Below are 141345 nucleotides of genomic sequence, written 5' to 3'. Positions count from 1 at the left end.
AATTATTTTTTACCTAGAATACTGTGGGAGAATACTTAAACATTATGTTACACTCGTCAAAACATTTATAAAAACCTTCACCGGATACCCATTATCCTTAACTGATTGACAACTGCCCTAAAATATACGTTGAAACCACTGTATAGTATCAAAAGAGAGGAGAGCGAACTTAAGAAAGATAACTCCTGGGGTACGATGAAGGTACAAGACGGCTTAATAGGACATCATATTTACAAATACGTTGTGTACACAAGTAAAACAATTGTGCCAAGTGAGATTATAATCATGATCTATCCAGACTGTACACAGTACATTTGAGATGTGCACGAGATTAAGCGTTATGACGACCCAGATTTCGGCACCCTATAGAGCATGGTATTTGCATAAATCCAATTCCATACAGACATTTTGTCAGAAGATATCGGGTCATGTAAAAATAAAACAAACATTTACATATATTCTAAAGTACGCAACTACCGCGTTTCTATGGCAACCTCGATGGGGAACGTTATTAATTAATATCCAAAATATATCTTCATGTAACATTTGGGATTCCGCAGTGTCTGTGTCGAATCCTAGCGCTGTAGTTTCTCAGAGTACTCGGGCGGGAGACAGACGTATTCGCTCCAACAGGTCAAAACACCGCGACAGATGAAATATATTTTTTATTCAAAGCTGATTCGTATGGGCTTAAAAATCCATAAAAGTTATTGATATTCATATAGAAAGTCTGTATGCATATGAGTGTATTACCGATGTACAAATCTTTGCTATATGTACATACAAGTACAGTGCATAAAGAATTCACCTCAATTTTTCGCCGAGATTGTCTTATTAAAAAGTTCCGTACCGGATCCAGTGTGACAATAGTTGTAAAGCAGTAATGTTCTTATTCTGGCTATCGCTATATCTATTCAAATCGAATTTATTTTATCTGCATTGAAACGTTTTTTTAACGCATCTGTCACTAGAAGGAACGATTCCAGAGCGAAATACGCCGTAACCTCTCTGGTAATTACAGGGGGCACTGCCTTCTAATCAAAGGAGTTTTCTTACAGACACGTAGATCGGGCTAAATAATGACACGTGACGGGTAATTACGTGAGAAAATGATGCTTCTTTGTAGTTATATTTGTTCTGATATGGACACCTTCCTGGTGGCTTATTCTAACCACTTCTCATCACAAGACATACGGCTCCCCATTGAATTGTCGATAGCTATCGTATCATATATCATGTTTGAATAGATTAAATGACGAAATACTTATATTATTTACACTATTTACTTACTGGAAAACACTATATAGATGATTAATATGGACAGTATTCAGAGTTGGCTCGGTCAATATTGAACAAGTTAAGCCGGATACAATAGACCGTCCGGGTCCTTTGTGGAGTATTTACACACTCACTAAGATTTCCTCTTCGCTGAGACTAATGTAGATAGGCAGTTCATTTGTGCGTTACGGTGTTCTTATGGGAGAGGGAGAGTGGTGGAGTGCATATAATTGGAACTCCCCCTGTATCAAGACATTTTCTCAATCTTTGTTCATAAATAGGTATTCAGAACTGATAAAATCTTTTAAGTACGGCTGGCAATGAGAACAACAGCTCGCTGAGCATAAAAAAACGCTAGTGCTTATAGACATCTATACAAATACCCAACGTTCTCATATACATCACACAGAACTATGAGAGACCATACGAATATATCAGATTTTAATCAGCCTGGAAAAAGCATCGAATACGCAATTGTATATGCATTACAATAGCACATACACTTCAAAATATTCGTGACTCTCAAGGCTCCTGGGGTCGCTACAAGGGTTCGTCTACACTATTGTGTACAAGACAGTTATTGTGAATGTGATCCCTCCTGGGCGGGCATGGCATCCATGACCCCAACCACACTACTGTAACCATGGACAAAATACGAAACGGCGGCGTAGAAAGGCGTACGTGTGCTGTTGAAGGTCATACGATTCTCACGGTTGGTTGTCAGTATTATAACGCAGTACAACACGTTACATAAAGTACATTTGTACACGTGTTTTTGTTAGATAACATGTTTTAGACATCAGACACACTTATTATCTTAATGCAATGTTGTGTTCACGTTGATTTTGTTCATTATTAAGAATTAAAGTATTATCCGGGCATATATGAACATCGTTGAGTGCTGGGCGTTTTTCCTCAAAATATAGAAGGATTTGTGTATCGTATATCAACAGCTATAAGATGCATGTCCAATTATGAAATTGTGTGTTTGAGGATTAACATTTCCGCAACAGCGAAGATTCTCAATCGGACAGATGATGGGAACACCGAAGGGAAATTTTATTAAAGTCTTTACCACGACAACGGGCAAACCAGTCTTTACCACGACAACGGACAAACAAATCTTTACCTCGAAAACGGACTAACAAGTCTTTACCTCGAAAACGGACTAACAAGTCTTTACCTCGAAAACGGACTAACAAGTCTTTACCTCGAAAACGGACAAACCGGTCTTTACCTTAACAACGGACTTACTAGTCCTTACCTTGACAACAGACTAACAAGTCCTATGCCTTGACAGCACGCTAACCAGTCCTTACCTTGACTACAGACTAATAAGTCCTTACCTTGACAACAGACTAACTAGTCCTTACCTTGACAACAGACTAACCCGTCCTTACCTTGACAACAGACTAACCAGTCCTTACCTTGACAACAGACTAACTAGTCCTTACCTTGACAACAGACTAACCCGTCCTTACCTTGACAACAGACTAACCCGTCCTTACCTTGACAACAGACTAACCCGTCCTTACCTTGACAACAGACTAACCAGTCCTTACCTTGACAACAGACTTACTAGTCCTTACCTTGACAACAGACTAACAAGTCCTATGCCTTGACAGCACGCTAACCAGTCCTTACCTTGACTACAGACTAATAAGTCCTTACCTTGACAACGGACTAACTAGTCCTTACCTTGAAAACAGACTAACAATTCCTTACCTTCACAACGGACAAATTAGTCATTACTTCGGAAACGGACTAACTAGTCCTTACCTTGACAACAGACTAACAATTCCTATGCCTTGACAGCACGCTAACCAGTCCTTACCTTGACTACAGACTAATAAGTCCTTACCTTGACAACGGACTAACTAGTCCTTACCTTGAAAACAGACTAACAATTCCTTACCTTCACAACGGACAAATTAGTCATTACTTCGGAAACGGACTAACTAGTCCTTACCTTGACAACAGACTAACCAGTCCTTACCTTGACAACAGACTAACCAGTCCTTACCTTGACAACAGACTAACCAGTCCTTACCTTGACAACAGACTAACCAGTCCTTACCTTGACAACAGACTAACCAGTCCTTACCTTGACAACAGACTAACCAGTCCTTACCTTGACAACAGACTAACCCGTCCTTACCTTGACAACAGACTAACTAGTCCTTACCTTGACAACAGACTACCTTGTCCTTACCTTGACAACAGACTAACCAGTCCTTACCTTGACAACAGACTAACTCGTCCTTACCTTGACAACAGACTAACCAGTCCTTACCCTGACAACAGACTAACCCGTCCTTACCTTGACAACAGACTACCTTGTCCTTACCTTGACAACAGACTAACCAGTCCTTACCTTGACAACAGACTAACCAGTCCTTACCTTGACAACAGACTAACCCGTCCTTACCTTGACAACAGACTAACTAGTCCTTACCTTGACAACAGACTACCTTGTCCTTACCTTGACAACAGACTAACCAGTCCTTACCTTGACAACAGACTAACCCGTCCTTACCTTGACAACAGACTAACTAGTCCTTACCTTGACAACAGACTACCTTGTCCTTACCTTGACAACAGACTAACTAGTCCTTACCTTGACAACAGACTAACTAGTCCTTACCTTGACAACAGACTAACCAGTCCTTACCTTGACAACAGACTAACCAGTCCTTACCTTGACAACAGACTAACCCGTCCTTACCTTGACAACAGACTAACTAGTCCTTACCTTGACAACAGACTAACCCGTCCTTACCTTGACAACAGACTAACTAGTCCTTACCTTGACAACAGACTACCTTGTCCTTACCTTGACAACAGACTAACTAGTCCTTACCTTGACAACAGACTACCTTGTCCTTACCTTGACAACAGACTAACCAGTCCTTACCTTGACAACAGACTAACCCGTCCTTACCTTGACAACAGACTAACCAGTCCTTAACCTGACAACAGACTAACCAGTCCTTACTTTGACAACAGACTAACCAGTCCTTACCTTGAAGACAAACTTACGAACCTTACCTTGAGTTTCAGATATTAATTTTTCAAGTTTTAAGCAGGTAATATCTCAAATGGTAAGTGCTTGTAGCTCACAGTAATCGCGATGGTAGTTTGAAACCTAGTTGCATTACACAAAAGAAAAGTTTACCCGCAACCGATTTACAAAAAAAAAAAAGAATAATCGTCTCGCGAATATTTAGGTCATTTTGAAGAATATTGTTTTTGTAGTGGCGGATGGCTACTTCAGTTAACGACATGCATTAGGCCCGTCGCAAGATAGTCCATGCTTTTTTATGATAGGCTATCATCGTCCAATATATATGGTAAAAGGGCCAGTTTATGCCTAGCCGCATTATGTGAAATTTATTAATATATCTGGTAGACTTAAGGAAATGCAAATTTAGTTCATGTGCATTAATCACGAAATATCAAAGATCCTAATGGAATTAATATGTTAATTCTAATATGCGATAAAGATTCGCAATAGGATAACGGAATAAAATCAAAATTAAAGTTTAAAACTGCAAAAGCTATATGTATCAAGTAAATAAATAAGTATATAGGCTAGATACTTAGTTTAGTATTTAGCTCTGTTGTATATTTACTATAAAAATGATATAGCACTGAACCCGTCACAAACAACACCACCTCAATACAAATCCTGTTTAACATTTGTTGAGGAACTCCATAGCAGCAGATGATCCGCAGCAGACCAGTCTGTGTGTGGGCGGATCGATACCTCAAGTTAGGTTGTCCGGGGAAAGGGGGACAAATCTGATCAGAGGGGCTCAATAGGAGGGGAATCCAGACAACTGTTGACAGTTTAGGGCAGTTCTGCCAGGTTTAACTCCCGTCTATATTGTATTGATAGAAATAAGGTACTATGTCTTATTCACTTCAGTCTAATCTGGACCATCAGTAAGTAATTCATCTTTTACATATTCATTTCAAATCAATATATTAATCAGAAAAAAAAACAGGTAAAAATATGACATAACATGAGATGGGTTTATTCATTTAAAATGCAAAAGGTAAATAATGTCTTTGTGTTAAATTCAGCGAAAGTGGTATAGCAGGTGACTTACAAAAAAAAGGTAATTTAATGACAAACAGGTGGCGATCATCAAAAATAATCTGTGAATAGTGACTGTCAATGACAATGGTACAGTAGGTGTTTTACTATAGTTTTACACTGTACAGTAGTGACTGTCAATGACAATGGTACAACAGGTGTTTTACTATAGTTTTACTTTGTACAGTAGTGACTGTCAATGACAATGATACAGTAGGTGTTTTACTATAGTTTTACACTGTACAGTAGTGACTGTCAATAACAATGGTACAGTAGGTGTTTTACTATAGTTTTACACTGTACAGTAGTGACTGTCAATAACAATGGTACAACAGGTGTTTTACTATAGTTTTACACTGTACAGTAGTGACTGTCAATGACAATGATACAACAGGTGTTTTACTATAGTTTTACACTGTACAGTAGTGACTGTCAATAACAATGGTACAGTAGGTGTTTTACTATAGTTTTACACTGTACAGAAGTGACTGTCAATGATACAACAGGTGTTTTACTATAGTTTTACACTGTACAGTAGTGACTGTCAGTGACAATGGTACAACAGGTGTTTTACTATAGTTTTACACTGTACAGTAGTGACTGTCAGTGACAATGGTACAACAGGTGTTTTACTATAGTTTTACACTGTACAGTAGTGACTGTCAATGACAATGGTACATTAGGTGTTTTACTATAGTTTGACACTGTACAGTAGCGACTGTCAATGGTACAGTAGGTATTTTACTATATTTTTTCACTGTACAGTAGTGACTGTCAATGACAATGGTACAGTAGGTGTTTTACTATAGTTTTACACTGTACAGTAGTGACTGTCAATGACAATGGTACGGTAGGTGTTTTACTATAGTTTGACACTGTACAGTAGTGACTGTCAATGGTACAGTAGATGTTTTACTATAGTTTTACACTGTACAGTAGTGACTGTCAATGGTACAGTATGTGTTTTACTATATTTTTTCACTGTACAGTAGTGACTGTCAATGGTAAAGTAGGTGTTTTACTATAGTTTTACACTGTACAGTAGTGACTGGCAATGGTACAGTAGGTGTTTTACTATAGTTTTACACTGTACAGTAGTGACTGTCAATGACAATGGTACAGTAGGTGTTTTACTATAGTTTTACACTGTACAGTAGTGACTGTCAATGACAATGGTACAACAGGTGTTTTACTATAGTTTTACACTGTACAGTAGTGACTGTCAACGACAACGATACAGTAGGTGTTTTACTATAGTTTTACACTGTACAGTAGTGACTGTCAATGGTACAACAGGTGTTTTACTATAGTTTTACACTGTACAGGAGTGACTGTCAGTGACAATGGTACAACAGGTGTTTTACTAAAGTTTTACTTGTACAGTAGTGACTGTCAATGACAATGATACAGTAGGTGTTTTACTATAGTTTTACACTGTACAGTAGTGACTGTCAATGACAATGGTACAGTAGGTGTTTTACTATAGTTTTACACTGTACAGTAGTGACTGTCAATAACAATGGTACAACAGGTGTTTTACTATAGTTTTACACTGTACAGTAGTGACTGTCAATGACAATGGTACAGTAGGTGTTTTACTATAGTTTTACACTGTACAGTAGTGACTGTCAATGACAATGGTACAGTAGGTGTTTTACTATAGTTTTACACTGTACAGTAGTGACTGTCAATGACAATGGTACGGTAGGTGTTTTACTATAGTTTGACACTGTACAGTAGTGACTGTCAATGGTACAGTAGATGTTTTACTATAGTTTTACACTGTACAGTAGTGACTGTCAATGGTACAGTATGTGTTTTACTATATTTTTTCACTGTACAGTAGTGACTGTCAATGGTACAGTAGGTGTTTTACTATAGTTTTACACTGTACAGTAGTGACTGGCAATGGTACAGTAAGTGTTTTACTATAGTTTTACACTGTACAGTAGTGACTGTCAATGACAATGGTACAGTAGATGTTTTACTATGGTTTTACACTGTACAGTAGTGACTGTCAATGGTACAGTAGGTGTTTTACTATAGTTTTACACTGTACAGTAGTGACTGTCAATGGTACAGTAGGTGTTTTACTATAGTTTTACACTGTACAGAAGTGACTGTCAATGATACAACAGGTGTTTTACTATAGTTTTACACTGTACAGTAGTGACTGTCAGTGACAATGGTACAACAGGTGTTTTACTATAGTTTTACACTGTACAGTAGTGACTGTCAGTGACAATGGTACAACAGGTGTTTTACTATAGTTTTACACTGTACAGTAGTGACTGTCAATGACAATGGTACATTAGGTGTTTTACTATAGTTTTACACTGTACAGTAGTGACTGTCAATGACAATGGTACAACAGGTGTTTTACTATAGTTTTACTCTGTACAGTAGTGACTGTCAATGACAATGATACAGTAGGTGTTTTACTATAGTTTTACACTACAGTAGTGACTGTCAATGACAATGGTACAGTAGGTGTTTTACTATAGTTTTACACTGTACAGTAGTGACTGTCAATGACAATGGTACGGTAGGTGTTTTACTATAGTTTTACACTGTACAGTAGTGACTGTCAATGGTACAGTAGGTATTTTACTATATTTTTTCACTGTACAGTAGTGACTGTCAATGACAATGGTACAACAGGTGTTTTACTATAGTTTTACACTGTACAGTAGTGACTGTCAATGACAATGGTACAACAGGTGTTTTACTATAGTTTTACACTGTACAGTAGTGACTGTCAATGGTACAACAGGTGTTTTACTATAGTTTTACACTGTACAGTAGTGACTGTCAATGACAATGGTACAACAGGTGTTTTACTATAGTTTTACACTGTATAGTAGTGACTGTCAATGACATTGGTACAACAGGTGTTTTACTATAGTTTTACACTGTACAGTAGTGACTGTCAACGACAACGATACAGTAGGTGTTTTACTATAGTTTTACACTGTACAGTAGTGACTGTCAATGGTACAACAGGTGTTTTACTATAGTTTTACACTGTACAGGAGTGACTGTCAGTGACAATGGTACAACAGGTGTTTTACTAAAGTTTTACTTTGTACAGTAGTGACTGTCAATGACAATGATACAGTAGGTGTTTTACTATAGTTTTACACTGTACAGTAGTGACTGTCAATAACAATGGTACAGTAGGTGTTTTACTATAGTTTTACACTGTACAGTAGTGACTGTCAATAACAATGGTACAACAGGTGTTTTACTATAGTTTTACACTGTACAGTAGTGACTGTCAATGACAATGGTACAGTAGGTGTTTTACTATAGTTTTACACTGTACAGTAGTGACTGTCAATGACAATGGTACAGTAGGTGTTTTACTATAGTTTTACACTGTACAGTAGTGACTGTCAATGACAATGGTACGGTAGGTGTTTTACTATAGTTTGACACTGTACAGTAGTGACTGTCAATGGTACAGTAGATGTTTTACTATAGTTTTACACTGTACAGTAGTGACTGTCAATGGTACAGTATGTGTTTTACTATATTTTTTCACTGTACAGTAGTGACTGTCAATGGTACAGTAGGTGTTTTACTATAGTTTTACACTGTACAGTAGTGACTGGCAATGGTACAGTAAGTGTTTTACTATAGTTTTACACTGTACAGTAGTGACTGTCAATGACAATGGTACAGTAGGTGTTTTACTATAGTTTTACACTGTACAGTAGTGACTGTCAATGGTACAGTAGGTGTTTTACTATAGTTTTACTCTGTACAGTAGTGACTGTCAACGACAATGGTACGGTAGGTGTTTTACTATAGTTTTACACTGTACAGTAGTGACTGTCAATGACAATGGTACATTAGGTATTTTACTATAGTTTTACACTGTACAGTAGTGACTGTCAATGGTACAGTAGGTGTTTTACTATAGTTTTACACTGTACAGTACTGACTGTCAATGACAATGGTACAGTAGGTGTTTCACTATAGTTTTACACTGTACAGTAGTGACTGTCAGTGACAATGGTACAACAGGTGTTTTACTATAGTTTTACACTGTACAGTAGTGACTGTCAATGACAATGGTACGGTAGGTGTTTTACTATAGTTTGACACTGTACAGTAGCGACTGTCAATGGTACAGTAGGTATTTTACTATATTTTTTCACTGTACAGTAGTGACTGTCAATGACAATGGTACAGTAGGTGTTTTACTATAGTTTTACACTGTACAGTAGTGACTGTCAATGACAATGGTACGGTAGGTGTTTTACTATAGTTTGACACTGTACAGTAGTGACTGTCAATGGTACAGTAGATGTTTTACTATAGTTTTACACTGTACAGTAGTGACTGTCAATGGTACAGTATGTGTTTTACTATATTTTTTCACTGTACAGTAGTGACTGTCAATGGTACAGTAGGTGTTTTACTATAGTTTTACACTGTACAGTAGTGACTGGCAATGGTACAGTAGGTGTTTTACTATAGTTTTACACTGTACAGTAGTGACTGTCAATGACAATGGTACAGTAGGTGTTTTACTATAGTTTTACACTGTACAGTAGTGACTGTCAATGGTACAGTAGGTGTTTTACTATAGTTTTACTCTGTACAGTAGTGACTGTCAACGACAATGGTACGGTAGGTGTTTTACTATAGTTTTACACTGTACAGTAGTGACTGTCAATGACAATGGTACATTAGGTATTTTACTATAGTTTTACACTGTACAGTAGTGACTGTCAATGGTACAGTAGGTGTTTTACTATAGTTTTACACTGTACAGTAGTGACTGTCAATGATACAGTAGGTGTTTTACTATAGTTTTACACTGTACAGTAGTGACTGGCAATGGTACAGTAGGTGTTTTACTATAGTTTTACACTGTACAGTAGTGACTGTCAATAGTACAGTAGGTGTTTTACTATAGTTTTACACTGTACAGTAGTGACTGTCAATGTCAATGGTACAGTAGATGTTTTACTATGGTTTTACACTGTACAGTAGTGACTGTCAATGGTACAGTAGGTGTTTTACTATAGTTTTACACTGTACAGTAGTGACTGTCAATGGTACAGTAGGTGTTTTACTATAGTTTTACACTGTACAGTAGTGACCGTCAATGACAATGGTACATTAGGTGTTTTACTATAGTTTTACACTGTACAGTAGTGACTGTCAATGGTACAGTAGGTGTTTTACTATAGTTTTACACTGTACAGTAGTGACTGTCAATGACAATGGTACAGTAGGTGTTTTACTATAGTTTTACACTGTACAGTAGTGACTGTCAATGGTACAGTAGGTGTTTTACTATAGTTTTACACTGTACAGTAGTGACTGTCAACGACAATGGTACGGTAGGTGTTTTACTATAGTTTGACACTGTACAGTAGTGACTGTCAATGGTACAGTAGGTGTTTTACTATAGTTTTACACTGTACAGTAGTGACTGTCAATGGTACGGTAGGTGTTTTACTATAGTTTTACACTGTACAGTAGTGACTGTCAATGACAATGGTACATTAGGTATTTTACTATAGTTTTACACTGTACAGTAGTGACTGTCAATGGTACAGTAGGTGTTTTACTATAGTTTTACACTGTACAGTAGTGACTGTCAATGACAATGGTACAGTAGGTGTTTTACTATAGTTTGACACTGTACAGTAGTGACTGTCAATGGTACAGTATGTGTTTTACTATAGTTTTACACTGTACAGTAGTGACTGTCAATGGTACAGTAGGTGTTTTACTATAGTTTTACACTGTACAGTAGTGACTGTCAATGATACAGTAGGTGTTTTACTATAGTTTTACACTGTACAGTAGTGACTGGCAATGGTACAGTAGGTGTTTTACTATAGTTTTACACTGTACAGTAGTGACTGTCAATAGTACAGTAGGTGTTTTACTATAGTTTTACACTGTACAGTAGTGACTGTCAATGTCAATGGTACAGTAGATGTTTTACTATGGTTTTACACTGTACAGTAGTGACTGTCAATGGTACAGTAGGTGTTTTACTATAGTTTTACACTGTACAGTAGTGACTGTCAATGGTACAGTAGGTGTTTTACTATAGTTTTACACTGTACAGTAGTGACCGTCAATGACAATGGTACATTAGGTATTTTACTATAGTTTTACACTGTACAGTAGTGACTGTCAATGGTACAGTATGTGTTTTACTATAGTTTTACACTGTACGTCAGTGACTGTCAATGGTACAGTAGGTGTTTTACTATAGTTTTACACTGTAGAGTAGTGACTGTCAATGACAATGGTACATTAGGTATTTTACTATAGTTTTACACTGTACAATAGTGACTGTCAATGACAATGGTACAGTAGGTGTTTTACTATAGTTTTACACTGCACAGTAGTGACTGTCAATGGTACAGTATGTGTTTTACTATAGTTTTACACTGTACAGTAGTGACTGTCAATAGTACAGTAGGTGTTTTACTATAGTTTTACACTGTACAGTAGTGACTGTCAATGACAATGGGACAGTAGGTGTTTTACTATAGTTTGACACTGTACAGTAGTGACTGTCAATGGTACAGTATGTGTTTTACTATAGTTTTACACTGTACAGTAGTGACTGTCAATGGTACAGTAGGTGTTTTACTATAGTTTTACACTGTACAGTAGTGACTGTCAATGATACAGTAGGTGTTTTACTATAGTTTTACACTGTACAGTAGTGACTGGCAATGGTACAGTAGGTGTTTTACTATAGTTTTACACTGTACAGTAGTGACTGTCAATAGTACAGTAGGTGTTTTACTATAGTTTTACACTGTACAGTAGTGACTGTCAATGTCAATGGTACAGTAGATGTTTTACTATGGTTTTACACTGTACAGTAGTGACTGTCAATGGTACAGTAGGTGTTTTACTATAGTTTTACACTGTACAGTAGTGACTGTCAATGGTACAGTAGGTGTTTTACTATAGTTTTACACTGTACAGTAGTGACCGTCAATGACAATGGTACATTAGGTATTTTACTATAGTTTTACACTGTACAGTAGTGACTGTCAATGGTACAGTATGTGTTTTACTATAGTTTTACACTGTACAGTAGTGACTGTCAATGGTACAGTAGGTGTTTTACTATAGTTTTACACTGTACAGTAGTGACTGTCAATGACAATGGTACAACAGGTGTTTTACTAAAGTTTTACACTGTACAGTAGTGACTGTCAATGGTACAGTAGGTGTTTTACTATAGTTTTACACTGTACAGTAGTGACTGTCAATGACAATGGTACAGTAGGTGTTTTACTATAGTTTTACACTGTACAGTAGTGACTGTCAATGACAATGGTACAACAGGTGTTTTACTATAGTTTTACACTGTACAGTAGTGACTGGCAATGGTACAGTAGGTGTTTTACTATAGTTTTACACTGTACAGTAGTGACTGTCAATGGTACAACAGGTGTTTTACTATAGTTTTACACTGTACAGTAGTGACTGTCAATGACAATGGTACAACAGGTGTTTTACTATAGTTTTACACTGTACGTCAGTGACTGTCAATGACAATGGTACAACAGGTGTTTTACTATAGTTTTACACTGTACAGTAGTGACTTTCAATGACAATGGTACAGTAGGTGTTTTAAAATACTGTAATACAAATCTTGTAATTATCAGTAATGATTATCTCATATAATTACTGTTTGTTTAAAAAAAAAACCACAATCAACAACAAACAGGAACAATTGCAATTAACTGATAAAAAACCATTATCTTAAATATAACTACGTTTGTCTTTATAAAAAGTTGCAATAAAAGCTAATAGGGTTCGTTTTGAATATCAAACTTGACATTTTGCTCAATACAGTTAAACTTTGTTTCCTATTTCATCTGCCCTATATATAAATAAAAGTTGGCGACTGTTTATCGATTGATTAATTCTATTCAATAATTCGAATAAAGTCTTTAATTTCTTCTATCCCTCTTTCGTTCATAAATACAGTACATACATTTTTTTCAAATCATCTAAAATATACTATTGAATTTTAACAGATTATGAAGAATGGAAGGAATGTATGTATGATGTTTGGATTAATTAAATATTAAATGTTTTATGTACTGTTGAAAAATTTTCAAAAATTAAAAAAACAAAAATTAAGAAAAAATCTAATAAAGTTTGGATTTAAAAAGTAATACCAGTGTATTTTTATCCTAATGACCCTGTGAATAGACTTTAAAATACTGTACCACATCAGATATTGACTTCTGGGCCCAGTTGTTCAAAAGGTGATTAGCTTAATCACTTCATTAGTGAATATCTCATTTTTCCTTTACTTCAAATCATATGTGTGTATATTCTTTAAAATCACCCGGTATGAAGAGAATGGTAGGTGTTATAGTTTAAGAAAATGTTGTCAAACTAGTTTTACCAGAAATGATTTTATCAAAATTTTGATATTGTTGTTAAACTGTGATTGGCCCAAACACCTTTTGAACAACTGGGCCCAGGTATGAACGGATAAGGAAAATTCAAATTTAGACACTGTGGAGTTTAAATGTCAATAAACGCTAGATATTGGCAAGTCTCAAGGTAACACGGATGTGCATTACACAGTAAAACGTTAGATAATGTCCCGTGTAAATGTCACCAAACGATAGATAATGTCCCTTGTAAATGTCACCAAACGATAGATAATGTCCCGTGTAAATGTCACCAAACGATAGATAATGTCCCGTGTAAATGTCTCCAAACGATAGATAATGTCCCGTGTAAATGTCACCAAACGATAGATAATGTCCCGTGTAAATGTCACCAAACGTTAGATAATGTCCCGTGTAAATGTCACCAAACGATAGATAATGTCCCGTGTAAATGTCTCCAAACGATAGATAATGTCCCGTGTAAATGTCACCAAATGATAGATAATGTCCCGTGTACATGTCACCAAACGATAGATAATGTCCCGTGTGCATGTCACCAAACGATAGATAATGTCTCGTGTAAATATTATCAAACGTTAAATAATGACTGCACTGATCTGTTCTGAATGCATTTTATTAATCATCGGGTTTTGCCCCTTCTTCGAAAGGAATAAAACATTATTTGATCTATGATGTTAAGAAATCCCTTCAGAAACACCCACTATTTTCTGCCTGTCTGTCTACCTGGTTACAAGGTGTGACAATTCAGTGTGATAGCACTATAAATGCGTTCGTCAGTCACCCCATCATTCCCGGGCGGCATTTCAAATTGAATTATAGCCGAACGTCCAACGATAGGAGCCAGTGTTATTTGCGAACAATCAACACCTGAAGCCAAGATATTGACAATTGGGCGATAGGAAAGATAAACAGTTATTTAAAAAAAAATAATAATAATAAAAACATAAAAAAATCTATCCCAAATGTTGAGTTGGGGACAGCAGCTTTATTTTGATCACATTCTGTCCATAAATCACCATGATGTACATACGACAGACAATCCCAAAAGCTTCTGGGATGCCACATTAGTCGCCTCCTACGCACGTGGCGACGTTGTGTGTTTGTCTGGGTGACCAGAGTGACCTGTAAAGTGTATATAGAACGCTCTGAGGTACAAGTGAACATGTTAACAGGACGAATCGCGTGTTGTATGATATGTATTTCTACTACAAATCTGGGGCTGTCACAAGCAATAACGAGAAACATGTTGTTAACATGTACTGGTGGCTTCATCTACTGTAGGTACATATGACGTCGCTACCACCGATCGGCCGACTTACATATCGTATGGGTGGGCCTTGCACTAAAATCTCAATTGAATTTTAAATCTTTAATCCTCGCGATAGTATCGCTCTTCACGTGATTTAACGTACAACATCTCGTTATACGATATATGTGCCAAGGGATTACAGTGCAGTTCAATGCACGCGGAAACGTTGTTTAGGTGTAGCAGTTGGCGTCGTGTTAATGTCACGTGCAATTAGTCTCTAGTCCGTAATACACAGTTTCAGACCGAAAGAACGTGTATACACTGTTAGTCCGTGGACTTTCTAACTCTTATTATACCAGTCTGAACAGTACATAAACTCATATTACTTACTGGCAATAGTCCGTATGTCGTAGATAATACAAACACCTTTATTCAATGCTATTCTTTCGGTACTGCTGATAACACTTAATTTAGTTTATCCTTAAAAACTAATGAATTATCTGGTACATCCTGAATAATGCGGAAATTCTTTATGTATGGCAGAGAACATTTATTTTTTTAGTTTGTCCTTAAAAACGAATAAATTATCTAGCATAGCCTGAATAATACGGAGACTGCGAATGTCTGGCGTTCTTGTAAAGTTTCGATTTATACTGGACTCTTTTTTTTTTTTATAATAGTCAACTTTATATATTAGTCAAAGCCCCAAATCTCAGCTCGCATAAAGTAATAGTTTGTCCAGCTATGGAGTACTACAGCTAGAAGCTTAAACACAAAGGTTGAAATCTTGTCTTGTTGTTTTTGCCCTCTAATAATAGCTGTCACAGATATTCCCTCAAAAACCATTTTCTAATTCCCTAAAGGCTGCCTTCGGAATTACAAATGCTATCATTGTTTTACAAAACACAGAACAACTCTATTTTAAGATCATGGTAAACGAGCCAATATTTCGGTTGTGTTTCTTAAACAACACTGCTTTTTCCTTTGCCCTCCTTGCTGCCGTTAGACGAGAGACTTGTCATTCCTCAAATTATCTATGTAAACAGCAGCTGTGGCCTGTATACATTCCCCTTGGTCATTCCGGAAACAAGCGCTTGATTTACACAGATTTACCACACTATGTATAGCGCCTTGCTAATTCCATCACTCGCGAATGCGCGTGTAAGTCTATAAATAATTGTCGTGTAGTCCCTTGGTTTGGTTACATGCCCGATTGACTTCATTTTCATTCCTGTGGAAAGTGGATTGGAAAATGATGGGACATCTATCAAAGTCACTTGTCTCGCGACGATTGTGTGTAATAGATATAGTATAAAATGGTCAATCAGGCAGAAAACACAGTAATCTGTATCATTTACTAAGGGAAGTCCCGGAACTATTGGACGCTTGATATATCCGAGACAATTAGCGTTCCCCTCTGATTGTGACGAGGACAAACCTTCTGATCCGGACGTCGCCAAATAACAGCAATCCGGATCGATAGACCCGGTCACTGGTCCGCGCTCGTTTTCATAAGTGGATAGGTATATCAGTTTCCGGTCTGGCGGTCTCGAGACGGAATTACAAATGGCGCGTTGCGTATGATTCAGTAGCTTGACATGCCAACCTGTATGAAATTTACCTTTAAACAGTAACCACATTAGTTATTAATGGTCTGGTAGAGTATACTAATGTTGTATTTTTTTGTATAAAGGGTCGCGATAGGTCAGTCGTTTAGAGAGTCGGCTTCGTAACCTCAGGTGAAGGTTCGAGGTGCGTACATGGTTCCGTTTCTCGGGAAGGTGAGAAACGAGCAGATCTGTGCTGTCGTGGTTGTGTTCTTGGGCAAGAAACTTTACCCTTATTGCCCTGGATGACATGAGGTGGGCTTGCCATATGTTGTTTAATGTACGTAGTCACAAACTACTACAGGAGGCCCCGCTTCAAAATGACCCTGGCTGTTCACGGAGCGATAAACCCAGAAAACAAACAAAATCTGAGTGTACAATAGATTGAAGCGAACTTAACTGTAAAAAAATCACTGATGGAAAATATTATCAGGAACATTTTTTTTTATTGCATCACAAAAAAAGTAAGACTATCCCTTAATTACGAAAATTAAAGTGTTCGCAACACCGTTTTTAAAATACCTCAATTAGTTTAAAACTATAACATTACAATTCGGTAGGTCCTACAAGAATGCGTATCTCACAGCTCGGAAACAGAACACAGCGCGGACTCGCCAATCGTAATCCCGTGACCCCTTTCGGCTTTCTCCGTGAAACATTGTTTACAAACATCCACCGAGGTAAACAAATTTAAAAACACTCGTTAACATATATTGATAGGATATTGTTTACAGTATAGGGTCGTGTATCGCTATATCTTAAATCCACTACACTATTTATCAGGAGAAACCACCGTTTAATGATCACGAAATCTACAGTTATAGTCACTTTAACGTTCATACGTAATAGTTACACAATTGCATACGTCATCTTTAAAGAAACCAATCAAATGTACATGTTCTCTATGATACAAATGTATCTTGGGAGTTTATCCTTATATTCAATTTAGATATACCAGTGGCTGTTGCAATATGGGGATTAATTTAAGCCATCATAGCATATAAAACAACATAACAAACAAACAAACAAATTAACAAACAAAACAAGAGTGTCCGGTTATACATTTCGCGGTTAGCTAACAGCGAGCGAACATTGTCAGGTTCACACGCAAACTTAATTAACGGAACTAATATCTGTCATTTGCCTCTTAAATTACTAAATTAAATAAAGCTACAATCTGAATGTTAATTAATCGTAATGATACAGTTCAGATTACAAATCACGCCACTCATTGGACGAAGTTTGATACCCGACTTGTATTCAAAGCGAACGCTGCATTAGTAGATGCATTTTCCTCAATAAGGCAACGCGGTATCAGATCGTGTTACGAGAGATGGAATCAAAAAAATCGCCGAGGATATAATACGTAATTCCATGGTCTCATGACCTCGGTATTTTGACTTTTATCTGACCAAATTGATCCTATCCAGTAGCAAACTCGAAATGAGAAGCAATCTTGCATCATCTATTACATAAGACTGACTGCTGAGATTACTCGTCCTGATTGTCGGAATACAGGGCTGGTGATCAGTTATCTTAGAGTACGCATCATCTTTTCCCGCTAGACTCGGCAATGATGACACATCCTTCGTCACAAGATTGACAGTCTCTATCAGTCACGCGCGAAAATATGGCGGGGACCAACCAGTGGGATGATGGGTAAATTTCCCCCGCCACAGAAGCAGTGATGGCGGCTGACTGTTGATCGTTATGATGTAGGCGTCCTTATGAAGTAATATGAAGTAATTTGGCGGCTATGACGACAGCAGAGTCAACACTTAGGTGATGATGTTGACTTTTCCTCGGACTTGGCGGGACAATTGCCGTCTGCTGAACCCCTTAAACACACTTGTAAGAGTACAAACCAAAACGTAGCAGTCATCGGCAAATACTTGTCACATAGGGGAAGCCGCAAAACGAAAACCAGTCAAAGTCTCAGGCCTTGACCTGTTAAACCTTATCTTACTCATTGAAAAACAAATACAATGTATGTCCAAACGCACGTGCATCTATCCATCCCCATTTAAGTTATTCTGTTTTTATTTAGTTACTTATATACAGCACACACTCAGATTTCGCCATAACACTCGCAATCTTCAGGACACAGTATTGTCATCTGTATCCTTTGTATCAAGAATGTATGAATACACTCTGTGCTTAAGGCCAAAAACTCTCTTTCATTTCAATTCAGTTCATGAGTGAATAATGAAGATAATTAGTTCCATAGCTTCCTTTTGGTAAAATTGGTATATATTTTATCTGAGTTGATCTTAGCGTTTATTCGATAAAAAGTTTTGGAATTTTCGTCTTTTCTTTTTCTTTTTTTTTTTCATTTTCTGCTAGATGATATCGACCACTTCGTTAAGGCTAGCACCGAATTTTGTGTACCGTGAACAGTCTCCTTCCCTCGCGTCATGTCGGATCACTTAGATCGCGGTAAACCAGCACGTATGTGACAGGGGAGGAAGCAGACATCAAATCACCGTCACCACACGCCGCCTGGGAGCGAGTAAACCCCAACCGAACAGACATGCTGACATATGGTAGTTTAATGTTCGAGTTTCTCTAGAATTTACCGACTTTCCATTAGGATAGTCTTGATTGCGAACGTTTACGGGTAACAGGCATGTGACTGGTGTCTAATATCATCCGGTTCACTTCAAATCGTGCCGTTTGAGGAAAGTGCCTTGGAACTCGAACACAACGTAAGAGAGTTCTGCATCTCTACAATCGAATACCGCATTGACACAACAGCATATTGTTGATAACATGTACCCAGTGTTTCAAATTTTACTCGAAGCACGCGATCAGGGCAAAACGGTTATTTCAAACACGAAAACCATCCATATTTAATATGTTTAATTTAATTGATTCAATCAATTTAAAATATCGGAAAGGTACTTTCATGTGTTATCATTGAACAAGAGTCGGCACATGCAGTACATTCTATCAAACACGGGCAAAATAATGGAAATGGTAACAATCACACATTAGATATTCTCTTTTAATAATCATGAAACAGATTATTGAAAACACTGCACTTCATTTAAAATTAATCTTTTGTCCAAGACATTTCAAATTCTCATGTAAGCGATGGTATTCACGTTTTGTGACATGTTTCATCCATTTGTATGATTGTGATAAGCCGTCGCGGTCGTGTAGAAATTCGTATGGGTATTATCCCCGCGAAAGAAAAAACATATTGGTGATAACGGTCATTTAACTTGCGTAAAAACAGTCCTAAATGTATTGAAATCAAATCAATTTCATTGCAAACAATACACAATTGGACGCAGTTTATCACAACTTACCAGGATACTTGTATGTGAAATAAGAATACATGAATATAAAAAGCAACAAAGGAAATCGGTTAAAAGCTCAAAATGGCATTATTTTTTTTTATTACCCGACCTTCGGCTATAGCCTTTTAGCAAAACACAACACATACACTATGAATCAAACAAAAAATAGCAATATGTCAATTTGGTTTGTTTTTTGTTTAACGTCCTATTAACAGCCAGGGTCATTTAAGGACGTGCCAGGTTTTGGAGGTGGAGGCTAGTGTTAAAGTGTCGGGACACCTTAACCACTCGGCCACCGCGGCCCCTAACAATATGTCAAGCTCCGTCCATTTAAAAAAGGTTCCCCATCAAATGTCGCCTTTTTTTGTGAGCATTCCGAAGAAAAAAACATCAGCAAAATCATATGTGCACTCACATCGTAATAAACTGCATGTGATAGTCGAAATGAGCGCACCTTAATTACTACCTGGCAAAGCGTTTATTTGGAAAATTTGTTCCCCAAATTTCAAACAATATATTTACTTCCTGATACCAAACAATTTTCCACACATGGTCGCAATCGTATTTGACAACAAGTCACGTGACGAGCAGCCCCAATAGTTAGCTCTCGCTAATTGATAGTATCCCCTTGAAGCAGTGACCGTATCGGTGTATCCTCAGTACGCTTCCCAAGTCTGTGTAGCAATTTATAGGTCTAGTTATAGAAGTGCCATGAGAGACAAACCTTGGTTTCTTTTCACTGTTTACGTCGCCATTGTTGAACATTTCTTGCCCTCTCCGATACAAAACAATATTGATGTTTATACATATATCATTTATTAGTTTTCAAAAGCCTTGGATGTGCCGATCTTCTCATCTTAAAGAAAGACTTTTTATCTACCTTAGCACATCCATAAGGACTTCTACGTTTTATATGTATGTAATGTAGGTCACGTTGAACATGATTTAAGGAGTTGTAAGGTACTGACCTCCATCCTACCTGAATGCCATTTTGAGTGAGAAAATACGTTGTATGTTGAGCACGTGTATCCTGTGCTAGGTCTCGCTAATTGTCCAATTTAAGGTTTTATAATCCCCCACTGTGGGCAAGAGTGGACGGCCTGTTCATCAAAGACGCGTGCTATACAGCTTTCTAATTAACCAGCAATAAATATGATTAAAACAATTGGCATGGAAATTGGGTTGTGAGTTAGTGAGCCTGGGTTGGATCATACGTTCGATTGTGTGGAGAGCTCTGTAATGGCACGCCAGCGTTTACTCTGCTGTCAAAGCGGACTGCCTAAGCTCATCTCTGCCGTAGAATCCCCGACTGTTGTCAAATTTACAGCCAGGATATGCATGAGATTTGTTTTAATCTTAAACGAGTTTCGATTCTATTGGCGTTTCAATCTGCCGTATTGAATAAGCACGGAGTTTGATTTATAATTGATGAGAGATTTCCATGGGAAAAGGGACAGAAATTCGAGATTACCTCCAAATGAAGCCACTGTATGCATTTTTTCTCTTGTACAGATCGAATCCGACCAAATGGTAAAGTTAAATTGCCAACAGGTTTAATGGCAGATTCAGACAATTACATAAAATTGATCTTATCCTGCAGATATTTCAACGCATTGTGTAATTAATGTTTTCTGTAGAAGTTATAAGTTCCTCGAGGCAAACCATAAATACTAGATATAAGGGGTAGTTTAACTATACAGAGAACTAAACACATGTACAAAAATATGGTCTATTCATGTCACAAAGACATTTGTTTACATGTTTGTAAACAAGCTTTGTCAAACATACACCAATTGTCGTTCTGCACCCAGTAAAACGCTTATGACACTTGTTTAACTATTTTTTGATATATGCTGTTGTGGGGATTTCTTCTGTTTGATTTTCAGTCACCCGGAGTCCCCATCACCCTGTAGGTCACTTATAAATACCTTTAAAATCCTTATGAACCGATTCAGAATATAAACAATCCTTTCATTAATCTAAAATATGCAATTTCCATAAAAATTAATTTCTGATTCACAACAGACTATTGGCCTACTAACTTATCCGAACAGGGAGCAGACTGTGCCTCTCCGTAGGTCGACTTATTCTTGTTTTCAAGCTGATTATATACTGAGGACAAATAAGAGACACGTACTTGTTGAAGCCTTCAAATCCCTCATTAAGGTATATTGACGATATATTATCTTAAAATATTAAAACCTATATACAATGTCGACCGGACATATATAGCTTGAGATCTTCAACATCCGTCGCTAACCTCGATCTAGTGTGATGCTTTTAATTTTCCTTTTCTAGATAGTAGTATTCCTGCTTCTCCCACATACAGTTTTTACATATGCCAGTTGATTCGATACAATAACGTGTTCCCATTATCACGATTTCTGTGACACATGTCGACTACTGACGGAAAAAATAACATATGTTTTCAAGATATGCATGCTGATGAACAACATGGGGAAGTGTTTTGGTTGACATCGTGATCCTTTTTGGAAATATTCTATTTTCTTGCGCGAAATGACGTCAGACGTGTTTAATACTTGTTTATGTATTCATTATGGTTCCGTTGTCACAACCCTAGTTTTTATTTGAGAATATGACTCACCCCGGGTGTGATCTGGACTGGTATTGCGGATATCGTCGATGTACAGCAAAATACGCTTATCTTACGGATCACGTGGTCTTTTTCTGCTTGCCCTTTTTAAAGAGTTTTGTTTTGTTTTTGTTTTTTTGTTCATAATTCCAGAATAACGGGTTTGCTATTAGGTCGGCATTCTTTGTTGTTTTTTAAGTGTTAAAACGTAAAAACATATATATGAGTAAGTAATTATCTACAATATGTAATATTAGAGAAAATATAATGTTGTTTGAACATATCAGGGAGGTTCAACTTGTTAGATATTTTATTTGATTTTAAGAACCCAGTTTAGTATCCAATAAGATCAATGATTTTGAGGCGAAATCTTGAACACAGATACTCATTTACACGAAAATTCCATAACCTTAGTACGGAAGTCCTTTAAAACAATGATGTTTATAAGTGTTGTTATTAATTTCGATCGTTTCCATCAACAAAATTATTTTTTATTTCCCCAGCATAATTTGTGAGTTGTCCGGGTCGTGTTCTCTAAACTCATCCCCCAATAGAGTTCTTTGTTCATGGGTACATTAGGAGTTCATACCTTGTAGTTTTAATCTTTAAAAGGCCTATATAAAGCTAAATTACACAATGAAACAAGAGCCAATGACCACGGGGATCTCGGCTGGTAGTATTACGTTCCAACACGTTTCGGAAATATTTAAAAAAGAAAAAATCAGAAGGTTGAAAGACAATTTATGCGATATATGTAAGCTTATGATATATGTCTTCATAGGAGCAGAAATATATCCCTTTTTATCGCGGTATTGTGTAAGGAAGAAAACAAATCACAAATGAAATGCTGAATTTGACAAAGGTAAAATTAGCTCTTGGATGTACGCAAATGGTAAAGTGCATTAAGGTTTATTTCACCAGGAAAATATTTATGTCGGTTGTATGCCTATTTGACGTCCGTTAAAAGTATCCGGCTACTAATGACGTGCGTCTGCTAAAATTCAAATTCCAAATCATTTAAGCAAATAAAATGTTTCGGAAGTTGAGACAATTTCTCTGAAATAGAGTGGAGCGAAACCTAATTTTAGTTGTATATGCCACAATCTGTCTTCCAAAGATATTGATATTGAATATTGTACATGATTTGAACAGCACTCAAAAGAAACAAATTGAAAATGATCTAGTTATATGTTTAAACTACTTCTTCAATAATGGAATTCCAATGTCCAAATATGGAAAAAGATATATGTTGCTGTGATTGACGATACGACAGCTACGGTTTGTTTATATTTTTGCCTCGATGCCATTACTTGCGATATTTTAGGCAGAATCGATCTGTTTAATGATTTTATCACATAACTGGCCCATTCTTCCATGACATACGACCATATGACGTATATCATTATGACGTCACACCATTGTATTTATTTGTGTTTTCAATTATATTTTTATAAATATGAGTTATTTGATAAAGAGAATCTTACACCCGTGACTATTCTATATGGAGTTGAATTATTGAACTCGTTTGATAAATTCTGTATTGCATAACCAATGATGCAAGGTCCTCTTTATCTTGAATATAGCATGGAACCTCTGTGTAATATCTAAAAAATATTAATACTGTTATTACTAAATCGGGTTTAGAAATATAATAACCGTTCTTTATGAAGTGACTGTGCACTAAGTCCCACACATTACTCTCTTTTATCAAAAGCATAACATCTAACACAATATATTTCGCCATAACAGGATAATTCTTTTGTTCCGGTTTTCGCCAAAAGCGCTCGGCCACGCTGAGAAAAAAAAACTAGCGCTAAAAACGAAAAACACCACAATATCATACGCGACACAGCTCTCCTGTGATTGTTATGACAAATATCGGAATATATTATTGACGAAACGACATCATCCGATATCCCTATCGATAGATCACATCCTAGTGCTGCAGATACACAGATTATCCTGGTAGCAGTTGACCCCATGATTGCTATCAAGATACTGGAGAATGCTTATCTTAAGGTTATATCCTGTCACATACATTGCCATCAAACTCCCGTCTGACCCTTTGTACATGGTGTACTTCTGAATCGGACAAAGTGATGGGGATTATAAATGACTAGTGGGCTTTGTAGTAGAGATTCAAGTGACTATAGAGGCTTTGTTCCATCGCCCGTGTGATTACGAGAAATTAAGAAAGGAATAAAATATCTTATAACATGAATATATCTACATCATAGAGTAAATGTAGTAATTTCGTTTAATTGGATTGAAAAAGTTTTTCATTTAATATGTGCCAATAGTGTTGAGGAAGCTATCATGTTAAAACAGGAAAGGGTGTATTACACTAACACAAAATCGATGTCGCATTAAGAAAGGAATGGGCTACACGAAGTTCCAGTAATTTTCCCAGAGGAGTGAGACCCGATTCCTTGAATATTCCTTAACTTAAGGACACCCTTTAACTTAAACTTTACTTAAGGAAAACGTAACAGAATTTAACGGAAAAAAACCTTAGTTAAGGAACCTTCCTTAAATTCTGTGATCCAATGTAAAATTTTAGGTTAGGATTTTCGTTAAGTGAAGGAATATTAATTAAGTTAGGATTTTCGTTAAGTTAAGGAATATTAATGAAACTTGACCCTGAACAGGTAAGCGTCATTTGTTTCCTACTGACATTCGCCATGTAAATCCAGCTCAAATTTAAAATATCAGGTCTTCAAAATTAGAAACAACCAGACGCACTAGCGAGCGCATGACACGTCAACATTCATAGCATAAAGTAAATATGGCATCCTCAGCGACATCACTCTTCACTTCCCGAAATTTTCTATTATAAGGCTGTCCATCCGCAGTTGTCATTTTCTTGAGAATGTGCCTGCTGTATATCACTGCATGTCGTATGTGGCGACTAATTATGGGGCCCTACAAAGCTGGTGGTGATAATTATGCCTTCTGTTCATGCGACATCGGAGAGCCCTAGAATAAGGCCTGCGGTCTCCTTTTGTATATTTATCATAGAAGGCGAATAATAGTAGGCAACCAGCAGAATCCGGTACTTTTTCCCTTAATATCTAAGAGAGAAAAAAAGATCTTTTCCTCCCATTGTAACACTTGGGAATTTCTTTCTTTCTTTCTTTCTTGTGTTTTCCAATCTTTCCTCTTCTGTGTTTAGTGTTCTTCTATATGTGTCTACTTGATACCCGTCTTCATATGGCACTGAATGTTGAGATGACATTAACCCCTAAAACAAACCAAAACATGCTAATATTTTGCAGATACCTTTTAATTGCCAAATATTAACCAAAACTGAATTAAATGGGCCTTGCTCCCTGGCCCCTGGGCAAAAGAGAACTGATTGGCTGAATTTTAAATAATCCACTTCAGACTTAATTATGTTAGACATAAATGCCTTTCAGATATTGAAAGGACTTAAGGTTCTTTTTTAAAAACTGCATTGACCCTGACCCATCTCTAGAGGCCGAGGGCGGTTAGAAATGTTTCAAATTAACTCAAACTTAATCATTCTAATTCTTCAGATACGAAGTGAAAAAAATTATGGGAATTTACTAAAATTGTAAAATTGATCCTTTATTTCCCTTGGGAGTGGATATAATCTGCCACATTTGACCATACAGGAAACATCCTTTAAGTAAGGTGGTTTAACGCTGTAAGAGCGCACAGTCATGAAAATCTTGGTTCTCTTGTAAAATATAGAATAACTTTCAAAATGCTTTACTTATAAAGCACCACAGTTTCCTTTGGTCACCTTCCGGACCAAGGGGGTTTTATCCGGAACTCTGGTTTCCTCCAACAGCAAGACTTCTAATTTGCTTTCATCCGGGTCAACAAGCGTGATTGATATAAATTGATATAACTTATTTTCGCAAAAGCTAGGCTAAAGGGAAATTCCTGCTAATCAGAGCTAGAAATCTGATCTGATACTGTCAACTTTTCCACTACTCCCTCCTTCTCAACGTTTTCGCCCCAGATGACCCAGGTTCTTTAGCTTAAAGGAAGTTCCGCAATCTCCTATAGCTTCTTACTGGAGTGGTCAACGGCATCAAATCTGTAATAGAACGCAAAATGAAAAATACCCTGCCCGTGCGGGCTTCGAACAAGCGACCTTTGGCTCTCAAGGCAAACATCCTACCACTAGGTTAAAAGTGAAATCCCGCTAGCCTGAACTAGCAAGGCGACTTTATGCTCTCCGCCTTTACATAAAATCTGAAGAGTTCACTAAAACCAGATAACTTGACTGAGAAATCGTGGTTTTTGTATTTTATGTACCAACAGGAAGTGGTCGTGAGCTCTCATACGCTAATGGTGTTTGTGGTTTTTTTTTTATTTCCAAACGGTCAAGGACAAAATCAGCCCAAAACCACTTGGTTATAGCATGAAATGGATGTCATCTATTATGGAGGGTCCATCACATCAATGCTTAAGTGGTCTTAAATTCTCAAATAGCTCACTCTAACCGTTTTAAATTATGATTAAGAAGTCTTGTTAATAGTAAGGTTGCCTCAGTCCTTGGATGACAGGACTATCAGACAAACCTCTGCAAGGCTGCCTTATAAATAGAGACACGTGAGGTCCTTAGTGGACAGCAGGCACGCGATGGATCACCATAAACCCGACCCTACATAAACCATCAATCTGTCTTGTAGACCTAGGAGGTTTCATCAAGTGTTCTATTGATGCCCTCGGCGATCTGTAACCTAGACGGATTACCAAATATCTCTACACTTATTTCATCGTGTGATGGGAGGGGGAATGTCTCTATAACTAAAACCATTAAATATAGATATAACATGTTACCCCAAACGATTAAATACAACAATATAGTGTGACGTTTATTCAAGGATTGATTTTTATCATAGGGGTAAGTAAATATTGCTTGTTGCGTGAAAGCGCAATAAGTTAAATATGTACTTACCCGAATGTAAATACACTTCGATGCAACTGCAAAACTTTATTTTTAATCGTTATATTTACACTTGATCTTTATGACTGCAAAATTAATCGGGTAACATTGGTCGGCGCTTCCGTGATATCATGGATGAGACAGCAAACAAAATAGTTCGGAAAGATAACAATTAAATTACACGTTTTACAGTTTTTATTAAAATATTTAGACATTGCGTTTTTCCTTAATTGACAATTCATCATTAATATATATTTCTTTGATCCTTTTCCATAAAATCAGATGTTAACCCCGCAGAGCTTTGCTTTTTTCGTTATAGAGATATAACACAACAATCGGAGTGCTCCATAAATAAAACGCAAAGTGCTTTTAAGATGCAAGTACAATCTAATTTGTTTGTTTGTTTGTTGTTGTTTTTTATATATTTTTTGTTTGTTTGTTTGTTTTTTTTTATCTAAAATAGTACAATAGCATAAAGAATATAATGATTGTGTATAGAGAATCCTAATAATATCTTAATTCACTATGCACAATCTTTATGGAAATCCACTTTGATTGATGGACTCTTTTTTCTTAGAAATTATTACCCGCTATATCAGCTAATCAGAGGCGACGTTACAAACGCTGTCGTCATTTTTTTTTTACTTTATTAACCGATACATTTTAAATCAATTAAGATTAAAATATATATCATTGTATAATAAATAACTCATTATCTTTCAGGGGAAATGCTATATTCAGCATTTATATACATTCACAAGAACATAAACAACAAACAATGCCGACATGATAACGAAATAATAATTCAGTCTATTTTAATTAGATTGAATGACAATTTTTACTCAAATTGGTTATACGAGGGCACAATGTTAACAAAAGTGTAGATTTGTAGGAGACCCATGAAAAAGTACAAGGAGAATTAGACAAGGTGCTCTGGAAGGGTAATCTTCATCGAGGACACCCGTCATACCAATCTAGGTCACGAAGACACCCTCCATACAAATTTAGGTAATAAGGACCTTATATTTACTACATTTATATTACCCATATATTCACTGAACCCATATATTACTTAACCACATATTCTGTACCAATATCTGACCCATATTTATTTACAATCCTACATTATACATTTACATATCTGGACGTCCATATATTCTGACCTATAGTGGACGAATTACTTACTACTTATATAACTGTACCCACTATATTAACTAACCAACTTAATTGACGAATACCCTATATTACTCAATATTATGTACCCCAATATGTCCCTATTACTGAAACCCATAATTAACTGTACCCATCATTACGACTACCTCATCTATTTCGTACACATTACTGATACTATTGTACCCACATATTACTATAAATTATTTATTTCTGTCCACTATATTGACTGCCATATATTATCTTACCCCACTATATGATGACCCTTATTATTTGTACCCACTATATTCCTGAACTGTTACCCATATATTGACTGTCCCTTATTGACTATCCGCTATATTGACTGTACCCATTATTTACTGTACCCACTATATTCACTAAACCCACTATATTTCCTGAACCCACTATATTTGCTGTACTACTATTTAATTACCACTCTATTATGTACCCACTATATTGACTGTACCCAATATTGACTGTACCTTATACTGTAAACCATATATGCTGTCCCATTATTGACTGTACCCCATATATTGATGTACCCTTATATGATACCCATATATTTGCTGTACCACTATATTGACTACCCATTATTTACTGTACCCTATATTTGCTTCAATAATGATGTACCCATTTATTACTACCCACTATATTACTGAACCCATTATATTTTACCACTATATTACTGACCCACTTTTACTTAACCCTATATTAACTGAACTCACTATATTTGCTGTACTCACTATATTGACTGAACCCATTATATTCTTACCCCATAATTGATGACCACATATATGCTGTACCCATATATTACTGACCCTTATTACTGTACCATATTTACTGTACCCATTTATTCCACTATATTACTGTAACCCACTATATTACTGTACCCATATATTGACTGTACCCAATTATTGACTGTACCCACTATTTACGTACCCACTATATTACTGTACCCATTATTTGACTGTACCCCTATATTTACTGTACCCATTATTTACTGTACCCTTAATTTACGTGTCCCTATATTGACTGTACCCATTATATTGACTGTAACCCATTATATTGACTGTACCCATTATATTGACTGTACCCTATATTGACTGTACCCACTATATTGCTGTACCCACTATATTGACTGTACCCTATATTGACTGTCCACTTATTTTACTGTACCCCATATCTATCCCACTTTTACCCAATATTGACTTACCCACTATTTGACTGACCCATTATTTACTGTACCCACTATTTACTGCTACCACTATATTGACTGTACCCATTATTATTACCCTTATATTGACGACCTACATATTGACTGTACCCACTCTATTGACTGTACCCATTATATTGACTGTACCCACTATATTGACTGTACCCACTATATTGACTGTACCCATTATATTGACTGTACCCACTTTATTGACTGTACCCACTATATTGACTGTACCCAATATATTGATTTTACCCAATATATTGACTGTACCCATTATATTGACTTTACCCACTATATTGACTGTACCCATTATATTGACTGTACCCACTATATTGACTGTACCCACTATATTGACTGTACCCACTATATTGACTGTACCCACTGTATTGACTGTACCCACTATATTGACCGTACCCAATATATTGACTTTACCCAATATATTGACTTTACCCACTATATTGACTGTACCCATTATATTGACTTTACCCACTATATTGACTGTACCCATTATATTGACTGTACCCACTTTATTTACTGTACCCATTATATTGACTGTACCTATCATATTGACTGTACCACTCTATTGACTGTACCCATTATATTGACTGTACCCACTATATTGACTGTACCCACTATATTGACTGTACCCATTATATTGACTGTACCCACTATATTGACTGTACCCATTATATTGACTGTACCCATTATATTGACTGTACCCACTATATTGACTGTACCCATTATATTGACTGTACCCACTATATTGACTGTACCCACTATATTGACTGTACCCACTATATTGACTGTACCCACTATATTGACTGTACCCACTATATTGACTGTACCCACTATATTGACTGTACCCAATATATTGACTGTACCCAATATATGACTTGTCCCCACTATATTGACTGTACCAATTATATTGACTGTACCACTATATTGACTGTACCCATTAATTGACTGTACCCACTATATTGACGTACCCACTATATGGACTGTACCCATCTATATTGACTGTTACCCACTCTATTGACTGTACCCACTATATTGACTGTACCCACTATATTGATTGACATACCCAATATATTGACTGTACCATTATATTGACTGTGTACCCACTATATTGACTGTACCCATTATATTGACTGTACCCATTATATTGACTGTACCCATTATATTGACTGTACCCACTATATTGACTGTACCCACTATATTGACTGTACCCACTATATTGACTGTACCCATTATATTGACTGTACCCATTATATTGACTGTACCCACTATATTGACTGTACCCACTATATTGACTGTACCCAATATATTGACTTTACCCAATATATTGACTGTACCCAATCTATATTGACTGTACCAACTATATTGACTGTACCCACTATATTGACTGTACCCATTATATTGACTGTATCTATCATATTGACTGTACCAATTATATTCACTGTACTCATTTTATTGACTGTACCCTTTATATTGACTGTACCCACTATATTGACTGTACCCACTATATTGACTGTACCCAATATATTGACTTGATCCAATATATTGACTGTACCCATTATATTGACTGTACCCAATATATTGACTTTACCCACTATATTGACTGTACCCACTATATTGACTGTACCCATTATATTGACTTTACCCATTATATTTACTGTACCCACTATATTTACTGTAACCACTCTATTGACTGGACCACTAAATTGACTGTACCCACTATATTGACTGTACCCACTATATTGACTGTACTCACTTTATTTACTGTACCCACTATATTTACTGTACCCACTATATTGACTGTACCCACTATATTGACTGTACCAACTATATTGACTGTACCCACTATATTGACTGTACCCAATATATTGACTGTACCCAATATATTGACTGTACCCATTATATTGACTGTACCCACTCTATTTGACTGTACCCATTATATTGACTGTACCCACTATATTGACTTACCCACTATATTGACTTACCCATTATATTGACTGTACCCAATATATTGGACTGTACCCAATATATTGACTTTACCCACTATAGTTGACTGTACCCACTTATATGGACTGTACCCACTATATTGACTGTACCCACTTATATTGACGGTAAACCATTATATTGACTGTACCCACTATATTGACTGTACCCACTATATTGACGGTACCCCTATTATTGACTGTACCCCATATATTGACTGTACCCAATATATTGACTGTACCACTCTATATGACTGTACCCAACTATATTGACTGTACCTACGATATTGACCTGTACCAATTATATTGACTTGATCCCCACTCTATTTACTGTACCCATTATATTGACTGTACCCACTATATTGACTGTACCCATTATATTTACTGTACCCACTCTATTGACTGTACCAATTATATTGACTGTACCCATTATATTGACTGTACCCATTATATTGACTGTACCCACTATATTGACTGTACCCACTATATTGACTGTACCCATTATATTGACTGTACCCATTATTTTGACTGTACCCACTGTATTGACTTTACCCACTCTATTGACTGTACCCAATACATTGACTGTACCCATTATATTGACTGTACCCACTCTATTGCCTGTACCCACTATATTGACTGTACCCATTACATTGACTGTACCCACTATATTGACTGTACCCACTCTATTGACTGTACCCACTATATTGACTGTACCCACTATATTGACTGTACCCACTATATTGACTGTATCCACTATATTGACTGTATCCACTATATTGACTGTACCCATTATATTGACTCTACCCACTATATTGACTATACCCACTATATTTACTGTACCCATTACATTGACTGTACCCACTATATTTACCGTACCCACTATATTGACTTTACCCACTATATTGACTGTATCCATTATATTTACTGTACTCACTCTATTTACTGTACCCATATAGTGACTGTACCCACTATATTGACTGTACCCACTATATTGACTGTACCCATTATATTTACTGTACCCACTATATTGACTGTACCCACTCTATTGACTGTACCAATTATATTGACTGTTCCCATTATATTGACTGTGCCCATTATATTGACTGTACCCACTATATTGACTGAACCCATTATATTGATTGTACCCACTATATTGACTGTACCAATTATATTGACTGTTCCCATTATATTGACTGTGCCCATTATATTGACTGTACCCACTATATTGACTGAACCCATTATATTTACTGTACCCACTATATTGACTGTACCCACTATATTGACTGTACCCATTATATTTACTGTATCCGCTATATTGACTGTACCCATTATATTTACTGTACCCACTATATTCACTAAACCCACTATATTTCCTGAACCCACTATATTTGCTGTACTCACTATATTGACTGTACCCATTATATTTACTGTACCCACTATATTGACTGTACCCACTATATTGACTGTACCCACTATATTGACTGTACCCATTATATTGACTGTACCCAATTATATTTACTGTACCCACTATATTGACTGTACCCACTATATATACTGTACCCACTTTATTGACTGTACCAATTATATTGACTGTACCCACTTTATTTACTGTACCCACTATATATACTGTACCCATTATATTGACTGTACCCACTATATTGACTGTACCCATTATATTGACTGTACCCATTATATTGACTGTACCCACTATATTGACTGTACCCATTATATTGACTGTACCCATTATATTGACTGTACCCCCACTTATATATTGACCTGTTTAACCCAATATACATATTGACTGTACACCACTTATATGACTTTACCCCACTATATTGACTGTACCCACTATATTGACTGTACCCACTATATTGACTGTACCCATTATATTGACTGTACCCACTATATTGACTGTACCCATTATATTGACTTTACCCAATATATTGACTTTACCCACTATATTGACTGTACACATTATATTGACTTTACCCACTATATTGACTGTACCCATTATATTGACTGTACCCACTTTATTTACTGTACCCATTATATTGACTGTACCTATCATATTGACTGTACCACTCTATTGACTGTACCCATTATATTGACTGTACCCACTATATTGACTGTACCCACTATATTGACTGTACCCATTATATTGACTGTACCCACTTATATTGACTGTACCCACTATATTGACTGTACCCAATATATTGATTGTACCCATATATTGACTGTACCCATTATATTGACTGTACCCACTATATTGACTGTACCCATTATATTGACTGTACCCACTATATTGACTGTACCCACTATATTGACTGTACCCACTATATTGACTGTACCCACTATATTGACTGTACCCACTATATTGACCGTACCCAATATATTGACTGTACCCAATATATTGACTTTACCCACTATATTGACTGTACCCATTATATTGACTTTACCCACTATATTGACTGTACCCATTATATTGACTGTACCCACTTTATTTACTGTACCCATTATATTGACTGTACCTATCATATTGACTGTACCACTCTATTGACTGTACCCATTATATTGACTGTACCCACTATATTGACTGTACCCACTATATTGACTGTACCCATTATATTGACTGTACCCACTATATTGACTGTACCCAATATATTGACTTTACCCAATATATTGACTGTACCCATTATATTGACTTTACCCACTATATTGACTGTACCCATTATATTGACTGTACCCACTATATTGACTGTACCCACTATATTGACTGTACCCACTATATTGACTGTACCCACTATATTGACTGTACCCACTATATTGACTATACATATTATATTGACTGTACCCACTCTATTGACTGTACCCAATATATTGACTGTACCCACTATATTGACTGTACCCATTATATTGACTGTACCCACTATATTGACTGTACCCACTATATGGACTGTACCCAATATATTGACTTTACCCAATATATTGACTGTACCCATTATATTGACTTTACCCACTATATTGACTATACCCATTATATTGACTGTACCCACTTTATTGACTGTACCCACTATATTGACTGTACCCAATATATTGACTTTACCCAATATATTGACTGTACCCATTATATTGACTTTACCCACTATATTGACTGTACCCATTATATTGACTGTACCCACTATATTGACTGTACCCACTATATTGACTGTACCCATTATATTAACTGTACCCATTATATTGACTGTACCCACTATATTGACTGTACCCACTTTATTGACTGTACCCAATATATTGACTTTACCCAATATATTGACTGTACCCAATCTATATTGACTGTACCAACTATATTGACTGTACCCACTATATTGACTGTACCCATTATATTGACTGTACCCATTATATTGACTGTACCCAATACATTGACTGTATCCATTACATTGACTGTATCCACTATATTGATTGAACCCACTATATTTACTGTACCCACTATATTGACTGTACCCACTATATTTACTGTACCCACTCTATTGACTGTACCCACTATATTGACTGTACCCAATATATTGACTGTACCCATTACATTGACTGTACCCACTCTATTGACTGTACCCACTATATTGACTGTACCCACTATATTGACTGTACCCACTATATTGACTGTATCCACTATATTGACTGTATCCACTATATTGACTGTACCCATTATATTGACTGTACCCACTATATTTACTGTACCCATTACATTGACTGTACCCACTATATTTACCGTACCCACTATATTGACTGTATCCATTATATTTACTGTACTCACTCTATTTACTGTACCCATTATATTGACTGTACCCACTATATTGACTGTACCCATTATATTTACTGTACCCACTCTATTGACTGTACCAATTATATTGACTGTACCCATTATATTGACTGTACCCATTATATTGACTGTACCCACTATATTGACTGTATCCATTATTGACTGTATCCCACTATATTGACTGTACCCACTATATTTACTGTACCCACTATATTGACTGTACCCACTATATTTACTGTACCCACTCTATTGACTGTACCCACTATATTGACTGTACCCAATATATTGACTGTACCCACTACATTGACTGTACCCACTCTATTGACTGTACCCACTATATTGACTGTACCCACTATATTGACTGTACCCACTATATTGACTGTACCCACTATATTGACTGTATCCACTATATTGACTGTATCCACTATATTGACTGTACCCATTATATTGACTGTACCCACTATATTTACTGTACCCATTACATTGACTGTACCCACTATATTTACCGTACCCACTATATTGACTTTACCCACTATATTGACTGTATCCATTATATTTACTGTACTCACTCTATTTACTGTACCCATTATATTGACTGTACCCACTATATTGACTGTACCCACTATATTGACTGTACCCATTATATTTACTGTACCCACTATATTGACTGTACCCACTCTATTGACTGTACCAATTATATTGACTGTTCCCATTATATTGACTGTGCCCATTATATTGACTGTACCCACTATATTCACTGTACCCACTATATTGACTGTACCCATTATATTGACTGTACCCATTATATTGACTGTACCCACTGTATTGACTTTACCCACTCTATTGACTGTACCCATTATATTGACTGTACCCACTCTATTGCCTGTACCCACTATATTGACTGTACCCATTATATTGACTGTACCCACTATATTGACTGTACCCATTATATTGACTGTACTCATTATATTGACTGTACCCACTCTATTGACTGTACCCACTATATTGACTGTACCCATTATATTGACTGTACCCATTATATTGACTGTACCCACTATATTGACTGTACCCATTATATTGACTGTACCCATTATATCGACTGTACCCACTATATTTACCGTACCCATTACATTGACTGTACCCACTATATTTACCGTACCCACTATATTGACTTTACCCACTATATTGACTGTATCCATTATATTTACTGTACTCACTCTATTTACTGTACCCATTATATTGACTGTACCCACTATATTGACTGTACCCACTATATTGACTGTACCCATTATATTTACTGTACCCACTATATTGACTGTACCCACTCTATTGACTGTACCAATTATATTGACTGTTCCCATTATATTGACTGTGCCCATTATATTGACTGTACCCACTATATTGACTGTACCCACTATATTGACTGTACCCATTATATTGACTGTACCCATTATATTGACTGTACCCACTGTATTGACTTTACCCACTCTATTGACTGTACCCATTATATTGACTGTACCCACTCTATTGCCTGTACCCACTATATTGACTGTACCCATTATATTGACTGTACCCACTATATTGACTGTACCCATTATATTGACTGTACTCATTATATTGACTGTACCCACTCTATTGACTGTACCCACTATATTGACTGTACCCATTATATTGACTGTACCCATTATATTGACTGTACCCACTATATTGACTGTACCCATTATATTGACTGTACCCATTATATCGACTGTACCCACTCTATTGACTGTACCCACTATATTGACTGTACCCACTGTATTGACTGTACCCACTATATTGACTGTACCCATTATATTGACTGTACCCATTATATTGACTGTACCCACTCTATTGACTGTACCCACTCTATTGACTGTACCCACTATATTGACTGTACCCATAATATTGACTTTACCCACTATATTGACTGTACCCACTTTATTTACTGTAACCACTCTATTGACTGTACCCACTATATTGACTGTACCCACTATATTGACTGTACCCATTATATTGACTGTACCCACATCATTGACTGTACCAATTATATTGACTGTTTTAAGATTTAAGGTACTATGCACTTTTACATTTTATCAACAATCTGTTAATCTCTAAGTCACGGTGAATCTAAGTCGATAATAATCACGCCTAAATTAACCAGGAATCGACACCTTGATCAGTACACTATGTCCACCGTCAAACGGTTTCTCCCCGATATATCGGCAAATCTAAATTACATAAACTTCCCCAATATTGGATACCATCGAGATGATATTTTATATACTTATAAATTATACATGTCCCCCCTACCGGCTGACGTGTCACCTCTAGATAGGTGATCGCCCACTAAACGTTCTCCTGTCCTGCCAGACGTATTGCAATATAACCTACTTATGACAGCTAAACAACTCTCATTGTTTGCTGCGTTTTATTCATGAAATCTCATTTTTAGCAGCTTTTAGTCCGCCTCATCTCGTGACTTGACGTCCCGTCTGGGTCTCGTCTGTAACGAGAACATGTCCTTTGTGGATACATATGCAAATGTTGAGTTGACAATATTGCAATATGATGTATGTATATCTGACGGTTGTCGTGGCACGCCTGGCAACCCAATCATGTCTGCAAGGGTTATACAGTATATATGTATTTTGTGGATTGTAGAATTTGTTTATCATTTCCAAAATGATCAAGTAAGTCTTTATAAAAAACATATCGTCAGCCGAAAACAAACGGTATCCCTCATACATTTAATATTTAATCTGATTTTACTTTTCCATTACAAAAGAAATAGATGAAGGTTTATTCTGGGTTTTTTTTCTTGAAGAATGGACCATGCTCCACTTTGGTTTTTTATGGAAAACCAAATAATAGTATCATCCTTCTGTTCTGCTAACATATTCATGGCTTCTCCATATTTTGATTTTACAGAACATTTTTAACTTGACATACTGAAAATTTGGTCTCAAATGATTAATCTGAATTCCAAACATTTTTTGTTTGATGCGAAAAGCTCATTATGAAAAATGCAAACATACACGTTAAAAACATTGCGAAAACGAGCCGAGTTCACTTTTTCAATTACATTTACAATTAAAGAATTAAATTGGTACGGGAATTCTAGATCTCCTTTCATAGGCATAGTGCACAAAACATCAAATATTTTTATAGAGAGCTTAATATATTTTCAGTAGATGATCATACTTTCGTTGCTAATTTGTATTTAACAAAGACACCCATTTACAATATCTCAGTAAGCGAGTTAGCCATTTCCTCTGTTGAATATAAACGGACTCTTTTGGCATACAAAGGATCGTGGCGCAAACAAGTAGTCTATGTATTACATATAAGCATCGCCAATCAATCACTTCCTTCGGCTGTCCGCTGGGTCTGAATGAAGTTTTGTTTGTGTATTGACGTGTACTAATCTCTTGTTTATTATCCTAAAGAAGTAGAACACACAAAATAACTATACTATACAAAATGAGGACGGTCCGGTGGACTGAGAGACCAAGTCGTCATTGACGATATGGGATTCACTCAGTAGTAGTTGGGTAGACAGTGTAGCTGTTTCAGACATTCTATATGTATATGGTATTCAATCCAATATTGGCACTTGAATATGATTGTCAAGAGGTAGGGTTATTTAAAATAATGCTGTCATTGCCATGCCAACATACATATCGCTACAAAATCTAGACGTGTATCTTCCCCACCAACCTCGTGTTGGTATCCGAAAAGAAGAACAGTTCTTTTTATACTAGCTAATTTTATATAATATATTATATTTTTATATAATATATGTATATATATAATATATCATACTAAGTGAAGATTTTAATATTAGATTATTGTTTAAGGCAGAAAAAGTTATCGCGATTCATCAGCTAAAACTGATAGATATAAAATTGATTTTTTCGCAAAATAAGGCCATAAAACGTCATTTCTCTAATATCCCACTTATTTTACTGAAGCTATGTTATATAAAGGAGAGATCAGTGATGATTGCCAACCATTATTTAACCAGAAAGCAAATACACAGCACTATGGCCGATCGACAATACCTTAACTTGACCTACCTTGCACGACATTTTACACTTGATTTCAAATTGTCTGTTAACAATATACTGATCTGTAAAATAAACATAAACAACTTAGATTCTACAACAAAAAGCCGAACGTGTTTATCTTAACATTTTACTAACAAGAGCACTTCAGCAGATACACGTTTTATTCTATTTAGGGGAGGTTTTTTTCAGGTTGATTTCTTTTAGATTTGGTCTCGTTAGGTAATTCTTGTTGTTGTTAAAGGCGATTTTTCGTTTTGTAATACTTTGGTTTTTGGTATTTTATGTACATGTCGCTGTCTGTATGGGAACACTGTCATGTTGCCTTTCTTTTAGCTTTGGCATGGTTTGTCTCCTGTCGCTGTCTGTATGGGAACACTGTCATGTTGCCTTTCTTTAAATTTTGGTATGGTATGTTCCCTGTCGTTTTCTGTATGGCAACACTGTCATGTTGCCTTTCTTTTAGCTTTGGTATCATTCGATTCCTCTTTGTGTCTGTATGGAAAAACTGTCATGTTGCCTTCCTTTTAGTGTTGGATTGTTTGTGTCCTGTCGTTGTTTGTTGGGAACACCTCATGTTGTCTTCCTTTTAGTTTTGGTATGATCTGTTCCATGTTGTTGTCTGTATGGGAACACTGTCATGTTGCCTTTCTATTAGTTTTGGTATCATTTGATCCCTGTTATTTTCTCTTTCCTCTCAGCCTGGAAGACATCAATATAATACACTTGTCTGTGTTAATGTGCGATATCTCCTCCCCCGTATGCCACATTTGCTCCCCTATGAAAAATGACACACATTGTTATTGTTGTTTTATTGCTTTTGTCTATCAGCCATGCCGTCTCAAAACAGAACACGACATTTAATATCAATAAGATAGTATCTGCACTGGGATGCTACAATAGGACATCTGAAGGGTCAGAGGGTCGTGTTTCGACCGTGTCTGTACAAGCAGGGCTAACTAAGTTAGCTCTCTTCTGATGTCCTGCAAATTCGGTAGAACGGTCCCTAATGGGGCCATGTATTCTGCCGGGACGGGGCAGCGAGATACAAGCTCAGATACGGCACACGCCAATTCCGCAAGTCAAATGCAGCACTGGGCGTACACATGATGCTGTCTCCATGCACTGACAACTGCTGTCAAAGTAGAAATTTCCCTCTCCGTAAAGACAGACGAGTGTGGGTCTGTATTGCAGCCTGTCGCATACAGGGAATTAATTGTACACAGACACACATATCCACAAAATGAAAATTAACTACAGTAGACCCTAAACTTAATTAAACTCCATCATAAAACTGTTCCGACTTTTTATATGACAAATTAGTGATGCTAAGGACAGCTTAAGGTGTTGGTGGCATTGACAATTTCCTATATGTGTAGAACGATACTTTATAAGTATAACTCGACCTTTATCTAAAGATGATCACTGCAATCCAATGTTATTAACACGGCGACTACACGCCCGTGGGAATCGTCCAATATGGCCAACACACTGTGTCGACAAATATTGGCTGGAATTATTAGCGCTCTTCAGTTTCTCTTGAGCAGGCAAACCTATCGGTGCCTTATTGATCCGGGTAGGTTTTATATTGATACTACAAGTTGATGTGATAGAACTCAACACGTCCACCGTTTACAGATCAAATAGGTGATTTAATAGTTGATTTCTCCTTAGTATTGTAGCACGCACAAGTACAACTGAGGATGTCATAAATCAGTTTACCTATTAACACTGTTTGTAAGCAAGGCTCATTTCATCGAGCTTTGGTCAATGGCATCACCATGATCGCGTCCTTGATAAGCGTATCATGTGACCGAATCATTATCAATCACATGATACATCATGTGATTGAAAACTGTTGTTACAAGATGCGATGAGGTCACCGGAACTTTCTCTCTGGGGACGTTGATTGAACTATCAAAGTGAACGGACTTTTTTATGCTAACCTCGTCACTTGTTTGGTTGACTTTAGTTAGCTGTAAGTAGATCGAGTCTCCCAAATGTCTGCCTTTTATCAGGGTAAGATAGCAATGTCATCCGGCTAAGATATTATCTCAACCTCTTCGCTTCCGTACAAATCATATTAGAGGAATACTTCATCATTTTTTAAAAATATATATGGAATTACATTAGAGAATTAATAATCCAACCGGATTTGAGATTTATTACGTCATTGGAAATCAATATCGCTGTACAAAGATACAAATACGGGCTTGTTTGCATGGCTTTGATTACTGAACGTAAAAAAATATTTGCATGCTGTGATACAAATATAATAATTCGTTCATATCTTACGTTTTGGTCTCTAGCATTACCAACGACACTAGAAAGACAAAGCAGGTGTGTGGTACATTAATCACTTTATTGGCATATACTTAATTGCAATTAAATGTGTAATTCGGGTGTGTATGAGACGTGTTTGTGAGGGAGTGTATGTGAGGTGTGTGTGTGATGTGTTTGTGAGGGTGTGTATGTGAGGTGTTTTTGAGGGTGTGTATGTGAGGTGTTTGTGAGGGTGTGTATGTGAGGTGTTTGTGAGGGTGTGTATGAGAGGTGTTTGTGAGGGTGTGTATGTGAGGTGTTTGTGAGGGTGTGTTTGTGAGGGTGTGTATGAGAGGTGTTTGTGAGGGTGTGTTTGTGAGGGTGTGTATGTGAGGTGTTTTGAGGGTGTGTATGAGAGGTGTTTTGAGGGTGTGGTTGTGAGGGTGTGTTTGTGAGGGTGTGTATGGAGGTTGTGATGGTGAGGGTGTGTTTGAGGGTGTTTGTGAGGTGTGTTTGAGGGTGTGTGATGTTGTGTGTTTGAGGGTTGTTTGTGAGGTGTGTTGAGAGGTGTGTTGTGGGGTGTGTTTGGGTTGTTTGTGAGGGTGTGTTTGTGAGGGTTGTTGTTGGTGTAGTGGTTTTGTGAGGGGTGTTTTGATTTGAGGGTTTGAGTGTGGTTTGATGGGTGTGTTGGATGGTTTTGAGGTTTGGTGTTTGTGTGTGTGTTTGAGGTTTTTGGTGTTTGAGGTTTTGTGAGTGTTTTGGTGTTGTTTTGAGGGTGTTTGTGAGTGTTTTTGTGAGGTGTTTATGTTTTGCGGGTGTTTGCGTGTTTTTGTAGGTGTGTTTGTAGGTGTTGTTTGTGGTGTGTTGTTGAGGTGTGTATGTGAGGTTGTTTTTGTGGGTTGTATTGGTGTTTGTGAGGGTTGTTCTGTGAGGTGTTTTGGGGTGTGTGTTGTGTGTTGTGAGGGTGTATTGGGTGTTTGTGAGGTGTTTGTTGTTGGAGGTGTTTTGAGGTGTGTTTTGTTAGAGTGTTTGGGGGTGTGTTGTGAGGTGTTTTTGGGGTGTTATGTGGGGTGTTTTTGAGGGTGTTTTAGTTTGTGAGTTTTGTAGGTGTTTGTGAGGGTGTTATTGAGTGTTTGTGTTGTTGTGAGGTGTTTTTGAGGTGTTTTGGTTTTGTAGGGTGTGTTATGTGAGGTGTTTTGAGGTGTGTTGTGAGGTGTTTGGGTGTTTTGGGTGTTTTGCGGGTGTATGAGGTTTTGTGAGGGTGTTTGAGGTGTTTTGGTTTGGGGTGTTAGGGTGTTTTGAGGTGTTTTGAGGGTGTTGTGTGAGGGTGTTTGTGAGGTGTATGGAGGGTGTGTAGAGGGGTGTTTGTAGGGTGTGTATGTGGGTGTTGTGAGGGTGTGTCTGTGAGGTGTTTGTGAGGGTGTGTTTGTGAGGGTTTGTGAGGGGGTGTTTGTGAGGGTGTGTCTGTGAGGTGTTTGTGAGGGTGTGTATGTGAGGTGTTTGTGAGGGTGTGTTTGTGAGGGTGTGTATGTGAGGTGTATGTGAGGGTGTGTCTGTGAGGTGCTTGTGAGGGTGTGTTTGTGAGGTTGTGTATGTGAGGTGTATGTGAGGGGTGTGTCTGTGAGGTGTTTGTGAGGGGGTGTGTATGTTGAGGTGTTTGTGAGGTGGTGTTGTGAGGTGTTGTCAGAGGGGTGTGTATGTGAGGTGTGTTTGTGAGGGTGTGGGGTCTGTGAGGTGTTTGTGAGGGGTGTGTATGTGAGGTGTTTGTGAGGGTGTGGTCTGTGAGGGTGTGTTTGTGAGGGTGTGTTTGTGAGGGTGTGTATGTGAGGTGTATGTGGGGTGTGTTGAGGGTGTGTCTGTGAGGGTGTGTATGTGAGGTGTGTTTGTGGTTTGTTGTGGGGTGTGTCTGTGCGTGTTTGTGGGGGGTGTTTGTGCGGGTGTGTCTGTGCGGTGTCTGTGGGGGTGTTGTCTGGGGGTGTCTTGCGGGTGTGTCTGTGCGGGTGTGTTTTTTCGGGTGTGTCTGTGCGGTGTTTGTGCGTGTGTGTTTGTGAGGGTGTGTTTGTGGGGTGTGTATGTGAGGGTTTGTATGTGAGGTGTTTGTGAGGGTGTGTATGTGAGGGTGTGTATGTGAGGTGTGTTTGTGAGGGTGTGTATGTGAGGGTGTGTTTGTGAGGTGTTTTGAGGGTGTGTATGTGAGGATGTTTTTTTGTGTGTTTTTTTTTTTTCTTCTTTTGAACAATCCGATTTAGTTGCAAAAGGAGATACCAACAAGAACAACAAAAAATCCGTCCAGAAGAAGTATATCAATGGATCATGGTCAAGTCGTCGTCAGAGCCTAATGAAAACCTACTTACTGGTGTGTGTAGCATTGAACATGGATGCATGTCATGATCGCTAACGTGCCTGTTACGTAGGAAGCTAATGGGCCGGCGTAAGTATACATAGGTAATTAAACACTGGCCGCCACATGCTAGCGGACTAATGGTAAGTAATTGCTGGTCTCACGGACGGAGAACCCTTAATCTAAACCATCCCTTCAAATAGACCAGATTTGTCAATCCTTAGTCTGTGTGTAATCGGAAATAATCTCACCACATCAGGTTATCTCAATATATTTTGTTGAACAATTGGTGTTTAACACACAAACATATCGGATATTAAGTATCTTTATAAATAAGAATTGCAAAATATAGTATATATATAGATATATATTTATATCAAAAAGTACACGTTACGCCACCATTACAAAACTATTTTGATTTCGCGATATAGGAACTGATAGTTTATAGCGTCAACAGTCATCCACACTGTTTTCTCCTGGTATATTTCTAATACATAAAACGGAATAGAGATTATCCGGGCGGCTCGTTTGAATAGGGGATATTGTTCATATCTGTGAGAATGTGTCACTTCACTTAAAAGGACAGCCGGGATTCATTGAAATAAGTCCATATCGGCTTGCGCCATCTGGTATAGACCACACATGTGCTTTATGAATTGGATCGATTTAGATTTCTCTCCGATGTAACAAGTGGTCATGTACGTGTCCGAGAATATACAAAAGACTAAGCCCCGCCCGTCGCCCGGGAGGTCTCACGTCAGCCTCTGTAGCTCACTATCGCAAGTCTACGGTAGTTCAGACTCCCTCGCTGTTGATACACACGGAGATACTTGGTCCGTTAGAAACACGATACAAAAAGAATGGTAAAGGGTTTTGCATATACTCGTCTGTTTTATCGTTTGGTACTCGTTTGTCTCGTGGTTCGCACGCGCAGTGTATTGATCGCCGCGCATGCCAGAAAATAAGTCAACCACGCAAAGACAGGAAAAGGAGCGAGGTTCGGAACTAAATATTAGCTAAAGAATTCCGGTTATTGTAGTCAAGCTCCATGAAGAAAATAACTTGCAACTGATAATAACACACCAAAAAATTGTCCGTTTAAGAACAATCGATAGTCGATGGGAGTTCCTTTTGATGTCACACAACACTGAGCTCTCATTGTGACCATTCCTTCAATCCATATCATGCAAGTCTTTGAGAATGTAAATATTACGAGCAAAAAGTCAATTGAAATTCACTCAAGCTGAAGTTGTCAATACGAAGATCGTGAGCGTATCAATGAACACAAATTTCCTAGGCCTATTCCCCGTGTTTGTATTTGTATGTGAGATTGATTGCCATGTGTTAGCTGTCCCATAGAACATAGACCTCGTGCTTACTGTTATATCTGGCTTGGGCGGCAAATCATTTAATAAAGATATTAACCATATCATGGAATCCATTTGTATTGATATTTCGTGAAGATATATTCATGCATATATATATATATATATATATATAAGTTTTATTTTAAGATATATATAATATATATATGTGTTTTATCTTAAGTTACATATATAGGTTTTATTTTAACTTATATCGTGAGTATAATCTATTCTACAATTCTGCATTATGTCTGGGACATTTAATCTGGCGTTGCTCACCTGTGTGAACTGATTAAGTGACTAGCTATGATAAATATTAAAGTTGTTAAAATGAGCCGGTTTTTATTGTACACGTGTTACTAGAGAGCTGTAATGGCAGCTGACGAACGTGAAATATATTTACCACAGTCGGAGTATTAATATCAACACGGAGTTCTCGCCCATCTTTGTTGTTACATTTGTGTGCGGTACTTTAAAAAGACATATTGTGGAGGTAGGATGTGGCAACAGACGCGATAGGTGTACACTATAATTAACGTGGAATAGATCAGGTATCGGGCTGGAACCACCGACTCAGCACGTGCTGCAGATTTAATACCCATCACGTCCACAAGCACGGTAGATAGCGCAAGAGATTTCACAACTTTCAAAAGTCAAAAGAAGTCGTTATCTGTTGCTTGCAGTGATGATAAGAGTCAAACAAACCGTGTGCAGTTACAAAATTTGAGTGCGACGCACCAAAACACCTTGTTTAATTAAAAACTAAAAATCTCATCAAAGTTCATAATGATTGTATATATGTTGTTTGTATTTAATTAGTTGCGTCGCCCACGGAGAGACAGAGTAAAGCTGGGCGTCCCTCGTTAGCAGTGGCGTGGTACCCGTCCGCTCAGCCTTGCCTGGGTCAGTATAGGCCTAGCAGGCCGTGATGTGAGGAACGCTGTACTTATGTCAAAATATCAAACAATCGGAGGGAATAAACAGCGACAGCAGGCTACACGTGGATAGGAATACACAGAGGAGAAGGAGGCTCCACAAACCCCTCCTTACATACACTTACAATCGTATCAAACTTCACCGGGTTACTTCATCGGATTTAATTCAATATTAGCGCTGCTCCCATACGCGAGGAGACCAAGTCTAGGCCGGCAGTGTTTAGGAAATTATACTAACTCGTTGCTTTTTAAACATCTAGAAGTCAGAGAAATCATATTACTGGTGACGGATATTGGTCTCCCACTAAATCAGCAGGAATCTGCTTCAGACCTCTGTGTGGACATGTCGGATAATTAAAACCTCGGCATTATAAAGGATTGGTATTCCAATATCGAGATATGTGAATGACACAGAGGGTGCTATAGTTTGTATAGAGGGTCACCAAGGTAGGCCACCTAGACCTACCCAGAGTACATGTTTCGGTGGTACGGTCAAGGTCGAGGGCAGTGACGAAGGAATAGTTCTGTGACGTAGAACACTAGTTGTGTAACATTGACATATTGTGCTAAGAAACATGGAATACTCAAGACTGCTGTTGGGACTGACCACCTTCCTCGTGGTTCTGACCGGATGTAGTACTGGACAAGAACCACCAGCAGAGAAACTTCTCCATAGCAACCTGTTAGTGAATGGCAGGTACAGCAAACTCATCCGTCCTTCCGGTACCGACGGAAACAGTAGCGTCCAGAAGCTGACGGTCAAACTGGGCATGCGCCTTACACAACTTCTCAACATGGTAAGTACTTTCCTGGTTTATTTTTGAGTTCTGTTAATGGATCCTTGTGTAAACATGCCTTTAAGTTAAGGATCATATTTCTCGGGCTGATTAAATACGTTTAAACCACACGTATTCCTGCTCTTTCTTTGAGGCTGAATTATCTATGATTTGGTCCAGTCTTATTAAGGTAGTTTGGTTGTGATTCGTGTCATGAAATAACTCTTACCCCAATTTGCTTTAAAAACTACGATTTGTATTCCCAACATTTGACTTGTGTTTGAATGAATATTCATTGAAGAAATAAGCCATCGCTGTACACTTAAGTGTCCTTTTTGGCGAACTATTAATATAATTAAAGTTTATGTATAAACATAATTTAACAATGAAACATTTGTTTCTTTGCCTCGTGTGAAACTTAGAACAGTCTTCATGAATCTGTGTAGATAATTTGCTTGATTTAAGGAGTTCAACGTCCTCGCAATAGCTTGGGTTGTGTGAGGAAGGGTGTCGAGAAGACACCTTGAAAGTGTGTAGAAATGGTTGTTACACAGTTTGATTATGTGAGCCTAATCTATTTTTGTTCGTACTATGATAAAACTTTCTCGGGTTTAAATATAAGCAGTATGTAGGAGGTCCTAGGGGAAGCAAGTCATACTACCCCTTATCTTAATACCGAACAAGCTTATTCTTTAACTATTATTAAATAAAATATAAGCATACAATATAGAGTCATGTTTAATCGGTATGCATGGTAGATTAAAAACTAATCAAGTCGTTCGAAAGTTTATTCAGAAAGGTATGTCCCGGCAGGCTGTTAAATAAATCAAGTGTGTGTGTTAGTTGTTTATCGGGAGAACCGTACCAGGGTTCCGTTAACTCTACACACAACAATGAACCTTTGTTTTGTTTGCATAGAGATATGCTATTTTTCACATATGTGCTATTTTTATGCCAGCAGCGAAATAAGTTTGTTTTAACATTAGTATTAAAAACGCATTCTCCTAACATAAGGGTCGTTATCATCAGCGCTGATAGCGTTACGGCACACAAGATATAGCAACATCAAACTTAAGTGTCTGTATCATACCTACCTGGTACATACTATACGGAACTTCACACAACAACATACATATACAACGTATACATCTCCTACTACTTTGATGTTTACAAATATTTAGAGAATGCCATTTAAGAACCAATTACGATGTTTAAAAAACACTAGAAAGTTAAATATACTTGCACGTGTGTGTCGTAAGTATTCAAAATGCAACCATGCAACCACGAGGAGTAGTGGTTTATTGCGGTGCCATGATTTGTTATCAAGGTTTTTATCTCCATACGCCTTGTCTTTAGATAGAAATGTATAGTATTTGTCTATTGATAATATACCTGTAGTGGATGTCCATACTCTGTGCAGTATCAAAAAAGCATATGTTTTGCGCCAAATTTCTCTTCGACTATGCTTTAAAAGTCTTCTATATACCTAATCTGTCTTACTGCACAGCAAATGCATGAATATGGAGGAAATGACCGTTTGTTTATCTTATATGTATGAAAATATATTTATTTTTTCGCTGAACAACCATTAAATAAATCTACCAAGCTAACATGTCATTATACACAAATAACAGCAATAATTTTCCTTTGCAAATAGTCAAATGTTCGGGTATTTCCGTCATGATTTACATGATGTAAGGCTTACACCTTTTGACGGAAACTCCCGAAGATTTCCGTTCGATATTGTTGGAAGTCTGTAAACTCATAATAGCTGTTCCTAAACTTAATGGAAAGGTTACTTCCACATAGAAAAAAAAAGAAATGATATTTTGATGTTACATGTAAATAATATATTTAAATGTTTAACACTGTTCAAATATTTTATCCAAGAAGCAATACCTCACGATTGCACACCATCGATTTGATCGAATATAACAGTGCTGAATTGTGATCAACCATTAACGTCTGACAGGTATCTGACATATATATGTAAGAATACGACAACCAGAAGCCGATGGCAACTTGAGTTTCTTTTATATATAGTGAAGGCAGGTAATAAAGGATTTAGCTAGATATGAAACATCACAGCATCCGTAGCTTTGAGCGGGAGAAACCAAATACGGCGACAAAACGAGTCTGATTTCACACGTACAAAAATATCTTTAAGGCAGAATTGTGTTTACATCACATACCAATTGCATGTTTACCGTTAAATACGCTTTTGTAAGATTGTTGATTGTTATTACGGAATACAAAAATAAAAGGAAAGCTCAATGCTAATGAAGGAGAGTCATAACAGGTTATTTCAAACAGAAACAAATTTCATGTTAGTATATTCAGGATAAATTACCCCAATGTGTACACACAACTGTTAATAAACAACCACTAAGCATGCAACCACACAATTAAGGGAGTCTCGTTTATTAATTTAACGCGTCAAGAAAGGTTTGGTACTTTAAAGGAAATGTTTATAAAGAGTATCGAACCATACTTTTATAAGGAATTTTATGACAGCTGTTCTATATAAAAAAATAATTTTCACTAAATTGCCCATTCAAAAATATATTTCAATACATATTGCGAAAATGGTGAAGTGAACATTAATATCATTGATCAAAATCGTGCACAGTAATGATGTTAATGGCTTCCTACACCGTAGGAGAAAGAGTGTACACTAAATTAGTATATGTAATGGAAAAACAAATAGTGCAACTATTATGATTTGTGCCGAACACCAAGCTGAGTGCAGATTTGATAAGATACTCTATTTACAATTAACAATCATCAAAGACAAAAAGCAACAACATGTATTCTTACTGTGAAATTAATAAAACGAGCTTTTCTATCCGTCATGATTATGATTATGTTCTGTACATGTAATTATATAACATACAAAAACGTTCTTACGTAATCCCAAGTACCACAGTGCCAGGCGAAAACTTGGGAAAAGGGTTTAAGAGATCTATACAAATGTATTTAAGGATTGTCATCGTTAGAAATATTCCAGGCATATAAGCACAGTTTAACATTATATAGGTAGACGAGGAAGCGACCTTAGCATTATAATATTGACATGTGTGGAGAAATGTTTTATATAAATTAATAATTCTTGGAATTAGATGATAATTAATCACAGCATGCGATGGAGTCTATAGTTAATAGTAATATCACTACTGATGTGGTATACTGAACAGAAACCGACGGCGTATCTTACAAGATATATCCCCGACTTCAAATCCGAGGATGGAACACTTCAATACTACCGCCATAAGTAAAAGATGATTGTATTTCCTCGACAAAATTTGACAGATTTGTAGAAATGTCAAAGTAGGAACTTTAGTTTGTAGATTTTAATTGTTTTATAAAAGTTACGACGGCAAAACTTGATTAAAAATACATTGATGAAGTGTGTTCACTTAACATTCACTCGGTTGGGTATAAGTGAACGAAAGTTTTGAGTAGGCTGGCTATATCCATTAAATTGTTTTTGGTGTACTTGCTTTCAATAATGTAACCCGATTGATTTGTCCTTATTAGGCGTAACAAAATCGCGTGGTGTACGTGCATGAGGTTTTGGTAGAAATAGCACATTACTAGGTGCCAATATCACGTGGTGTAGTAAAATATATGGTAAAATATATACGATATCACGTGATTATCAGTTGTGCCTCATGATTTAAATAGTCAATCAATCAATCAATTTTGTTTATTTATGTGTCATATATCATAATTACATTGTACAAGTATATAGTTACATAGTATAAAACATAGTTTAATATCGTGGATAAATCATCTTAACCATGATAAGATATAAATGTTGATATTCTGAAAAAGAACTGTTACAATAATATATACTTTTTTAGATAATAAAACCAATCACAAATTACAATCCAGAGAGCAGGTGATTGGGACAGCTCCTACCTACCAAACTCACTGAAATCGTACTACCATATACAAAGACAATTATTGCATAAAATCACATTATATCTTTTAAAGTAGTATTGAATAAAATAAATAAATAAGTATAATGAATATATATATATAAGTATGCATAAAAGTATAAGTTTCTTGCTCTACATAGTAGTGAAATTTAGTTTCCCGAGGGTTAGGGAGAGCCCTACCAGCGAGGTGTGCTAAATTCACTCTAAGCTAGATACAACTAACGTTAATCATGGTTATAGACTATTACATTGGTTTTCTCCAGGGTTTCAGGTTCCCTTCCATAGTAAGACCCCTTCAAATAAGAGTGCCTTAATAAAAATAAATATATCTTGTTCCGCAATTGTTGTAAATAAAGTCTACATTTTTAAGAGGCGATTAGATGATGCTAAAAATAACTGTTAAATCGTATAAAAGGCCCGGTTACATTTTCAGATATAAAGCTTGGATAAATTTATCTTGTGTCTGCTGTAGAGCTCTTTCAGGCTAAAGAATTAATATAATCCTTAGATACAACCCAAACCTAAGATTTCTCGTTTCTCCAAGTATTGGAAATAACTGATACAGAGGAAGCTTTCTAAGGAAGCAATTTAAACAAGCTTAACTAAGAAATAATAAGACTATTCCAATGCATATCAGCACCATTCTAATAGCATCATTTCAGTAAAACTAAGAGTAACGCGTATGGACATCTCCCTAGTTCTCGTGCAGAGCTAAATGCATGTTTCCTGGCGAGACGTAGTGACCTATCTCAGAGGATCTCTAAACAAGAAACGATTCTCTACCATTGGTTAGATGACGGAATCATTTATAATCAAACTCCTTACAAACAAAATATCAATGCCAGTTACACAAGAATACAATGTGTGGTTTTATAAACACAGTCCTCAAACAAGAATATAAAAGTCAGATGAATTGCGGTAGATGTTTGTCGATGAGGAGCAGACAATTTGATGATATCCATACTATTGTTTAGTGAAAAGGATGTCTCAATGTTTCAAGATAAATATGAAATGTGTCTCTCTGCGTCAATACTCCAAATCAAATATGTTACATAAAGAGGATTTGGGTAGCCTATTTATGTCAGACATTGTCTGTGCATCAAACTGTGCGCCAATGTTCATATGTTTCCGATTAAAACGTATCAATGAACACTATGGATGGAACACGTGTTTTCCGGCATTACATCTGGCGCTGAGGCATGAATGAAAGGAATGTTTCGAATTTCCTCAAACAATTCATATTCAGCCATTATATTAAGATTGGATTTACAATGGAGACGATCCATTTTATGCTTAATTAGTTATGGGTGCACGTAAAACAGCAACTATTTATAGAGGCAACTGTTTGGTATACATACACACACGCGCGCGCGAGCGAACTGACAAGAGAGACGCGGGAGGGGGCCTCTTCTTGTCGTCTCCCTCGTTTATTTTCCCCACTAGATTAGTTTTTGCTCACCTTTCTTCCTGCATTTCCAGAAACAAATTGCCGAGATAATGTCAGCCGTTATTCGTGGTAATCTTTACACGTGCGCGTAGCCGTCAGTCCCGCCGACTTGCGTGGCGGGATGGGTGTTTCTTTGCAGTTAGAAAAAACGCGAACATTTGATTAATGTTGTCTTAGACATGTTGTAGTGTTTCTCTGATTGATTCAAACACATGTATTGTTGAAACAATAAACTTGTGCTATCGAGCACAAATTGCAACAACATAGCAATAATCCATTGGCTGTTTACAGACATAACAGATTTAGATATTAAAACATCACCGAGCACTCCTACAGACACATGTTTAAAGTTTATTGAAGGAATTATTATTAAAAACAATTGAGATAAAGATGGAAACACATCAATCGCAGACTTTTAACAGGTGTCATGACTCGGACGCTAAAGAAATGGAAGCTTATTTTAACAAATCTTGTTTTTAACTGAAAACTTAAAGATACGCATACTTGTAGGAGTGGATTGGCTACAATTTGTTCTTAAAATCGGCTTTAATGACCGATAAGGATGATAAATGCTGGCAAATGTTTGTTTCCTTTCCTAATTTTTTTTAGTGTTGAATAAGGAGAGTTCTTTCCAAAAGACACTAAAAATTCCGTATTTTTTCCAAAAACAGCCAAACATATCTCTACGTTAATAGGTGATCGTATGGGAACAGTCAATTTGTTATAAACGTTTAACTATTGGATGCATTTAAAGAAATTATTTTAAAACCTAAATATGGCGTTCTTACCCAACAAGTAATCACTCTTTATGAAAAATGAGAAGAAACTCCATCCGATAGATAACTGAACTTGTTACCAGTTTACTATAAGCTTATTTGTAAGTCAGTTGGAGAAACAATAAAGATGTTATATTTGTTTCTGATTAACAAAAAAATGAAGTTCACGGTATCCATAAGGTGGGTAGAGAGGTCAATACTATTATGCAACTGTATTACAGGTTTGGTTAGAATAGCATTGAATCTTTTTGAGAGACTATGCTTAACACCAGAATTTAAAGTCTAGATTCCCAGGATCCTTAATTCAAATAATAAAACCATAATTTTGCATTCGCGATATTCCGTGGCAGGCGACACAAAAGCTAAATGGCTTGCTCCTCTGAAATTGCTTCCTGTAATACAACACTGTCAAATTGTTAAAATTAAAACCGTTAAATTTCATTGTTTTTTAGCCGTCGATTTATGGAAGCGCTCTACAACAGAAATGGAAATGAATGTCACCTTTAAAATATGAATTTAGAAGAAGATACTTAATATACCAATTAAGAAGATTAATTTCTTCGGCTGCACAACGTTATTGACAATTGCTTACAAAGTCATTCAAATGCCAACGTTTAGGATGACACCAAATGAATCACAACTAAAAAAGAAACAGTTTGTCATTAAAAGTTACAATACCATAAGGTTTTGTTTAATAGGCAAAAGTCTTAAGTACTTTCTTGGTATATTTGTTCTGAACTCTTTGTAGATATGTTATATATATAGATCTGTCTCAGCACCAACGCGGACTTGTTTTAATGAACAGAGACTTGACAAGCCACCGAATATTTTCCTGGGGCGTACATTCCGACAGGAAAACTTAATAAACCAACGGAGAATGCGAATGTACACAAAGACCCACATGTCTCGACTGGGGAAAGGAAACTTGTTTTGAGCATGAAGGGTTGTACAACAAAGCGGTATTGTTTTGGTAGATTGTGTTAGTACTAAGCCCCTAGAAGCTCAACTCAAATTTTTACATCAGTATGGTACTAAATATTTGGCTTAGTTGTCCATTTCTATGCTGAAGATTATATCTTGTGCTTATATCTGCTTATCAACATAACGTTCGATAAAGAATACAGTATTTGGCTTAAGTTCTGTAAATACATCACAACAAAATGCAGAGATAATTTTTTATAAAACCTGTTTATTTTCGTTTTATTTGTGTTATTGAGATTCTTAACGAGATAAGACTATGTAAAAACTTATAACGTATAATAATGATAATGCACGGTACCAATACCAATATCAAAACCAGAACTTCATTGATGTGTTGTAGAGTCTATTTATCTACGTTTATGGTAATACCGTCGGTGTTTTTATCGGTATACACGGGGCAGTAACTCCGTCCGCTGTCGGAAATGTACAGCTTCAAATAACACTTTGTATATTCCCTTAGAGTAACTGAACTCGTGTACAATTATTGGAAATAGACTATTTCGTATCAAACCTACACTACATATATCCCTAGCTGTGAAATGATTAGGATGTAGACTGTTTCCCAATCTGTGATATAATTAGGAGGTTGACTGTTTCCCAATCTGTGATATAATTAGGAGGTAGACGGTTTCCCAATCTGTGATATAATTAGGAGGTTGACTGGTCCCCAATCTGTGATATAATTAGGAGGTAGACTGTTTCCATATCTGTGATATAATTAGGAGGTTGACTGTTTCCATATCTGTGATATAATTAGGAGGTTGACTGTTTCCCAAGCTGTGATATAATTAGGAGGTAGACCGTTTCCCAATCTGTGATATAATTATGAGGTAGACTGTTTCCCAATCTGTGATATAATTATGAGGTAGACTGTTTCCCAAGCTGTGATATAATTAGGAGGTAGACTGGTTCCCAAGCTGTGATATAATTAGGAGGTAGACTGTTCCCCAATCTGTGATATAATTATGAGGTAGACTGTTCCCCAATCTGTGATATAATTAGGAGGCAGACTGTTTCTCAATCTGTGATATAATTAGGAGGTTGACTGTTTACCAATCTGTGATATAATTAGGAGGTTGACTGTTTCCCAATATATGATATAATTAGGAGGTTGACTGTTTCCCAATATATGATATAATTAGGAGGTTGACTGTTTCCCAATCTGTGATATAATTAGGAGGTAGATCGTTTCCCAATCTGTGATATAATTAGGAGGTAGACTGGTCCCCAATCTGTGATACAATTAGGATGTAGACTGGTCCCCAATCTGTGATATAATTAGGAGGTAGACTGGTCCCCAATCTGTGATATAATTAGGAGGTAGACTGTTCCCCAATCTGTGATATAATTATGAGGTAGACTGTTTCCCAAGCTGTGATATAATTATGAGGTAGACTGTTTCCCAATTTTGCATTGGACATAGGACATCTCCCTAGCTGTGATATAACATAGGACATCTCCGTAGCTGTGATATAACATAGGACATCTCCCAAGTTGTGATATAACATAGGACATCTCCCTAGCTGTGATATAACATAGGACATCTCCCTAGCTGTGATATAACATAGGACATCTCCCTAGCTGTGATATAACATAGGACATCTCCCAAGCTGTGATATAACATAGGACATCTCCCTAGCTGTGATATAACATAGGACATCTCCCAAGCTGTGATATAATATAGGACATCTCCCTAGCTGTGATATAACATAGGACATCTCCCAAGTTGTGATATAACATAGGACATCTCCCTAGCTGTGATATAACATAGGACATCTCCCAAGCTATTATATAACATAGGACATCTCCCAAGCTGTGATATAACATAGGACATCTCCCTAGCTGTGATATAACATAGGACATCTCCCTAGCTGTGATATAACATAGGACATCTCCCTAGCTGTGATATAACATAGGACATCTCCCAAGTTGTGATATAACATAGGACATCTCCCAAGCTGTGATATAATATAGGACATCTCCCTAGCTGTGATATAACATAGGACATCTCCCTAGCTGTGATATAACATAGGACATCTCCCTAGCTGTGATATAACATAGGACATCTCCCTAGCTGTGATATAACATAGGACATCTCCCTAGCTGTGATATAATTAGGAGATGGCCTACATGACAAGAAATATCATACCGTTGGCGTATCCTTGAAAGGTGTCGGACTACAAGTCAAATATACTAATGTAAAACAAATATCCACTCTCCTCAGGGTTTCTGGTTTTTATTACCAATTCTTATTTAACTTGATTACGATAAGCGTTATATAATTATGAAAACTGCATTTCCATTTCATAAATCAAAATTTGCAATTATAATAATAGTGATTTTATTTGGCTTTTTGAAAAATTATCAAATTCACTCAGAATGACAAACTGCAGAACTCTAATACTAGTATCTATTTTTTATCATTTCAATCTGTAAATCGAACAAAGATAAATATTTTGTATGATTTTATGACTGAGACAGTAGTGAGTATATGACAGTTTCAGCTTTGATCGGCTTTCATACATATATGGGAGTAATGAAGTTATGACGTTAGAATGATTTAAGCGTCCCGGCGTATCTGTTCTGACAGCCTCGTTGTCATATTCATACATATATGCCATAGTTACTGTTGATCAATTGGACGTATAATTAACATGTTTCAGCGTTCATCGTCCTGATACGGTTGAAAATGAGATTTACTACAGATATTTAGATGCACATTCTTGATCATGTTTTGTAAAGATGCCAATGTTTGTTAAAATAACCACTATATATATAAATGTAGTGTAAAATGGTTTAGCGTTAAAGGAGATAAAAAATATTTTGGCTCTAAGTGAAGCAACAGAAGAAATTTAATTAATATCTGTATATGAATGTCAAACTATGATGAACGTTTTGCAATGATTAGATTTTATTTTATAACATCGATTGCTGTCCGGGTCCAAAAAACAATAGCTGATAGCCCGTTAGGCTTCTTGGAATAATTATGTACGACACTTGGTAATCTACGGCACGGTCCGTCTCGAGGATTGTCTGTCTACGCCAATGTTTGTTCATAGAAATTTCTATCATTATTGAATTTACAGTCTGGTTATTGAAACATGTACCCGTTCTTACTTGAAACCTTACAACTGCAGAGTCTGTTTCGAAAACATATCTACTGCACGCGAAGCCATCTTTATCACAGAAATGGCGGGTCTATTTCCAGTCGTGTCATCCATGCCCTAACGGTTTACCAGAGATAAGAAGATAGAGAAAAACATTTACTCTGACATATCGAGACCATCACCAAACTCCAGCCTGGTGGTTTATGTGCTTCCCTAAATGGTAATCAACACAACTGTTTATCTCTGCCTGTCTCCAGGACTGACGGCTAAGATAAGTCTCTCCTAAATGTCCCGTTTGAAAGCTTTCTCTTGTGGAAATCAGATATATAGACTGGCCTTTGAGATGAACAGTAATCACGAAGTTCATCTCATGAACCCACCAATCAGAAGCCGTTGCCATGATTTCAGTCTATACATTGACCAATCATTACACTTGATACATTAATCATCCTGACCAATCATAACGTATGATTCACTCGATGATATCTGAAGTAAAAGATATGGACATTGCTTCTATAAAATTGCATTAAAACAAATATATATACATGTATATATAATTAATTACAGCCGTCTTAATTAATTCCGCACTTACGTCTAAGTACCCATCAGAAACAATTATATCCTCATACGTGTGTTTATATCAAATGGCACGTTCGCAAGCGAGTAAACGAACACTAATTCCAGATCTTGTCAGTGGAATAACGCGAAAGGTGTCAGTGCCGATCTGATAATGTCATGATCAACGCCTTCTAGAAATTCTGCAAACATTTAGTATGATTTTATGTGCTAACAAGTTTGTGTTTTGTACTTAAAACTTATAACAAAGCAACACATAAAATAATTTTTTTTCAAATCTCCGTTGAGATAATGCCATCATTATTACCCACATCGCTTTGATGTCAAGTAAGTTCTAATCCAGTATGTAATGATTGATTTCGACACATTCGTAAATTTGAAAAAAAAAGATTTATCAACTTATGAATGCAAAAGACATCTTTTTAATGTGATTGGTGAAATGATTTTTGTAAACGGCGTTAACAACTGTTGCAATCAACACAGGCCATGCAGTTTATTATTTATATATATATCGAGATGGCTACAAAGTGACAAAGAGGTAAATTACATTTTTGTATCCGTGAGTTTGGATCAACAATATCAACCAAATGTACTACTACATTCCAGATGGTAGATGATAAATAAACACACTAATATTAACGATATTCAGATACCCTACTCATCCTCAAACACTTTCTACTGAACGCCAGGCATTTACTGCCTCCTTTGAATTTTTGTGCTAGAACGAACGTGATTGTGGAGTCGCTCCTCGACCAATTAAAACTGTATCCTGTACGGAAACATTTGTTAAATTCATTAGATAGCTGGTAGCGCTGAACCATATTTTCTGGGTAATGGATCTGGACAAGGCGAATATGATGAGTGTTAGTCTGTATACAGGTCTACGGTATCCACATTCGCATATTCTCGCAAGTTTCATTTCTTTATGGTATTCAGTGTAAGTCGACTTGGTCTCATCAGTTTCCTTACATGATCTGTTCTATGTACACTTTAAGTCGACATGGTTTCACCAATTTATAATTGAATTGTTCTTTTGTCAGACAATGTTACATCAGACATTGTATTTTTCTTTTTCATGCACAAATACATGAGGGTTAATAGGATGTTATTATCATATGTAAATATTTTTGTAACCAGCTTTTAAAACCCGGATATTGTTACAATTTTGTAATATTTTATATGATCAAACTCGACGAAGCTTATTTATACTATCAAATCGTTTTTTCTTTCTAAAATTTCGTAGAATATATAACGTGTTCATTTTAGAAATATCAACACAATTTACTAAAATTAAGATTTCATTTATCCAAAAGCTTTTTGTTACAAAACAGGTTAAAAATAATTGGTTTAAGTGATCATAAAATACGGATTTCAATAATAAGACTTCAATTCAGAAGATAGGATTCCATTGTCATATAATGTTCTAGCGAACTTTCATCCGTAATACTATCTGTAGAATTGATTAAGTGTGATAATGATGCTGATGAGCTCCAATTTTGATAGATTGTGCAGTTATAATTCCGGATCGTCGAGGTAAAGCCGACGCCTACTCCATTTACGTTATTGAAATATAAAATTATAACAGTACTACATAACCATATTGTTCAAATATAAAATTCAGCACTGATGTCTGGTCTGCCAATACAACCAGAATTTGATTTTCCTAAAATCAGACATGCTCTGCAGTGTTATTAAAACGTTGAATAATTAAATGACTTTATTTATTTTCTGGCCTAATCAGTGTTGTAGCTCTGCTGATTAAGGACCCACCCAAGCGCTACTCCTTTCTACCTTCGTCTGTAACGATATCATACCGAGTCATTCATAAACCGGCAAACTTTTGATGTTTCATTTTGTAATTTTCTGCAAACAAACCTGGTGAATGAGTCCATTAGAGAGGGCTGCGTCGATTAAACAGGGAACATCAAGCACCAGGTAAAAGATTGGCGTGCAGGCGTCAGTCTAGTCGACGGTACCAAGACTGCTGCACAACTAGATTTGTTGCTATAAATGTTTTATTGAGTGATGTGTTTAGCAATATCCTAAAAAACGTAAAGCATAAGATGTATATTCATCTGGATGGGGATGGATGTGAATTGTAAGTGATGGTGATACATTAGGGTCTACGGAGCATTATCAAAAACATGCATCAATTGAAGATGTCGTGTCTATGCTGTTTATGTTGTTTATCTATGTTGTTTATCTACGTTGTCTATCTATGTTGTTTATCTATGTTGTTTATCTACGTTGTCTATCTATGTTGTTATCTATGCTGTTTATCTATGCTGTTTATTTATGTTGTTTATCTATGTTGTTTATCCATGTTGTCTATCTATGTTGTCCATCTATGTTGTTTATCTATGTTGTTTATCTATGTTGTTTATCTACGTTGTCTATCTATGTTGTTATCTATGCTGTTTATCTATGTTGTTTATCTATGTTGTTTATCTATGTTGTGTTATGTTTTCCCCTTAGGTCGTTGTTAATTCTCTGTTTAAAAAAACAAACACCATTTCCCATTTAAATACGTTAACTTTGATATACTCGTAGTTTGATCGTTCTGTGGAAAGGTTGTTGCGATATGTGGTTCTGTCTTATTTTTGCTATGACATTTGGATTATATGTCATGTGAACTCAATTTCGTTTTCCTATGTCATGTAGATTCTGTTTTTCTGTTGTTATGTTATGTGTATTCTGTTTTTCTGTTGTTATGTCATATAGGTTTTGTTTCGCTGTTGATGTGTCATGTGAACTCAGTCTCGTTTTACTATGTCATATGGACTCTGCTTCTCTGTTGCGATGTCATGTGGATTATGCTTTGTTGTTGCTATGTCATGTTGATGCTCTCTCGTTGCTATGTCATGTTGATTCTCTCTCGTTGCTATGTCATGTGGATTATGTCTCGTTGTTATGTGATGTGGATTATGTCTCGTTGCTATGTCATGTTGATGCTCTCTCGTTGCTATGTCATGTGGTTTATGTCTCGTCGCTTTGTCATGTTGATTCTCTCTCGTTGCTATGTCATGTTGATGCTCTCTCGTTGCTATGTCATGTGGATTCTCTCTCGTCGCTTTGTCATGTTGATTCTCTCTCGTTGCTATGTCATGTGGATTATGTCTCGTTGCTATGTCATGTGGATTATGTCTCGTTGCTATGTCATATTGATGCTCTCTCGTTGCTATGTCATGTGGTTTATGTCTCGTTGTCATGTCACGTTGATTCTGCTTTTTTATTGATATGTCATGAGGATTCTGTTTCGCTGTTAAATGTTAGGTTGGTTCGGTTCCGGTACTATTTCGTTCATGTCGAATCTGTCCCATCTGCCTGATAACAAAAAATGACCATAGACATGTATTTTATCTTTATTAAAAAAATCAATTTACTGTCTTCTTTCCCAATTTTATACCTTTTTAATTAGAGTGGCATTTTAATTGAACTGTGCTAAAAGGGGAGATTACTTTTTGATTACTTTCAGATGAAATCGGACATAAAACACGAGGAAAGTAGATGTTTGGCTAACACAACCAAAACTGTTTTGTTGTATATCGACCAAGGCAAATAAGGTCACTATTTGCCCTTGACCTTTCGCTTCTTATAAACAGCTGTTTCTCGTGCTAAGGAATAAATCAAGGGAGGCAATCAATTGGAACTGTTACCTTAAGTACACAGAATTCACGGAAACAAGTAATATATTAAACTGGTAAAACAATATTAGAGGTCGGGGCCTTTTATGTAGGAGTCTTTGATGATATGATCAAATGTCGTTGTCTAAAGGATATTTACAAATGTCACGGCTGTGTCTGTCATCAAAACAAACAGAGGGCACGAAGGTATGTCACTATTGACCAATCAAAATTGACCACTAACTTACAATGTAGGTAGGGGAAGTTACGTAATGTCGTAACCGCATTTTGAGTTACAACTCACCGGATAAGATTATATATTTACATCTTGGCGGCTAATTAAAATTACTTCCATTTTCTTATTATAATTGATGTATTTTGCTTTAGCCATTGTATTTATTATCATTAATTTGCCTAAAATCTATGATACTACCAGAAGATATTAATGTTTTTCGAAACTCCTTTCCTATTTTCATCTGAATGTGGTTGTATAGTTTTATTGCATTCGTTGCAATAGCTATCTGAAGTGCAAAAATATCGCGAATCTTAGAATTATTTCGAGTGTTGGAAAATTTCTAGTACAGACTGGTGTCCTTGCAGGAAGGGCGTGATGATTTCACTCAGGAACACTTTATGTGTGAAGCAAGATATCATCTACAATACATGATGGTCTAATACTGAAACATTTAATATACATTGGATATCAGAATATAAGTTAATTATCTTGTGTTTAATTAATTACTTGTTTGCTGGATTTATCGACCAGTGAACAGCAATAGTCATTTTGAGGCGGGGTCTCCTTGTAGTAGTTGGTGACTACCTCACTGAGCAACATACGGGAGACCCGTCGCATGTCATCCAGAGCCAAGGACACAATTACGACAGCACAGACTATTTCCCAGCTTCCCGAGAACTCAACCCGAAAGGGGTATAGGATTTAATAAAGTCAACTATTTACAGCAAACTAAAGTATGAGAAGTACAATAATAGTAGTATTTGTAAGTTTTAGTTAAGTTTAATTTAAAAAAATAATGAACATTATTGAGTAATCGAACATTACACAAGCTGAACAAACCCTTCATTTGATATAAATGTAACTATTTATAGTAGAATCTCTGAATGGTCGTAATTTAACATATACGGGAGCTCATGGCCTATTTCTTCGAAATATCCATTGCAAATTTGGAATTCGTGACCATACGAAATTTACACATAATATTCCCGGTGGCGCCATTGATTCACAAGAGACTACATAAATTATGTATCTTTTTAACCTTCATTGTTTATCAAATACTTTTTTATTTTTTTATTTTACAAATATCTACTTAAAAATGCAGTTAATACGCCAGTAAAAATATCAAAATTGTTTCTTATATTTACGTTTTGACAGTTATTTTTATTTATCGTCATCCATTGAACATTACATGCACTGACGGAACAGCCCGACAATTGATGGTCAACAACAGGAAGTAAACAGAATATAGTCCCACAATGACACTTTTTTTGTTCCATTTCCTTAAAAAGAATTAAAAGTCTACATCTTCTATTCACATATTGTTTTGATTTGCATTATATTTTAGAAAAAAAATAATAAAATATGAAAAAAAAGTCTGTGCCGAATCGGGGCTGGGCCAGGCCAAGCCGGCCTTACTCACTGTCAACACTGTATTCCTACGCGCCGAACTAACGTTCACCGAAGTTTTAAGGCCAGTTGGTAAGGCAAGAGAGAATATACACCAGAAATGCAAGTAGCATTGTGTTGCTATCACCTGTTGCATTTTAACTAAACTAAAGCAGCTACCGTCCAACGTTAAAGACAGCTTTGGGAATACCAAAGAGTCCAAAATAATGACAAATTAATAAGTTTAGGCGAAGACCGAGACCCTACCATGACATGTAGAAAAACGTATCGAAAAAAAATTCAAGGAGACTCCAATTGAAATTTATATGGCCTGAGTGAGGCTCTATAGCGTATATGATACCGATAGATCCACACCGACGTGTTCTCGGCGCAATAACTCCCGTCTGGCAATGACGAATGGTTCCTCTGATTAAGAAGTATGCTGTTTCGGCACTAAAACTTCAATTTCGTATGCAAATAAAATAAGAATTCCGTCCCGACTCTGTTGCGTGCCTCCGATACCGTCTGCAAGTATGACCCAGGCTAGTGGTTCAGGAGCGCCCGACAGTGCGCGCTTCCCATCATGATCCTCGAGATAGCCACCATCGTTCGGACACGAATCATTTTGAATTTTGTAGAAATTATCAAAATCAATAGCATAGATAATTTCTGGTATTTTTGGAAATAAACACATGCACAAGAGCTAAATTAATGTTCTGTTATTGCCATATCGTATTGTATATCTGATCATATATATACTCTCCACTCAATAAAATACTCTCTTTATTTATGAGAGCTGTTAACCAGAAAATGTTTATAACTTTAAAAGAATGGCGGTTTGTGTTAAATAATAAAAAAAGTTGATATGACGAAATTTGGCATAAACCCAAGAGGCGTCTTTGAAGTGCCGTCACCATTCTTGAATTTGTTTGAGGTGGATATCATAAAAAAATCAAATCGAGTGTCGAAACTACCAGACAAGGTTTTATCCAATTAAAGAGTGAAAGACAAAAAAAAAAGACAATGAAAAGTAATCTTGTCAATTGACTTGCATACATAACAGACAATATTGATTCGACAGAAACAGATTTGCGCAGTTCCTTGAACAGACTGTCCTCTGCTCTCAGACGACACAAGGTACCGAGAGTCCTAACCTACCCACAGACAAACCGAGGTCAAACTAGTGAATCAGCCTGTGTCTGTCCCGTCACAAAAAGCCACCAAGACAATATTTCCGCTAGCTGTGTCCCGCCGCAATTACCGACGAACGGATTCCAGCATATTACGGAAGTCAGAGGTGGAAATGACATCATTTCCAGAAGTTTTGTCCAACCATCCACGACAGCATGTACGCAAGATTGGGCCGAATGTAATTTATTATGTTAGGGGTCAACAACTACTTTATTCACACTAACAATCAAAGACCTACACTAAATATTCCAAATATCGTTTTTACTGGTTGTACTGTTTCTTCAGTATGTCGTCATGATCGGTGTTACTTATGACGTCAGGGTGGCTTATATACTGTCTTCCGTATCACGTCCTGTGGATGTCTCACTTTAAACGGAAGTGCGGAGTGATACTGTAGCTATAAGGCACGGACAAGGTTGCAAAGAAACCAGAATAGACTCAAATATCCAAGCCTATTTAGAAGACTTACTTACATACAAACAGTATACATTATTATTATATATCTTCTCACTCAGTTCAGAACTAGATTTATTTTTGAAAGATAATTCGAAGTAGAAATAACTTTAATGGAAGTGTTAAAGGTTCTATGCACTGACCTGTTCGGTGTTGTTTGTAACTCTATTGGGAGTGTTCGATACGACAGCAGTCCTTTTTTGCGGGTGTACAGATTGTGAGGACTCGTGTTATTTTTTGTGTGTGTTTCCTGGTTTTCTAAACGACATTGTAGCATTTTATTTCCACTTTATAACCTGGTAGAAAGGGTTTATTAAATTTCAGTTAAGTGAATTGCTACTTTACGTTCGTCTGACGATCAGTTTATTATGGTTTCCTCGCTAACGTCACAGACACATGCTTATTGCAGTTTGCTTGGATAGATTTCTTAGAAACATTCTACATACAATGTATCATATTCCCCATATACTTAAACATGTCACTTCCGGTTACTGTCAATGTGTCTCATTTTCTTCCGGTACATGTGCTTTTTTTTTTAATCCGGTCCATATTGCTACTTTATTTTCGGTTCATGTTCCTCGACGTCATGCCTTCATGACTTGTAATTGCACGATAACTGGACTGATTTCATTTGACAACTTATCGTTTTTTGTAAATTTGCCCCGTAAAGAAGCTCGCCAAATGGCACGTTTAGTCATTAATGTCACAAAGAGTGTGTTTGTGGACACAATAGTATGATGTATGTGTTATCTGAGCGTCTTTGACACCTAGACAGTGCTCCACGCGAGCCGATATTGATGTGATAGCTGCAGTATCTGGACAGCAGACGATACGTCTATATATATCTTTATTGCGTGAAAAAAATCCCAGACGTTTAGACATCCAGGCGCAGATTTGTTTAAACACAAGATATTTGATCAGGGATTGTATTTTGAATATTTTAATCGGATCGCTCTACTGTTTAAATGTTATTGACATGATAATCCATATTAATATATGAAAATTAGCCAAATGAAGAAGTACTGAATATAATTATCGGTAGATCTGAGTATAAACAAAGAGGTTTGTTAGCATTTACTACCTACTGTTTCCAGTACAGTTACGGTACAATCGAGACGGTGTGACAGTGATCCGAACAATTGCTGGAAGATCCTGGGTAATATAGTGTTACTATTGACGACAATGTTGTACAACCTGTATAAGATAGTGTTACTATTGAAGATAACGTTGTACAACCTGTATAAGATAGTGTTACATTCTTTGTATATGGTGTAACTATTGCTATTGAAGACAATGTGTACAACCAGTATAAAATAGTGTTACTATTGAAGATAATGTTGTACAACCTGTATAAAATAGTGTTACTATTGACGACAATGTTGTACAACCAGTATAAAATAGTGTTACTATTGAAGATAATGTTGTACAACCTGTATAAAATAGTGTTACTATTGACGACAATGTTGTACAACCTGTATAAAATAGTGTTACTATTGAAGATAATGTTGTACAACCTGTATAAAATAGTGTTACTATTGACGACAATGTTGTACAACCTGTATAAAATAGTGTTACTATTGAAGATAATGTTGTACAACCTGTATAAAATAGTGTTACTATTGACGATAATGTTGTACAACCTGTATAAAATAGTGTTACTATTGAAGACAATGTGTACAACCAGTATAAAATAGTGTTACTATTGAAGATAATGTTGTACAACCTGTATAAAATAGTGTTACTATTGACGACAATGTTGTACAACCAGTATAAAATAGTGTTACTATTGAAGATAATGTTGTACAACCTGTATAAAATAGTGTTACTATTGACGACAATGTTGTACAACCTGTATAAAATAGTGTTACTATTGAAGATAACGTTGTACAACCTGTATAAAATAGTGTTACTATTGACGACAATGTTGTACAACCTGTATAAAATAGTGTTACTATTGACGACAATTTTGTACAACCTGTATAAAATAGTGTTACTATTGAAGACAATTTTGTACAACCTGTATAAGATAGTGTTGCTATTGAAGACAATTTTGTACAACCTGTATAAAATAGTGTTACTATTGAAGATAACGTTGTACAACCTGTATAAAATAGTGTTACTATTGAAGATAACGTTGTACAACCTGTATAAAATAGTGTTACTATTGACGACAATTTTGTACAACCTGTATAAAATAGTGTTACTATTGAAGACAATTTTGTACAACCTGTATAAGATAGTGTTGCTATTGAAGACAATTTTGTACAACCTGTATAAAATAGTGTTACTATTGAAGACAATGTTGTACAACCTGTATAAAATAGTGTTACTATTGAAGACAAGGTTGTACAACCTGTATAAAATAGTGTTACTATTGAAGACAAGGTTGTACAACCTGTATAAAATAGTGTTACTATTGAAGACAAGGTTGTACAACCTGTATAAAATAGTGTTACTATTGAAGACATTGTTGTACAACCTGTATAAAATAGTGTTACTATTGAAGACAATTTTGTACAACCTGTATAAAATAGTGTTACTATTGACGACAATTTTGTACAACCTGTATGAAATAGTGTTACTATTGAAGACATTGTTGTACAACCTGTATAAAATAGTGTTACTATTGAAGACAATTTTGTACAACCTGTATGAAATAGTGTTACTATTGAAGACATTGTTGTACAACCTGTATAAAATAGTGTTACTATTGAAGACAATTTTGTACAACCTGTATGAAATAGTGTTACTATTGAAGACAATTTTGTACAACCTGTATAAGATAGTGTTGCTATTGAAGACAATTTTGTACAACCTGTATGAAATAGTGTTACTATTGAAGACAAGGTTGTACAACCTGTATAAAATAGTGTTACTATTGAAGACAAGGTTGTACAACCTGTATAAAATAGTGTTACTATTGAAGACATTGTTGTACAACCTGTATAAAATAGTGTTACTATTGAAGACAATTTTGTACAACCTGTATAAGATAGTGTTGCTATTGAAGACAATTTTGTACAACCTGTATAAAATAGTGTTACTATTGACGACAATGTTGTACAACCTGTATAAAATAGTGTTACTATTGAAGACAATTTTGTACAACCTGTATAAAATAGTGTTGCTATTGAAGACATTGTTGTACAACCTGTATAAAATAGTGTTACTATTGAAGACATTGTTTTACATTCTTTGTATATGATGTAACTAAAATGTATTGCTATTGAAGACAATGTTGTACATCATGAATTATACAGTGTTACTATTGAAGACAATTTTGTACAACCTGTATAAAATAGTGTTACTATTGAAGACAATGTTTAACATTATTTGCATATTGTGTAACTATGTTGTACATTTTTGTTTATCGTGTAAATTTTGAAGACAATGTTGTTCATCCTGTAGGTATTTTGTAACAATTGAAGACAATACAAAAATAAATTGGTTATCTACATCCTGTTTATGTTACTACAATGATTCTTACCCTAATTTTCCCAGTTTTCATGTTGACCAGACGGATTATTTTCCGTATCTGATAAACTAGCTACTATCGGTATTATCGGTATTATATTGTATTGCGATGTCTGCTGGCTGTGTTTGGCGAACTAATTGGAGCGTTCAGGACGTGCCCGACAAGGTCTGACCACACAAACTGCCGGGGAATCACTGTATATCTATAAATGATTTGTCTGGCTAGTTCCTACACACCTTCTTGATCTGTACTGAGTTTTTATGGACATTCATCACCAAGGTGAGACAAAACGCACGTAAATACAAAGTAATAAAGACAAATGTTATCACGCCTAATCTATGACCTGGGCGATCTCGGCGCCACTGAATAGGCAGACACTGGCCGGAAGTTGGCTAATATGGTAATGTTTTAGACAGAGAAATGCCGTTCATTGATATTCTTTCATTAACATCATTTATTTCATTCACGCATTTACAGTTCATAAAATCTAGGAGTTTTTTTGTATGATTTTTGTCGGGTAGATGGAAGAACGACATCTATTGTTATTAAGACATAGCTGTCTCCAGCAAGTCTGTTACAAGAAAGGCTGGGGCTTCCATGAACATCCTATAGCAATAATGAAGTAGTTCGTGCCCTCTGTGTGTCACCAGAACTAGCGAATTCGGAAGAGACCGGCCAAGGGTTTAACTATCAATTTAGGCAATGATAACATATTCGACATTAAATCGTCTCTGGGGAGATACGGCGGGCTCCACAGAGCCGTAATATAGTGGACCCTCGCCCGCCCAATACTCTAAACCTAAAACATGAGCAATGGATTCACTCGCACTGTCTGCTGTTAAGCATCGCAGACTTCATTTTTCTTTGCGAACCGTACACTTCCGGAATTGATAGCTTGCCTTGGTGTTAGAGGTTACGCAATGTCATTTGTGCCATTCCATCACACAATGACTACCGATGGTTAAAGTGAAGACGCTTTCCTTCCAACATTTGTTTCTCTTTAAGTATAAAAGAGACCGTCACATATTAAGTATGGCAAACGACTGAAGAGATGTACAGTCTACTGCAACTAAACACAATTATATTATTCACAACCGAATTTAATCCTACCACGAATATAAACAGCTTCTCTCTTCATTTGGTTAGACTACAATTTTAAGACCACTTCGACGTCAAAAAATGACATCGGCGATGCTTTCAGTGTAATTGTTGAAACGCCCTGGTACAAGACAGGTTTAGTCCCACTTACTTTGGTAGCACTGCAGGAACAATTGCTCAGTCATCGTCAAGGCGGTTTTTTGAAGGTTTAGCAGACGATAGGATTAATTGGCAGATGTCAATCTGGTCGACGGGAGGCATGAGGTCTGGAATGGGAAGATAGGCAGAACGATGACAAGGTGTCATCAGGGGACTGTTAGATGTATAGCTCGGCCTTGAGAAACCCCATGTAATTTCGAGAAACATTATTACCCGGTAGAACAAATTAGTACAAATGATTTCAAATTCTATTTAGGCATAGACACGCATATATACTGAAAATAACGAAACGAGTTCAACACGGTCGACTTTAAATGGACGTTTGCCTCAGGGCTCAGGGCGTTAAAGTCAATTGATATGGGAATTCGAACGTAACAAAGCGCCATGCAATTAATGACTCCTTGGATTTGTTATCCATTAAAAGGCATATTCCACAGGATTCGTGGATTGTTCTTCCCAGAATGCCTTGCGGTGATTAAAGTCGTCGTTCCTGTATAGTCTATCATTTATATATATATAAAACAGATGTGTCGCTTTTTTGTCATTGAAAAGTCAAGTTAAGGGGAGAATCTGCTGATCTTGGGAGTAAGAGCTATCTCCTTCCTTTGGAATAGAAGCGAGAACCGCGGAATTTCTTATTCATCATCCACATGACACCTCGACGTATTTCTATCAATATTTAATCAGATGATGTACAGACACAATATTAAAAATCCTAACGCTCTCTCCCTTATGTAAAGGCTATCTGAACAATTGAACTGAGCAATATTTTATCTAAACTTATAAAAAAAAGAGGATCTGTGATGAATATTTATAATATGTATACAATTCGCATCCGTGTATGTATACACATTACGATCCAGGTATTCATATAATCTGATATTCAATTTGTCACTTTGATCATGTTGGGGTATCAGGCCGACCATCATTGGGCCATTGAAACGTTCTTTTCAAGAACGTGGATGTGGCGCAGTGGTATATGCTGTGGATATTTCTGGCTAGGCGACTAGCTGTTGTTGACCTCGAGTTCGAGGCCTGGTCAGGGCACAGGCAGTAAAAATTCCCGTCCTTCGTCATTTGTGTTAATATGTTATATAATGTATAAATTAAACTATTGTCCGATATTGCCCCTTCAATCCATAGGTTTTGGACAAGAACATTTGTTATTTTTAAAGTCTGCATTGAACTGTAGTACTTTTAAAACCACCATTTCTTATGCATTAATGTAACTTAGAAAATCAAATGATCACACACTTTATTCAACACGAGTAAAGCGCGGAGTGCACCTATATCATTATACATTGTACCACGTTCATTTCACTAACGTGTACGCCCCAAACACAAATTTGGCAAAAGGCCTGTTTCTTTTTTACCAAAAACTTATTTTCCAAAAAAGTTAGTTCCGTCAAATTTTTAAGTACTTGTATATTGTTGACAACATAAAGAATGTGTTGATTTGACAACGATATTAAATCTCTTACACTCCATAATATCTCACAGACAACCTATTAGTTCATTTACACCATATTCTAAAAGCCCCACCTGTCGGTATTTGCACGAAACAAGTGTCCATAACCCCGATTGAATTTCCACTTTGAGCCCCGTAAGCCGCCTCCTCTAAGCATGCTGATGTAATTGAAAACAAAGTTAGTTAACATATATTGATAAATCACATCAATCAGGGAGTGACTAGCTCCTGGATATCTCTAAATTCTTTCTTATGCAACACGGTGCGCTCTTATCAAGGTTGTTCAATGTGCAGAGGCAATTTCTGAAATCAGTTTTTGGGAAATGAAGATAAGAGTACCAAAAGGTCAAGAGGTAGCAACGTACGGTAGGTCTTTCGGGAGTTACAAAGCTTCCGAATGTCTTAAATAAAATGTTACGATATTTTATAATCGGCATTCTGAAAGTCCGATATCTGTTGATGGCATCACGTTTCTATGTAGCTCGGCATGGAGCCGTTGGTATTCCCTGTAACGTCAACACAACACGTTATGATCAAATTTCTTCAATTAATATTAAAGTGCGGTCTGTTGTGCTTGCTTGAAAAGACCTGTCAACTTGAGAGTCCTTGGAGCACATCCTGGAGTATACTTCCGTTAATTTTTGTACACGAATCTCTGGCCCGAAATCGCTGTATATCAATATCGAGGCTCCCAAGGGGCCCCAATAGGGGGTAGAAACATGACAGAAACACATAACAAAAAAAGAGTTTCCATTTTCTCATTGGGTCAGGATGTTAAAATATCTGTCGTCTGCAGGTGTACGTCTGCTGTTATTAAGTTATAGTTTGACGTGTTTGGTTACGTCTGGTGTACTTAATGAGCACGTTTTCCCCCGTGCCGGAACCCCGAACCACCATATTTCCATGATCTCTCCTTTGAATGCAATGACATTCGCGTTGTTCGTTAGGTCGGTGTTTGCCAGCCAAATGTAATTTCTGTCGGTGTTTGGCCAGTCACTTGATGGAGTGAGGGTTGTTTTACTAATGACGTATTCCTTGTTTCTTACAGGACGAGAAGAATCAGATCATGACGACAAGTGTTTGGCTCCGACAAGTAAGTACAATACATCAATCGAACCTGCTGTAGTGTCACGTCGTATAGAACAGACCACAGCATTGTATCTGCAATCCTATTGTGTATACTTAAGGTCATCGTTGCTAAAGAAGACGAAACAAGCTTTCAATAGGTGGAGTGGTGTAGGCGAAAACCAGTAACTAAGGTGATATAGTCGAATGGGTATAAATCATGTGTCATCCATTGCATTCTCCAAATAACGCAGGAAAGTCTGACTGACTCGTGCTAGGACCGTCGTAGTAGTTAAACAAAATCCTAGACAATAAAATTTAATTTGACTTATTGTGGAAAGTAATTGGTAGTACTCAAAACCCACGTGGTCGGGCAGGTGACTCCGTATCTTTTTTGAACGTCAATTCGGGGAATCGAACCCCAGGCGCCTAGGTGAAAAACAAGTGTGTCATCACTGTCACCCGACCACCCAACTAGACAATATTGTACACGAATACGTAGCATACAAAAACAGTGTTCTTATTGATATAATGATAATTGTAAAAAAAAACATTAACAAGAAAAACAATGATACAACTAAACTAATATATATATATATGTAAATGCAACTATCTATGATACATACTAACTACGACCATTCTTGCCTCGGATGCTTTATATTTTTATCATTGTGAAAGTGTGATTTCTTGTGAAAACAAAAGACAATAATAGCTTTAACAAGTGTGATAATGGTTCTGATGTATTCTCACACATTCAGTCTGCTTCCCTAGTTTGTGTTTTGTCGTTTCTATATACAGATATGTGCTCTAGTCATATATAGAACCAACATCCATCGCCAAGAAAGTCAAATAGGATGTCTAGATCGGGAAAACAAGATTATAACGCTCCGCTAGATAGCTCACGTTATCTACGTTGTCTCCTGTTTGGAAATGTTTGTTTGGAAAGAGATTTTCTTCTTCAAATGTCAGACAGTTTTATCAAAGTATTCATCAGGAATTTATCTCGAGCATTTCATGTTATATATTTAGATAACAAAACAATGCATTTTATCACCAGATGATGTTATAAAGCGAAAAACCTTCTTATATTACTGCTGTCGCCAGAGGGCTCGCGTTTTCCGCTTAGACCAATCAAATTATTTGTAAACAAAGGCGGACGACTTCCGGTAACGGGACACCAAGATCGGGGCTTATGTGTAATATATCGCCACTGGAGATAAACATTATCGATCGGTGTCCCCTATTAAAAATCACGTGCACTAATTTAACAAATACCTTACCAGCCTCGAGGGTAATATTGTATTAGAAAGAAAACCTTTCTGAAATGTTGACTACTGAATTACAAAATGAAAAGGGTATCTTCAGCTTTATCGAATCATCATATACAACAAGTGCAAGTCTTTTCTAAAATTTTAATGATTTTTTTTTTAAATTTTTAACTGACGTATTTAAAAAGTAATATCATTAACTGATTCAATTCATTCGTATTATATATACAAGCTGTGAATTATTTTTCAATGACAATGACGATGTTATTCTCATAAACTTATGGAGTGTAGAGAATGTTGTTATTATTACAGAACTAAACAGTGTTGAACTAAAACCTACCTGGATTAACTCCAAACTAAACAAAGTGTCGAACTAAATCCCACTTGGATTAACTACAAACTAAACAGAGTGTCGAACTAAAACCTACTTTGATTAACTACAAACTAAACAAAGTGTCGAACTAAAACCTACTTGGATTAACTCCAAACTAAATACAGTGTCGATCTAAAACCTACCTGGATTAACTAAAAACTAAACAAAGTGTCGAACTAAATCCTACTTGGATTAACTACAAACTAAATACAGTGTCGAACCAAAACCTGGGAATCACTTCAAAACTTAATAGAATGTTGAACTAAAACTAAGATTAACTACAGAACTAAATATAGTGTTGAACTAAAATTGGGATAAACTACAAAACTAAATAGATTGTTGAACTCAAAACTAAGATTAACTGAAAAGTAAATAGAATTTTGAACTAAAAACTATTGCGATACTGAAAATCGAATCTGGATAATAATTTCTTCATGGTTAAAACTATTTTTCAGTCATTAAATGGAAATGGAAAAAATAACGGAATTCGTCTCCAAAATCGTTCTGGTAGCACAATTTGCTTAAAAAAGTATCTTGTGATATTGTACCGTCTGCCTATTTAGAAATTTACCGTAAACAATAGGTACACATCACAAGATGTTTTATTTTTTCTATTGTTTCGTATACTTACAAGTAAATTATTGGCTTAAGTAATGTTGTTTTTGTTGTATGTTTATTTGTTTTGTAGTGTGTGTTTTTTGTTTGTTTTGTTTTTGTTTTGTTTTTAGGGGGTTATTTTGTTTGTTTTTTATTATTATCATTTTATTTTATTATTATCATTTACACTACTTTAATCAAAATCAATAATCGTCATCCATTGACGTTGTACGCAACAGCTAGACAACTGGTGGAATAGCAAATCAGCTGATTCCAATTTGGTGAGAAAGGTTGTCAACTACAGGAAATACAGTTTATTAAATAAATTCTTATCAATTTATATCGATTCTACCATTTTGGTCCAAAATCCAACGATATTTACTCAAAAAGGACAGCCTCCACAATTCTCCATAAACCATTATGTTAAAGTGACATCTGTCTCTGGGAACGTTAACAATTAATTTCTGTTTGCCTTTATGTCAGTGAATGTAGAGTCCTCTGTTACTTTCAAGGTATATTGATAAACTTGTTGTTATAAAATTATATTGTTGTTGCTGCTGCTGCTGTTTTGGTGTTGTTGTTGTGCATACCAAAGTATCAGCACGCCAAAGTATCAGAAAATTCCTGAACTTGAAACGGAGATGTAATTGGAACTGTAGGTTATAATAATAGTGTTTCGACTATGTAACCTTGGTAGATCTCTGATAGTGCAGCGGCCTTCAATGATTTCACGTAATTGTATTAGCTTATTGACTTAGTGAAGAGTAAACCTAGTTATACAAGGCTTTTTTACCATGTTACGTGTCTCTGGAATGACATATCGGCGGATCTACAGAACAATACATCCACTTAACAATACGTATTGTCTGTATGTCTCTCTGTCAATATGTATCTGCATCACAATGCAGTTGTAATGTATAGACTCCTAAACCTCCTATTGGAATCTAAGCGTTTGACGTACATAGATCATATGAGGATTCATCATTGTATTCTGGGATGTAATCCTGTTTTATGGCATCGAGAGCCCGATCTGTGGTCGTGTTGACTTTATCAAATCATCTTCGAACATAGTTCTACCGGGCGAGTGGTCTCCGATATCTGTCTACTGAAAATAGAAAATCTTACTTTATGTTTCATATCACAAGCCAAATGAAAATATTTTAGGAATGTTTAATGTTGACTAATTTATGAAGACAATCAATTGTAGATTCTGTGTTTATCATTAGATGAGGCCGACTACCGCCGTCTCTATACAGACAGTTCCGGATCGTGTATACGAAGAAAGCCTTCGTTTTGAATATCTTACCAATCGACAAGGCATATTAAACGTCAGACTGCATAACACCGTGAATTGATCAAATGTCCGTAACATGCAATTCTCTTCTTTAATGACTACAGAATCTTAGCCGAACGGAGGACGATTTCTGCGTGCGGTCATGCGTCTAACTATGATCAAATGTAACCACAGCAGATTTTATCAAGAGAAACATTTCCTCCTATCCATCAAATTCACGTCACAATAAATCTCTACCGGAGTTCATTCCCGAAATCAGATAGCACCTGTACCAATCAAGTGCAGTGCGCATGCGTTATATAAAATTCCGGTTGTTATGTCTGTAACAACTAGAATTAGTTTTTATTGTAGCGCCGACTACTTGTAACATGTAGACTTCGTGTAGCACTAACTTAAATGCTGACGGTATCGTTCACAAAGAGGTTTTTGTCTGTCATAATGTATTAACAACTTATGTTCCGTGAGTAGTCCAGTTTCTGTCTGAAATTATCAAGATTGCAATGCTAGATTTAGAAATAATTGGTAGCGTTCTAAATACAAATCGCTGTTTTACGGTTCAAATCGTGGTTTCAAGTAGACGTTTCTATCTGTTTGTCACTATCGATATTCACTACTGTGTTTAAAGCGCCCAAAACAACCCGACAGAAGTGTAGAATTAGGAGGTAGTATTACGTTTTATGTAACTTCCGATTCAATACGGAACATCTCGATAATCTACCATCATTTTGTTTCCTTAATTTAAACAGTGAACGTGTTTCATTCATTAAAACTTGCTTTACCATTAATTAGGTTAAATTGGTTTCGAGAAATGGATGTCCTGGCAATAGTCTTGAAATGTCAAAACTCTAAAACGTTTGAGTAGTATCCGACACTAAAGGTCCAGACGGCCTGTATCGCTCACATGTCTCAATGTTGTCCAGCTTATCTTAAAATGTCAAAAGCCGAATTTATTAAAGTAAACTTGACTTATATGACTAAGAGTATGAGACAAGGTACTGTAAATCACTTATATTTCGCTGGAATTTATTTTCGCTTTGATTTGCGAGGAAAGTCAATCGCTAATTAAATCTTTTAGGATTATTTGTACGAAAAAAGCAATGCTTTTGGATAGCGACAAAGCTATCGGTTACCAATATAGCAATATTGCAGTCAATGACTTTAGGATCTCATCATTACCGAACTGAAAGTCATTTGCAGACCAGAGTTAGTGAATTATGCATTCAACAATATGTCTGAAGTGGAAAGTTCGCATCATGACGTCATGTATTTATGACGTCACAGTGATGCTCTTATCTATCTGCGTTTTCGTTTCATAGTATGAGGAATAGTAGCTTAAAATTTATATCGGAAATAAGTTTACATATGCATGATTGTTTATATTATATTTATTTACTTTATTATCAGGAATGGATCGACGGCCGTCTGAAGTGGGACCCACGCGCGTATGGCGGCTTACAGGTCACGCATATTCCCTCCAACGACCTCTGGCGGCCGGATATCGTCTTGTACAACAAGTTAGTATAAATATGCGCCGTTTACACAGAGTAACAGTTCCTGGTTTTGAGGGATAAGAGTCCTGGGTGTTATGACTCCTTATGGAGAATTATCTAAATACGCTATGTTGGCAAACCAAAGAAAGCTACACTGTTTTAGGATTCAACGAGAAAACGGCTAATTGTGTTTGGAGTCGGTCTAGTCCACTACCTGGTATCATGTTTCCATTGTTGGGAATCCGAATATATGACGTCATTCTTTCTTCTGATGCTGGAGTCAACAACAAGACCAAACACCAGTTATCCCACCCACATGCATAACCACACACCAGTTACACCCACCCACACGTTTGACCACACACCAGTTACCCCCACCCACATGTATGACCACACACCAGTTACCCCTGACCACACGCGTGACCACACACCAGTTACCCCTGACCACACGCGTGACCACACACCAGTTTACCCCACCCACATGTGTGACCACACACCAGTTACCCCCACCCACATGTGTGACCACACACAAGTTACCACCGCTCACATGTTTGACCACACACCAGTTACACCAACCCACATGTACGACCACACACCAGTTACCCCCTACCACATGCATGACCACGCACCAGTTACCCCAACCACATGTATGACATCACACGCCAGTTACTACCACGAACATGTATGACCACACCTCAGTTACCCCAACCCACACGCGTGACCACACACCAGTTACCCCGCCCACACGCGTGACCACACACCAGTTACCCCGCCCACATGTATGACCACACACCAGTTACCCAACCCACACGTGTGACCACGCACCAGTTACCCCGCCCACACGCGTGACCACACATCAGTTACCCCGCCCACACGTGTGACCACACACCAGTTAACCCCGCCCACACGTGTGACCACACATCAGTTAACCCCACCCACACGTGTGGCCACACAACAGTTATCCCCACCCACACGGGTGATCAAACACTAATAATTCCCTCCTATGCATGTGCTCATAACCAAGGTACCAATAAGGCGTCGGCCTGTCTAGACCAACTACAGAGTTTTTCTTTGGCGCTATCTGTACACCCTGGTGATGGCATTCAGTATGAAAACATTCAGTATGATTCCTCTGCGGATAAACCTTGTGTAATTGTTAAGTTTTCATGAAAACAATACCGGTTCTGTAAAGAAATATATCGTTGAAAAGTCAATGAATGTCATGAGAGCACGTCATGGTTTAGCTTCATTTGTGCGATAAAGTAATAGATTTGTTTTTATTGAGATTTGAGTGGTATCACATTTGTTTGGTTTGTTCCGCCCTGGGGGACATAAACCTTTGACTTCTCTTTAGTCGTGTGACCAATGTACGTGTGACCTACGTACGACATAGAAAAACCATACCCCTTGCACGACAGACAATCACGCCCAGTCGCTACTGGCCATACACAAACAGTCAATAGCGCCATCTATGTTTACAGAGTGGCGCTTTAAATTCATTACAATCACCGCCATCATGATTGTGCCCTAAAAGATGGCACTTGATCGGACCGCTGGTTTATACAATCGTTAAAGACATAGAATCCAGAGCGCCTTGTAGCTTGGCGAGATCCGAATCTCATTTCGGCTGTAATCGGCTATGAAGTTGAACAGACGTCCAAGGAAGGTCCAATGCTAACACATTATATAGAGGGCAATTCACTTAGCAAAGTTCGAGATGCCATGGGGACCCATTATAGACCACGATAGAATTACTGTACGTGGTACTGGACATGGCAGATGTAAAGATTTCAGATGGTTGAGGAACGGATATGATGTTTAAAATGGTTGTAAGTCAGGATACAGGAATAATTTAAGAATAAGTCGGGTAACAAAAGTCACCTAGAACCACGCAGCAATTCGTGAGGTGACCCATTTAGCAAGTATCACTGTACAGAAAAAATGGCGCATAAACAAAATATTTACACTTTATTACGTATCACTTATAGCGATATAATTAAATTTCAACTGTTCCCAACATGATTGAGTGTAGTTTCATTCATTCAGACGCTTGTTTACTATGGAAGAGTGTGCGCAGTCAACAAGAGTTTGTTTAAATGAGACTAGATTTAGTGTCTGGCCAAATACTGCGTAGGAGTCCCCACCCATCCCCAAACAAAAAAAAGTGATGACGTCATAAACCTCAACTATTATGCATCTCGTGTCAATGTGGGTGATTTGTAAATTAAAAAAAATATCTTTGTTTATATATTTGACTTAGATGTGGCATATATCAATACATTTATATAAATTCAACCTCTCTTCAAAGGTGATTCATATCTGATAAAAAGTAATTACGATCGATTGAAATCGAGAATACGCTGTTATATTTACATTCTGTGTTGCATTTGTCTATATGTCGTTAGTAAACCAAATTGTATTCATGAGACTGTATACTACAATTTACAGTGATTCGGTCAGTGTAGGAATACAGCTCCAAGTGTTGTAGGTTGAACGATGGCCGCCAGTTTAATTTCGGCCTAGAGAGCTTTGGAATGCTAGTATTTATTTACAGGAGCCACAACCAAAAATAAAGCAACGTCACAAGTTATGAGAGTATCATTTTATGGTTAGAAAAATGTAGTCAACACGATATTACTTTAAGTGACATTCTTGATCTATACGAAATATGATCAAATTGTCAATGTCGTCACACTCACAGGGGCTCGTTTCGAATTTTCAGAAATGCAAGACACGTCAACATTGAAAGTTAAGTACAATGTACATTGTATTTATAAAAAAAAACCTTGTATAATCATCGGGAGTATCGACATGGTTTCCGGTTGTGTATGTGTAGGCCTACTGGATTTTAGTATTGTGGTTATTCACTGATGTCCAAGGCCTACTACCTTACAAAATCGAGCCACTGTGAAGTTGAAAATCGTCTGCTAAGTTAGCGACACTGATGTGACCGGTTAGACTGGAATCTGTTTCGAACGAAATATCCTTGGAATCGTTTTCCCCTACTGTGAAGACGACTTTCATTTAGAATTCAAGAGCTGATATTCTTCTTAAAATAACGTAAATCCAGTCGAAAGAAACATAAGTGTTTTCGAGGAATCGAGTCTGTCCTTTGCAATGCCCGTTCAACGCCGCATCACTTCTAAATGTAAACTGTATATCATTGCGCAGAAAAACAGTTTCGATTTTAAACAATCAGAAATCATGCAATTGTGAACAACTTGACGATACTTACAAACGTATATGAAATAAAGAATAAAGCCAAATTGTGCAAAAACCGTCTTATGTGTTTGCTATTAATAACGTCATCAGGGACTATATTATTCCTTCTGGAAATTTCGGCTGTTCCTAACGGGCGACATTATATTTATCTGTCACCCAAATTGTATTCATATCGACTGTATACTACCATTTGGTAACAGTTCAATACTTAAGTATAATTTATGCAATACCAAAAGTTACATATTTCACGACATTACCACCCTCCAAAATGTTGAGTCCCAGTACAGGCGCTGTGTTTTATCCTCAAACAAGATACTTTACTCTGTCATGCTCCAGTCGACACAGCTGTAAATAACTATGTGGTAGAACAGTGTAAGAAATGTCGTGTATAAGCCGTTAGCGCCGAAATGGCAGCTCCGGCTGTATGCTCCTAAGAGAGCTGAGAAAGACATTGGCCCAGTACCCATGGGTTATAATTTGTGAACCTCTTTGAGACGGCTATGTTGCGATTATATAGCGGTATATAGAATTCTAAATTATAATTATCATTACTTTGTAGCTGTTTGCCAGTCCTCGACTTTTCCTTTAAATGTGACCTTCTGTTGTTTCAGTGCTGACGGGGACTTTGTGGTTACCCTGTTAACCAAAGCTGCCGTCCACTACACTGGTCTGGTGGTGTGGGAACCACCAGTCATTTACAAGAGCTACTGTCCAATCAACGTCGAGTATTTCCCATTCGACATGCAGGAGTGTTTTATGAAATTCGGGACATGGACCTATGACGGGCACCAGGTGGATCTCCGCCATTTGTGTGATTCCAAAGCTGTCATGGTGGGCGAGAACGAACAGGTGATCGATAGAGGTATTGACATCCGGGACTTCTATCAGAACGTCGAGTGGGACATCATTAACGTGACAGCACGGCGGAAGGAGAAAAATTACCCGTGTTGTGATCAGCCCTACTATGACATCATGTTTAACATTACATTGAGGCGTAGGACTCTTTTCTACTCCCTAAACCTGATCATGCCATGTCTGTCCATTTCGTGTCTGACCGTGCTTGTGTTTTATTTGCCCTCTGATAGCGGGGAGAAGATCACTCTCAGCATATCTATCCTTCTGGCTCTTACTGTGTTCTTCTTACTTCTGTCTGATATCAATCCGCCCACCTCACTCGTCATACCGCTGATAGGAAAGTATCTCCTGTTTACAATGATAGTTGTGACTATGTCCATATTCCTAGCCGTTTACACCCTAGGTATCAACTTCAGAACTCCCACAACACATAAAATGAAGCCATGGGTTAAACGTGTTTTTACAGAAATTTTACCAAGGATTTTATTAATGAAAAAACCCGACCTAGAAAGGAAACAGAAGGTTCCGATACGTACGGTAAACGGGATAGAAATGAGAGAAGTTAGAAACATTTACAGTGGGTCGTCCTCTCCGAGTACCTCTAAATGGAGTGATTCCCATCCTTTCGATAACCTGCACCACAGAAACTTGTCCGAGGAGAGGGCGGAAATGAACAAATATCCGACGGAAGTGCGCGATGCTCTCCAGGGCGTTACGTACATCGCCAATCACCTACGATCAGAGGACGATGATAACTCGGTAAGTCGGCTGAGGATAAACAACTGCTAAACTAGCAAACATTTGTAATGACCAGACTTATCAGTTAAAACGTACACAAGACTGTAATGGATATCTGGTGGTTTTAAAGGGGTATAGACATAAGTAATGGGTTTGTTGGTAGATCTTTTTAGTTTAAGGTCTTGATAATCAATTTGCTCACATAACTAGCCCATTACCAAGCCATAGCTCCCATAACGTATATATACAGTATTATATTGTGCGTTCTAAAAACAACTAGCGAGACGTACGGCGACGTCAAGAGGAGGGCGGGGAAGTAATGACAGACTCGGAAGTTATATTTTCAGAAAGTTCGCATTAAAATAAGTTGTGTATGACATGTTTAAAACCAGAAAACAGAAAAACAATTTCTAGTTGGAAAAGAAGATAGTTTTTTTTTTGTTGTTAAAATTTACATCCTGCAACAAACGAAGCTCTCGGAAATTTCCGTTTTACTATTGATTTCAAGAAATAACGACATAATTTGTTCCCGACAAAATCAAAGTTTGACGAAAACATCCGAAAGTTTCCGATTGCCATCAGACCCGTTATACAAGAATACAAGAAAGAATTAGACGGGGTATGGTGATCATACAAGAAACCATAAGACGGGGTATGGTGATCATACAAGAAAAAAACAACGTTAGACGGGGTATGATGATCTTAAATGAAAGTGATAATACAATTAAGTTCGATTTTTAATTGTTATATGATGGTCCTACAGGAGACATTTATTTTTTTTCATTTGAAACGATTACTTCAGTTTTTTATTTTCATATTTTCCCTCCGTTTTCAGGAAGTCCGTGATTGGAAGTACGTTGCTATGGTGATGGACCGTTTATTCTTGTACATCTTCACGACAGCTTGTGTATGTGGCACGCTGAGCATCTTCCTGTATGCTCCCTCCCTCTACGACAAACGGCCTCCACTGGACACTGACGTCACTGACAATTGTACAATCTAGGTCACAGCGATGCTTCGCACACACGCTACTCAACATGTGACCACGTGATAAGCATTCACAAAGGAATGTCACTGATCCAACCATTGTGATCTCACTGTAAGATAACAAAGAAGAATTAAAATTTTGGTTTTATATAAAGCATCTTCTCATTTTTCTTTGCTCGTTATCACAGAGACGTACATACATTTTATGTCCCTGATTATCTTTTTCGTATTTGGAGTTTTGAACATTCAAACATCTCAAAGGAATATTGCTACTTTAACGTCTTAATTCAGAATGCTTGTCGGCGTAAACAACATCCTGGGACGATGATGTTTTAGAGATCAGGCGTTAAACTCGGGTCGATGATGTTTTAGAGAAATCAGGCGTTATACTTGGGACAATGAAGTTTTAAAGAGCATCTGACGGGACGATGATGTTTAAGAGAATAGTAAAAGTAGAGAGTTTAAGTTCATCCTAGCGGGAATTTCCTTTTGACCTAGTGAGAGTTTGTTTGCCTTGAGAGCGAAAGGTCGCTAGTTCGAAATCCGGCACGGGCAAGGTATTTCACAGTCGATATACGTTGGACGATGTTGTTTCAGAGAGTATCGGACGGTATACTTGGGACGATGATGTTTTAGAGAGTATCGGATGTTATACTTGGGACGATGATGTTTTAGAGAGTATGGTGTTATACTTGGGACGATGATGTTTTAGAGAGTTTCGGGCGGTATACTTGGGACGATGATGTTTTAGAGAGTATCGGGCGGTATACTTGGAGCTATGATGTTTTAGAGAGTAACAGATGTTACACTTGGGACGATGATGTTTTAGAGAGTATCATATGGTATACTTGGAACTTTGATGTTTAAGAGAGTATCGGAAGTTATACTTGGGACGATGATGTTTTAGAGAGTATCGGGCCGTATACATGGGACGATGATGTTTTAGAGAGTATCAGATGTAACACTTGGGACGATGATGTTTTAGAGAGTAGCGGACGGTATACTTGAAACTATGATGTTTTAGAGAGTATCGGGCTGTATACTTGGAGCTATGATGTTTTAGAGAGTAACAGATGTTACACTTGGGACGATGATGTTTTAGAGAGTATCGGGCTGTATACTTGGGACGATGATGTTTTAGAGAGTATCGGGCGGTATACTTGGGACGATGATGTTTTAGAGAGTATCGGGCTGTATACTTGGAGCTATGATGTTTTAGAGAGTAACAGATGTTACACTTGGGACGATGATGTTTTAGAGAGTATCGGGCTGTATACTTGGGACGATGATGTTTTAGAGAGTATCGGGCGGTATACTTGGGACGATGATGTTTTAGAGAGTATCGGGCTGTATACTTGGAGCTATGATGTTTTAGAGAGTATCAGATGTTACACTTGGGACGATGATGTTTTAGAGAGTATCGGGCGGTATACCTGGGACGATGATGTGTTAGAGAGTATCGGGCGGTATACTTGGGACGATGATGTTTGAGAGAGTATCAGATGTTACACTTGGGACGATGATGTTTTAGAGAGTATCGGACGGTATACTTGGAACTATGATGTTTTAGAGAGTATCGGGCTGTATACTTGGGACGATGATGTTTTAGAGAGTATCAGATGTTACACTTGGGACGATGATGTTTTAGAGAGTATCGGACGGTATACTTGGGACGATGATGTTTTAGAGAGTATCGGACGGTATACTTGAAACTATGATGTTTTAGGGAGTATCAGGCGGTATACTTGGGACGATGATGTGTTAGAGAGTATCGGGCGGTAAACATGAGACGATGGTATCAGATGTTGTGCTTGGAATGGGATTTTTAGATAGTATCTCAAGTATTTGCCGATTTCGTTCCACGTTGACATTTCAAGAAAACTTCTGAGATATCCGACGGACAACCAATAAGATGTTATTTTGTAGAATAGCTCCAATTCTATATAGACATGTTGCTGTGTAATTCTAGACAGAAGGCCCATCAACTCGGTATTGGATTGTCCCTAGATTTATTGTGACATCTTCCTTTTTATGCATAAGAATTTCTGCATCCGTTTGCATGTAAATAGCTTAATTTGTATACGGCTAGCGGAAAATACGGAGCTACGACCACCGCTGGCTATGTACAGCGTCCAGGGGCTGTACTCCAATAATTATCTTTTCCTCTACACAATCAAAATATTCTATGTAAACGTGATTCATCAGATTACAAATATTTCTGGTTTCTCTGTTAATGTGAAAATCCTTAGTGACAATAAATAAGAGAGACAACCCACAAAACATATAATGATTTAATAAGCCAACATAACTATCATTTACGGAGTTATTTGTGAGAATCTGTTCGCAGTAAAATAGTTGCGTGCTCTATGACAATGTGATTATCTGTAACTAAGAACGCGGCCTTTACGCCACTTCTGACATGCAAGCCGACAGAATGGCCCAGTGATTAGGTATTGAATTGTTCCGGGGAGCCGTGCCGGAAGCCGGGCTAGACAAGTCCTTAGGCACACAACACTTATCTCCAGTTGTGATTTCAAACCTTAGAAAACATTTCTTCTCTGATTTTTATTAGTTTAGAATTTTAAATTACATGGATGCTATCAATGCTAATTTACAGTGACTAAGTTTTAGTCCTCGGGGACAAACCGCTGCCTTCCAAACAACCGCATATCTCTATTGCTACAGAACCCAAGCCCATGTCTTTACATCGCACTACCAATATGGCGATGGTAGAAATCAAATCTGACTATTAATTTGTAACATCGCGCCATTGGAATGTCATTTTAGTAATTAAATTTAGATAGCACACACTTGCTCGGAAGACGTCTGTAAAAAACAAAGCGGAAGCCAGCAGTCGTAGAGAATGGTTGTCAGCGATGACTTCGCCACTAATTGACAAGCCGTTCCGCCGTCCGTATCTTTGATTGCTTTATTTGCGCATTAAAACAGGTTGCACTTTATGGCAATTAGACCTATGTTAATCAAACCACGGATTGTAAAGAACTAATTTAACAGAATTGCCAAGGAACTTTTACAGCTGCTACATTTACCAGGTGATCGTCGGCGTGTTTTCAAGGTTTTCAAGCAAAGTTCAGTTTGTGATTCCGAAAAAGTTCTTACATAGAATGCTTCCCTGTCGTGTTAAAAGATTTTTTGTTTTCGGCATAGCCGTATAATGTTCTTTTGACCCCGGATATGACGCGACAGGTGGCGTTACTGGTCAAGATGAAGTATGTAATTGGTCAATGTAGCGGTAAATGCAAAATGCAAATACATGTATGTAGTTAAAAACGAAACAAAGCTAAGATTCAATGCAAGCTGAATAAGTGGATGTATCTTTTCAAATGACACATTAATAAAATCATATTCCTGATTCAGATGCAGTCTTATTATCACCAAAAATGATTCAAACTCATATACATTGTGTTATCCGCACTGAAACGCATTATTTCGTTAATTCAGTTCATCAGCAGTTTCATATTATCACCACCAGCATTAAAACTATGCCGTTTATTTTTTTTAAACATATTTCTTGTTTAATATTGATTGTTTTAAAGTTTATTTTACATTCATTGAATAAATAAACACGAACCTCTAATTTTAACTCTACATTTGCCCTTATACAGTATCGTTATAGTTGACTAGACACTGATAGATTCATATACTACACGTATGTAGCACTCCTTTGTACTGAGGGTAGAAGTCCGTGACTCACAGTACCAATGACGAAACTGTGTTAGTACATGTATTTTTTGGCATCAATAACTTTTGTTTACAATACACACCGTTACTCACATTAGGCGCCACATTACGCGGTCACCGAAAGTAAATGTTATGTTTTACTATAGTTATCTTTACAGGGCACGTGCATTGCATTCTGGGGGACAAGCGAAGCCTAACCTGTAAATCAATGCTTTCTGATTGTTGTATTGCTATTCGGAGTCTGACAATTACGTTACGGTTCGGAGACCAAAGGTACCGACCATATTGTCTCTGTTCCGTATCTCGTCACAAGCTGCCTTGCCTGTTTAATGTCCCGCGCTGGCCGGGAAACGTCACAAACCTTGTTAACCCAGGCGGCCAGTACAGAATGTTAATGGTACGCAATAAATACATAGCACTAATTAAATTCTACAAATTAGATTGCTTCAACCTTTCCATTACTTAGTGGAACTGTCTACTGGTTGGTATGTTAATCACACCTGTTTATCACGGCTACCCGCCATGTCGTGTAAATACCGTGTAAATACAATGTACGTGTATATATAAGGTTTTTAAGTAAAATGTATATATGTCGTATACAAACGTATGTGATTACAGCCAGTAAGATAGTGACGTACAAATTAGCTCAATTTTGTCTGCCCTGTTTTAAACCCCATTCATACATAGCCATGTTCAAAATACGTCAAAAACTGTATGTGTGCTGAAAATGTTTTAGAGGACGCAATCAGAACGCAGTAAAAGCCTTGTACAAGGTAGAGAAGTATAGAATGCAGTAATAGCCTTGTACAAGGTAGAGAAGTATAGAATGCAGTGAAAGCCTTGTACAAGGTAGAGAAGTATAGAATGCAGTGAAAGCCTTGTACAAGGTAGAGAAGTATAGAATGCAGTAAACGTCTTGTACAAGGTAGAGAAGTATAGAATGCAGTGAAAGCCTTGTACAAGGTAGAGAAGTATAGAATGCAGTAAACGTCTTGTACAAGGTAGAGAAGTATAGAATGCAGTGAAAGCCTTGTACAAGGTAGAGAAGTATAGAATGCAGTGAAAGCCTTGTACAAGGTAGAGAAGTATAGAATGCAGTGAAAGCCTTGTACAAGGTAGAGAAGTATAGAATGCAGTGAAAGCCTTGTACAAGGTAGAGAAGTATAGAATGCAGTGAAAGCCTTGTACAAGGTAGAGAAGTATAGAATGCAGTGAAAGCCTTGTACAAGGTAGAGAAGTATAGAATGCAGTGAAAGCCTTGTACAAGGTAGAGAAGTATAGAATGCAGTGAAAGCCTTGTACAAGGTAGAGAAGTATAGAATGCAGTGAAAGCCTTGTACAAGGTAGAGAAGTATAGAATGCAGTGAAAGCCTTGTACAAGGTAGAGAAGTATAGAACGCAGTGAAAGCCTTGTACAAGGTAGAGAAGTATAGAACGCAGTGAAAGCCTTGTACAAGGTAGAGAAGTATAGAACGCAGTGAAAGCCTTGTACAAGGTAGAGAAGTATAGAATGCAGTGAAAGCCTTGTACAAGGTAGAGAAGTATAGAATGCAGCAAAAGCCGATGAGGACGTGGTATCCTTTTATAGACTAGAAGGACGTGGACGTACTTTGGACATATTAAAAAAGCGCAGCGAGGACATCGTCCAATCAGGAAGCAGTGAGAACCTAATAAGGACGTAGTAAGGACGACAGTGACGTAGTAATGACGTAACCAAATCTAATGAAGACTTCACTGACGGAGTAGAAGCGCGCCACAGACTTACAGAAATTGTACCATGTAATTGCGTTTTCGGTGCGTTGTCACTACGTTCTTGCTACGTCAATGTAGTACGACCTCTCTGTACTTGTTCAATGACCATGGTAAGCCTTTGCCACATTGTTCTCGAGGGAAACTAGCCCTTCGTTGTGTATATTGTGTACACCATGCAACGGATGAAACGCTTACCAGGAACACAACTTCACATAGCGTCCTAAGCATCCATCAGGGAACACCTTCATATAGCGTCCAATGTGTTCGTCGGGAAAGACATCTTCTCATAGTGTCTAAAGCGTCTCTCGGGGAACATAGCTTCATAAAGCGTCCAATATGTTCATCGGGGAAGACAGCTTCTCATAGCATGCTAAGCATCCATCAGGGAACACCTTCATATAGCGTCCAATTTGTTCATCGAGGAAGACAACTTCTCATAACGTCCAAAGCGTCCCTCGGGGAACACACCTCCATATAGCGTCCAATGTGTTCATCGGGGAACACAGCTTCACAAAGCATCCAGTACGTCCCTTGGGGATCATAGCTCGCTACATCGCGTGTCTAATTATACCGGTTAAACAGCGGACACGAATTCACATCAGACCTTAACATTTTTCCGTGAAACACGAAACAATCAGTTTGTTTTTAAGGGGGACACGGCAGATCTAGTACAAACCTAACGATTCTTTATTTTTGTTAGATACTTGCTACCCCCAATTCTATCACCTTTCTGACAGCTGGGACTGGCTGGATTCTCGACAAACCCCCGGTAAATCCCAGGCGGCTTATCTGCCGATACTGCGGTCTTATCAATACACACGAGTAATTGATCCTCGTCACCATATGTTACTTGTGATGAGTTTTAAAAACATACAATTAAAAATATCCGGAACTAGCTTATCCCGGATCCGGTTTTTACTTTATACGCCAATACACAAAAAAGAAGCTGCTATCGAATAGCGGTACGGTGTTTGTGTGTCTTGACATTGGAGAGAGCCCCAGACCACCGTCTTTTGTTATTTCAAGCAATGATACGCGTGCTGAACAGAGCTAATAGTATGTATATTGTATACATTTTACAATGTCTATGTAGTCCAAACACAACAATGACATAGACCATGCGATGTTAATACGGCCCGTCCAGACACAAACACCGACACAATCTGTTGTTAGGCTGTAAATAGGATAAGTTACTTTTTTCTGTTTGACGATCTAGCAAAAGTGAGTCCAGGGCAACAGCTGTTTCTCCGCACTTGCACGCTGTATAATGTTATTACCATGATCAATCCAGATTTACATACGGACAGTCATGTGGGCTTGGTCCATTACTGTATACCACTGTTGGTGGGGCACTCTGCACCCTTGTCATTACATGTACCAAGAGCGAGAGGTGACCAATCAACATTTATGACGTCACTGTAATTGTTACGTCATATTTGCAGAGAAACATCAATTTATATTCGGTTTATTTAGAAGTAACGTATGCAAGATGACAATGATTAAATAAGTGAAATAAATAAATAGAAAAGCAAAAGACACATAAAAAAACCACATAAAAGCTGAAAGTCAGGACATTAGAATAAACAGTGAAGTTTTATATCGGGTTTACCATTAGTTACAAAGGGGAGCGTCTCCTATAAGTTAGATGAGATATATATACTAAATATACATGTACATAACATATTTTTCTTTGTCGATTTTCTTAAAAGCACTTGGTGCCAGCTGGACGGTGCTAGATGAATGATCACGTGTTTCCACCTGAAGTAGCCCGACATTCGTAATTAAAGTATTATGGTGGGTTCGGCGATTATCAGAATTGATGACAAATTGAGGAGGAGTAAGGCACGCATAGCGTCGAGAATCGTTTCGCAATATGCACTAACACGTATTTTAGAAATTAATTTATAGAAATCCTCTAATTGAAAAACAGGGGATAGAAGCAATTCGACTGAACGACATCTTGAAGCAGTACTACTTGTACAACATGACTTGTTTCCCCCCTTTTCTCACCAATACAATTTCTTTGATTAAACCGGATTTAAACAAACGCATTCAACTGATGTTTATGACCGACCTTCACTCAATGGAGAATTCCATTTCTATGTAGACCAATAACATTGTCAAGAGAGGTCAATCCTTCATGTATTCAGATACTAATGTTGCTGTTTTCGATGGTTCAAGTTTCTTGCGACTTTACCAAAATAAAGAAATATATAAGATAAAAAGGAAGCATAACTGATATATAATAACGACGACGACGACGACAATGCTGCTGCTGCTGCTGCTGCTGATGATGATGATGGTGATGGTGGTGATGGTGGTGGTGGTGGTGGTGGTGGTGGTGATGATGATGATGATGATGACGACGACGATGATGATGATGACGACGATGATGGTGACGATGACGACGACGATGATGGTGACGATGACGATGACGATGATGATGATGTACATTACAGACTATCTTTTAACATTATTGGGTAGGAGGACGTCAACCTCCTCGTGTCCTGTACATCCACAATTTCCTGTGATTTCTGGATGTTCATAATGCAAAAAATGTCATTACTACTTACAGAACCCGGAAACATTAAATTACATGTTTCGGGGGGCAGACGTATCTGACAAACATTAATCTCGACTACACAAATAAACTTTTCTCTGCCAGTGGCCACCAGACAAAAAAAAGAGAGAAAAAACCAATAAATGTAATGAACAATACCGGAATCAATTTTGACGCAATGTAGGTAGGCCACATACAAAGAAATGTCACATGAATAGCTATCAGTAGAGTACATTGCAGTTTTTTTTTGTTAGATACATATAATAATATGTATTCAACTTAATCCTTATACTCTAATTTACTATATATACACAATCCCTGTGGAAATCTTTTTTATTAATGAATGTTTTTCCTCATAGAAATTATTACGCCACTGTTATCAGCCAATCAAAATCGACGTTACAAATGGCGACGTCATTTCTTACGTTATGTGTAGGCTGGAATATCTGCGTAAGTATCAATTCTCTCCGCTAGGTGGCGCGCATGAATACAAGGATTTCGAATCGGAGTCTAACTGTTATATGTATAGTGGAGTAGAAAAAGAAAGAAATAGCATGTACCTCGTTGATCATTTCTCTCGAGCCGGTATAAGTCAGAATTCTGGTTTCATTTGAAAAACCTACACCATATGCCATTTCTCTTCCATTATAAACGGAATTTTATATGAATATTATACAGAGGTCTGCCATATCATGTTAAATTACCATAGTCATATAAACTACAGTGCTTTACAGATAAGACTGAATATGCCTGTACAACAATTCCTGAAAGATCACAGAAAATATTCACTCATATATGTGGGGAGACTTGCAGCAATCAATTTACTGGTCAAAAACCATGACGGTGGGTTTTTACAGGGTCTACGGGTAATGCAGTCGAAAACTGGCATCAGGCAGACGAGTACCATAAAATTATATTTAATATCATCTGAGTGATTAAATAGCTTCAATGGCTCGTCTGATTGTAAGCAATAAGAATATTTCGTAATACAGATAATCATTGACAAATTCTTCGGAAGTAACAAATGATGTTTGATTCAGACGAATATGGCAATAAGTCATAATTACAGTATCATGGGAAAGTTTTGAAAATAATGCAGATAAATAATGGAATTTATTACATTTTTACCAGTGAAATATCAAAAATTATTCATTCTATAAAAGTGATATTTTTTCACTTTTGCTGATTTGACCAATCAAATTAATGATTAGAAAATACCAAAATAATTGACCAATCAGAAAGCCCGACATATATGTCAGCACCTGGACAGGGGAAACTACTTTTTTTTGTTTACAAATTATCTCTGTAGTCCTAGTTAGCATACGGGGTAGGGTTTTCGTTGATAAAAAAATGTAATAAACAGAATATCTAACAGTGTCTTCAGTAAAACCAAATATATTTCACTCGTGTTGCTAATATTTTGATATTTTTCACTCGTGCTGCGCACTCGTGAAAAATATCAAAATATTAGCCCCACTCGTGAAATATATTTGGTATTACTGAAGACACTGTTAGATATCCTCTATTTCTTGAATTGTTGACGTAATCTTTGTTTTCAAGGTATATTTACCGTATTTTGCTGTCTCTGTGGCCAGGGTAATAGTTACACGTATACTGCCACGATAAATTTGATGTAGCGACAGGAATATATAATTGTCATGATAAGATGGCTGATGTTTATTTACAACAATTCCATGACAACAATGTACTACAAATGCTCAGATGTCAACACTCTGGCGCACCATCAGCCTCAATAAAGTATCCATTGACCCAGCCGCATAGCTGCCATGTAACCACATATAAACCACATAATTTTCCTAAATAGATGTACATGTATTTAAGATAAGAAGTTTTGACATTTGACGTTTGTTCTAAAACTTTATGCCGTTTGTGTCGTCTAACTTTCTGACCAGTGCCTTTAAAGTTTTAGGCCTACATGTATGCATAAACGTTGATTTATCCGGATATTTTTATCGTATTGTGTATTTGGATAGTCAAAATACGGCCAAATGTCACCATTTGATGTTCAGTTTTGTTATGGGGTGGATGACTCCAGAACCCCATAGAACCACTGCGCTGACATGGTAGGATTGCCAGTGCTTACACATAAAATATGGTCCAGCTACGCCCGTGACCTTGACATTGACAAGTAAAAAAAAAACAAAAAAGAATGGCAGTTCTATATCCAATTCCATACTAGCAGACTGGAAATTTTAAGTTGCATTTGATAAACGCTTAGGAATTGTCGCCGGCGGGCTATGACTCTCCAAGAACGTCTAAACCTATCGGGCAAAATGCATAGACCCCCGTTGTTTAAAATGCAATTTCCGCTAAGCTCCGGGTATTTCAACCTTGAGGAGAAATCATATCTAATACATCGGCATCAACTGCATGCTTGGTGGTGTAATCCTGCCGATCTCCATGGGAACCATGGTCTCTTTGGTAGTCACCATAAATTAATAAGAATTTCTCCAATACCCCGGATGTCTCCGCGAAGATGTTTGACCATATTATGTATTTTCTTTGATATATCTTACATCGACAAATGGAGGATCAGAAAACACATCATTGCATGTCGTATTTGCCTACATACGTCACAAAGAAACAGAATTTTAGTTTACGAGACTGTTAGACCCGCGTAATTAACAGTATAATTACATGTAGGTCTGAATGAGAGCTGTAAAACAAACATGGCTGCCAGTTACAATAGCTTTGAACTATCGACTGGAATCGGATGTTAACGTTCTCAAATCTCTTTTAGAGCAATATCTCGATGTCACCAGCCCCTTGTTTTTTTTTTGTTTTTTGTTTTGGGTTGTTGTTGTTGTTGTTGTTGTTGTTTTTTTTTTGCAAATATCACTTTTAAGATGATAAAACCACTACAGATTCGCTTCTCGATTTTTGAGACGTTCTGCAAATCACCGCTCACGCCTTAATTATACAATGTATATGCGCGACAAAACTACATTTCCTACAAATAAGCGAAAATTAACACTGCCGCTGAAAAGAATACATTAATATTTTGCTCAAATTAGTTTGTGTGAGTATTGTTTATGATGACACGGCAGACAATATTACTTCCTCCGGAAATCGTCTGTTATTGGACCTCAATTTGATGCACGGGCGACATTCTAATAATCAGACACCTTAATTGTATTCATGTTGTACTTAAGCTACAAGAAATCGCTGACAAAAGCAACAATGTCAAAGTTTTGCTGTCTCGTTTTTATTAAAGTACTGAACTTGCTATTTCACACACTAATTAGTTGATTTTTCAACAATTTCAATTTCAATTTCTGTTGTTCTGATTGACTAAAATATAGTCTTGACAAAAATCCATGTTGTAGTATATGGACAGAGGGACAATAAACTGCGCTCACACGGAGACAGTGTATTTACGACTTAAATCAAGTCGACAGTAAAGGATTTAGCATTGCCAGCATTTTTAAAACTTCAAACAAAATTTTAAAAGACGACTGATGTTAAAAACTTCGTCGTATAAATACAAGCGTATGATAATTCTGTATCGCCTCGGATCATGGCGTCATGGAGATAATCATATTTTCATCAATTCAATTCATCTTTTAATACCAAACAATATTATAAAGAAAAAAATAACAATTATTAATATGGTTGGGACCGAACCAACAACCGTTTAAAACACCAGAGGGACCGCATGGACGACACTGAGGTCAGAGGAGGGGTCGTATGGACGACACTGAGATCAGAGGAGGGGTAGTGTGGGCGACACTGAGGTCAGAGGAGCGGTCGTATGGACGACACTAAGGTCAGATGAGGGGTCGTATGGACGACACTGAGGTCAAAGGAGGGTTAGTGTGGGCTACACTGAGGTCAGAGTAGGGGTCGTATGGATGACACTGAGGTCAAAGGAGGGGGTAGAGTGGCGACACTGAGGTCAGAGGAAGGGTCGTATGAACGACACTGAGGTCAGAGGAGGGGTAGTGTGGGCGACACTGAGGTCAGAGGAGGGGTAGTGTGGACGACACTGAGGTCAGAGGAGGGGTCGTATGGACGACACTGAGGTCAGAGGCTGGGTCGTATGGACGACACTGAGATCAGAGGAGGGGTCGTATGGACGACACTGAGGTCAGAGGAAGGGGTCGTATGGACGACACTGAGGTCAGAGGAGGGGTCGTATGGACAACACTGAGATCAGAGGAGGGGTCGTATGGACGACACTGAGGTCAGAGGAGGGGTCGTATGGACGAGACTGAGGTCAGAGGAGGGGTCGTATGGACGAGACTGAGGTCACAGGAGAGGTCGTATGGACGACAGTGAGGTCAGAGAAGGGGTCGTATGGAAGACACTGAGGTCAGAGGAGGGGTCGTGTGGACGACACTTAGGTCAGAGGAGGGGTCGTATGGACGACACTGAGGTGAGAGGAGGGGTCGTGTGGACGACACCGAGGTCAGAGGAGGGGTAGTGAGGGCGACACTGAGGTCAAAGGAGGTGTCGTATGGACGACACTGAGGTCAGAGGAGGGGTAGAGTGGGCGAAACTGAGGTCAGAGGTGGGGTAGACTGAGGTCAGAGGAGGTGTCGTATGGACGATACTGAGGTCAGAGGAGGTATCGTATGGACGACACTGAGGTCACAGGAGAGATCGTAGGGACGACACTGAGGTCAAAGGAGGGGTCGTATGGACGACACTGAGGTCAGAGGAGGGGTCGTAGGGACGACACTGAGGTCAAAGGAGGGGTCGTAGGGACGACACTGAGGTCAGAGGAGGGGTCGTATGGACGACACTGAGGTCAGAGGAGGGGTCGTATGGACGACACTGAGGTCAGAGGAGGGGTCGTAGGGACGACACTGAGGTCAGAGGAGGGGTCGTATGGACGACACTGAGGTGAGAGGAGGGGTCGTGTGGACGACACCGAGGTGAGAGGAGGGGTCGTATGGACGACACTTAGGTGAGAGGAGGGGTCGTGTGGATGACACCGAGGTCAGAGGAGGGGTAGTGTGGGCGACACTGAGGTCAAAGGAGGTGTCTTATGGACGACACTGAGGTCAGAGGAGGGGTAGTGTGGACGACACTGAGGTCAGAGGTGGGGTAGACTGAGGTCAGAGGAGATGTCGTATGGACGACGCTGAGGTCAGAGGAGGGGTCGTATGGACGATACTGAGGTCAGAGGAGGTGTCGTATGGACGAGACTGAGGTCAGAGGAGGGGTCGTATGGACGACACTGAGGTCAGAGGAGGGGTCGTATGGACGGGACTGAGGTCAGAGGAGGTGTCGTATGGACGACGCTGAGGTCAGAGGAGGGGTCGTATGGACGAGACTGAGGTCAGAGGAGGGGTCGTATGGACGAGACTGAGGTCAGAGGAGGGGTAGTGTGGACGACACTGAGGTCAGAGGAGGTGTCGTATGGACGACACTGGGGTCAGAGGAGGGGTCGTATGGACGACACTGAGGTCAGAGGTGTGGTAGTATGGACGACACTGAGGTCAGAGGAGGGGTCGTGTGGACGACATTGAGATCAGAGGAGGGGTCGTATGGATGACACTGAGGTCAGAGGAGGGGTCGTATGGACGACACTGAGGTCAGAGGAGGGGTCGTATGGACGACACTGAGGTCAGAGGAGGTGTCGTATGGATGACACTGAGGTCAGAGGAGGGGTCGTGTGGACGACACTGAGGTCAGAGGATGGGTCGTATGGATGACACTGAGGTCAGAGGAGGGGTCGTGTGGACGACACTGAGGTCAGAGGAGGGGTCGTATGGATGACACTGAGGTCAAAGGAGGGGTCGTGTGGACGACAATGAGGTCAGAGGAGGGGTCGTATTGACGACACTGGGGTCAGAGGAGGGGTCGTATCGGCGACACAGGTCAGGAGGGGTCATGTGGACGACACTGAGGTCAGGGGAGGGGTCGTGTGGACGACACTGAGGTCAGAGGAGGGGTCGTGTGGACGACACTGAGGTCAGAGGAGGGGTCGTGTGGACGACACTGAGGTCAGAGGAGGGGTCGTGTGGACGACACTGAGGTCAGAGGAGGGGTCGTATGGACGACACTGAGGTCAGAGGAGGTGTCGTATGGACGGCACTGAGGTCAGAGGTGGGGTCGTATGGACGACACTGAAGTTAGAGGAAGGGGTCGTAGGGACGACACCGAGGTCAGAGGAGGGATCGTATAATAAACACCATTGAGCGAAGAGGAAGGATGGCATGGACGGAAACCCACTAAGGTGTTTTGTAGCTAGCTCAATATTTGGGTGCCGTGTTGTGATTCGAATCACCGCTACGGAATTAATACTCTATAAAACCGTCTCCCTGTGCGGTACTTTAATGTTTCAGGCGCCTGTTTTGTAGATTTTATAGCGATGGGTTGCGGATAAACTAATGATATAATAAATTAAATCACGAAATGTTTACATACTTATCCCACTGGGACATGAAATAGTGTCAATAACTACTGTGTGTAAGGGTGGGTTTAAGTTGTGTCTATACAGTATAGGTGTTTAATAATCTACATCATCAGTGTATTACATGTGCACTGCCGTATACAAAACCCCTTACCGTGTAAAACATTTAAGGAATGACGTCACAAAACACACGTGACCATTAAAATGACAGGAAATCAAAACCACAAAAACTGCATTTAACACATTAGAAATTGACCAAAGTCAAATGGAAAATCATCAATCAATATTTTGCAAATGCAAGTCACGGCACAAAAGCTTGATCTACATCGACACAGACATTAATTCAGTAAGTGGTTTAAGGACCTCGGCGCCCCCTTCCTCTGCGATAGCTCTGTCGGTTTGAGCGCTGGCCACGTAAACTCACACAAGGTGTGTGGTGCGACAAGTTCAAGTTCAAGTTCATTTATTACTTTAAGTCTTACGACTCATCAGTGTAAACATATGTATACAGGATATTTACATATATACAAAATGTTAAATTGGCCACAGGAGAATGAACAAAGCTATAATATAATATAATAGTAACATCAATCAATATTATCATTACAATATATATATACATTGTACATGTAAATATATCTCATGCTTGTGATCGGCACTTATTTGCCGCTAACAGATATTTCCCAAGATTACACAAGTCTTTAACATTATTTGTATTAAGTAATTGAGTAAGCTTATATACACTTGGATTATTTCTATAATAATATTTTAAATACTTCTGTCTTAAATCAGAATACCTAGTACAAACTAAAACAAAATGAAATTCGTCTTCTATATCATTAAGATTACATAGAGTACAAACTCTCCCTACCCGTGTCGGTTTGTGTTTCTCTGGAAGCTGAGAAACGGGTCAGTCTGTGCTGCTGTGTTTGTGTCCTTGGGCGAGACACTTTACCCTAATTGCACTGGATGGCATGCGACTGGCCACTAGTATGTTGTGCGGTGAGGTAGTCACCAACTACTACAAGGAGACTCGCCTCAAAATGACACTGGCTGTTCATGGGACGATAAACCCAGCAAGCAAACAAACGATCCCCATCAGTATTTTTATTCCATCACACTCTTAACTTGCTACACTACTGATGAATCAAAAGTCGTGTCCACTAAAGTATGACCACAAGGTCGGGTAAACAGACTAAATGTGAAATTTATCTAAGACAGATTGTATCTAAATCAGATTTCAAAAAGTTGCTTCTCGACTGAACGTCATCTCAAAGAATAGAAAAAAAATATTCAGAAAGTAAAAGCAAATTTAATTTGCTAATTTAATGACCTCTTATCACATCTCATCCGTCATTCTTACGGAAACCCTGACATAACAGTTTCATGTTGGTTGCAGTTCAACTGATCACGTGATCAAACAATCAATCAAAGGTATTCTACTCCATCAAAATATCCAGATATCACTTTGCCTGCGAGGACAGTCAATACAGACTAGTGTGGATTATTGGTGCCGTTCCAGCTATATCGAACTTTAAGTGTAAAGTAGAAACCGACTGGAGTACAGCGAACCAGAACGATTGTATACATTGTACGTGCAAACATGTAGTATAACAAAAAAAAAAACTCCATTACAGAACGTATTTTGTGTGGAAATGCATTGTCTTTAAAAGCTAAAAGAGGCAATTTTACCTACTTATGTAGCAATGTACGACACTAGGACGTCGGGGTAATCAATGATGTAAGGGTCATCAATGATGTAAGGGTCATCAAGGACGTAAGGGTTATCAAGGACGTAAAGGTCATCAAGGACGTAAGGGTCATCAAGGATGTAAGGGTTATCAAGGATGTAAGGGTTATCAAGGACGTAAGGGTCATCAAGGACGTAAGGGTTATCAAGGACATCGGGGTCATCAAGGACGTCGGGGTCATCAAGGACGTAAGGGTCATCAAGGACGTAAGGGTTATCAAGGACGTCGGGGTCATCAAGGATGTAATGGTTAACAAGGACGTCGGGGTCATCAAGGACGTAAGGGTTATCAAGGACGTCGGGGTTATCAAGGACGTAAGGGTCAACAAGGATGTTAGGGTCAACAAGGACGTCGGGGTCATCAATGACGTAAGGGTTCACAAGGACATCGGGGTCATCAAGGACGTAAGGCTTATCAAGGATGTAAGGGTTATCAAGGACGTAAGGGTTATCAAGGACGTCGGGGTTATCAAGGACGTAAGGGTCAACAAGGATGTTAGGGTCAACAAGGACGTCGGGGTTATCAAGGATGCAATGGTTCACAAGGACGTCGGGGTCATCAAGGATGTAATGGTCATCAAGTACGTAAGCGTTATCAAGGATGTAATGGTTCACAAGGACGTCGGGGTCATCAAGGACGTAAGGGTCATCAAGGACGTAAGGGTTATCAAGGACATCGGGGTGATCAAGGACGTTAGGGTTATCAAGGATGTAAGGGTTATCAAGGACGTAAGGGTCATCAAGGACATATGTCTCATCAAAGGTGAAGGGTTATCAAAATGTAATGGATCTCTAGTAAATAAGAGTCATCAAGTAAATAGCTATCACATTTATATGTAGTATGTTATCGTAATCTACAGGTTTATTTTTGCGTCAAGACTTTTTTTCTTTTCATGTCTAATCAAAATTAACGTTTTATCATGCGATTCCAGTATTTTCACGATTTGAGCAGATCACAGTTATACCAAGGCTGACAATATTTGATTTACCACATGAAATCGTGACGCTGCATTAGTGATAGAATGGTATATCAAAGAGTATCAGAATACGCCCAGCTCTCAGCAGATTTTACCTGACAGAAGAAAGACAACTCTTTCTAAATTACACCCTATCTGTCTTAGTAAAACTGTGGTCGTTTTATTTCATATATCTCGTGTTACTTTGCCTTTGTTACAAATGTTCAAATAAAGAATTGAATTAAATTGAAGTAACTTTATATAGACTTCTTGGCTCTCAATGTAGATAAGGACAAATATATAGTCTTACTACGAAACAATGGGCTTCTCCTTAAAAAGTAACTGCATTAGTTTGTGGTTTTGACAAGATACAGTAAAGAGTGCCATTTGGATTTAGTACACACTTATCGTACGTTGATGAGAAGGTTTATTACAATTCTCAGTGTAGGGGGTTGGGTTGGGGTTGGGGTGGGGGTTGGGAGGAGGAGGAGAAGGAGGAGGAGGGGGTTGCAACAGTGTATGACATACTCTATGGGTTTTCCCCCAGCCATACTATTGTACCTTCCTAAATCATTTAGGCATTAGAAACATAAGCGTTGCTTGTTTTATATTTCCATGGATCAGGAGTTTTTATAATTTTCATTTTTTTTTCTAAGTTCGTACAATAGTTGGGTTTTGGAGAAGGAAAATGTGACAAACCAGTCAGGGCTTTTTCTCGCTGGCTTGGGATGAAGGCCTTTTTGTCTCATTTTGTGAAAAAAATAGTGAGTTGGGAAAGATTTTTAAGGAGTACACTGCAAATTTTGGGAATTTTGCTTAAATATGAAACAATTTCAATTGGGAACATGGCCCAATAAATCCTCAGGAAAAGCCCTGCCAGTACACAACTGAAGTTATAGGTTCCACTTTATATTCGAGGATTGACATTAGTTAATCTTCAGCAACTGTTTTACTGTGGTTTGGAACATGAGCAGAGACAATATCAATATAAAATGTATGACTTTATACCGATGTCAAATAGTACAACTGATATCACTTTCCCAGTGAAAAAAATGCAATACACTTATTTCATTAATTTGCATGCATATTCAGGAGCCAACTACATTGGTTACATGGATATATTGTATTATAATCTATCCTTCAGAAATATTGGTAATAAATTAAGATTATTGTCATGGAGGTTGTTCTATATCCTGAGAGACTGTCAGGACATACCAACATTGACAATCTTTCTGTTTAGTATTTAGCCATGGTAAAATTTAAATGTGTTTATATCATTGAGTGTGGTTAGAGTTTTCTGGAATAGCAACCTAAAGTCACGAAAAGCCAGTACTTCAAAATTAAGATGTGAAAATATTTACTAATTTATTTATCCAAATCACTATAATTTTTACAACCAATCAGCTTTGCCAAAATTGATAAATGCTCTGAACATTTAGCTTGTGGTTTGCACAGTAAGCTTTAGTGAGGTTCAGGAGAATTTCTCTAAATCAGGAACACCAATTCTTGAGTATAGATGTTGATCAAAACCACAAGATGATTTATATAATACGAACACTACAGAGTTTCATCATTACATAGTAGATTATGGCTAGTAATATGTTTTATAATCAGTGATCCTACTGTGTGGCCCGCCCCTCAGCTCCCCAAGGGTTGAGCCCCTCGTGAGTTCAAGATTCCCACAGTTTACCACCAACATTTTGAGCCAACAACCCCTTTTGACTCCACTTTCAGACCCTATCAACATCCAAGTGTTTCAATTTTGAAATTGAGGATGTCAATGATAGTGATAGACAATACACAAACGTTGAACAATCCTCAGACTTATTTCATAAATCACAAGAAAACGTGTGTTAAATACTCGTATTCATTTAATGGATGTTACTATACCATTAATAACTATGTAACAACAAAATACATATTTCAGATAATTCAGATGTAGAAGATGTATCAAGATATGTCATCCAAGTTCAGCAGTGTAGTGTGTAGTTCTGACAGATCTCAAATTCTTAGTTCTTGTTTCCATGGTTACTTCTGAGACAATACACTGAAGAGATCTCTGCAATTAAGGTTTCTATGTTTAGAGTACTTCAGATACACAGTTCACTTCCTGTATATATACATGTATATATAGATATAGAATAAAGTTAAAGTGTCCTTGTGACATCACGGTAAATTATAACAGAATAAAAAGTCAAACACAGATCATCTGTCTCCCTAGTACTTTCTTGGCTACATCGTGCCGTTCTTCAGGGGATTATGTATATATATATATTACATATGCCTCCTGCAGTAAATGACCTCCATTACCATTGTTTCCATGGTTACTAAGACATGTTCACCTCCTGCAGTGTTACAGTCCTGACCTTGAATGACCTCCATGACCAATTTTTCCATGGTTACAATGTCATAAATACCTCCTACAGTGTATAGTCCTGACCTTGAATGACCTCCATGACCAATGTTTCAGTGGTAACTAAGACATGTATACCTCCTAATGACCAATTTTTCCATGGTTACAGATACATGTATCCCTCCTAATGACCAATGTTTCCATGGTTACAGAGTCATGTATACCTCCTAATGACCAATGTTTCCATGGTTACAGAGTCATGTATCCCTCCTAATGACCAATGTTTCCATGGTTACAGAGACATGTATACCTCCTAATGACAAATGTTTCCATGGTTACAGAGTCATGTATACCTCCTAATGACCAATGTTTCCATGGTTACAGAGTCATGTATACCTCCTAATGACCAATGTTTCCATGGTTACAGAGACATGTATACCTCCTAATGACCAATGTTTCCATGGTTACAGAGTCATGTATACCTCCTAATGACCAATGTTTCCATGGTTACAGAGACATGTATACCTCCTAATGACCAATGTTTCCATGGTTACAGATACATGTATCCCTCCTAATGACCAATGTTTCCATGGTTACAGAGTCATGTATACCTCCTAATGACCAATGTTTCCATGGTTACAGAGACATGTATACCTCCTAATGACCAATGTTTCGATGGTTACAGAGTCATGTATACCTCCTAATGACCAATGTTTCCATGGTTACAGAGTCATGTATACCTCCTAATGACCAATGTTTCCATGGTTACAGAGACATGTATACCTCCTAATGACCAATGTTTCCATGGTTACAGAGTCATGTATACCTCCTAATGACCAATGTTTCCATGGTTACAGAGACATGTATACCTCCTAATGACCAATGTTTCCATGGTTACAGAGTCATGTATACCTCCTAATGACCAATGTTTCCATGGTTACAGAGTCATGTATACCTCCTAATGACCAATGTTTCCATGGTTACAGAGACATGTATCCCTCCTAATGACCAATGTTTCCATGGTTACAGAGACATGTATACCTCCTAATGACCAATGTTTCCATGGTTACAGAGACACGGATACCTCCTGCAGTGAGAAGTCCTGACTTTGAATAACCTCAATGACCAATGTTTCCATTGTTATTAAGACATTTATAATTCCGGCAGTGTACAGTCCTGCCCTGAAATAATTCAATTTTATTTCAGACATATTAACGTCCACTTCCTGTAGTCTATTTTCTTGACCTCCACACAGTCCAGCTGTAGGAATGGCAGACATCTTGTCTCTATTGTTGCCAGGCCAGAGTCGACGTTCTTCAGACTAAATTCTTAAATTTCATAAACAAAAAAGAAAAAAAAAAGAGTTTAGTGTCAAGGTAATGTTTGTGTGCAATATGATAATACTCAATACACATAAGGAAACCACATTGTAACAGTAACAGTTACAAATTTTATGTAATTTATGTTCAGTGAAGAGCAAAATATCTTGTCATTGTAAATAGGCTTAAAATCAACTAGTCTGCCTATTAACAAAGGACTCAATCACTGGTAACACTCAGGTATGAAAAATATCCTATTGAATAATGTTTCATACAGTATATTTTTCATCATCCTATATACTTTTTGGTATCCACCCCTCTTACAAAATTATCAACCTACAAACTTTAAATGGAATCGGACTTATCTTTACAATACATGAAACTTACCATCTAAGGACATGTCATCCAGACTACCACCAGATGACCAGTCAGTGGACACCCCAGTCCGTATCCTTAGCCACATCTCCCAGTCCTTCTTGACCAGTGAGCTATCACAAAGGTGATGGACAAACATCTCAACCTGACTGCTGAATTCTGGGCGTGTCTGTAACAGGACACCTCACAGATACACAAAGTTTGAAAAGAAGTACAGAAATTCCACTAGAAAACTAGAAAATTGGCCAGTTATGATGGAGGCTATAGCTGAAGGGTACTGTAAAATTGTCAAAGGGTGCTATTGTTTTTGCTGTATTTCAAAGATAGGATGAAATAAGAACAATAGACATCTTGAGTAATAGAGACATTAATTTCGTTGTTTTATAATTTCAATGAAAAAAACATGTAATTTTGTTTAAAACCTTCACAGAAGTAAGGACACTTACCTCCCTTTACAATAGTTAAACAGGTCTTACTTACATTACCCACCTTTTGGAGGAAGACCTCTCCCTCTGTATGTATTACCCACCTTTTGGAGGAAGACCTCTCCCTCTGTATGTATTACCCACCTTTTGGAGGAAGACCTCTCCCCGTGTATGTATTACCGACCTTTTGGAGGAACACCTCTCCCTGTGTATGTATTACCGACCTTTTGGAGGAACACCTCTCCCTGTGTATGTATTACCGACCTTTTGAAGGAACACCTCTCCCTGTGTATGTATTACCCACCTTTTGGAGGAACACCTCTCCCTCTGTATGTATTACCCACCTTTTGGAGGAACACCTCTCCCTGTGTATGTATTACCCACCTTTTGGAGGAACACCTCTCCCTCTGTATGTACTACCCACCTTTTGGAGGAACACCTCTCCCCGTGTATGTATTACCGACCTTTTGGAGGAACACCTCTCCCTGTGTATGTATTACCGACCTTTTGGAGGAACACCTCTCCCTGTGTATGTATTACCGACCTTTTGAAGGAACACCTCTCCCTGTGTATGTATTACCCACCTTTTGGAGGAACACCTCTCCCTGTGTATGTATTACCCACCTTTTGGAGGAACACTTTTCCCTGTGTATGTATTACCCACCTTTTGGAGGAACACCTCTCCCTCTGTATGTATTACCGACCTTTTGGAGGAACACCTCTCCCTGTGTATGTATTACCCACCTTTTGGAGGAACACCTCTCCCTGTGTATGTATTATCCACCTTTTGGAGGAACACCTCTCCCTGTGTATGTATTACCCACCTTTTGGAGGAACACTTCTCCCTGTGTATGTATTACCCACCTTTTGGAGGAACACCTCTCCCTGTGTATGTATTACCCACCTTTTGGAGGAACACCTCTCCCTGTGTATGTATTACCCACCTTTAGGAGGAACACCTCTCCCTCTGTATATATTACCCACCTTTTGGAGGAACACCTCTCCCTGTGTATGTATTACCCACCTTTTGGAGGAACACCTCTCCCTCTGTATGTACCACACTCTGCAGACTGGACCATTCTCTGTCTGACAGCAGCAGTAACTTCTGTACGGCAGCATCCCTCACTGTCACTATAGCAACACTTGTCCCATCCTCAACAATAACACTACAAAGAAGCAAACTTAATGATACAAAATTTGTATTCCTTTAGCAGTGTAAAGCTGGTTCTGTTTTTGGCTAGTCCCCTATAAATTCTACAGACAACTGTTTTATTTCCAAAAATGTTACATGGTTGTGTGATGTCATGGGGACCATCCTTGAGTTCAGGCCAATCTCCAAAACACAACAGTCAATATCAAACAGAACTTTTTTGCACATTTGATATCTTTGATAATAAGTGTAAATTACTTCAGCTTTAAGCAAGCTAACAAATATCAATAACCTATAAGACACAAGCCTCATTATATTCAAATATTAGTATCAATTTTAAATATATCACATTTCATTTCTGTAATTATTTTAAATTTTAAGCAAGATCATTAACTTATCATTATGACATAACTTTTATGGCCCTAAACTCACTTGGCAAATGTAATTCATTACCTAGCTCTGGCGAGGAACCGTGTACTGTGATCTGCCCGACAGCCAGGGTTACAACAGGCTCCACCAACACAAACAGATCCACATTGGTGACACACCCATTTTAGAGACACTTTGAGGAATCTCTGTACATGACAACAGACGGGAAAAGGCGAGCTCTTGATATTATTCCTCCACAAGTCTGCCAGGTACACTAGTCGGAGAGGTCCTGTTTCTGGGCTGTGGGTGGGGGTAGGGATTTCACTTTGAAAAGAAGAAAGGTTAGATCATGATATTGATACTAATGACAGCTTAGTCTAGGCTTTGTTAATAGAAAAGGGTCTTGATATAAATATAAAAGTTAGGTCAAAGGTCACGGTCAAGGTCACCTGTCCACAAATGTAGTACCAATGGAAATTTCTTGTCACAAGGAAAACATGTCAAATATGAAAGCCCTAACTTGTACAGTTAACACACAGTGGTCAAGGTTAAAGTTTCTTAAAATAGGTCAAAGGTCACAGACAAGGTCAGCAGTCAGCACATCTGCAAATATAGTACCAATTGAAAGGTCATGTCACAAGTAACACATGTGAAATACCTAAGCTGTATCCTTATCTGTATTGACACAACACTGTTTTATAAAAACTTTTACCAAGCTGTCTACGGACACAGATGACAGGAATAGTGACTTTGTCCTGGCAAGTTAAAAAGGATATAATTGATAGTTTTTCACAAAGCAATTACATTTATTATGACTCTAAGCATTATGGTTCTGAAGAATAAGTTCCCCCAAAAAAAACCAACTAGAACTATCATATCTATAATTAAATACACAGCAAAAGACTTATTCATTTGCACCAAGTTTCATGACAAAGGTGCTTTGACAGTTTTAAACACTTTTTTAATTAACCAGAAATGCCGATAGATGCCAACCTTGCCAGGTCTGTGAGGTGTTGTATGTGGAGACAGGACACAGCTATAAACTGACAGTAGACATTGTTCTTCCGGGACACCTTTCTCTCCACCCGCTCCAGACACACCCCAACCCCAGGGAGCAGTCCCAGGGGGTACACAAAACTGTCCAGGTTGAAATAGACATCCACTTCATCACCTGACCTCTGACACTTCACAACGACCTTCACCCCACATCCGTCAGGGGATCCAACACCTGTATTAATGTCAAGTCAAGACGCACAATAATATATCTAAATAATCTGTTAAATAATTCAAAAGTTACTTGTACTTAATGTGCACACTAAGAGATAAATATTTTTTGTTTTTATCTTTTGTTCATTGATGTATTGCAGCATGAACAGCTAGGATAATTTTGTAGTAGTTGGTGGCTAACTCACTGAAAATATACAGGAGGCCTGTTGCATGTCATCCAGAGAAATTACGGTAAAGTGTCTTGCCAAAGGACACAACCACAACAGCACAGACCAGCCTGTTTCTTAGCTTCCTAAGAAACACAAACCGACATGGGTATAGGGAGTTTAAAACAACACACCTCGGACCTTCACCTGACGTGACGTAACTGACCCTAGTTACCTCAGTTAAAGATCCAATGTGCATGGATTGATGCTTCATACCCATGTCAATTGGTGTTTTATGGGAAGCTGAAAAACAGGTAGATCTGTGCTGCTGTGGTTGCATCCTTGGGCAATAAGAATTATGAAGTCAGTAGAATACCTTGCCAATGCTTTTTAAAATAAACGCATTTCAATTAAAAGTAGGCTCTGGCTCTGTGGCATTTTCCCTTAAATACTCTGATATTACATAAACCACTGCTTATTTTTCTTTTCGCAAGGAATCACAGGCATATTTTAAAATCTGATATATTTTTTGAAGCAATCACATTTTCAAAGCCATTCACAGTATAATTCGTGCACAGTCTATTTTCAAGATTGAATGTGAATTGTCAGTTAAATACTAACCATAATGCATATTTGGCCTGATTTTTACTTTAAATTCTGTGAGAAACCTTCTCAACATCTACCTCTGGTAAGTCTTGAATATAATTAGACAGTAATTGTCCCACCATTACAAACCTAGTTGTGAATCTGATGGATGGTCAGGTGTTCTCTTTGTAGAGGTATGATGGCCGTCAGACTCTACAGGACATCGTCTTACGATCTGTCCCTCAAAGCCGACAAGTGTCGCCTCGCATCTGAAAACATTTACAACAGTGCACACAGATTCACATGAGTAACGAAATTGGTGAGGTTTTTTTTTTGGTAAATTTATGAATTGGAGGGGGTTGGGGGTTATTTACCAGTTAAGGCTTTTTTGAGGAAAAATACTAGGTGTTCACTTAGAAAGCAATTTTCAGGGAGAAAGAAATGCAAATTTTGTGAGTAATTCCATTTGGGCTGGGGACTACACTATCAACTGCAAAATATCCATATAAGCCTTCGATAATATATAATAAACATGGCTATTTTAAATACAGAATATATATATATATATATAGCGTTTCAGACTAAATACAAACCAATTGGTTCCACATAACGATATAGAAATAAGTATCATCTCAAAGTATGCATGAGTGCCTACCTTTCCATCACAATTGTCTTGATTGGCAAGTTCCCTGTGGAGCCAACACCAGCATCAGAAGGGGTCTGTAATTATAAATAATCATTATATCAGTATCAAATTCAGGATGCATGAATGGTTTTTATCTTTAAAGAGTTTATCTTCTTACAACCTATCTATTTCTTTTAACATACTGATTTCAATGTTTAAAAATAGGCAAATCAAAAAGTTAGATATATTTGATATTTGACAATGAATATTAATCATATCAACATGTTTGATAATCTTTCATTCAAGCAAGGGTTTCTTTTTTCTTTGATGAAGGTCAAAGGTTAAAAGTAGGTCAGAGTGACCTACTTTTGATACACGACACACCGTCTCACCTAAGCGAATCCATGTCCCAAGTACAAAGTTCCAGTGACAAGTAATGTAGGAGATACATGTACAACCCAGACAAACTTTTTTCTTGATGTAAGTCAAAGGTCAAAATGTAGGTCAGAGTGACCTTCTTTTAATACATGACACACTGCCTCACCAAAGTGAACCAAAGCCATGGTATGAAGTTCCAGTGAAAAATAGAATAGGTGATAGAGCTTAGACAAGTTAAAGTGCTGAAGGAGGGATGGACACAAGACAAAACTGGGTTCCTGATGGGAAAATAATAACTGTTGATGTCCGATTACAAGCATGCATACAATAGCAGCAATGTTGCAAGAGTCCAACCCAAGAAAATGACTAAACAATTCAAGTCTTAAAGTAAATCATAAATTTTAAAATTTAGTTTAATATCAAACCTTGTTTGGGAAGACTCTAAAGAGTTGAGCGTTCACCGGCACCTCGTGGACACTTCTGCCCCCTGCCTTCGCCATGGCCTTCTTCAACTGCCATGACCCTGGCCCTGTTGGGCACAGCTTCTGTGTAGGCACCAAGATTCTATAAACTCCTCCTGGTACAATAGTGTGACACCATCGTACAGCATCATTTTGGAACAAAAATATCACTGCAGGTGAAAGACTGTTTTCTGATTTTGCCTTTAGAACAGACTGGTGTTTATCAACATCAGTGTACCCATTATGTACGTGATGCTGCTGAGAATGTTGTTTCTGGAGACTTTCTATCACATCCCAGTTTAAAGAATCCCCGCCTGTATTGTGTAGGATGTGACCATGTACGGCCATCCTGAAGCGTGAACCACTGTAGACCCTTCGGTCTAGGACCAATGTTTCTCTGTGGTTTATCAGCACCAGTTGTCTCCCTTCATCTGTAGGCTGTCCAGTACGACCTTGGTCTACCTTACCTCTCTTATGAGGAACCTGATCCTGAGGTGTTTTACAAACTGTAGGTCTATGTATCAACACAGCATTTAACATAGAGAACACAACATACCATACATCACTATGAGTTGGGTCAGAATCTGTCATCTTTAAATTATTCAATGAGTTGTTCAAACCAGTAAATTGTTCACGAATCACGGTGAATTTGGTGACAGCTACAACTGCACCTACACAACAGGAATGCAGAAATGGACATCGGAAGTTTGACCCAGGTTTAAGGTCACCACAACAACAGATTTCCGTACAGACATGACGTTCACTTGATGTTGTCATGGTGATGAGGCAGTCAATAGATCCAGTGTCATCCCTCAGCTGAACTCGTCCATTTTTTGATGAAAGATCCAGCACTCCAACTAAAATCTAGAATCAAAACAGTTCACACTTTTCCAAAAATCCAACTAATTACAGAATTATCTACTTTCATTTCAAACTGCCTATTATATATTATAATGATGGATGAGCAAATGCATTTGCAACAAATAAAACATTAAAAATAAGGAAAGTACAAAACAATGAATTTTTGACACTATATTAATCCCCTTTCTGATTTTAGTAAGTGAGCGACTCAGCCTTTGGATTTTGTTGAATGGTAAGTTTAGTTAGTGTGAAACTTAGCCTTTGGATTTTATTGAATGGTAACATCTATCAATATATTGTATGTTTACATTTAATCAATTAGTTACTAGTTTTATGCCTACATAACTCCACCCATCGCTAGGCTTCCTCTCACCAACTGTAGCTACTGTTCTGTCAGTGTGAGGCAGTATATCTCTTTATTTTTTTAATTTCATTTAAGGATGCTAACATATGGATTCTGATTCTTTGATTAGCTTATTAATAAATATTTTCAATAAATGAAAAATTTCATTCATGCTATGAAAAGTGTCTGATTCGACATAGCATGAATACTTTAAAGACAGTTAAACATGAATTTATACTCAGGAAAATACTCTTAGATGAATATGACAGACTGAACAGTCACCACATCAGTAAGACCTACCTTGTGTGGCATCCCCTGAAGTTGGTGGTGGTAGCCCCAGTAGGTGGCGCTGTCTGATGAGAGGTTGTCTGCCCCTGTTACTAGGCAACTCATTTCTTGTGTGAACTCACTCATGTCTGGTGCCACCGTGTAAACACCATTTCCATCCTATCATGTGAACAAGAGTTGTCAGAAGATAACATAGCTCAAAGAGAGGAGTTAAAGTTCAGAATTACTTTTTTATAAAAGCTTGGTCAAAGGTCACAGTCAAGGTCAGCAGGTCTAATAATGTAGTAACAATAGAAAGGTCTTGTCACAAGGAACACACACGTCAAATACCAGTAACTTAAGGTTTTTCCTGATTAGTATAACATATTTTATAATAAAGACTTTAAGCTTTCTACGGACGCCAAATCCACTGTCAGGGGTATAGCTATAGCTTACCAGGACTTTGTCTCGGAGAGCTAAATATATTACAACCCCAAAATGATGGACTCTGTCTATCTACTTGCATATTAACCTTACCAAAAAACAAAACTGAATTCCCCATGGTGTCACGTAATAGTTCTGCTTCATACAAAAATACATCATTTTAATTTTTAGTACTTAAGGGGTAAAGAAACTTTATTTTGTCCTGAAGAATCCCCCCAAAAAAGGGAAAATTGACAGATATCAACTAAATTGAAGAACTAACTCTGATACTGTTGTGATTGTTACCTTCATCTAATATTTCTCTACTGATCAATTCCCCCCTGCATACTTCAGTGTATCCAGCTGAATAATAGAATCTAGATTGGGTCTGTTCCGTGGACAGGGATATCTCAACCCGAGTGTAAGAGTTTGGCCAGCCAAACTCTTATACAAGGGTTTGAAAAACCTTGTTTGGGTAACAGACCCATGTTTATTTTTCTCACATACTGGCAAGCAAATGTAAGATTTTATGAAAGTTTTCCATTGCGCCATCTGCAATGTTCCTCGGAAAATTAATGACTTCATGAATTGCGACATGGTTACTCAATGTAAAATAATGACGTAACGTTATTGTGAGCAGTGTCATATATTTTCCCTGGCAACCACAGGATTACCCTGTGAAGTATGTGAGAATAAAGGACTCTTTATACATTATATTAAGATTTATCAACCAACAATTCAGGAAATGTCCTCTAAAAGACCCAAACCTTGTCGATGAAATTTGATATCTTCACAGAGAGTCGGACATGTCTGTTGAACGTTAAGACATTTACCTGGTTTTGGACTAAGCCACACTGGTGTGTCCCGGACAGGAACTCCCGGATGTATACTCTCCCTACCATGTCACAGTCTGGGGTACAGCAATACTCAAAGGTGGTCTCTAGTATACTGGTTAGTTCACTGGTACAATTAATGTTACAAGATAAATCTATTGATAGATAAACAAGAGGCCCATGGGCCATAACGGTCACCTGAGACTTAACATATAACCATCTTCTATGTACTTACAATGTATTTCTAAACATTTCTCAAATAAATAGTAGTATAGTTTTGCCCTCATAACACTAAAAAAATTGAATCATTTCTATTAAAATGTGACTTCCCTGCATAAAATATAGTAAAGTTGAGCACCTCTTCAGGGAGAAACATTAAACCTATGTTTTCTCTTCACTTCCATTCTTTAACCAGTCATTTGATTACTGTGACCTCGGACTTTGTTAGTCGAGGTCAACTATTTGCATAACTATTGCAGCCAGCAACTTGTGCTGTGCTAATTATCAAGTGTATTTGTTTCACAGTAATACTTTTAATATATCCCAGCTATAATCAATGTATTAAGAATGTAAAAATGCATACTGATGAAAACTTCTGGCAAGTTTTCTATGGAGGCAGCTGGCAAAGTTGATGAATGTATCTAACAGTCCTCGAGTTATACAAGACTTCTTCATCACCTGTTGCAATATTACAGGTAGGTTCACCATCTGAGGTAGAAATAGTTTTACTTCATCACCAGAGAAATTGTTTTGATTTCAAATCATGAATTTTCTACCTAATGTCATAACTCTGTTGGTTTTGATATTTAATTCTTTTTCTTTTTTGCTTTGACTAAAATATATCTTTCACAAAATGGATCAATACCCTACCCAGTCACATAACAAATAATATTCAGAGACAAATATGAAATGAAAACATGAAGGAAATATTTCTGTATGAACTGATGAACACAAAACTGATAGAATAAATAAAGATAAGGTGGGCAGATATTCTGATATTTCTGTATCAATTTTCCGAAAGGTCTCACCTGAGGTTTGTTGTCCAGACTTGAGAACTCCATCACTTTGACACAACTGCTTGTACAACACACAACCCTCGTGTGAGGAAACTGAAACAGGATTTCATTGAAGGTAGTTAATGCTGGGTTATAGCAATACACAATGAATATAAAATCTTTTTTTTTACCATATAAAGCCATCAATCAATGGAAACAGTGTCATCTGACATCATATCTTATCTGAAATACACCAGCTTAGGTTATCTGGGATGTAATACACACTACAGATGTCTACATGCATTACAAGCACTTTGTCTGACCCTTCATTTCAGGGAGAAAGACAAGGAATGAAGTTGGTAAGCCATTCACTGAAGTAAGACATGACAAAACTTAGGTAGCTGGTAGTGTAAGGACAAAGTAGACAAAGAGGCTGGCCATGGATTGCCTTCATAAAAATACAGCAAAATCTTTTGACATACCATATTTAACCAGGTTCCATGCTCGGGGATAAGCCCACCTCCCCTATTTTTCACATTCTCTCTGCGTAGGCCCATATACAGGATTAAGCTCATTCCCCATTTTTAATGTCTAATGCCCCTCAACTGATTTGAGACCTTGATATAATGTGTTTTAATTGATTTGATACTTGGCTTACTGCAAAATAATTCATGGACTTCTTTCAATTTTTTTAAAACAATTCCTTCTCCTCCACCTGATTGTTTGATACCTGTTCTGAGCGGCTGAAATGAGCATTGTGTATGATGACCTTTGACCCAACCCTAAGGAACTGGTACTTGTGGACAGCGGGCACACAGCTTACACACAGCCTGCCAAGTAATATGAAGTTCTTATTTAAACAGTAGGTCAAGAATATTACTTTATTAATGTATGAACTGGTATCATTGCTGCAGTACTCGCTTAATTATAAATTTGATGTTACAGGTATTTTTTAGAAACAAAAATATCCTTGCAAATAAATTTCACTTGTTAATCAAATGCATAGGATCTATGACATTTCCTCAAAAAACATCATCTGTTTTACACAACTATGTAATGTGTAATGGAAAAAACATAAAACTTTCTTATGCATTGAATATTATGTGAGAATAGCATAAAAGGCTGTTTTTGTATACTGAAGGTAGGTAATCATTATTGGTTAATAATTACAATTATGACTGTGAAAACAAATCAATGTTTCTAGTATGTTTTCTATTTTGTAAATTCATTAATTCAAGTTTAGAATGGTTTTGCTGAAAACTGGACAGATACTTTTCACATAAATATAGCAGATCATATGACTTTAATATCTGTCCTTTTATTGGTAAGTTCAAACATCCTAGGAATGCAGATCAAATATGACACTTTAACACAAATTACTTCTCAATTTCATGCAAAAACGATTTTCTATTACATACCCAACTTTGGTGTCTAGTATGTATATTCCAAGATAGGCCAATTCATCTGAAGTCACAACTCCCTGTACAAAAAATAAAGCTCTATTTTATCTGAAGTCATGATTTACTGAAAACAAAGATCACAATTACCTGTACATCAATTATCAGAAATCCTCTTTTCATTTTTTTTTTTTTTTGTAGCGGTAATCAGTGGTAATCACATTTCAATTCAATATCATCAACACAAGACTAAAATAAAACGCCAAGTAAGAAATATGTGTTCTAAACTAAAAGTTTCATTGAGGAAGAAACATGGCCATTTTATGAAGACACAAATTTGCAGGATGTCTAAATACCTGGTAAGAAGCCAAATTGTTATCCTCTTTCTTCTGCTCATCGCCTTCTTCCTCCTCTTCCATTTCCTCAAGAGTGACTCGTTCATGTTCATCATCACCTTGTCCTCTCAGCCACTCCTACTCAACGACAACATCCTCTAATAATCTTTTGTAACACATTTTACAGGTACATACGTATCGACAGTGATACCTAGTCATGCATTAGAAGGATAGTGATACACTATTGGGCCTGCCCCTCTGGCTCCTAGACCTTGGGGGTCAGTCACCATTTATGCAAAATCTGTTCCCCTTTCCCCAAGGATGCTTCCTACTGGATTGGGTTCAAATCCATCATACTTTATGACTTGTAGCGATTTAAAGGAATTAATTTTATTTCCCCTATCGGGTCCCACCCCTCTGGCCCCTTGGAGGTCAGAGTCACCGTTTATGCAAAATCTGTTCCCCTTTCCCCAAGGATGCTTCCTACTGGATTAGGTTCAAATCCATTCATACTTTATGACTTGTAGCGATTTAAAGGAATTACCTTTATTTCCCCTATCAGGCACTGCCCCTCTGGCCCCTTGTGGGTCAGAGTCACCGTTTAGGCAAAATCTGTTCCCCTTCCACCAAGGATGGCCAAATTTGGTTCAAATCCATCAATAACTTTATGACAAGTAGAGATTTAAAGAAATCAACTCTATTTCCCCTATTGGGCCCCATCCCTCTGGCCCCTTTGAGGTCAGAATCGTCATTTGTGCAAAATCTGTTCCCGTTCCTCCAAGGATCTTTCTGACCAAATTTGGTTGAAATCCATTCAGTATTTTATGACTAGTAGCGATTTAAAGCAAATCTTGACGAACGACAGACGACGGGCGACAGACGCCGTGCCATGGCATAAGCTCACCGAGGTGAGCTAAAAAATGCTCATACTCAGAATTTATCTTTTTGAAATTATACTCCTATATCTATCAAAAGTTAACTCACTGTATAACATGAAACGTTCATTGTGCATATTTTCACAGAATGACAAAATTTTGAATTTGGAAGAGATGTAATTCATAGTGTAATGAGATGGTACATCTTTAAAAAAAAAGTTTTTTCAGTCTTTTTTGGAACAAGTCCCTCCCTTGACCCTCTCTGAAAGTTCATTGAGGTGGGTTATACAGTATATCTATAAAAACTGCCATTGTCACTACTGCCATTGTCACTGACAAAGTAATCGTCTTCAAGAAATTCCAAAGTTAAAGTTTGTGATGAACTCATAATATTTCAAAAAGTAAAAAGAGTGTGTATAGTTTTTTTTTATGGATGGCAGTGTATATTATAAAAAGGATGGTATCCTCATGAATAAAAAGATTTGTCTCTCATACATTTGTAGATAAACATAAACAATTCAGGTTTTTTTTTTTGTTGAACACTTCTTATAAACTCAGAGTAGGGAGGCATACGATTTGAAACTGGAGCTAAAACATGTTATGTTTTTAAAGAAAGCATCACCAACTCAAGTTGAATGACACCATGACGAAATCTAGAATCTGGCCCTGATGTTTACCTGAAGTGACACACAGTTATGGTCTACTGAGGTGGGACTAAAAAGCTTGCTACCTTTCCATGGAACAAATACTTTGATACTAGACCCTGCACCCTGAAAATAGAAAAAAAATTCTAGCTAACTTTTTCTATCAATACAAATTCAAATAATGAGGAATTAAAATACAGAATTACTTCTTTTTCTATCAATACAAATTCAAATAATGAGGAATTAAAATACAGAATTACTTATCAGTAGAGGAATATTTTGTAATTAAATACATACTCTAATTCAACACTAGAGAATTGTACATTTTTTTTTATAAATTCGACTTCAGATGCACTGTTACATTTCCATATTTGACAGTAGAGATCCACTGTTACCTTTCTATATTTGACAGTAGAGATCCACTGTTACATTTCTATATTTGACAGTAGAGATATACTGTTACCTTTGTAAATATTTGACAGTAGAGATATACTGTTACCTTTCTTTATTTGACAGTAGAGATCTACTGTTATCTTTCTATATTTGACAGTAGAGATCCACGGTTACCTTTCTATATTTGACAGTAGAGATCCACTGTTACATTTCCATATTTGACAGTAGAGATCCACTGTTACCTTTCTATATATTTGACAGTAGAGATCTACTGTTACCTTTCTATATTTGACAGTAGAGATCTACTGTTACCTTTCTATATTTGACAGTAGAGATCCACTGTTACCTTTCTATATTTGACAGTAGAGATCTACTGTTACCTTTCTATATTTGACAGTAGAGATCTACTGTTACCTTTCTATATTTGACTGTAGATGTTTATAGGAAGGAAACATTTACTCATACCTTCTTAAGTGTTGTAGGTCTCATGGCAGTGAAGATTTTCTTGTCTCCAGGCATAAGGAACTTTTGCCAGTGAAGAAATTCTTGCTTCTATAATCAAATCAAACTCAATATCTCTGGCTTACAAGTCTTACACTTACAATTGAGCTGGAGAGATGCTCTCTCTAGCTGAGTGTTATTATAAATGTATCTATATATAATAATACACATTACATTTTCCCTATTATAGACTTTAGCATTCCACTAAATCATGATTGTGCTAATTGTAGTTTATGTACACTGGTTTCTATGGCAATCATTGTTGGTGCACCAATTGTAGTTTATGTACACTGGTTTCTATGGCAATCATTGTTGGTGCACTAATTCATCATTCCGTTACACAGTTTTAATTTGATTTCGTGCTAAAATTTGAGTGTATCAAATAAAGTACATTTACTGTATATAAACATTCCCCTCTTCTATTAAATTAAAAATTAGACTGAAATACTAGACAAAGTTAAAAAGTTCAGAGTTGATATGTTATACACACCAATATTTCATCACCATACATTGTAAACTGTGAGAATTTTCTGATTATTTCTTTATATTCAGTAATACAAAGGAGATACCACTTTATATTCAGTAAAACAAAGGAGATACCACTTTATATTCAGTAATACAAAGGAGATACCACTTTATATTCAGTAATACAAAGGAGATACCACTTTATATACAGTAATACAAAGGAGATACCACTTTATATACAGTAATACAAAGGAGATAGCAGTCATCAATATTTACCTTGACAATGATGTTAACACCGTGCTGGAGGCGTATACAGAATAACAGGTCTGTTTTAACTCTGTTGAGACAAAGTTTATAACAATTAATAAAGTTATCAGTTGGTGGACCAAATACAAATGGACATTTACCACTACCAGTGAGACTGTTTTAAAAAGCTCTCACCAGGTTCATTTTGTAATTAAGCTCATTTTCTTCAAGTTTTTTTTACATATGTATTTCATTAAAAACCAGCATTTGAAGGTACAATAAAATCATGTATAAAAGTCTAATAATCTTTGTTCTTATTTAAAAGTGGCTGGAAGGTGAATCAGTCAGATACTGGGAAAAGTTTCAGGTCTATTAATGATTTGTTTGGGAGGAGTGGGAGGCACTTGTGTTGAAATTTAATGATTGGTCGGGATTAATCCTCATGTTTTCCAGTCTTCCTTATATAATCACTAATTAATAAATACATGACTTCCCAACTCTATTATTACTAAATAGAGGATATCTAACAGTGTCTTCAGTAAAACCAAATATATTTCACGAGTGGGGCTAATATTTTGATATTTTTCACGAGTGCGCAGCACGAGTGAAAAATATCAAAATATTAGCCACACGAGTGAAATATATTTGGTTTTACTGAAGACACTGTTAGATATTCTGTTTATTACATTTTTTATCAACGAAAACCCTACCCCGTATGCTAACTAGGACTACAGCGATAATTTGTAAACAAAAGAAGTAGTTTCCCCTGTCCAGGTGCTGACATATATGTCGGGCTTTCTGATTGGTCAATTATTTTGGTATTTTCTAATCATTAATTTGATTGGTCAAATCAGCAAAAGTGATATTTTTCACTAGTGAAAAATATGATATTCTTCACTAGTGAAAAATATCACTTTTATAGAATGAATAATTTTTGATATTTCACTGGTAAAAATGTAATAAATACATGTATTCCTAACTCTAAAATCACTAATTACTAAATACATGTATTCCCAACACTATAATCACTAACATCTAAATACATGTATTCCCAACACTATAATCACTAACATCTAAATACATGTATTCCCAACACTATAATCACTAACATCTAAATACATGTATTCCCAACACTATAATCACTAACATCTAAATACATGTATTCCCAACACTATAATCACTAACATCAAAATACATGTATTCCCAACGCTATAATCACTAATTACTTAATACATGTATACCAAACTCTATAATCACTAATTACTAAATACATGTATTCCCAACTCTATAATCACTAATATCTAAATACATGTATCCCCAACTCTATAATCACTAATTACTAAATACATGTATTCCCAACTCTATAATCACTAATATCTAAATACATGTATCCCCAACTCTATAATCACTAATTACTAAATACATGTATACCCAACTCTATAATCACTAATTACTAAATACATGTATTCCCAACTCTATAATCACTAATATCTAAATACATGTATCCCAAAACTCTATAATCACTAATTACTAAATACATGTATACCCAACTCTATAATCACGAATTACTAAATACATGTATTCCCAACTCTATAATCACTTATATCTAAATACATGTATCCCCAACTCTATAATCACTATTTACTAAATACATGTATTCCCAACTCTATAATCACTAATATCTAAATACATGTATACCCAACTCTATAATCACTAATTACTAAATACACGTATTCCCAACACTATAATCACTAACATCTAAATACATGTATTCCCAATGCTATAATCACTAATATCTAAATACTCCCAACACCTCTTACCTTTTGAAATGGTCATTATAAGTTAAGTTGATAATGGATGCAGGCAAAAACAATGCCTCTATATCCAAATATTAAATTACATTGTTAGGAGATTATGAACATGTCAACGCTTAAAACTTAACATCATTTTCTAAAATACAAAATATCCAAAGTAACATCTATATATTTAGCAATTCAGTACTGCACCATTTATTGAGATACATTCTACCAACACAAATACACATATAAACCATAATATGCAATGTCATGTACTTGGCAAGTTAGATGATCAACAGTATGTTTCAGAAGTACCAAAAAAAAGCCACCACAATGTGCAATTTCCATGAAACTGTACCTGTGAATTTCCCCAACAGCTTCAACAGTGGCGACCATGTCTACACATCCTGACTTCAAAGTGTCTCTGTAATAACAAAGCAAAAGTACAGGTCTAACTAAATCATAATCCTCTTTCTAGAGGCAGGCTTCAGTTCAAAGGGACATAACTCTGTATAGAGTGGGGCACGAGTAGGGAATATTATATATGCCTAGGTCTACATATGTCAATTTAGTTCTTGTAATTTTACTCTTATTCACATTATCACAGATAAATATGTATCAGAATATTTCTTTATATATCCAGACCTGTCAAGTTCTCATGAACAAAATGCAGGTCATTACTCATAAAAATGCAGGTCATAGCACTCCAATGCAGGTCATTGCGCGTAACGGCATTTCACTTGAAATAGAAACAATAAAACTGATATATAATATCTGATAGTGATTATTGGTGTTGTTTGTATTGTTTTACATCCTTTATCACAATAGGTTTTATATATGCAGTACACAAATAATGAGGCCTGTGTCAGACACTTTTACAGCCTATCATGGGGAAATGCCATATTTGGACACAGTAGGGTGACACTTCACCCAGCCACATTATACTCAAAAGCTAAGAAACATCAATGACTTTTGTGCAAAAGGAAAAAGAAAACATGGCACACTCCTTATTTTATTATGCTGATATGGTACCCTAACCTAGAAGTCCATTGTGACAGATTTTCTCAATGAAATTAATTTGTGCAGTAATGAATTATCATTCTGTTGGTTCAATCAATAATAGTCAAAAACTTTTTAAAGCCCTTGAAAAATCTGTTTTGTTGAGAACAACAATTCATATTTCACAGACACTTTTATTAATAATGATACCAACAACTTTCCTAGTGTTGTTCTGATTGATCCATTTAGTCAATGATTAGTCATTTTACCTCTGACTATGAGTGACTAGTCGATGAATAGTTATTTCACATCTAACTATGACTTATCGATAAGTTGTTTCACTTCTGATTATGATCAAATGACGATGAAGTGTTTCACCTGACTATGACTAATCGATGATTAGTCATTTCACCTAACTATGACTAATCAATGATTTATTTATTATCTTTTATGATTAGTCATTACACCTGACTATGACTAATCGATAAGTCGTTTCACCTGACTATGACTAATCAATGATTAGTCGTTTCACTTAACTATAACTAATCCATGATTTATTTATTATCTATTATGATTAGTCATTTCACCTGACTATGACTAATCCATGATTAGTAGTTTCACCTAACTAGGACTAGTCAATGATTAGTCGTTTCACTTGACTATGACTAATCGATGATTAGTCGTTTCACTTGACTATGACTAATCCATGATTTATTTATTATCTATTATGATTAGTCATTTCACCTGACTATGACTAATCCATGATTAGTAGTTTCACCTAACTAGGACTAATCGATTATCAGCCGTTTCACGTCCGACTCTGACTAACTGATCATGGTTAACCGCGACTTGAATATTGTCACGCGATGAGTTTGATAGCAAACTGATGAAATGTTGCAATTTACAAATAACTTTTTACTCATTAAAAATCCTAATTAACTATATGATCAGTTTCAGTCAGATATAGTAGCTAGTTTGCTCAGATTGTACTGACTTGTGCAGAAGCAGGGTGGATGCAGTTTTAGCAGAAACGACTGGAATTGGTCTACACAGGAGAGGTTGATGGGAGGAAGATCTCACTACTTCAGGCTTGGCACACAACTCCAGGTAACGTTTACCTTTGATTAGAACAATCAATTACATTTATCTTCTGATCAGGAAACAGAAAATCAATACATGTACATAAAACTGATACAATACACAGAATCTACTTTTATCCTAATACACTGTAGCAGATACAACTAAAACGAATATGTCTAAATGTATATGGTGATAGACCAAAACAGATCTTCACTAAGCAAGAGCTAGATTATCAAAACTTAAAGTAATCATAACTGTCATTACATCATGATAATGACAGTGATACGCGATCCTTACCCCCTAAGGAGAAGGAGAAGAATATCAACAACTCCACTCAATGGTGTAAAAATATAAGGTATTAGTCATTTTTGTTGTACCTCTTCTTGTGATGATGAGGTTCCAAGATGGAAACACTGCCCACTGATGTAACAATCCCATTACCTCACAGTCTGAGTATCTCACCTGATAAAAGATATAATAAATACTGAGTGTCTCACCTGATAACAGATATAACAAATACAGAGTATCTCACCTGATAACAGACAACAAATACAGAGTGTCTCATCTGATAACAGATATAACAAATACAGAGTGTCTCACCTGATAACAGATATAACAAATACAGAGTGTCTCACCTGATAACAGACAACAAATACAGAGTGTCTCATCTGATAACAGATATAACAAATACAGAGTGTCTCATCTGATAACAGACAACAAATACAGAGTGTCTCACCTGATAACAGATATAACAAATACAGAGTGTCTCACCTGATAACAGACATAACAAATACAGAGTGTCTCACCTGATAACAGATATAACAAATACAGAGTGTCTCACCTGATAACAGATATAACAAATACAGAGTGTCTCACCTGATAACAGATATAACAAATACAGAGTGTCTCACCTTATAACAGACAACAAATACCGAGTGTCTCACCTGATAACAGATATAACAAATACAGAGTGTCTCACCTTATAACAGACAACAAATACCGAGTGTCTCACCTGATAACAGATATAACAAATACAGAGTGTCTCACCTGATAACAGACAACAAATACCGAGTGTCTCACCTGATAACAGACAACAAATACAGAGTGTCTCACCTGATAACAGACATAACAAATACAGAGTGTCTCACCTGATAACAGATATAACAAATACAGAGTGTCTCACCTGATAACAGATATAACAAATACAGAGTGTCTCACCTGATAACAGATATAACAAATACAGAGTGTCTCACCTTATAACAGACAACAAATACCGAGTGTCTCACCTGATAACAGATATAACAAATACATAGTGTCTCACCTGATAACAGACATCAAATACAGAGTGTCTCACCTGATAACAGATATAACAAATACAGAGTGTCTCACCTGATAACAGACATCAAATACAGAGTATCTCACCTGATAACAGATATAACACCTACAGAGTGTCTCACCTGATAACAGACATAACAAATACAGTGTCTCACCTGATAACAGATATAACAAATACAGAGTATCTCACCTGATAACAGACAACAAATACAGAGTGTCTCACCTGATAACAGATATAACAAATACAGAGTATCTCACCTGATAACAGATATAACAAATACAGAGTGTCTCACCTGATAACAGATATAACAAATACAGAGTGTCTCACCTGATAACAGATATAACAAATACAGAGTGTCTCACCTGATAACAGATATAACAAAAACAGAGTATCTCACCTGATAACAGATATAACAAATACTGAGTGTCTCACCTGATAACAGATATAACAAATACAGAGTGTCTCACCTGATAACAGATATAACAAATACTGAGTGTCTCACCTGATAACAGATATAACAAATACAGAGTGTCTCACCTGATAACAGATATAACAAATACAGAGTGTCTCACCTGATAACAGACATAACAAATACAGAGTATCTCACCTGATAACAGATATAACAAATACAGAGTATCTCACCTGATAACAGACAACAAATACAGAGTGTCTCACCTGATAACAGATATAACAAATACAGAGTGTCTCACCTGATAACAGACATAACAAATACAGAGTGTCTCACCTGATAACAGATATAACAAATACAGAGTATCTCACCTGATAACAGACAACAAATACAGAGTGTCTCACCTGATAACAGATATAACAAATACAGAGTGTCTCGCCTGATAACAGATATAACAAATACAGAGTGTCTCGCCTGATAACAGATATAACAAATACAGAGTGTCTCACCTGATAACAGACAACAAATACAGAGTATCTCACCTGATAACAGACAACAAATTTAAATATTTGTTCCATGATCTTTAATCAGATTCTTTTTTTATTTTATTCTAATGATCATATGTAACTTTTAATGAAAGAGGGCAAGTTTAAAGAAAATTAACACACATCACTCCATGATAACTGAACACAATTTGTGTACTTGTGTAATTTGTATAAATGATAAAACTCTTTCTATTCAGTAAAACTTTCCTGAGATATGACTGGGTAAAGATGATCATTATGTCAACATAATGACTAGAAAACAAGGATTTGTTTACCTCTACTGGGATAGACGATGTGGAATCTGATATCACTAGCTGTCCAGGATGATCTGACAAGCCTGTTGTCAACTGTCCAACTAAAATACATCTGTAGCATATGGAAAATAGGTTTATATCATCAAGTGTGATATTTTCTTTTAAAATTAAATGCTTGCTTGATTGTATTTATTGACATATAAATGCAATGCGGGTGACAGATAAACAAGAGGCCCAGGGGCCTTAACGGTCATCTGACTCTAAATTAAAACCCTTATATTATTGTAGTATGTATTCTCTGTAGCAAGTATATAGTGGCACTGTTGGCCTTGGTGGCCATCTTGGATTTCTGACCGACCCAATAAATAACAACACTTGGTCTGGACCATCTAAGGATAATTTCTGGTAAGTTAGAGCTGAATCCCACCGGTGGAATTTGAGAAGAAGTTTGAAATAGGTGTTGTTCAGGAAAACCATGATTGCGCAATCATGTTACAAAATGGCTGCCATTGCTGCTGCCATGTCAAAGTTTTTACAAGGCCGAAAAAATAACAACACTTTGTTGGCTCTGCTTCCTTAACATCCTCACCAATTTCAAGCTCAATCGCACCAGTGGAACTGGAGAAGAAGTTAAAAATGTGTTTTTCAAGATGGTTGCCATGGCGGCCATCTTGGATTTCTGACTGACCCATAAATAACAACACTTGGCCAGGATCATCTAAAGATCATTTTTGGTATGTTAGAGCTGAATCCCCCTGGTGGAATTTGAGAAGAAGTTTCAAATAGTTCAGGAAAACCATGATTGCGTAATCATGTTACAAAATGGCCACCTTAGCTGCCATGTCAAAGTTTTAACGATGCCAAAAAATAACAACACTTTGTTGACTATCTTTCCTTAACATCCTCACCAGTTTCCAGCTCAATTGCACCATTGAAACTGGAGGAAAAGTTTAAAATGTGTTTTTCAAGATGGTTGCCATGGCGGCCATCTTGGATTACTGACTGACCTGAAAAATAGCAACTCTTGGTCAGGACCATCTCAGGATCATTTTTGGTAAGTAAGAACTGAATCCCATCAGCGGAATTTGAGAAGAAGTTTCAAATAGGTGTAGTTCAGAAGAACCATGATTGTGCAATCATGTTACAAAATGGCCGACGTGGCTGCCATGTCAAAGTTTTTACAAAGCCAAAAAATTAACAACACTTTGTTGACTCTCCCTCCTTAACATCCTCACCAACTTCCAGCTCAATCGCACCAGTGGAACTGGAGAAGAAGTTTAAAATGTGTTTTTCAAGATGGTTGCCATGGTGGCCATCTTGGATTTCTGACTGACCTGAAAAATAACAACACTTGGTCAGGACCATCTCAGGATCATTTTTGGTAAGTAAGAACTGAATCCCACTGGTGGAATTTGAGAAGAAGTTTCAAATAGGTGTTGTTCAGAAGAACCGTGATTGCGCAATCATGTTACAAAATGGCCGACATGGCTGCCATGTCAAAGTTTTTACGAAGCCGAAAAATAATAACACTTTGTTGGCTCTCCCTCCTTAACATCCTCAACAATTTCCAACTCAATGGCACCAGTGGAACTGGAGAAGAAGTTTAAAATGTGTTTTTCAAGATGGTTGCCATGGCGGCCATCTTGAATATCTGACCGACCTGAAAAATAACAACACTTGGTCGGGATCATCTCAGGATCATTTCAGGCAAGTTTCAGCTCAATAGCACTGGTGGAACTCGATTAGAAGTTTCAAATGTGTTTTCAAAATGGCGGCTGTGGCGGCCATCTTGGTTTTCAGACTGACCCGAAAAATAACAACACTTGGTCGAGACCATCCCAGCATCATTTCAGGCAAGTTTCAGCTCAATCCCACTGGTGGAACTTGAGAAGAAGTTTGAAATGTGAAAAGTTTACGCACGGCGGACGGCGAACGGCGGACGGCGCACGACGACGGACGAAACATGATGACTATAGGTCATCCTGACCCTTCGGGTCAGATGACCTAATAAAACATATGGCATTGTTCTTTAGAAAATTAAAATAATGTGAATGTGAACACAACTTTAAATTGTTAATGAGAACATTGGCCCCTGAAAACTTGTTCTTTGATTTCTCCTGAGTATAGTGATGGGAATCAGTTTCACTTTCAGAACTGATAATTGCAAACTCGAAATTAATCAATTATCGATTATAATCAGTTTTCTAAATTTCGCTGCACAGAATTACCCTCTTGTAGAAAATTTTTGTACATCTCAAGTACATTTATTACAAGTCTTAGCCTTTGTTATCAATATTTTTAATACTGAACACAAACAAAGCATTTAACGGTTGTCAATATATTTAAATCTCCTTAATCACTTGTAAAACATAAAATATAAGATAAACTACTTCTTGGTTCAGTAACATTACAAAAATACATGAAGCCAAAGATTTACAAACACTTTCAGACATTTCCAATTAATAACATAATCGATGATCAGTTGTATCTTTTTTTTTAATAATTTACAATCAATTTTGATCATCAGCCCACCATTAGCTATTGTATTCTATGTTCTATTACAGAATCATATACATTTATGTATATTATACGTTTGGTGAAGACAACTATGTTAAACTGCTGCATTGATAGAGCTATGCAGTTTAATTCTGAAGCAAACCTTTTATTTTTCAATGAGCCCTCGGAGCAGAGTCCACCCTCAGAAGTAGCTGGAGCAGTTGTGAGCTGGCTATGGAATGTTGTGTCCTGTTTCTTACACCATCCTACATCAACCCCCAGGTACTTTGTGAGGACTTTGACGTCCTGACAGATATCCACCACTGTCTGCAGTACATCCTCTACCCCCACCTCAGCAGCTCTCCACACATCATACATACCTTCTAGCCATTGGATTTGCTGGAAACATTACAGCATAAGTACCACACATGGCCTTCAGTTGTGTGATGGAATATTTTATTATTATGGAATAATGATTTTGAAAACCTATCTTCTTGTTAACTCACTGTTGTTTGTCGCTACCATGGTTCTTGACAATGTGACATTACTTTAAAAAAAAAGAAATTGTTATGAAATTGTGCTACATATTCAATGTGTAATATTTACATATACATATTTGAGCTTGTAATTTTCAGCAAATCATACTCTTGAAAATATCATTTGATGACATAAGGCATTGTCTTGATAATGATTTTGGATGAAAAAGTGAACCCTGTCATACACCTTTGATGGGCAACACTAATTATATATAGGTAGGCCATAGCATTGGCACTGGGACCTTTTAAATTGTTCAAACATACCCAATGGGTGGCTCTAAGGTTGTCAAAAACAACACCTGGTTTTGGTAAAATTTGTTCATGGGCAAAATTCCATTGTTCCTGTAAAAAGGCCTTTTAAGCTAGATTTTTTCACAATTTTTTTTAAACTACATTTATGAAATTGTTTTTCTCTTTTCTTTTGCCAAAGGTATCCTACACCCCTTCTAAATCTTTCTTTTGCCTTTAATGTGTCCTCATTCTATTGTATGATGTTCTATACTAGATTTAGAATATATTTTGATCATCTCAGCTTCCAAAAAATTATCTTTAAACATGACAGAACACTGTAGATGTTAAGTCAGTAACCCAGCTACAGTATAGCAGGTTGTTTAAAAGTGAGTCTATCATTTTAATTTCAAATTTCAATGCTTAAATTTTAACAGGTTTAATTTTAGCACTCATACCAGCTACCTTGAATTCCTAGTATAGAGATTCAGATTAACTTATGGTTCCTTATGTTCATTAACTATACATCTGAAACAGAACTGGACTGGGTCGATCATCGTCAACCAGCTGGTAGCTCAATTGGTAGAGCATCCGGCTAGTGTTCAGAGGTCCCAGGTTCGATCCTCACTAAAATATCCAATATATACAGTAACTAAGATTTTTTTATTTCTGATTTCAGGTACTCTTGAAATATCCTGATCAGTAAATTTTGGCATGATTTGAGCAGGTCACCAGGTACAGATAAGATATATATAATGGCAGAGACATATATACAGATATATATGTCTCTGATAATGGCTATGGATATCAGAATAACCTGCATGACTTCATGAGTCCTGACAAAATCAAGTGAGTTGGTGATTTCTGAAATGACACACGATGATTATCTACTTTTACATATATATAGAACACCACACGATGAAATTTTAAAATAAGGAATGAGATATTGTTCATCAATAGTTATATGGTATCATACAAAAGTGTAAATCTGTGATATCATGTAAGAAAGAAGAATGTAAATAAAATACGGTGTGTTGTGTTGGGTTGAAGCCATATAATTGGGATTTCTCCACGAAGTACGCTGCATCTTTATCCATACACCCATCCTTCATTACAGCCAATCACATGGAAGGGGTCTGGATGTGAACTGTCAAAAAAATTAATACTGTAGATTTTGATTTAATTACTGTGCGATAGCTACAACTTTTCGAATTCGGATTATCATATTGCTTTGCACATTGTATATGACTGGGGTTTGGGGGCTACGAGGGTAAAAGTATAACATACCTATGTTCTCTTCATTGCATTCGCATGTTTCATGTTTACATTTATAAATCTCCCGCCATGTTGGAAGTTTACGATAAGGCGTTAAGTAAAAAATACATAAAAAATGATTTTAAATTTTTGAAATTGTGCCAGATTTTATCGATCATAAAATTAAAATTATCAACATTGCATAAATGACTAAGATTACGTTGGTATTAGATCGTGTTACGAATCACATATGTCGTAAAATCACATGATTTTGACTTTGTGCAGCCGCTATTTTGCTACCATATAATTTATCCGGGATGTGTAACCCATAAAATTCTTATATTCTTTTTAAAGAATAAAAGAATGTATAAATATTTCATATGAAAATTATGTAGTAAAATCAATATTGAAGTTTAAAATCAAATATTGATCTGTATATCTTAAATATTACGGACAAAATTATTTTATCCCTTTTCCTCCCATACACTTTCTTTCGGTTACTCTCTTGTCATTGCGTTAAGTTACATAGTATACCTAAAGGTATTACGATGGTATAATTACCCGTAGAGGAAAAAATGTGTGTTGTAACGAAGATAAAGTAGTCTAACATATTTTGGAAGATTTAAAGACTTATTGAAAATCATGGATCTCAGAAGACAGGTTTTAACCGTATTGATGTTGTTTGTATGTATTATTGTTACACAAAACCATGCTGTGTCGACTTCTAATGATGGCAGTGACGTGGACATTTCCAAACGGGACAGTGTTTCCAAAAAGTCGACTGCACCTGAAACTGACACAGTCGCGCCGGTTAAGCCGCCAGTTTCCAAAGACAATTCCACATCAAACAGTACCGATGCAGGTGCTGATGGTTTCTTTGGGTCTTTAGTAGAAAATAAGGATATGTTGCTGAGAACGCTGTACGTGCTCATAGGAGTGACATCAGTGGTGATCCTGTACTTCGTTTTCCGGGCATGGAGGTTTGTTAATATGCTAATGGCCATGGACGTCTTACATTGTATCAATACAATGAAGTTATTGAGCGTGGTACCTACTTGATTAAGTGTCATTCATCGACATGCCACTTAACATACATAATTTTATTTATTATACTTGTAGCTACTGTTGTAGCGGAAAAGCATTTGACAGTTTGGACACTTCTAAATACTACTGTAGTCAAAAGTATCAAATGCTTTTCTGTTACAAGAGTAGCTATTAAATTTGGTATGAGATTCGTTTATTTATTTATATCAGACCATATATCAGGTTGAGAAAAAAAACAAACTTGCGTAAATTACGCGAATTGTGTATAATACGCGAATTTGCGTATTATACGCCAGTTCGAGTATAGAATTGTTACTTACTAAAAACAGACAAAATCGATTAAACAGTAAATTTAGAAATATATTTCTTAATTCAATTTATGACAAGGTAAATAGCTATATATAGTATTTTACTAAAATATGTAAACTGAAAGTGTTGTCTACCAAGAAACTTGATGTTACACTACCAGAATTTTTTTTTAAAAAATCACTGCATATAACCCTCTTCATGACCCTTTCGCCAACAGATTGCTATAATGTAATCATCATTTTTGACGGAATTGGTCAATGATAAAGAAGAAAAAGAAGCTTAAAGTATTGCATCAATTTTTGGTACTTTTCAACATGCATGCAAATAATCTTTTTTTTTACTAAATAAATGCTACTTGGAAGAATTTTTTTTTAAAGTTAACTTAAAGTGATTTTGGCTTTTTCAGTAACAAAACTATACTTCAATTGGTATATAATATGCAAGGTTGTGTATTATACCTAAGTTGGTGGTTTTCCCCCAACCTGTATATGGAGCTAATGTAGACACAATTGGACAGTACCCTAGAGATAGACAACAGGTGACGACTGGTCAATTCAAGTTTATCTTGCAATAATTGCACAAAAGTAGAAAAAATGGATGACCAATTAGGCAATGAAAAGAGTATTTTTATGCCTTCCCACTTTCTCACTCATATACGGGTGACAGTCACTCTCAGGTTTGGAACTCTATTGGAAAGTCAAGACTGTCTAAATTTTATACAATATGAAAACAGTAGTTGACAAAATGAAAAAGCTCAGAGAGTAGGAAGATTGTTTTTAAAGCTCACTTTTGACCCCTGATTGTGACCTCGAAGTATGTCAAGGTCATGCCTCTTACCAAACTTGGTATACCTTTATTACAATATGCTACTAATTATAAGTACAAATGCCCAATATACATCGTTCTCTATTAAAATCAGGTCTTGTGCATCTTCTGTTGTCTTTTAATTGAGCTCTAGCACTCTTATAACTGCATTGTACTGCTGCTATTTTCAGGAATAATTAAGTCATAAATCATTTAGAATTGTTTTATAAATATAAAGAGAATAAATATTTCAGGGATTTGAAGAGAGAAGAGTGATTTTTTTTTATAAATAATTCTTATAATTTTATTGAGGTTTTTAAAAACAATTAAAAAAGCAGGGGGGTAAAAATCCCATCTTGCCCCAAAGATATATTATACATGCTAATTATGCATGGGGTACCAGTAACTTAAAATCTTACATGTTGACAGCTAAGATTTTAAATTACCAATAATATGTTATAGCAGTATTTAAAGTCAATGAGTCTTGGCAAAGTCATGAGTCCCACACAATGTGTGCATCCATCCCAATAGCATGTAGCTGCAAGACTTTCAACCCCTTCCAACCCAAGAGCGGTTCATCGGATACCAATTTTTTTTTTTTTGGTTGATGATGCAAGTGCAATCTACTATTGCTATCGGTATGATGATGACCTAAGAATCAAACATTTCAAAACTTATTTTGGGGAGTCAGAAGCATATAGAGTAAAATGTTACATATTTGTTTGGTAATATGCAAATTATATTCAGAGATTAGATTCATGCTCACTATAAGTAAACATAATGAGTTCCCTACTTAACACTGTCAAGGTCACTGTTACTATTTTTAGAAAATCCCTTGTCAGCAGACTCAGCACTCTAGCGGCTTCATTCCTTGAGGGGTTTTGATAAAGCTTCATACAATCATAAAAGACCATAATATCTTGGACAAGTTTCTTTAAAATCATTACAGTCAGTGTATAAGTAATAACTGGTGGAAAAGGGAGGGGGTGGTGGGGGTTGTTGTTGTTATAGGGTACATGTATTGCTTTATAGCAATACTCAGTATGCTTGTTTTGTTGAGGACAACAAGAACTAGAGTTTAAATGCCTGAGGATGTTACTACAGGTATTCTGTAGCTAGTTATTGATGTTTGTACAGGAAATTAACCTTGTAATTCAACTTGATGTTGGGAACTTTGGACAGCAAAGCATTCCTAGTTAGTGTGACTGTGTTTTATCCTGAAGGATTAATTTAGGGTTTTGTTCCAGAGTTGAACTTCAATATTGATTTCCTTTAAACAGTTTTCAGACTCGAGGGATAATTCCAATTCCACATGTTAGCATGTTGTAAATGTCAGAATAAAAGAAACTTTCTAACCTGACATTTCTAATGTGCACATTGATATATAGATTGCATTTGCTAGGGGGGGAGGGGGGAGTAGTAAATTTTAAATTTCAAATAAACATAAACTTCTAGAGCTATCTTCATCTTCAATCTTGAGTATGTAATAGGTACTCAGTATACAGTTTTTGGCCTATTATAAGTTGTTGTGCAGTTATGACACTGTTGTCAAACATTTCTTTTAAAGATTGTGTTTTCTCACGCATATATAATTTGTGTGTTTAAGTAAACTTTAAAATATTGTCAATTCAAGAATTGTAACTACATGTTTAAAGAAAAGATGTTTCTTGCAGAGGAGACTTGCCTACAGCAATTTTACCATCTTATGTAAAAGGCCAGAGGTCTGTCTGTCTGGTTGTATTTACCCATTAAGATTCTAAATTACGAAGGCAATTTTGTACCTATTCAAGTATAGGGTCTAATGGCATTAGCTATACAGCATAGTCTGCATTTATTCAGAATGCACCCTGCAGCATTAACAAGCCTATAACTAGTATGAGATATATATGTACAGCTCTATACAAATGTACTGATTTCTGTCTGATGTACCGGTACATCTCTTGTGTCTCTAGCGCTCTCTCCCCGTCTCTCCCCTTGGATTCACCCTTGACATATACCTTATAGCAGACTTATACAACAAACCTGTCTGTGCTTTTACTTGTTCGGAAATATATATTTGTTATAGTGATCCAAGGTCTTTTAGCTGTAGGATTTTGTTAAAACAAAATATGGATTCTATTACTATTAGAAAATGGAATTCCTTCTAAATACCTAAACCACATAATGGTTGGAGGCAAATATGCAGTTATAGTGACCTTTCATCAGTTTCACCCCACACTTTAATTGAATGGTAGCTTCCAGGGTATATAGAGATAGAGAGACAGACATTGTGCCCAAATTGTTAACCCAGCAGAAATCTTTATCATTATAGTTGGCCAAACCATAATTCATTCTGCCCAGGTCATCTTAAGACTTAATATCCTGACCTGTTAGAAGGCATAAAGCTTCAACCAACAGGTATATATGGCACAAATTCCCAATCATTTGTCTGTAGGTGCTGGATGTCTTTGGGGAATTGGGGACTGTAGGTCAGTTACATATAACTGTTTGTCACACAGAGATGGCAGGCCTCGCCATGTAATATTGCAAAATGAAGACTATAAGTCAGAAGGTAAAACACATATGAGCTAAATTAGCTCACCTGGTCCGAAGGATCAAGTTGAGGTTATTCCATACCCTTGTGTCTGTCTGTCCGTCAACAATCGACTTCTTCCTCATAATCTTTTTACAGAATTTGACCAAATTTGGTCAGAAGCATCCCTATGGGGTGGTGACTCAAGATTGTACAAATGGTGGGGCTGACCAGTGCCCACCCAGGGGCCTGAGGGGTGGGTCCAAAAGAGGTCAATTTGGCAATATTGATATAGTAACGACTTCTCTGTAACTATAAGCAATGTATGATATTTATATTTCAGTGGTAACATCTCTAGGTGGCTGGATTCAATTTATACAAATGATGGGGCTGACCCCCAGGGGCCTGGGGGGTGAGGTTAAAAGGGGTCATTTTGGCTAAATCTGATGTAAATGACACTAAGCAATGGATATCGCTCATATTTGACTGGTAGCATCCCTTAGAGGTATAGGGATTCAAAAAGCTACAAATGGTAGGGCTGACCCCCCGGGGTCCTCAAGCCTGAGGGTTGGGGCCAAAATGGGTCAATTTGGCTGAATTGATATAAATGACTTGTTCTCTGAAATTAAGCAATCTAGCTATGCATATATGATGCTCATATATGACTGTTAGCACTGTTGTGGGTTGGGAATTCAATATTGTACAAATAGTTTGGCCAAAACGGGAGCAATTTGCTATATGCTATGTATTGCTATAAACAACTTTTTTGTATTTTTGAAACCGTTAAGTTTCCCACCCCATAGCCATATACATTTGTATAGCATTTGCTTATTTAGCATCAAGAGATAAACATAATATTGTTGTAAAATAGGCCCTGGAGTTTTTCCCCACCCATAGGGACTTAGTTTCTTTGATATATATTTGATAACTGTTTAGATCCCCACCCTGTAACCATATACCCGGTATATCATTGCTTGGCATCATAGGATGAACACAATTCTGATGTAAAAATAGGACCTGGGGTCTTTCGTTACCCCTAAAGATTTCTTTAAAATGTTGAGATCCTGACCCCACAACCATGTACAGCATTGCTGGTCATAAAAGAGATAAACACAATCCTGATGTAAAAATAAGTCCAGGGATTTTTCCCTATCCCAAGGGATTTAAATTCTTTAAACACAATCATGTTATAAAAACAATCCCTGGGGTATTTTCACACCCCTATAGGGAGTCTGAACTTCGTTTCTGGGTTTTATCTTTGAAACATCTTGCATATATGCCACATACAGCATTGTTTGACATCAACAAATAAAGTTATTAACAAATTGAACATATTTGGTATATACCCTGAATTTATTTTCGTTTCAGAATCAGAGGACGGAGGTCAAAATCTAGGAAGTATGGACTTATCACAACAAGAGGATCAGATCTGGAGATGGCACCGCTAGATGCTGATGATGAAGATGATGATCTGACAGTTTTTGAAATGAATGACCGACATAAATAACACATCAGAAACATAAAGCTCATCATCCCAAGTAGGTATACCAACTACAGATGTAGACTTAATGTTGCAACTAGAGGTGTAACGATTCACTGATGCATCAATGTATTGGATCGCAGAGTGGTCCACTGATGCATCGTCTATCCTTGATTTGTATCGAAATGCTTGAAAATTTGTAGTTATCTCCCTTGATCAACGTTAGCTTACATTTTGTAGTAAACAACATGGCTGACAAGGCCGTTCCAGTGGCTATAAAGCTGTTGGAGTTCTTTCAGATCCAAATTATCTAATAAATTTAAGAACGCTTTGTGGGAAACGGACAAAATGGTGTTCTTTTCTAACAAATGTAGACAATGACTCTAATATTCCGGAAATACCATAAACAAAACATGACTACTGTACTATGTAATACCAAATATCTGATAGGTCATCAGCTTCTCATATATCGTGATAGGTATCATATCATGACCCCTGTATCGTGTTATGAATCGTATCGCTACCCACCATACGATACTCAGCTCTAGAAGTAACGTTGTTCCATGTTTTAAGAAACATAAAAATATAAACCTGAAGAAGTAATGTTGGTGGCAGGGGAGATATTTGTAAGTGTGAGCATCCAACCTGTGTCTTGAACATTCGTGGGAAGGGGGGGCTGATGTGGCTTGTTAGTATCTTTCCGGTGAAACTGGGGGAAGGGAGGGGAGTACTATCTGTCCATCTGTGTATGTAACACCAGAGATTTTCAGCAATCTAGCGACTTCATTCCTTGAAGGAGTTTGATCAAATTTCACACAATGACAAATGATTGTAATGTCTTGGGCAAGTTTGAGGTTCAGAGTTGTTGGCTCAAGGTTACTGTTACTATTTTTAGAAAATCCTTGTCACGATGTTGCATTTGATTGAACTTCGAACAATTATATTGAATTACAAAGGACCATAATATCCTGGGTCAAGGTCATCACTTATGTTTATAGAAAATTCTTCTTTCATAATATATGATTCCTCAGTCAAAATACATGTACATATACTAGCATTTCAATAGACTGGCCACCAGACCCTAAGTTCTTTTTGTTAAGAATTGCCAAGCTAAATTCTAATACTACATTATCTGCCCCTGGAATCAGATATATATCCTAGGGACTAAAATCATAAAGCTCAATTTTATTTATGATTTTAATATTCTAGAGACAGGTGGCCAGTCTAGCATTATAATGTATTGTCTTATTACATTAAAATCAGTTATAAGCTAATTGTATAATTTCATTTTTCCCAAATTAACACCAAATGGCACCATTTTAATAGATCATTACTGTGTAATAGCTAGCGGGGGCAGTAGGGGACATGAAATAATTGCTTTAGCAATACTGTATTCAGTATGCATGTTTGTTATAAAATAATACTGTAAAAACTTGAATTTGAAAGAATCATTGTCAAAGCTATCCAATTTATTTTTTATTAGAATATACTGCACTTCTAAGGAGAGGGTTTGAATAAGTATTTGTCAAAAACAATTTTTATCTTGACAAATTGAAATTGTAGGTAATGTTGATTTAGGACATCTACTTTCATTAAGAAAAATCTTTTTTGCAGATGTGGCCTTCTCTTTTCCATTTTACATTCCATGATGTAGCCATTCAATAGTACTGCAAGTATCTTCAACCCGCTGACAAATGATGACTGGAGCATCCACGAAAAAAATCTCCAACCCACTGCCTAGTGATGGCAGGGATGTGCACAAATATAATCTCCAACCCACTGATTGACAAAGACGATGACAGAGTGAGCAGACACCAATATAATCTCTGACTCACTGATCCAACAAACACGATGACAACGGCAGAGTGAGCAGACACCAATATAATCTCCAACCCACTGTTAGATCAACAAACACGGTGACAACGGCAGAGTGAGCAGACACCAATATAATCTCCAACCCACTGATCGACAAATACAATGACAGAGTGAGCAGACACCAATATAATCTCCAACCCACTGATCGACAAATACAATGACAGAGTGAGCAGACACCAATATAATCTCCAACCCACTGTTAGATCAACAAACACGGTGACAACGGCAGAGTGAGCAGACACCAATATAATCTCCAACCCACTGATCGACAAATACAATGACAGAGTGAGCAGACACCAATATAATCTCCAACCTACTGAAAATGATGACTGTACACATTTAGACAATTAACTCTCTAAATAGCCTTCTTGAATGGTTATAGATAGGGTTGATTTGATAATTTGTCAAAAACAGAAGACATTTAAGATACAATCTTACATATTATGCTTTTAAACAGCTGTAGTGCTTTTCATCTTGTTAATTCCTTTAAATTTTTCGTTTGGGGATGCCATCCTTCTGAAGAACAAAAGATGCTTTAATCTGGATTTATTTCAATCCAAATGAATGAATAATTTTGTGATATTAAGAACTAAAGACAAATCAGATCGATTATGAAATCCAGGTGAGCTATGTTGTATTTTGACTAGAAAATCTAAAAAAAAAGGAGATTTCTTTATGTATTTATTTGACAATGGCAAATTTATCACAAAGCATGTTTACATTGTAATTTTCTGCTTTGGTCCAACTTTCCAACATTACGTAATGGAAGATTTCTTTTAATAATGATAGAGAATATTGAAAGATTAGTTATGAATTCATCCATAATCAGAAAGTAAAACTTGAAACAGATAATTTTGTCTGAAGTTAGTACATTTGTGTAATATTATTTACACAATCTGTTTCTATCTTTTCACATCATTGCGGTAACTGTCTGTTTCTGTACATTTAAATGTCCAGTACTGAATTTGATTAGAGACATATAGGAAACATTTTTTTAGAATGAGTGATATCTTGATATAAAGAATGCGGAGTGAATGTAATTTGTGAATTGTTCTGAAGTGTTGACATATTTGTTTACAATAAAGCATGTTTCATATCACACAAACATACCAAGTAATGTAGGTAATTTGTACATCATTTCATTTGTTTGTATTTTGTACTTGATTTTGTGGGGTTTTAAATTTGTAAAAGGACAAGTAAGTTCTTTGGTGAAATATGTTTCCAGAATAAATATTTTCAGATTGATTTAATGAACTTCATCTCACAAACTGAGGTCGAAATGTAAACAACATAAATCATTCACACTGATAATTTTGTTTTTAGATTTCCTTTTGATTTTATTTATTTATTTATTTTTAATATTTGACCTAAAATAAAAAAATAAACAAATGAATAATAAATAAAAACGTAAAAAAAAGTTAACCAAGTTCATACTCAGAATGGTTAAAAGGTATCTGGATGAATTAAATTGGAAGCAGGAATTTTTTGTTTTCATTTATTTTAAAATATAGCTTTATATTGTGTATGAGGATGACTAAAGTGAAGCATTATTATTGATTATCAGATAAACAGGATATATACACATCAATACTGTCCTATATGTTCTGTCAGTTTGTTCTGTCCCATTCAACTTTCTGTGATTGTTTTGTACATATCTTCTATCTAAGTCTTAAGCTTAAATGTTCTTTACATTTTAATAAAGGAATGTATTTTGTTCTGCTATCATTGAGCACAAATGTGAACTTCACAAATTGATAAAACAAATTTTGAAACAGTTCTTTTAAGAATTGAAAAGAAGTTGATTTAACTTATGGAATACAATTTATGATATTTATTGGCAAACTTGTCAGAAATGTACATGACTCATATGAGAGTTCAAAAGCAGATTTTGATGTCTGAAGCAGTTGTTAAACAGAGGTTTTGTTGTATAATACCTGGTAACAGAAAGTCACTTTGGAAATGTAGCTTTATTACGTAGCAGTATGTTTTAAAAGCTAAAAGTTGGCAGTAAATATTTATAAGGTGATCTCTAAATCTAAAAATTATGTAACAGGTAACAGTTAAACCTAATTTTACAGACCAACTATCTTAAACAACATCCTGTAACATCCAACAAAATCTGTCAGAACGGTTACATGCTTCTGTGTCATAGCCGACACTGACTTTACTGACACACTGTCATATCTGACACATTGACTTGGCCCTGCAGTGTGTCAGCAAAGTCAGATTTCACTGTACAATCAAAATTGTACATGAAAATTTAGGTATAATAGTCAAACCTGTCTCGAATGTCCACTCGAGCTTAGCAGATTGGCCTTTATGTAGAGGATCATATTCAGTGTAGTGTGTTGCTTTATTGTTGGTAATATTTGCGGTTGATTTATTTTCACTAAATTTGCATTCATTAAATATACTGCAAAAATAAACATCCAGCAAATATATTTATACACTATATATACAAACTAATGTATAGAAGTCTTTTCTGCAGAAGGTTTGTTTGCATGAAATTTTATAACAGCGAACAGGGTCCGACTTGGGCAACTGCAAAATATTTGCCCCCATGAAATTTAAAAACTGTATATCAGGAACCAAAACAGATGTCAAGTTTATTTTTTTGCTATATATACACAGTGCCAGGTTTGACTCTATGCTTAGAAAGATTTAATATATACCGTTGTATGAAGACAGGTAGAAACATAGGCTATATATATGTAGGTGATAAACCAGTAACTACTATATTATCTAGACTTTAGGTCTTAAAACAGATTTATATCAATACAGATGTATTTATGTTTACAATTTTGTTGAATCCAGAAATCCACGTAGAATGTGTTATTGTTTAAAATTTTATATGAATCTGTTGATTGTATACTGTATATATGCTTATTTGTCTGCTTTGTAACGGTGACTGTGTCAACTTGTTGTTACTTCTATCACTGACAACATTGTCACATTCTTATATAATACGATCACTTACTTTGTTGATTTGTAGGCTTCTGTTCATGGTAATGAAAATAACTTCACATTGTAAGAAATATGTCTGTGAAGCATTATCCCTGTAAAGCAGAGAGTTATACTTTTTACGTAACTGGCCCCTGAACTTATATTGATGGATTATAAGTTTGTAACCTGTCTGGGTGTGGAGTGTGGATTAGTCTGTCAACTTGTCTAGGGAAAATATCATGCCAGTATATTATTTAACCTACAGCTGCCAGATTATGCTTGTGCTTACCTCTGGGTTGCAAGTTCAAAACCCACGTGGGGCAGTTGCCTGGTACTGACCATAGGTCGGTGTTTTTTCTCCAGGTACTCCAGTTTTCCTCCACCTCCAAAACCTGGCACGTCCTTAAATGACTGGCAGTTAGTAGGAAGTTAAACAAAATAAACCAAAAGCCTCATGGGACATTCTCATCTACCATAGTTACTTTCCTTAGTTTCACTCTGTCAGCAGTATATATACATGCTTGTAAAGCAATAGCTTGACTGCCGATGGGGGCCAAGAATGCTTAAGGGATCTCTCTCCCCAGTACAAAATGTATACAGAGTTATGGCTCTTTGTTTGACAGAATTGAGGATTGTAAACAATATAATCTAACATGAGTGAATCAGATAAAAAAAACATATGAAAAAGTGAAAATTTAACAGGCATTCATCAAGAAATGAGGAATAATTTATTTTCTTTGAAACAAAGACTTACCGGTACATGGCTGAATAAGAACAAGTAATTAACAAGAACAGGAACAGGTCATTTAATTATGGCATCTTAATGTTAATTCTCTTTTGGTATTCCTATATATACATATACCACAAGTAAATGTTTGCTTTTTGCCAGTAATGGAGTTGTCTTCTTGTTGAGGTGCAATCTTTCATGGAATTATCACAAGTTGAATGTGTGTTTAAAGCCGACAACAAAGTGTGTGATCTTACGGAACATTCTCTGTGCTATCTCTCTGTGGTTGTGATTATATTAGTGAAGTAACTTAAATTGGAATAATGCTTGGGATACTGCAGTCATGTATAAAAGCTTACAACATGGAATTCATTCATATGTA

The 141345-nt window shown here is 37.0% G+C and overlaps 3 protein-coding genes across 3 annotated transcripts; 2 read left to right on the top strand and 1 right to left on the bottom strand.

The window, feature by feature from the left end:
• Positions 1 to 46551: 46551 nt before the first annotated feature.
• LOC117334174 (acetylcholine receptor subunit alpha-like 1) lies at positions 46552 to 83391 on the top strand. Its single transcript, XM_033893647.1, has 5 exons — positions 46552 to 47459; positions 72403 to 72447; positions 77356 to 77465; positions 81275 to 82277; positions 83092 to 83391. Exons 1-5 carry the CDS (start codon positions 47238 to 47240, stop codon positions 83257 to 83259), a joined length of 1548 nt encoding a protein of 515 aa, XP_033749538.1. The 5' UTR covers positions 46552 to 47237; the 3' UTR covers positions 83260 to 83391.
• Positions 83392 to 102198: 18807 nt separating this feature from the next.
• LOC117333814 (CST complex subunit CTC1-like) lies at positions 102199 to 129527 on the bottom strand. The gene is made up of 25 exons (XM_033893223.1): positions 129303 to 129527; positions 129044 to 129162; positions 127415 to 127650; positions 124777 to 124867; positions 122589 to 122673; positions 122126 to 122249; positions 120491 to 120556; positions 118367 to 118427; positions 117590 to 117676; positions 116765 to 116857; positions 115234 to 115350; positions 114899 to 114960; positions 114211 to 114310; positions 113514 to 113594; positions 113069 to 113193; positions 112486 to 112612; positions 111263 to 111409; positions 109723 to 110622; positions 108950 to 109014; positions 108445 to 108563; positions 107330 to 107564; positions 106421 to 106660; positions 105842 to 105983; positions 104405 to 104561; positions 102199 to 104026 (listed from the first exon to the last, which is right to left on the bottom strand). Exons 2-25 carry the CDS (start codon positions 129125 to 129127, stop codon positions 103896 to 103898), a joined length of 3675 nt encoding a protein of 1224 aa, XP_033749114.1. The 5' UTR covers positions 129128 to 129162; positions 129303 to 129527; the 3' UTR covers positions 102199 to 103895.
• Positions 129528 to 129911: 384 nt separating this feature from the next.
• On the top strand, positions 129912 to 135445 carry LOC117333893 (membrane protein FAM174-like). Its single transcript, XM_033893311.1, has 2 exons — positions 129912 to 130249; positions 135307 to 135445. Exons 1-2 carry the CDS (start codon positions 129912 to 129914, stop codon positions 135443 to 135445), a joined length of 477 nt encoding a protein of 158 aa, XP_033749202.1.
• The last annotated feature ends 5900 nt before the right edge of the window (positions 135446 to 141345 follow it).

This window comes from Pecten maximus, chromosome 9, assembly GCF_902652985.1.
Source record: "Pecten maximus chromosome 9, xPecMax1.1, whole genome shotgun sequence".
Classification (NCBI taxonomy): Eukaryota; Metazoa; Mollusca; class Bivalvia; order Pectinida; family Pectinidae; genus Pecten; species Pecten maximus.
This window is presented reverse-complemented; position numbering and strand designations above follow the sequence as displayed.

Bases quoted from the DNA above. Each gene is read 5' to 3' on its own strand.
- LOC117333814 (XM_033893223.1), bottom strand. From the start codon at position 129,127: ATGAAGGATGGGTGTATGGATAAAGATGCAGCGTACTTCGTGGAGAAA. The intron at 124,868-127,414 runs GTTTGCTTCAGA...CATATGCTACAG, and splicing joins GGCTCATTGAAAAATAAAAG to ATGTATTTTAGTTGGACAGT. The intron at 113,194-113,513 runs GTGAGACCTTTC...TTTCTACCTCAG, and splicing joins GTCTGGACAACAAACCTCAG to ATGGTGAACCTACCTGTAAT.
- LOC117333893 (XM_033893311.1), top strand. From the start codon at position 129,912: ATGGATCTCAGAAGACAGGTTTTAACCGTATTGATGTTGTTTGTATGT. The intron at 130,250-135,306 runs GTTTGTTAATAT...TTTTCGTTTCAG, and splicing joins TTCGTTTTCCGGGCATGGAG to AATCAGAGGACGGAGGTCAA.
- LOC117334174 (XM_033893647.1), top strand. From the start codon at position 47,238: ATGGAATACTCAAGACTGCTGTTGGGACTGACCACCTTCCTCGTGGTT. The intron at 72,448-77,355 runs GTAAGTACAATA...CTTTATTATCAG, and splicing joins CAAGTGTTTGGCTCCGACAA to GAATGGATCGACGGCCGTCT. The intron at 82,278-83,091 runs GTAAGTCGGCTG...CTCCGTTTTCAG, and splicing joins CAGAGGACGATGATAACTCG to GAAGTCCGTGATTGGAAGTA.